We start from the raw sequence: 115,410 nt of genomic DNA, 5'->3' as shown, positions 1-115,410 counted from the left end.
TGATATATTGGATTTAGGGCTTAGGGGGGGAGATATGGGCAAAAGATTGGCGAAAAAGGAAAGCCAATGGATTTACAGACTAGGAACCTTAGTACCACAGGGATTAAACGAGAGTTTTGGATTCAGTGCATTTTTATAAGAGATATCATAGGGGGCAGTAGAATGGTAGGGGGTTCGTCATTGACCTATGTGGTGGGCCGTGATAATTCTCTCCCTTTTTATGGGTTTTGGAGGGTTTTTACTTACTTATTATTATTTTTTCTTTCTTTCTTACTGCAGAGTGCATATTGTCTATTATTGAAAACATCATTTTTGTGATTGGACGGAAGGATTCGGCTATTGAATGGAGGAAGATTATAGTGTGAGATCAGCACCCATTGGGAATATTAAAATGAACTATGGACTCCATTATTCCACCGATGGGGGAAATGTATGGATTGACTATATTGTTGTATTATCATTACCCATATTATGTGTATATATGTTTGTTTAAACACCAATGTAAGACCCTGTATAATTGTTTTTAGTAAGTTTATTATTGTTGTCTTATATGCACATATTCATCATTAGTAGTATATAAAATGGATATGCATTATTGCATCTCCAGGATAGAAGAGGGCACTAATATTAGATCTAGTATAGTAGTGGTTGCTAATCACCACCTTTAGAATCACTTTCACATGCATGTGAGATTAACACATAATGGGGATTGGTATTCACTGGAATAGGTTATAGTTCATATCATTAAGGAGTGTTTAATATATTTTTATATATAGTGTATTGACATGTCACTAGTTGGAGACTATTTTAGAATATTGCTGATTGTAGATCAATCGATTCATTTTACCTATCTATTAGCACATAGGGTTATTCTTATACACCTTTTAGGCATGTGGATCCATATATTTAAGAAGCAGATGTGACGCCCAGGAGACCGGGATACCCAGCACCGGACCAATGGAGTCTGTCTCTTGAGGGGGATGTCACGGGTGGCTTGACCCGGTGCTGTGGCCTCAGGCAATGCACAGTGTAAGGGGTATCATGAGGGGACAGGCACTTACTTGATCAGCAGCAGGTTCTCCCAGCGGTGACGATCCTGATCCTGGATAGATGGCTATTGTCCAAATGAAAGACTGAGGCACTGAAACGTTTAACCAGTTTACTTTAACATAAAAGGATTTACAACCAGTCCTGTCACCGGAGTCTGTATGGGAACTCTGAGTTACTTTGACCCTGCCGGGGTCTTCGCCTCTTATTGTGCGCAATTTCTGTGTGGCCCTGCTGCTGTATGTGAACTGGCTGCCGGCCCAATCTGTCCCCTCCGGGTCCTGGTTCGACGGGCAACCCGAGTCCTTTTATCGGTTTACCCCCTCTGGGAGTACCGCTGAACTCTGTGTCTGTTGCTGCATCCGACCCTAGTGAAGCTGATATCACCTCACGTTTTTCCGGTTGCTGTATTATATATAATGAATACAGCCACGGATCCGGTATCCGTCTTTGCGCCTGTTCTGGGTAGTGATTAATGCTACCCGGTTCTCACAATGTCCTTTTTCTCTATCCCTCTTCTCCTCAGGCCGGTGATTTAGGCCTGGTAACAGTCACAGGGCTGTTAGAGATTCAACTGTATGACCTCTCACTTTCAGCTCCTTAGCCCAACTGCCAGTTCTTCTCTCAGACCAGAATGGATCAAGGGGAGTCTCTGGAGCTCCCCCTTCTGGCCGGAGGTGGTAGTGCAGTCTTGCTATTTTAGTATTTGCATTTACTGTCAGTAACTATTTTTGTGGCAAATACCCCTAGGGGTGCCACATTCCCCCTTAGTTAAGAACAGTACTCCGGGACTGTGGGACAATAACATTTTGAAATAACAATTAATATGTACAGAGTCTTAAAAATGAAAAGTTACAAAAACCACTCGAGGAAACAAAAATATAGTTCTGTACAAAGTCACTTCAAATAGCGTCCATTAATACAGTTCTATCCTTGAAGGTACTAGGAAAGGCACTGCACTTTGTGTCCAGGAATTTAGTTCCATTTTTCCAACGGAGTTATCAATATAAAGTCTAAAGAAAGTTCAAAAAGAGCGAGGAGCAAAGTTCAAAAAGCAGTCTTTCCGGAGCTTTGATTTAGTGCCTCCGGGCTGATAAAAAGTTCAAGAATATGCAAGAAGTTCATACAGACAAGTCTCTGTAGGCACTGGGCTTAAACGTTGCAGACTGATAACAATGACTATACTACATTTTCTGTTTAACTATATACGGCATAACATATATACAATTCACATTATGAGCTTTATAGTTGGTAATCTGCATACCTGGCCGGTAATTGACCCTGGGTACTACGCTGTGATCTACGTAATAGCGGTGTCTCTTCATGTGGTGTACTACTGTCTACTGCGGATGTAGTATCTGCCCGCTCTGCTAAAGATAATTCCACGACTATGGAGTTGGCAAGTCCACCGTGAATGGGATTACTCTGACCAGGAATCTGTTCTTCCTGGCCTGGAACCTCCTGTAGTACGGGGTCAGCCTCTTCCTGTCTTGGGACTTCTGGTATTGGGTTTGGTGTTGGGTAAAAGGCCACCATGGGAACCACTACTGCACCATGGTATGTTAGTAGGGTTTTGGGAAAGTCTCCTATACAGGTGTGATACACTTCCTCTTCTTTTTCCTTTACTGGTTGAACCTGTATGGGTTGAATAACTTCTGGTTCTGGCTGGACAACGTCTGGCTCTTTCAATGCTTCCGGACATAATTTAAGATTGTCTCTTGACACTAGTACAGATGTTAAGCCTCCGTTTTTGCTAATGAGACACATTTTAGGATTATCCACTCTTGTTGGTAAAACTGTGTAGGGTACGGCTTCCCACTGATTGTCCAGTTTATTGGTTCGACGATTTCTCTTGAGCACTTGGTCACCCGGTCTTAATGGGGTCGCTAGAGCATTCTGGTTGAAAGTTCGCTCTTGTCTTTCTCTAGTTTGCTGAAGGCTTCTTTCCACACTCTCTTGCACTTGGCGATACTGCTTTTGCCGTATGATATCCCAATTGGAGTCTTGAACTTCTGCGTCTGGTTTCAGAATTCCCATTTCTAGATCGATTGGTAATTGGCCGGGTCTTGCACGCATTAGGTGGGGTTCAGTTGGTGGAGCTCACCGGGACATGATTATACAGATCCACCAAGTCAGGCAATTTCTCTGGCCATTGATTCCTTTCTGTCTCAGGTAAAGTCTTTAGTAGGTCTATTACAATATGGTTCATCTTCTCGCATAAGCCGTTTGTTTGTGGATGATAGGCCGTCGTCCGGATCTTTTTGCAACCATACATATTACAGAATTCTCTGAAGATCTCTGATTCAAAGGCTGTACCTTGGTCGGTGAGAACCTGTTCCGGATATCCATGGGGTCTACAAAAGTACGTTTGGAACGCTTTGGCTGCTGTTTTTGCTGTCAGATCTTTTACGGGTACTACTACCAAGAAACGTGAATAATGGTCCACGATGGTCAAGGCATAGACATAGCCGGACCGGCTTGGTGTCAACTTCACGTGGTCCATGGCTACAAGTTCAAGTGGTTGTTTGGTGATTATGGGCTGCAGTGGTGCTCTTTGGTTCTTTTGATCGTTTCTTCTGAGGTTACACGGGCCACAATTTCTGCACCACTGTTCGATTGATTTTCTCATCCCGACCCAATAAAATCTTTCTCTTAGAAGTACTTCTAACTTTTTCCAACCGAAGTGACCAGCACCATTATGGTAAGCTTCGAGGACCATCTTCACATCTTGTTTAGGCACAATAATCTGCCAAACCAATTCATGTGTTTTCGGATTGGTGTATCTTCTACAGAGCTTCCCTTGATACAGGAACATTTTGCCTCTCTCTTTCCAGAGTTGATGCGTCTCTTCTGGGGCATCCTCATAGGGATATGCACTTTGCTCAGTCAACAGTTCCTTCACCAACTTCACAGCCGGATTGCTGTCTTGGGTGTCAGCCCATCTATGGTGTGCTAACGGATTAAAATTCACCTCTTGTTGTTTCTGATAGGTACTTGACTGATGATGTTTTGCCTTGGGACGATGGAAGGCTGGTAGTTCAATTTCTTCAAGCTCCCCCGTTTCCTCTTCTACATCTCTCAAGTGTGGCATCCGGGATAGGGCATCGGCATTTCCATTCTTGCGACCTGCTCGATACTTGATTATGAAGTTGTAATTAGATAACCGGGCTATCCATCGCTGTTCTAACGCACCTAATTTGGCTGTGTCCAGGTGGGTCAACGGATTGTTGTCAGTATAGACAATAAATTCTGCAGCGGCCAGATAGTGTTTGAAACGCTCCGTCACAGCCCAAACTACTGCCAGTAGTTCCAATTTGAAGGAGCTGTAATTTTCTGAATTTCTTTCAGTAGGCCGGAGCTTTCTACTTGCAAAGGCGATGACTTTCTCCCGACCTTCTTGCTTTTGTGACAGCACCGCTCCTAGTCCCACATTACTGGCATCGGTGTAGAGGATGAAAGGTTTATGGTAATCTGGGTATGCCAGAACCTCTTCTCCGGTTAGTGCCTTCTTTAGTTGTTCAAAGGAGTCTTCCCTTTCGTCGTTCCACTGAAAAGGAGGGTTTCGGTTTGAAGGTTTCTTCGTCTGCCCTACCAAGGTGTCTTGCAAGGGTGCTGCCAACTTGGTAAATCCTTTTATAAATCTGCGATAGTAACCCACCAATCCCAGGAATTGTCTCACTTCTTTTGCGCTGGTAGGTCTTGGCCAATCCCTTATGGCGCTTATTTTCTCGGGATCTGGTGCTACTCCCTCCGAACTCACGATGTGTCCCAGGTACTGTACCTTTGGCTTGAGAAGGTGACATTTGGATGGCTTGACTTTCATGCCATACCTGGATAAGGCTTCGAACACTTCTGCCAGGTCTATTAAGTGTTGTTCGTAAGTCTTTGAGTAGACGATCACATCATCTAGGTACAGGAGGACGGTCTCGGAGTTCTTGTGTCCGAGGCAGCATTCCATCAGCCGCTGGAAGGTACCGGATGCATTGCAGAGTCCGAACGGCATGCGATTAAATTCACATAGACCCATTGGTGTGGTGAATGCCGTCTTTTCCTTATCTCTCTCAGCCACAGGGACTTGCCAATACCCGCTTGTTAAGTCTAAGGTGGAAAAATAATTAGCAGATTTCAAAGCAGTTAAGGACTCTTCTATCCTAGGCAAGGGGTAGGCGTCTTTATGGGTGATGTTATTAATCTTCCGGTAGTCTACGCACATTCTCATGGTTCCGTCCTTTTTTTTGACAATCACTAGAGGGGCCGCCCAGGGGCTACAGCTGTCTCTTATTACCCCGGCCTGTTTCATCTCCCTCAGCATATCTTTTGCACATTGATAGTGAGCGGGCGGTATGGGTCTATATCTTTCTTTTATTGGGGGATGGTCACCTGTGGGGATTGTGTGTTCTACCCCTTCTATCCGTCCGAAGTCCAATGGGTGTTTACTGAAGACTTGTTCATATTCCGTCACTAGCCTATACACCCCTTGTTTTTGATGGGTAGGTGTTGAATTTATGCCCACGTGTAGCTGTTGGCACCAATCCTCCATTTCTCCATCTGAGCCATTGCCTTCCACCTGACAGGTTGGTTCTAAGGGCTCAATGGTTGTGATGGCATTGTTGTCAACAGTATATAGCTTTGCCATTGTAGCATACCTTGGCAAAGTGACCTCTTCCTCTCCACAGTTCAAAAGTCGTACCGGCACTCGTCCCCGGTGTACCTCGACTATCCCTCGTGCTGTGAGTATAGTGGGCCTGCTGTCGGTGTACACTGGTTCTATTAATGCTTGATAATCTCGTCCCTTAGTACCAATGGCTGCTCTACACCATACCAGCATTTCTGTTTTTGGTGGGATTACAATAGACGTTGGATCACTTACCCTCACACTGCCGATTTCTCCACCTGCAACTTCTACCTGTTGCCTTAACATCAATACTTTTATTTCCCTCCGGAGAACTCTCTGCTGGCAGGATTTGGCAGTTTCAGCAATTTGCTGTAAGACAGAAATGACTTCGGAAAAGCAGTTCTCTAACACATTCATTCCTATCAATACAGTTGGTTCACAGTTCCGCCAGTCAACATCAACAACAATTATACCCTGTTTCTTCAGTTCTACTTTACCAATCTTTATGGTCATCTCCCTGAATCCTAGTTTCGGTACCAACTTACCATTACTGGCCCATATATCTAGTTCAACATCAGAGGGCCCTTTATCAATATCTGCATCAGCCCAGTACCTCTTATAAAGGATATACGGTATAGATGAAATCTGGGAACCTGTGTCCAGCAAAGCGTTGAGGGGAATTCCGTCCAGCACGATAGGGATAATGGGTCGTCCTCCGATGTACCTGTCGTGCCAGGGTGTTGGGCCTTGAAAGTTCATTCCTGCGAAGCGGCCCGCATTCCCAGGGGATTCCCGTTTAAATCACAATCTCGTGCAAAGTGGCCCGGCTGCTGGCAACGGCGGCAAATGGGCTGTCCATCCGGTTGGTAGCGGTCGCGGGGTCGTCCTCTCCATGTCGGGTATCTCCGGGGTCTCATCCATGGAACATCCTCTCTACAGTTTGCCAACTCCATCTTGTGTCCTCTCATCTCCTGCATGGTTTTAGCCATTGAAGCAACAACATCAGCTAAAGAGTCAAGCTTTTGTTGAAGAGCCTCATTAGTACTGGGCCCCAGGGGCTTAGCAATGGCCCCAGACATAGCTGATGTCACTGGCACTCCCTGTTGTTGAGGTGCCTCTGCCATGGGTTGCGCAGGATCCTGATCCCGAGGTGCCTCTGCCAGCTGGAGACGTATAGCGCTCTCCTTTAATTGGGCAAATGTCAATTCAGGGTTCTTAAAAACAAGCATGCTCACATGCCCCCGGTGAGAAGGGGTGTAGAGTCCCTCAATAAATTGATCTCTTAGCAGTTTATCCGCTCCGGTGTTAAAAATGGGTTCAGCCAGTGTAAGTGATTTAAGGGCTTCCTGCAGGTTTAAGGCAAAGTCTCTCACGCCCTCATTAGCTTTTTGTTTGCAACTAAAGAATCGTATTTTAGCTTTGCTGCTGGCCGTGGTTTCAAATGTAGCTTTTAATCCAGCAAATATGCGTTCAACAGTGCCTTTTAGATCAGCTGCCCATGCTGTGACTTCTCGCTTAGCATGGCCACTTAACTGCATCATCAGGAGACTAACACGCTGAACTTCACCCACAGGGAACATGTCAAAATGGGCCAGCATCTTTTCTCTGAAATCGTCAAGGGTATTAGGCTCACCTTCATACATTGGAAGCCATGGGCCACCCGGGGTATATGGCATCAGCACCGGCATGATGGGCGCCACTCCTTGCACCGCTGCGCTGCCGGACTCTCTATCGACACTCTGTCTTTCAGCTGCATTAGCGTTGCCGAGTGCTGCGGCGTCTCCGTGCTGCGACATACTGTGCCCCCTTAGTTAATCCGGACCCTTCTGGTCCTCCACTTCCGTCGGGATAGTGTAGATTCGTTCCGCTGTGCAGCAGGATCGATTTTCCCCTTGCTCTGATGTCAGAGCGCTCAGCTTGGTGCCGCCCACAATGACACGCCCCCTGCTGCTCCCACCCACCGCGCTCTGTAATGGCGGATTCTGAAGTTTTTCAGTTAGACTGAGGCTCAGGTGATGGCGTAGCTCAATTAACAGTCTCGTGCCTAACGGTTATGAAGTGATTACCTCAGGGGATGGCGGCCATCTTTACTCCATTATAACCAATGGGGAAAAGTCACTTTCAATAGTTTTCAATGGGGAATGGATTTTTCTTTAATAAAGTCAATTTTCAAGATTTTTCATCCCAGTTTTCACAGTTTTGGGCTCCAATCACGGCACACAATACCCGGTATACGGGCTGGCTAGATCCTGTTCGTGACGCCAATTGTGACGCCCAGGAGACCGGGATACCCAGCACCGGACCAATGGAGTCTGTCTCTTGAGGGGGATGTCACGGGTGGCTTGACCCGGTGCTGTGGCCTCAGGCAATGCACAGTGTAAGGGGTATCATGAGGGGACAGGCACTTACTTGATCAGCAGCAGGTTCTCCCAGCGGTGACGATCCTGATCCTGGATAGATGGCTATTGTCCAAATGAAAGACTGAGGCACTGAAACGTTTAACCAGTTTACTTTAACATAAAAGGATTTACAACCAGTCCTGTCACCGGAGTCTGTATGGGAACTCTGAGTTACTTTGACCCTGCCGGGGTCTTCGCCTCTTATTGTGCGCAATTTCTGTGTGGCCCTGCTGCTGTATGTGAACTGGCTGCCGGCCCAATCTGTCCCCTCCGGGTCCTGGTTCGACGGGCAACCCGAGTCCTTTTATCGGTTTACCCCCTCTGGGAGTACCGCTGAACTCTGTGTCTGTTGCTGCATCCGACCCTAGTGAAGCTGATATCACCTCACGTTTTTCCGGTTGCTGTATTATATATAATGAATACAGCCACGGATCCGGTATCCGTCTTTGCGCCTGTTCTGGGTAGTGATTAATGCTACCCGGTTCTCACAATGTCCTTTTTCTCTATCCCTCTTCTCCTCAGGCCGGTGATTTAGGCCTGGTAACAGTCACAGGGCTGTTAGAGATTCAACTGTATGACCTCTCACTTTCAGCTCCTTAGCCCAACTGCCAGTTCTTCTCTCAGACCAGAATGGATCAAGGGGAGTCTCTGGAGCTCCCCCTTCTGGCCGGAGGTGGTAGTGCAGTCTTGCTATTTTAGTATTTGCATTTACTGTCAGTAACTATTTTTGTGGCAAATACCCCTAGGGGTGCCACACAGACACATTGACACATTAGCACAAATACGCATTAATCATATATATATATATAATGGAGTTATTTTCATTCTTACAGTACGGTGTGTCTTCTCTTATGGGCGGTACGCATGCATGGATCGCAGATCTGGGGAGAGGGCGGCGAGCGGTCGATAGGGGCGGGGCAGTCCGCGTCACACTTTTGTGGGCCCGGACTCTCGAACCTCGTGACCGCGATCCGACTCTCCACTTGTTACGGATCTTGGTCGATCTGAGCATGCGTCATTGAGCCTGGGCTGAGATGGATTCCGTACAGAGGCGCTCAGCGTGACTTCACTTCCGGCTACTTCCGGTTTACGTACAGTCCCCGCTAGTCGCACTTTCGGATGTCATACAACATCATATGCGGGTACCACCAATGCGTGCGGAATAGGCGTCATGTGTACCAGCTGAGTATAGTCCTCCATTATATAGAGCCAATCACTGTAGAGGCTTGCCCTATATAACCCGGCTTACCCCCTGCCCTGACACGCCTCCCGAAGAAGCATTGCGAAACGCGCGTCGGGGCAGAGGGACGCCGAGGTGTCTTCACGGGCCAATTACCAGGTAACTCACTATTGCCATCTTAACCGCACACCTCTCATACTTTATAAATATCATCAGTCTAGGCTGTGCTAGGGGACTAGATATACAGATGGGTTAATTTCACTGCTGTAGTACTGGCACTGTTCCCCCTGGCTTATACTGTTGAGAGATCATTGTTATTCCTATTGGGGTTTGGTTATATTTTGTCAGATTATTGTATACCCATGTATATATTGGCCTGCATTTTTTGGGAGACTACCTATGGCATTATAGTCCCTTGTCTGCAGGATTTGCACTTTATTGTAACATGCAGTTATTTTATTGTATTTACTGTTTTTGAATAGTTTTGTTTAATAAAATATTGGTTTTACATAGTACCATAGTGGGGATCATTCATTTTTGGTCACGCTATATGTGAGATTATCGTATGGAATGGTACAATACCCACCATATGGTAGGGGTTAGTGATTATTGAGCAATTGGTTGTGAATACAAAATATCTTCTGCGTAGATCACAGTTGAAATAGTACATTGTAGCAGAAATGTGATTCCCATCAGATAATAGCTTTTCCTGGGAACTGTCGTCTTCTCCCGAAGGATTGGTGTTGAATCCCTTCCATCAAGGACATGGTGTTTCGTATTCCAGCTCTTATTGGAATCCATTTCTTCCTAAAAGAAATACAGTATCATTATTTTGCAATATACAATTTGCATTGATCGACATGTACCCACACTCTTTGTTGTCTGCAGGTATTTTTAACCATATTAGATGCTCGTTGCACAAGAATCATAACTTGTCCCATGGTTTCAATGATATCAAAGGGACTTTCCCAGTTAATTTCCCAAGGTCCATTCTTCCTGAAAGTTTTGATCATCACCTGAGCCCCTTTTTTGAATTTGGATTCATATGGTGGCTCCATTCTCTGCATTCTTGATGCAGCATGTGGAAGAATTGTTTTCAAATTTTCCTGCAACAATTGCAACCATTTGGACCTTGCAACAGCATCTTTTTGAGGTGTGGACGAAAATGGTTCATGTGGAAAAATCAATGGCATTTTTCTTCCTGTCATAAGTTCAAAAGGAGTAAACTGAGTTGTAGAAGAAGTTGTTCCCCTCACACTCAACAATACAAAAGGTACGGCATCAACCCAAGTATTGCCTTTGTCCAATAGCATCTTGGCAATTCTGGATTTTATTGTTCTATTCATCCTTTCCACAATACCAGCAGACTGTGGATGGTAAGGTACATGGAATTGTTGTTGTACCCCTAGAATAGTACAAACGGCTTGCATGATTTTTCCTGTAAAGTGACTTCCTCTATCAGAGGTGATCATTCTTGGGATCCCCCAAGTACAAAAGACACGATTAACTAATGCTCTAGCTGTAGACAAAGCATCATCTTTCCTGACAGGTAAAATTTCAACCCATTTAGAAAAAATATCTACTACAACCAATGCATTCCTGTGACCATTTTTACCTGATGGTAACGGACCAATGTAGTCGATTTGTAGAGTAGACCATGGACCATCTGCAGGTGCGATTCGGAGTAGTGGCGGTTTCTGTCCTTTTGGTCTTGGATTAATTTGGGCAAAAATGAGACATGATTGGACAATACTTTGTACTGTCTCTTCCATCTTTTCCCAGTAAAATTTCTTTCTGAGAATGTCTAACAATTTTTGTTGGCCCAAATGACCCAAACTTTCATGATTATATTTTGTGAATTCGGCCTGTAGATGTTTTGGTACAACAGGACGCAACTCCCCATTTAAGTCATGACACAAAACCCCGTTTTCACAAACAAAGGGAGGTTTTGGATCAACCCGGGAAGCAACAAGAGATGTGTCTTTTTCTTGTTCTTCCGCAAAAGAAGGGATATGCGTCTCTGTTCTTTGGACTGCTAAAAGCTCAATAGTCTCTGGCTGAAATACTTCTTTTCCTGTCAGGGCTGCCTCTTTGGCTAACCTATCTGCAGTAGCATTTCCAACAGATAATTCATCATCAGATTTTTTATGGGCAGGTACTTTGACAATAGCAAAACCATTAGGGGTTTTTATGCTATTTTAAAAATTGTTTTCAGTGTGTCACTATGTACAAGAGTCTTATTAGAAGAATCTACATAGCCTCTTTTTTCCCAAACTGGCAAATAATCTGTCAGTGATCTAACAACATAGGAGCTATCACTGTAGATTACAATGGGACACAGATCATCAGCTTCGTTCAGCTGTAGTACCATTTTTACTGCTTCTAGCTCTGCCCTTTGAGCTGAAAAAATGACTTGGTAATTTGTGTTTTACAACCTGTTCTCTTTTGGGATAAAAAATGGAATATCCTGAATAGTAATGTCTATCTGCATAAAATCTGGAACCATCAACAAAAATTGGTTCATCTGTTGCCTCTGCCTTCCGTCTGAAAAGAGATGGACTAGGATCCTGAAAAGACTGTAAACAATCATGAGTTTGTCCTTCATATTGCATCAATTGAGGAAGAACATATTTGGCCTTATAATCTACCTCAATTTGTTTGGGAGACAATGACAACAACCAATGAGCAAATCTCTGATGTGACACACCTGGGATATTATTCTCAAAGAGAAGTTTTAGTGTAGAATGAGGAGTTTGCAAAGTGATTTTGTTGAATTCAACAATGTGTTCAGTTGCTTTGACTGCAAAGTATAGACCTACCAGGTGTCTTGCACATGTCTCAAACCCTCTTTCAACAGGTGAGAGAAGCTTAGAAAAATAGCCCAAAATTCTCCACTCTTCTCCCTGCAACTGTAGCAGCACAGCAGACACAGAAGTCTCTGATGTGTGCACTTGCAAAGCAAATGGAGCCAAAGGATGTACTGTGGACAAAGCAGGTGCAGTTTGTAAATTCATTTTCAATTGTTCAAATGAGGTTTGTTGTTCATCACCCCAAGGACCAAAGAAATCACTATTTTCACCTTTTAAAATATCGTACAAAGGCCTGGCCTTGTCTGCAAAATTCTCAATGAAGTCCCTTGAAAAGTTTATAAGACCCAAGAAATGTCATAATGCCTTGTGTGATGTTGGAACTGGTAGAGAAGCAATTGCCTCTATTCTTTCCTGCAGTGGCTGTCTTTTTTCCTGGACTCAACAACACTCCGAAAAACCTGACCTCAGTCTGCATCAATTTGACCTTTTTAGTGTTCAATTTCAACCCTGCATCATGCAGCAGCTCAAACAATTCTTTCAGAAGTAAAACATGTGACTCTTTATCCTCTGTAGACAACAGGATATCATCCACATACTGCAAAATACAATCAGGCCTTGAAAATTTAGATAATACCTTTGCCAATGCCTGATGAAAAACACTAGGTGACAAATGTGCTCCCTGAGGTAGTCTGCAAAACAGATATTGCTCATCCAAGAAAGTAAAAGCAAACTTGCACTGACAACTCTTTTCAAGAGGTATACTGAAAAAAACATTACTGATGTCTAGTACAGAAAAGTATTTTGCCTTTGCATTCAGCCTTGCCATCATGTTATGGGTATCTGCAACAATGGGTGCTACATTGGGAGTATGTTTATTAAACATCCGCAGATCCAATATCATTTGATAAGAACCATCAGACTTCAAAACACACCACAAAGGATTGTTACTTACAGAATTAGCCTTTCGGATGACACCTTGTTTTAACAATTCCTGTATGATCTTTGACATAGACTCAATTGATTCTGGAGGCAATTTATACTGACGCTGAGGAGGAGGATCTCTTGGGAATTTACTACCAGGAATCAAATCGATAGCACAATCACAATCCCTATGCGGAGGTAGGGTATCGGACTTGGGCTCATCAAATACATTCCGGTAATCAGACAAGAACTCTGGAACCTCAGAAGGGGTGGATGACGAAATAGTCAGAAAAGGGACATCACCGTGTACCCCCTGACAACCCCAGCTGGACACAGACATGGATTTCCAATCTAATACTGGATTATGGACTTGTAGCCATGGCAACCCCAACACGACCACATCATGCAGATTATGCAACACCAGAAAGCGAATAACCTCCTGATGTGCAGGAGCCATGCACATGGTCAGCTGGGTCCAGTACTGAGGCTTATTCTTGGCCAAAGGCGTAGCATCAATTCCTCTCAATGGAATAGGACACTGCAAGGGCTCCAAGAAAAACCCACAATGCCTAGCATACTCCAAATCCATCAAATTCAGGGCAGCGCCTGAATCAACAAATGCCATGACAGAATACGATGACAAGGAGCAGATCAAGGTAACGGACAGAAGAAATTTTGACTGTACCGTACCAATGGTGGCAGATCTAGCGAACCGCTTAGTGCGCTTAGGACAATCAGAGATAGCATGAGTGGAATCACCACAGTAGAAACACAGCCCATTCAGACGTCTGTGTTCTTGCCGTTCAACTCTGGTCAAAGTCCTATCGCACTGCATAGGCTCAGGTTTAAGCTCAGGTAATACCGCCAAATGGTGCACAGATTTACGCTCACGCAAGCGTCGACCGATCTGAATGGCCAAAGACATAGACTCATTCAGACCAGCAGGCATAGGAAATCCCACCATGACATCCTTAAGGGCTTCAGAGAGACCTTTTCTGAAAATAGCTGCGAGCGCACCTTCATTCCATTGAGTGAGTACGGACCACTTTCTAAATTTCTGACAATATACCTCTATCTCATCCTGACCCTGACACAGAGCCAGCAAATTATTCTCTGCCTGATCCACTGAATTAGGCTCATCGTACAGCAATCCGAGCGCCAGGAAAAACGCATCAACATTACTCACTGCAGGATCTCCTGGCGCAAGGGAAAATGCCCAGTCTTGAGGGTCGCCACGCAAAAAAGAAATAATAATTCTCACTTGTTGAACTGGGTCACCAGAGGAGCGAGGTTTCAAGGCCAGAAACAGTTTGCAATTATTTTTGAAATTCACAAACTTGGCTCTATCACCATAAAACAAATCAGGAATAGGAATTCTTGGTTCTAACATAGGCTTCTGAACCACCAAATCTTGAATCTTTTGTACATTTATAACGAGATTATCCATTGAAGAGCACAGACCCTGAATGTCCATGTCCACACCTGTGTCCTGAACCACCCAAATGTCTAGGGGAAAAAAAAGGCAAAACACAGTGCAGAGAAAAAAAAATGGTCTCAGAACTTCTTTTTTCCCTCTATTGAGAATCATTAGTACTTTTGGCTTCCAGTACTGTCATGATCTGGTAATTCAGTACCACAATGGACATAGGAGTCAGAGCACATACAGTGACCTGACAATAACCCAAAAACATAGAACGAGCTCTGAGACGTGGAAACTCTGCTGACCGCAATCCCTAATCCTCTCCAACACAACTAGAGGCAGCCGTGGATTGCGCCTAACGCTCCCTATGCAACTCGGCATAGCCTGAGAAACTAGCTAGCCTGAAGATAGAAAATAAGCCTACCTTGCCTCAGAGAAATACCCCAAAGGGAAAGGCAGCCCCCACATATAATGACTGTGAGTTAAGATGAAAAGACAAACGTAGAGATGAAATAGATATAGCAAAGTGAGGCCCGACTTTCTGAACAGAGCGAGGATAGGAAAGGTAACTTTGCGGTCAACACAAAACCCTACAAACAACCACGCAAAGGGGGCAAAAAGACCCTCCGTACCGAACTAACGGCACGGAGGTACACCCTCTGCGTCCCAGAGCTTCCAGCAAGCACGAGAAAACAAATAAGCAAGCTGGACAGAAAAAAACAGCAAACAAAAAGCAAAAGCGGAACTTAGCTATGCAGAGCAGCAGGCCACAGGAACGATCCAGGAGGAAACAGGTGCTAGAACATTGACTGGAAGCCAGGATCAAAGCACTAGGTGGAGTTAAATAGAGCAGCACCTAACGACTTCACCACATCACCTGAGGAAGGAAACTCAGAAGCTGCAGTACCACTTTCCTCCACCAACGGAAGCTCACAGAGAGAATCAGCCGAAGTACCACTTGTGACCACAGGAGGGAGCTCTGCCACAGAATTCACAACAGGAACCTCTGTCCGAAACGATGTTCTCCGGAATGCCATGTAAACGAACCACATGCTGGAAAAACAATGGCACCAAATCAGAGGAGGAAGGCAATTTAGACAAGGGTACCAAATGGACCATCTTAGAAAAGCGATCACAAACCACCCAAATGACCGACATCTTTTGAGAGACAGGGAGATCCAAAATAAAATCCATAGAGATATGCGTCCAGGGCCTCTTCGGGACCGGCAAGGGCAAAAGCAACCCACTGGCACGAGAACAGCAGGGCTTAGCCCGAGCACAAGTCCCACAGGACTGCACAAAAGAACGCACATCCCGCGACAAAGACGGCCACCAAAAGGATCTAGCCACCAAATCTCTGGTACCAAAGATTCCAGGATGACCAGCCAACACCGAACAATGAACCTCAGAGATAACTCTACTAGTCCATTTATCAGGGACAAACAGTTTCTCCGCTGGGCAACGGTCAGGTCTATCAACCTGAAATTTTTGCAGCACCCGCCGCAAATCAGGGGAGATGGCAGACAAAATTACCCCCTCTTTGAGAATACCCGCCGGCTCAGGAACACCCGGAGAGTCGGGCACAAAACTCCTTGACAGGGCATCAGCCTTCACATTCTTAGAGCCTGGAAGGTACGAAACTACAAAATCAAAGCGGGAGAAAAATAGCGACCAACGAGCCTGTCTAGGATTCAACCGTTTGGCAGACTCGAGATAAGTCAAATTCTTGTGATCCGTCAAGACCACCACACGATGCTTGGCTCCTTCAAGCCAATGACAACACTTCTCGAATGCCCACTTCATGGCCAACAACTCTCGATTGCCAACATCATAATTGCGCTCAGCAGGCGAAAACTTTCTAGAAAAGAAGGCACATGGTTTCATCACCGAGCCATCAGAACTTCTTTGCGACAAAACAGCCCCTGCTCCAATCTCATAAGCATCAACCTCGACCTGAAACGGGAGCGAAACATCTGGCTGGCACAACACAGGGGCAGAAGAAAAACGACGCTTTAACTCCTGAAAAGCTTCCACAGTCGCAGAAGACCAATTGACCACATCAGCACCCTTTTTGGTCAAATCAGTCAACGGTTTAGCAACACTAGAAAAATTACTGATGAAGCGACGATAAAAATTAGCAAAGCCCAGGAACTTTTGCAGACTCTTCACAGATGTCGGCTGAGTCCAATCATAAATGGCCTGGACTTTAACAGGGTCCATCTCGATAGTAGAAGGGGAAAAAATGAAACCCAAAAATGAAACCTTCTGAACTCCAAAGAGACACTTTGACCCCTTCACAAACAAAGAATTCGCACGAAGGACCTGGAACACCATTCTGACCTGCTTCACGTGAGACTCCCAATCATCCGAAAAGACCAAAATATCATCCAAATATACAATCAGGAATTTATCCAAGTACTCTCGGAAGATGTCATGCATAAAGGACTGAAATACTGATGGAGCATTGGAAAGCCCGAATGGCATAATCAGGTACTCAAAATGGCCCTCGGGCGCATTAAATGCTGTTTTCCATTCATCGCCCTGTTTAATACGCACAAGATTATACGCACCACGAAGATCTATCTTGGTGAACCAACAAGCCCCCTTAATCCGAGCAAAAAATCAGACAGCAGCGGCAAAGGATACTGAAATTTGACTGTGATCTTATTAAGAAGGCGGTAATCAATACAAGGTCTCAAAGAACCATCCTTCTTGGCCACAAAAAAGAACCCTGCTCCCAATGGTGACGACGACGGACGAATATGACCCTTCTCCAAGGATTCCTTTACATAACTCCGCATAGCGGCGTGCTCTGGCACAGATAAATTGAACAGTCGGCCCTTAGGAAACTTACTACCAGGAATCAAATTGATAGCACAATCGCAATCCCTATGAGGAGGTAGGGCACTGGATTTGGGCTCATCAAATACATCCCGGTAATCCGACAAAAACTCTGGGACTTCAGAAGGGGTGGATGACGAAATAGACAAAAATGGAACATCACCATGTACCCCCTGACAACCCCAGCTGGACACAGACATTGATTTCCAATCCAATACTGGATTGTGGACCTGTAGCCATGGCAACCCCAAAACGACCACATCATGCAGATTATGCAACACCAAAAAGCGAATATCCTCCTGATGTGCAGGAGCCATGCACATGGTCAATTGGGTCCAGTACTGAGGCTTATTCTTGGCCAAAGGCGTATCAATCAATCAATGGAATAGGATACTGCAAGGGCTCCAAGAAAAAACCACAGCGCCTAGCAAACTCCAAGTCCATCAAATTCAGGGCAGCGCCTGAATCCACAAATGCCATAACAGAATAGGATGACAAAGAGCAAATCAGAGTAACGGACAAAAGAAATTTCGACTGTACTGTACCAATGGTGGCAGACCTAGCGAAACGCTTAGTGCGCTTAGGACAATCGGAGATAGCATGAGTGGAATCACCACAGTAAAAACACAGCCCATTCTGACGTCTGTGTTCTTGCCGTTCAGCTCTGGTCAAAGTCCTATCACATTGCATAGGCTCAGGTCTATGCTCAGATAATACCGCCAAATGGTGCACAGCTTTACGCTCACGCAAGCGTCGATCGATCTGAATGGCCAAAGACATAGACTCATTCAGACCAGCAGGCATGGGAAATCCCACCATGACATCCTTAAGGGCTTCCGAGAGACCCTTTCTGAAAATTGCTGCCAGGGCACATTAATTCCACTGAGTGAGTACAGACCACTTCCTAAACTTCTGACAATATATCTCTACCTCATCCTGACCCTGACACAGAGCCAGCAAGATTTTCTCTGCCTGATCCACTGAATTTGGTTCATCATAAAGCAATCCGAGCACCAGAAAAAACGCATCAACATCACGCAATGCCGGATCTCCTGGCGCAAGGGAAAATGCCCAGTCTTGAGGGTCGCCACGTAACAAAGAAATAATGATTTTCACTTGTTGAACAGGGTCACCTGAGGAGCGAGGTTTCAAAGCAAGAAACAATTTACAATTATTTTTGAAATTCAGAAACTTAGATCTATCCCCAAAAAACAAATCAGGAATTGGAATCCTAGGCTCTAACATCGGATTCTGAACCACAAAATCTTGAATATTTTGTACCCTTGCAGTGAGATTATTCATACAAGAGGACAGACCTTGAATGTCCATATCTACACCTGTATCCTGAACCACCCAGAGGTAAAGGGGAAAAGAGAGACAAAACACACTGCAAAGAAAAAAAAATGGTCTCAGAACTTCTCTTATCCCTCTATTGAGATGCATTAATACTTTGGGCCACCTGTACTGTTATGACCTGGTGGTAAGGACAATAATGGACCTGGTGGTTAAGAGCACACGGAATGACCTGATAGTTACAAATAATATAGGACGAGCTGTGAGACGTGGGAACTCTGCTGACCGCAATCCCTAATCCTATCACACACACTAGAAATAGCCGTGGATTGCTCCTAACGCTCCCTATTCAACTCGACACAGCCTAAGGAACTAGCTAGCCCTGAAGATAGAAAAATAAGCCTACCTTGCCTCAGAGAAATTCCCCAAAGGAAAAGGCAGCCCCCCACATATAATGACTGTGAGTAAAGATGAAAATATAAACACAGAGAAGAAATAGATTTAGCAAAGTGAGGCCCGACTTACTGAACAGACTGACTCACGGTGCGGAGGCGCTCCCTCTGCGTCCCAGAGCTTCCAGCAAGCAAGACAAAAATCAAAATAGCAAGCTGGACAGAAAAATAGCAAACTAAAGAAAAACAAGCAGGAACTTAGCTTCTGCTGGGAAGACAGGTCACAAGAACGATCCAGGAGTGAACTAGACCAATACTGGAACATTGACAGGTGGCATGGAGCAATGATCTAAGTGGAGTTAAATAGAGCAGCCAGCTAACGAATTAACCTCGTCACCTGTGGAAGGAAACTCAGAAGCCGCAGCCCCACTCACAACCAACAGAGGAAGCCCATGGACAGAACCAGCCGAAGTACCATTCATGACCACAGGAGGGAGCTTGACAACAGAATTCACAACACTAAGGGGTATCGTTTCTCCTTATGGAGAGTGACATACCATCTCTGGCTTGTCAAGGTAAGGAGGCTTATTCGCCATGCAATGCTCCTCTGGGAAATATAATATGCAAATTGCCTCTTCTGAGAAAAAGAGGACTTAACTCTATAGCGCCACCTGTTGGAAGTAGCGATCCTACAAGTCACAATCAACTCTTTAACGAGTCGTGCAATATGACTTAGGATAAAAGCCAAATTAGTATCTCAATTCGCAGACACGGTGTTTCTGGCTGTTGGCCCTGTTGGCACTTGTCTGTAGGCTCTGTCTGACTCTTGTAACGTGATATAGTGGAATTTCTGCGCCTTGAACAACAGATGTTTTAGCAAAAACCCCCCTCCCCTCTGTACAAGGGGTCGGATTCCACACAAAAACAAGTACAAAAATCAGATCTGGCTAAGGCTCGCCATAATGTTAGAAAAAATAACTGTTCCTTACTTTTTGAAGTATAATACAGTGAGGATAGAGAAGAAAAGCAAAATTGAATTGTGTGGATAAAACAAAACTTATTTAATGTCCATTCAAAAAGTGATTACAAAAATGAAGAAAAAGTAAATTATAAGTTCATAGTACACAAAATTAAGTATTAGATTAAAAAGAAAGTGAAAGCATTGATCTTACATATGGTCTTGAGGTATGACGTGGTCTGGTCCATGTGGAGATTCCCAAGAAATGACAGATCTGAATCTTACTGGAGCTGGGTCTTCCTTATATACTATTTTGACCCATAGACTTACATTGGTTACTATTTTTCTACCTCTTAACCACATAAGGTGATCTACCGCTATGTCCATAGCTCGTACCATATTAGCAGAACCTAGTAGCTATGCAGAATGGTTCTGTACATTACCTCATTCTAAATATACATATTGTTTATGCTTGTGTTAGTTACAAGTAACTATAGTTAACCACTTATAGCTCCAACTTTGACAAGTAACCTTTAGCTTTGACATGCAGAGGATAGATGCTAAGCCAAAATCCTCAGAATATCTCACTCACACACTACCTAAAGCTTTGGCTCATTAATTAACTCTGTATATACGTTAAGTGATCAATATTTTATTGTTATTAAGATTTTACATTCATCCATGAACCTTCAACCTGGCTTACTCCTTTCTACCAATTCCGATGCTGTCAAAGACTCTGCAGAAGATCTGATCAAAGTCACGACAATCCTAATTGCCCCAACGTGGCCGGGTCGGAGCTGGTACAGCGCCTTGAGGGACATCGCTGAAGAAGGTCCCATACTTCTTCCTCAAAGATTCAACCTTTTTCAAGGTCCCCTTCTTTACCCAGGACTCAAAAAGTTGAACCTGGCGGCCTTGCGACTGAGACCGACATCTTAAAGGCCAGGGGCCTCTTAGACAGGGTTATCCAAACTCTCCAAAAGAGTAGAAAACCTGTGACCAATGCTATCTATGGCAAAGTGTGGAAGAAGCTCTCTTCCTGGTGTCTTCTCAGTGTCCCTGACCCTTTCCACACCAACATTGCTCAAATCCTGGACTTCCTCCAGAAGGGTTTAGATCTAGGGCTCACCCCGAGTACACTAAAGGTTCAGGTATCGGCCCTTAGTTCTTTTTTTGACCAGGACCTGGCTGGCCACCGCTGGATGCATGACTTCTGTAAGCAGATTACGTCCTAGACTCCCTAGTCGGGTTCCCCCTGGGATCTAAATTTAGTGCTCAATAGTCTAACTCAGCCACCCTTTGAGCCCTTGTCTTCATTACCCCTTAAAATCCTAACGCTTAAAACTGTGTTCCTTGTGGCAATTACCATGGCTAGGCGCATAGGAGATTTGCAGGCCCTGTCTGTTCAAGAACTCTTCCTATCCTTAAATTCAGATAGTATAGTCCTGCGTCTAGATCCCGCCTTTATGCCCAAAGTCGTTTTGAATTTTCATAGGGGTCAGGATGTCATATTGCCCTCATTTTGCCCAAATCCTTCCAATGCGAAGGAGGAAATCTTCCACACCCTGGATGTCCGCAGGGTAGTCCTCCACTACCTGGAGCAATCCAAGGCTTGGAGGATCGACCAAAATCTCTTTATCCAGTTCTCAGGACAGAATAAAGGAAGGAAAGTAGCTAAGAGCACAATTGCAAACTGGATTAAGCAGGCCATCTGCTTTGCATACTCGGCAAAAAGATCACCCTCCACCGATCTTGCTGAAAGCCCATTCTACATCTACATTCCACATCATGGGCAGCAAGAGGGAACGCATCATCTGAGCAGATATGCAGAGCCGCCACCTGGTCTTCTGTACATACTTTCATCAGACACTACAGACTAAATTTCGACAGGGATCTGACATTTGGCAGATGTGTTCTACAGGCCGTAGTCCCTCCCTAAAGAAATTATGATTGGTATAACTCCAAGGTGACTGTCGTGGAAGGTGACTAGAGAAAATAGAATTAGTCTTACTGGTAATTCGGTTTGTAGGAACCTTCCACAACAGCACTAATTTCTCTCCCTCTCTGATATTAATTGGATGATTCCTGCACTTTGGTGGTAACTATTCACGCTAGTATGGCCAGAAAAAACACTGGAGATGGCAGGAAGGGGAGGGTTATTTAATCTCTTTGTGTTTCTTGTCCCCCACTAGGGCGGGGAGACAACCTCCAAGGTGACTGTCGTGGAAGGTTCCTAGAAATCGAATTACCGGTAAGACTAATTCTATTTTCAGCCTGGTAGATACAGATGGTTTCTGAAAGCTAATGGCTGTTGCGGTCCCCCAGTACCAATTGCCCAGTGGCTATAACTTTTCTAAGAAAGCTGTGCCTGTGCTACACCAGCATGTCACAGACAACATCACCCATTCCTTGACTAAAGCTATGTCTGCCAGGGTGCATTTCACCACAGACACTAGGATGAGTAAACATGGCCAAGGGCGTTGTAACGTGATTTAATTTTTTATCAAAATGGCGACTCCTGTTTTTTTTTTAGTATTGTTAGCGAGAGTAATATGTGGGAAGTTGGAGTTTTCAAATTGCGGGCAATTGTTGTGGGCAAATTTGGTTTCCTGCAGGCTGACAATGTCGGCTCTTATTTTTTTCATTTTGTTCCATATGGTATGTCTTTTTGTGGGCTATTTAAACCTCTTACATTTAAGGAAGGAAACTTGGTCTCCATCTTACCGTATATACTCGAGTATAAGCTGAGAATTTCAGCCCATTTTTTAGGCTGAAATTTCCCCTCTAGGCTTATACTCAAGTCATTCCCAGGGGTCGGCAGGGAAGGGGGAGCCGCAGCTGTCTAATAATACTCAACTGCTCCTGGCACGGTCCCTGCAGGTCCCTGGTTCTCCGTGCGCTGACAGCTTCTACCTGTGTTGAGCGGTCACATGGTACCGCTCATTACAGTAATGAATATGGACCCAACTCCACTCCCATAGGGGTGGAGCCGCATATTCATTACTGTAATGAGTGGTACCATTTGACCGCTCAACACAGGAAGATGTCAGAGCCCGAAGAACCAGGGACATGCAGGGACTGTGCCAGGAGCAGGTGAGTATAACGGGGGCATAGTCTCCTGTCCCACGTTCCACCGTCGGCGCCGCTGTGTCTTCTGTGTCCTCTGCAGTGACGCTCAGGTCAGAGGGTGAGATGACGCGATTAGTGTGCGCACCGCCCTCTGCCTGAACAGTCAGTGCAGAGGACGGAGAAGACGCAGCTGCGCCCAGCGGTGGAACGAGGGACAGGTGAATATAGCAAGTGTCGGGGGCCTGAGCGACGAGAGGTGAGTATGTGATTTTTTTTTATCGCAGGAACAGCATATGGGGCAAATATTTCTACAGAGCATCTTATGGGGCCATGTGCAGGGTTATATGGGGCAAATATTTCTATGGAGCATCTTATGGGGCCATGTGCATTATATGGGAGCAAATATCTCTATGGAGCATCTTATGGGGCCATAATCAGCATTTGTGCAGCATTATATGGGGCAAATGTCTGTATGGAGCATCTTATGGGGTCATAATCAACATTTGTGCAGCATTGTATGGGGCATATTTTAATATGGAGCATCTTATGGGGCGCATCATGAACTGTATGGAGCATTATATGGCTCCTGATTCAATATGGATATTCAAAAACACTTAAACTACTGATGTCTCAATTAATTTTATTTTTGACATTTACAGGTAGCTGCTGCATTTTCCACCCTAGGCTTATACTCGAGTCATTAAGTTTTCCCAGTTTTTTGTGGCAAAATTAGGGGTCTCGAGTATATATGGTATTATTTACCTCTCAAGCAGTCAGTATTAAGCACTCAGTATATAGAACAGAATACACTGAGTTAGGTGGGTGAAACCACAGGCAGTAAAAGGAGTTTAAACAACTAATATTATCAAAATATAAAGGCAAAGTACACTATATAACTAGTACACAATTAAAAGTACAATTGTAAAGTTGACAAAAGAACTTCAGGTGATGCCAAGTGGCACTCACCACTTGGGAACGTTTTGGCCTAAGGTCCGACAGGAGAATGCTGATGACAATAAAAAGGAACTGAATAGAACAAGTATCAGCTTTCATGGACCCTCAAAATTTAAGAGCAAAAATAAAACAAGAAAATAAAGATGTTAAATATAGAAAAATGAATAGGACATCCACAATTCTGTAGGATGGGCCCAAGGCCTCAGCATTTGGATGTAGGGTTTCTTCTGATGAATAATGGTGGAGCTTCCTTGCCAATGTGTCTTAGAAAGTCTCTTGTCTCCTGTGGAGAATGAATTGGGTTGATTTTACCTTGGTACATAATCAGAAGTTTTGTAGGTAACCCCCATCTGTAAGAGATTCCCTCTCTCCTATGGAATGCTGTGAACTCCCCAAAGGACTTGCGTAAGTTCATAAATTCCTTGGAAAAGTCTGAGAACACTTTTATGTCCTGGAATGGCGCTGGTAATTGATGGTTATCTCCAGTGTAGTAAGTCATGTTTTCTTTGGTCTGGAAGTGATGATCTCTTGGTGAATCTGTAGTGATATTCCTTGGTTTTGTGAGACTGTATTCTGTCTATGGCAGCTTTTCGAAGCAGATCCAGTAGTGTTGTTTTAACAAGATCTTGGACAAAAGGGAGGATATCAGAATTTATATTTTTGGAGATACCCCTCAATTTAATGTTATTTCTTCTGCTCCTGTCTTCCAAGTCTGCAATTTTTTAACTTAGAAATATCCGTTCTACTCTTAAATCCTTTTGTTCATCAACTATATCAGCATTGGATGCTTCAAAATGGGCAATTCTAGCTCCAAATTCTTCCATTTTGTGGTTAGTGTTGTCAATAGACAGGGCTGGCGTTAGGGGCAGGCAGACCAGGCAGTTGCCTAGGGCCCACACTCCTCCAGGGGCCCCCAGCCTGTGGTGTGCTGCTAATAGCGGCACACCAAGTGGCCGCTATGGTGCCCCTGAGTAAGAGGGGCCTGGCCCCGCCACCTGCCTGCATCGTGCATTCAATTTATCGGCATCATACTTGCTGATATAGTTGAAAGCAGTGATGGAGGAGAGAGCGTCATGTGACACTCCCTCTCCCTTCACTCTACCTCTGCCTGTGACTCAGCGTTTTCCAGCAGTGGAGCTGATAAGACGCTGAGATGCTCTGCAGAAATCAGAGCAGCAAGGGAAAGAGGTAAGTATTGTATGTGTGTGTCTCTGCACTATACTGTGTGTGGAGGGACTGCACTATACTGTGCTGTGTCTGCACTATTCTGTGTGGAGGGACTGCACTATACTGTGTTGTGTCTGTACTATACTGTGTTGTGTCTGCTGCACTTTAAGGTGTGTGGGGGACTGCACTATACTGTATGTGGGGGGACTGCGCTACTGTGTGTGGGGGCTGCATAATACTGTGTGTGGAGGGACTGGGCTATACTGTGTATGGGGGACTGCACTATACTGTGTGTGTGAGGACTGCACTATACTGTGTGTGGAGGCTGCACTATACTGTGTGTTCAGGGGGCTGCATTATACTGTGTGGGGGGACTGCATTATGCTGTGGGGGCTGCACTATACTGTGTCTTTGGGGGCTGCATTATACTCTGAGTGTGCTGCATTATGCTCTGAAGGAGCTGCAATATACTGTGTGTGGGAGGGGGCTGCATTATACTCTGAGGGGGGCTGCAGTATACTCTATCATGGACCATGGGGAGTGCATTTTACTATATGTATTATATGGGACCTGCATTATACTGTATCGAGGACAATCTGTACCAATCATACTTCCTCAGCCGGAGTAAGGGTAGGTGCACACGGTCAATAAACTATGCATATTTGCATATTGGACGCTGCTGCGTACATGTGCAGCATAGTGGATGGGATTTTAAGAAATCCCATGCCCACTCTACGTGCACAGAATCCTGTGGAGACGGACATGCGGCGTGTCTCTGCAGACCGCAGCATGTCTATTTATCTTGCAGAGACACGAATCTCCGCAAGATAAATGTCACTTGTACAATTTATTGGATGCAGTGAATCGGCACGGTTCAATGAACACATGTAGAATCATCCTGCATTCAATATACAGCAGCGCTTTGGACGAAGCGGACTTGTGCTGTGTCCAAAGTGCTGCCAATTACTGAACATCTGCACATACCCTAAAGAGGCTTGTTTAGGGGCCTGAACTCAGCGCGTGTGAATACAGCCGAAATGTTTCTGTATGATTGTGCAATAAGTGAGCATTTGGGGCCTTACTTTAAACTTTTGCGCAGGACCCCACTTTGACTAAAACTGGCCCTGTCAATAGAAATTTGCATCCTATCAAATGATCTCTCCAGTTTTAGCTGCTGATTCTCCAAATGCTTTAAGCGCTTTCTCCAGACAGTCCTGAGTGACAGCTACACCTTTAGTCTGATTAAAGGGAACCTGTCACCCCCCCCCCCCCCAATCAGGGCCTATTAAAGTAAAATAGCCACCTTCAGCAGCACTAAGATTGCATTCTGTGAAGATTGCTCTTATGTTTATTATCCCTAGGAACGCTGAAATAATGAGTTTTATAAATTATCCGCCATACCTCTGAGTCAGGGAGGTATGTTTTCTCCCCCTGACTCAACCAACTCGCAGCCGTCCATCATCCCCCTCTGGCCTCTGGGCGCCACCCCATCTCTTTCTCGTGATGTCACCGGCGCCTGTGCTCTATCAGTTCTCGGGCATGCACTGTGCATGCTGCCCAGGAACTCACATCAGGTGATGTAAGGATATCGCGCCTGCATGTAGCGGGGGCCCCAGATTCCCAGCCCTGCAGTGTGTTATGCATTCTGTACTACATCCAATTGGTCTGCATAGCTGTCGTCCTAGAAGGAATCCTCTTCTAATGATGATGCACAACCCACAGTTTGCTGAAGACAAGCAGACTAAGGACATGGCTTACTGGACCATGTCCTGTGGACAGATGAGAACAGGATAAACTTATTTTGTTCAGATGATGTCCAGTATGAGTGGCGTCAATCAGATGAGGGATTCAAGGCAAGTGTGTCTTGCTTACAGTCAAGCATGGTGGTAGGAATGTCATGGCTTGGGACTACATGAATGCTGACGGCTGTGGTGATGGTGGCCACACAAAATATTGACACAATATAGCCATTTTCACATACGGGTGTAGTCACTTATGTTGCCAGAGGTTTAGACATTAATGGCTGTATGTTGAATTATTTAGAATTCACACCAAATTAATACTGTTATACAAGCTGTACACTGACTACTTTACACTGTTTTAAAGTGTCATAAATTCAGTGTTGTCAAATGAAAAATTATAATATATTTACAAAAATGTGAACCATGTACGTACTTTGGGATAAAATGTAAGTCCTTCATTCCATCTATGCTTGTTGCTATCAATGTGATATGATTTGCGTATTTAAGATTGTTGATTAATCGATTAGCAATTTGGACTCCTTCTTTTTTGGAAAGTCCAGCCTTTCTGAAAATAGCTTCTGTGTATAAATGGAATAGAAATAGTAAAAGAATGCTGCCTTGCCTAATGTCTCACTATCTTTTGAACCATGCGGTGTGGCAGTGTTGCTTCTTAAGGTACCGTCACATTAAGCGACGCTTTAGCGATCCAGACAACGATCCCGATCGCTGCAGCGTCGCTGTTTGGTCGCTGTAGAGCTGTCACACAGACAGCTCTCCAGCGACCAACGATGCCGGTCCCCTGGTAAAAAGGGCCGCGCTTAGTAACCCGATGTTTACCCTGATTACCGGCGTAAACGTAAAAAAACCCAAACACTACATACTTACCTTCCGGTGTCTGTCCTCCGGCGCTGTGCTTTCCTGCACTGTCAGCGCCGGCCAGCCGGAAAGCACAGTGGTGACGTCACCACTGTGCTGCTCTGCTTTCCGGCTGGCCGGCGCTCAGTGCAGAGAAGCACAGCGCCAGGGACAGACAACGGAAGGTAAGTATGCAGTGTTTTTTTTTTTTTTACATTTACGCTGGTAACCAGGGTAAACATCGGGTTACTAAGCGCGGCTCTGCGCTTAGTAACCCGATGTTTACCCTGGTTACCAGTGAAGACATCGCTGAATCGGAGTCACACACGCCGATTCAGCGATGTCTGCAGGAGGTCCAGCGACGAAATAAAGTTCTGGACTTTCTGCTCCGACCAACGATGGCACAGCAGGATCCTGATCGCTGCTGCGTGTCAAACTCAACTATATCGCCAGCCAGGACGCTGCAACGGCACGAATCGCTAGCGATATCGTTCAGTGTGACGGTACCTTTAGTAAATGTAAATGTTCCTAATCATGATTCGAAAAGCCCATATCTTTCATGGTGTCCAAAGTTTCTGATCGTTTTCACAGTAAGTAGCATCTTTCTTCAGAATAGAAATAAACATCGATCGTGTCCAGTCTTTGGGCCATTTAATTGTTGTCTATTTGTTGCAGCTTCAGAACACTTTATTAGCTCTATTAGAATATTGTCAAATCCAGGTGCTTTGTAGCCGCAACGACTTTGTCTTTAAAGATGTTTCGACTCTCTCTAATGTCCAGACTCCATTTCTTCCTATATCACCGAGTTGTTTTAGTTGAGGTGCTCCGTGTACTCTTTCTATCTTTCATTGATCTGTTCTGGCTCTGCTTGTTCGAGTTGTAGTCTTTAAACATGCCCACTCTTTGTTAAAACTTTCACCACATTTCTTTGATCTTTAGGTATGGCTTCCTGGTCTTGCCACTCAGATGTTTGCTTTCCATCTCATTTTTAATAATCATTTACTCTTCTAAATTGTTTCGCTTTCTTTTGGAGACTTTACTATAACTTTTGATTTTCTTTTACATTTTGTCAATAAACCAATTAAAGAAAATTGCTACTTTATTGTGCGTGTTTTCTGATCTATATACAAGATATATTTTCTGAGTAAAATATTTCCCACAATTTGAACATGAAAATGGTTTCTATCCTGTGTGAATTTTTTGATGTTTAACGAGATTTGTTTTCTCAGTAAAAACTTTCCCACAATTTAAACATGAAAACGGCTTCTGTCTTGTGTGAGTTTTCTGATGTGTAACAAGATTTCTTTTCATATTAAAACATTTCCCACATTCTGAACATGAATATGGCTTCTCCCCTGTGTGAATTCTCTCATGTCTACAAAGCTGTAATTTTCTGTTAAAACATTTCCCACATTCTGAACAAGAATATGGTTTCTCCCCTGTGTGAATTATCTGATGTGAAGCAAGATTTGACTTGTCTGTAAAACATTTCCCACATGTTAAACAAGGAAATGGCTTCTCTCCTGTGTGAATTCTCTGATGTGTAACAAGCTGTTCTTTTCGGTTAAAATGTTTCCCACATTCTGAACATGAAAATGGCTTCTTCCCCCTCTCCACTATGTGAATTCTCTCATGATTTGTAAGTGTGCCTTTATTACCAAAATGTTTTCCACATTCTGAACATGAAAATGGCTTCTCCCCTGTATGAATTCTCAAATGTGTAACAAGATTTCCTTTCCAATTAAAACATTTTCCACATTCTGAACATGAAAATGGCTTCTCCCCTGTATGAATTCTCAAATGTGTAACAAGATTTCCTTGCCTATTAAAACATTTCCCACATGTTGAACAAGAAAATTGCTTCTCTCCTGTGTGATATCTCTGATGTCTAACAAGCTGTTCTTTCCGGTTAAAATGTTTCCCACATTCTGAACATGAAAATGACTTCTTCCCCCTCTCCACTATGTGAATTCTCTCATGATTTGTAAGTGTGCCTTTATTACCAAAATGTTTTCCACATTCTGAACATGAAAATGGCTTCTCCCCTGTATGAATTCTCAAATGTGTAACAAGATTTCCTTTCCAATTAAAACATTTCCCACATTCTTTACAGGAAAATGGTTTCTTCCCTATGTCAGCTATTTCATGCTCAACAGTCCTTCTCTGCCTTTTGTTTTTCATATTTGTCTTTGTTGAAGCAGAAGAAAGGACCTGTTGAAAAGGATCAGAAGACAGATTTTTTCTGAGAAGGTCCCGAGGTGGATCTGGTATAATGACATGTTCTTCACAAGTATCTAGTGTGATACCAAGATTATTTGCTGCAAAATCTGAAAATATCAGACGTTTCTCTAAGCTCCTGGTAAAGTCATCTGTTGAGAATAAAAAATATTTTATCAGTTTTCATTTGACTTATATTACTAGTTTTAATATTATAGATAGCATTTTCATGCAAACTGTAATACAATTCAATTATTGACAGATTAAGACAATAGACCATAAAAGAGGGACTGAGATTATAGTGTTAGGTCAACAGGTTACGTCCTTTCAAATTTTCACATCTCTATTACAGCCATATTCTGTGTAGATTCAGGTCATACATTCTCTGGCATGTACAAGCACTCTAATACAGAGCAAATCACATTAAAGCAGATTGGCCATGTCAAGTCATAACTTTAAAGAAAAAGTAAGGTTTTGGGTATCTTTTTTAATGTAACTAAACAGTAAATACAAGAAAGGAGAACAAGTCCTTCATATTCTTATATATGTCATGTAAGCCGATAGAAATATTAGAAGAATATACCAATATGGGAGCACTGGGGGATTTAAAAGAGTAGTATGCAGTGTCCTCTGCAAATAGTTACCAGTCCCTGGTTCTTTTGTAGATCGCTTAGGCTAGGTTCACATTAGCGTTTCTGTGCGCAGCGTATCATCTGCATGCGCAAACGCATGCTTACGCCTGCGCATCATCTTGCGCATGATTCAAACAAAAATGCTGCATGTGCATGTGTTTAAATGCATTTTGGCATGTGTTTGCATTTTTATCCGCATGGTGGAGGTGGTGACATCATTTTCTGACACATGCACAGTCTAAAGTAGTGGATGCATGCAGATCATACGCTGTGCACAGAAACGCTAATGTGAACCCGGCCTTAGCCTTACAGGTGTGCTTGACAGTTTGTAACTACTTCAAAAAATGTTCTGTATTGGAAATTCTCAATGACAAACGGGTGGAATACCTTTCAGCAGAACCGCGTGTTTTGCCAATCCTACATCCCCTCCCCAAAATCCACAAAGCCAATAACCCTCCTCTCATGAGATCCATCATATCTGGGATTGGTTCAGTAACAGAACACCAAAGTGAATGACTTGACACGGCCCTTCAGCCATTGGTCCAAAAAACCCTGGGTTTTTTTTAAGGACTCAGCAAAAAGTTCTAAAATGTTGAATAACAAAACTTGGCCTAGTGAATTTTCATGGCTTAGTTGTGAAGTTATATTGTTATACACATCTTTACCACATGCTGTTGCAATTAAATTCCTATAATTTTCGTTATCGAAATGCAGACATTTTTCATCTATTTCCTTATGACTAGTGTTGAGTGATACCGTCCGACATTTGAAAGTATCGGTATCGGATGGTATCGGCCGATATCCGAAAAATATCGGATATCGCCGATACCGATATCCGATACCAATACAAGTCAATGGGACACAAATATCGGAAGGTATTTTATATGGTTCTCAGGGTCTGAAGGAGAGGAAACTCTCCTTCAGGCACTGGGATCCATATTCATGTGTAAAATAAAGAATAAAAAATATTGATATACTTACCCTCGGACGTGCCCTGGTTGTCACCGCTGCAACTGCCATGCTTCCGTTCCTAAGAATGAGCGCGTTAAGGACTTTCGATAATGTCGCGGCTTGTGATTGGTCGCTGAGCGGTCACATGACCGCTCAGCGACAAATCACAAGCCGCGACGTCATCGAAAGTCCTTAAAGCGCTCATTCTTAGGAACGGAAGCAGTGTGGTGCCCCAGGGTCCTGGTCGTCACAGTAATGTCTCTTTCCTCACGGGGAGAGTGATGCTACGTTTGGAGGCAAGAAAGGATAACTATAACCAGGTACCACAAACATGCAACACATTGACACTCCAGGCCACCAGGGGGGAAGCTTTTAATCCTATTTACTAGGTGACTCATATATATATATATCCTTATATATAACTGGTAGTCTGTAGGGAAAGTCAGAGAAAGTTCCAGACAGCCGTCTGAGGAGGACAGAGGGTTACGGAGCTGTACATGCTCTCACAGCTGCAGCTCCCGGAAAGAGACATTTTAGAAAGCAAAATTGATTGTAGCAAGCGTGCAGGAAAGCAGAGCACAGGAGAGGATACCAGAAGGGGACCAGCCCCTAGCTGGCTGCCTCCTTCTGAGGCCGGAACACCGAGGTTGTGAGGACCTTCATGCCTTTCATCAGAGACCAGCTGGACAGCTAGTTGCATGTTACCTGTCCGCACCTACACCCAGGAGGCACGGTGACACCCCACAGAGCTGGGTCATCTAAGAGACCCTATAAACAGGCTCAAGTCACCAGTCATACGGGTTTTGTCCTATCCTATATGGGGGACAGAGAGAGAGATAACATCTGTGAGGACCTTATGTGAAGCTTCTAGAAGTAAGGGACTACATCACTACAGCGCAAAGGAAGGCTTTTACTTTCCACCTGGATAAGGGGACTCTGGACTTGCCTGCGAACCAGCTAGACAGTACCTGCCCTGTGATCCAGTGCCCTGGCTGCTGAAGTCTTCAGTAAAGAGACTGCAAACCTGTGTCCTCGTTCCTTACTACACCTCTTACCATTCTACCATCTACACACTGGGAAGCCCTGGGGATATACTTCACCTGTGGGAAGGTATACCATCTAGCTGCCATAACATCACCCCAGTTGAACCCTTAAAGCAGCGTCGCTCACCCTGACCGAATACCTTTTACATGGGCACCCAGGGAGATGGACCGGGTCGCAGCCACCGTGACATCCCCCTGTGAACACCGGACCCGGTACCGAGTACCCCACAGCCATGGCGGGCGACTTACTATCAGATAAATTAAACACAGCTGGACTCCAATGAAGGAGTAGAACCATCTCAAGGAGGATCACAAGGAAATGGACAGCATGTGACTTAAATATGAGTGTCTGAGCAAAGGGTCTGAATACTTATGACCATTTATGTTTTATACATAAAACAACTCGGCACAGACGGCAACAACCGTGGCACACGCTGCAAACACGTTTCCTGCAGCGGTGCTCCAGGTGCGCAGAACGTCTGTGGAGAAAATCTCATCTACCCGAAGATTTCATCCATTATAAGTTCATGCTAAAGACATACAATTCTGCCCTTCACCTCTTCAAACAAACCTACTTCAACACCCTCATCACCTCCCTGTCCAATAACCCTAAACGTCTCTTTGACACGTTCCAGTCCCTACTCAACCCAAGAGAGCAGGCCCCAACCACGGAACTCCGTGCTGACGATCTGGCCAATTACTTCAAAGAAAAAATTGACCACATTCGACAGGAAATCGTCTCCCAATCTCTTCATACCATGCACTGTCCTCCCTCCCCCACTGCATCTAGTTCACTCTCTGACTTTGAAGCAGTTACAGAAGAAGAAGTAAGCAGGCTCCTTGCATCTTCTCGCCCGACCACTTGCACCAGTGACCCCATTCCGTCACATGACCGCTCAGCGACAAATCACAAGCCGCGACGTCATCGAAAGTCCTTAAAGCGCTCATTCTTAGGAACGGAAGCAGTGTGGTGCCCCAGGGTCCTGGTCGTCACAGTAATGTCGCTTTCCTCACGGGGAGAGTGATGCTACGTTTGGAGGCAAGAAAGGATAACTATAACCAGGTACCACAAACATGCAACACATTGACACTCCAGGCCACCAGGGGGGAAGCTTTTAATCCTATTTACTAGGTGACTCATATATATATATATCCTTATATATAACTGGTAGTCTGTAGGGAAAGTCAGAGAAAGTTCCAGACAGCCGTCTGAGGAGGACAGAGGGTTACGGAGCTGTACATGCTCTCACAGCTGCAGCTCCCGGAAAGAGACATTTTAGAAAGCAAAATTGATTGTAGCAAGCGTGCAGGAAAGCAGAGCACAGGAGAGGATACCAGAAGGGGACCAGCCCCTAGCTGGCTGCCTCCTTCTGAGGCCGGAACACCGAGGTTGTGAGGACCTTCATGCCTTTCATCAGAGACCAGCTGGACAGCTAGTTGCATGTTACCTGTCCGCACCTACACCCAGGAGGCACGGTGACACCCCACAGAGCTGGGTCATCTAAGAGACCCTATAAACAGGCTCAAGTCACCAGTCATACGGGTTTTGTCCTATCCTATATGGGGGACAGAGAGAGAGATAACATCTGTGAGGACCTTATGTGAAGCTTCTAGAAGTAAGGGACTACATCACTACAGCGCAAAGGAAGGCTTTTACTTTCCACCTGGATAAGGGGACTCTGGACTTGCCTGCGAACCAGCTAGACAGTACCTGCCCTGTGATCCAGTGCCCTGGCTGCTGAAGTCTTCAGTAAAGAGACTGCAAACCTGTGTCCTCGTTCCTTACTACACCTCTTACCATTCTACCATCTACACACTGGGAAGCCCTGGGGATATACTTCACCTGTGGGAAGGTATACCATCTAGCTGCCATAACATCACCCCAGTTGAACCCTTAAAGCAGCGTCGCTCACCCTGACCGAATACCTTTTACATGGGCACCCAGGGAGATGGACCGGGTCGCAGCCACCGTGACATCCCCCTGTGAACACCGGACCCGGTACCGAGTACCCCACAGCCATGGCGGGCGACTTACTATCAGATAAATTAAACACAGCTGGACTCCAATGAAGGAGTAGAACCATCTCAAGGAGGATCACAAGGAAATGGACAGCATGTGACTTAAATATGAGTGTCTGAGCAAAGGGTCTGAATACTTATGACCATTTATGTTTTATACATAAAACAACTCGGCACAGACGGCAACAACCGTGGCACACGCTGCAAACACGTTTCCTGCAGCGGTGCTCCAGGTGCGCAGAACGTCTGTGGAGAAAATCTCATCTACCCGAAGATTTCATCCATTATAAGTTCATGCTAAAGACATACAATTCTGCCCTTCACCTCTTCAAACAAACCTACTTCAACACCCTCATCACCTCCCTGTCCAATAACCCTAAACGTCTCTTTGACACGTTCCAGTCCCTACTCAACCCAAGAGAGCAGGCCCCAACCACGGAACTCCGTGCTGACGATCTGGCCAATTACTTCAAAGAAAAAATTGACCACATTCGACAGGAAATCGTCTCCCAATCTCTTCATACCATGCACTGTCCTCCCTCCCCCACTGCATCTAGTTCACTCTCTGACTTTGAAGCAGTTACAGAAGAAGAAGTAAGCAGGCTCCTTGCATCTTCTCGCCCGACCACTTGCACCAGTGACCCCATTCCGTCACATCTCCTCCAGTCCCTTTCCCCGGCTGTCACCTCTCACCTAACAAAAATATTCAACCTTTCCCTCACTTCCGGTATTTTTCCCTCCTCATTTAAGCATGCCATCATACATCCATTACTTAAAAAAACATCCCTCGATCAAAACTGTGCCGCTAATTATAGACCTGTCTCTAATCTTCCCTTCATCTCTAAACTCCTCGAACGCCTGGTCCACTCCCGTCTTACCCGCTATCTCTCAGATAACTCTCTTCTCGACCCTATTCAATCTGGCTTCCGCTCTTTACACTCTACTGAAACTGCCCTCACTAAAGTCTCTAATGACCTACTAACAGCTAAATCTAATGGTCACTACTCCATGCTAATTCTCTTGGATCTCTCCGCAGCATTCGATACTGTGGATCATCAGCTCCTCCTCACTATGCTCCGCTCCATCGGCCTCAAGGACACCGTTCTCTCCTGGTTCTCCTCCTATCTCTCTGACCGATCCTTCACTGTATGTTTTGCTGGTTCCTGCTCCTCTCACCTTCCCCTTACTGTTGGGGTTCCTCAAGGATCAGTCCTAGGCCCCCTCCTCTTCTCGTTGTATACTGCCCCTATTGGACAAACAATCAGTAGATTTGGTTTCCAGTACCATCTCTATGCTGACGACACCCAATTATACACTTCTTCTCCTGATATCACACCGACCTTTTTAGAAAACACCAGTGATTGTCTTACCGCTGTCTCTAACATCATGTCCTCCCTCTATCTGAAACTTAACCTGTCAAAAACTGAACTCCTCGTGTTCTCTCCCTCTACTAACCTACCTTTGCCTGACATTGCCATCTCCGTGTGCGGCTCCACCATTACTCCAAAGCAACATGCCCGCTGCCTTGGGGTCATCCTTGATTCTGACCTTTCATTCACCCCCCACATCCGATCACTGGCTCGCTCTTCTTACCTGCATCTCAAAAACATTTCTAGAATTCGCCCTTTTCTTACTTTCGACTCTGCAAAAACTCTTACTGTTTCAATTATTCATTCTCGTCTGGACTATTGTAACTCTCTACTAATCGGCCTCCCTCTTACCAAACTTTCCCCGCTCCAATCTGTCCTGAATGCTGCTGCCAGGATCATATTCCTCACCAACCGTTACACCGATGCCTCTACCTTGTGCCAGTCATTACACTGGCTACCCATCCACTCCAGAATCCAGTACAAAACTACTACCCTCATCCACAAAGCACTCCATGGCTCAGCACCACCCTACATCTCTTCCCTGGTATCAGTCTACCACCCTACCCGTGCCCTCCGCTCCGCTAATGACCTCAGGTTAGCATCCTCAATAATCAGAACCTCCCACTCCCGTCTCCAAGACTTTACACGTGCTGCGCCGATTCTTTGGAATGCACTACCTAGGTTAATACGATTAATCCCCAATCCCCACAGTTTTAAGCGTACCCTAAAAACTCATTTGTTCAGACTGGCCTACCGCCTCAATGCATTAACCTAACGATCCCTGTGTGGCCTATTTATAAAAAAAAAAAAAAAAACAATCAGGTTCCTCGCATCATGTTCTCATACACTTTATGCAGTTAATAGCCCTCTGTGTCTGTACTGCTACATACTTAGGCAGTTAACTGTTCATGCAGCTTTACATGAACACCCGAGCCTTACACTATGGCCGGTCCGAATAATTAAAGCAATTGTTACCATCCACCTCTCGTGTCTCCCCTTTTCCTCATAGTTTGTAAGCTTGCGAGCAGGGCCCTCATTCCTCCTGGTATCTGTTTTGAACTGTATTTCTGTTATGCTGTAATGTCTATTGTCTGTACAAGTCCCCTCTATAATTTGTAAAGCGCTGCGGAATATGTTGGCGCTATATAAATAAAAATTATTATTATTATATTATATGATGTCAGTTTTTCTTTTAATTAAATTTGCAAAAATTACATTTGTTTTTTTCAGTCAAGTTGGGGTGCAGAGTGTACATTAATGTGAAAAAAAAAAACTTTTTTGAATTTACAAAATGGTTGCAATGAAACAAAGAGTGAAAAATTTAAAGGGGTGTGTTAGGGCTGGCGGAACACACCGAGTATATTTAAATATATTTATTGGTGCGTTCACAGCCCGGGATCCACCGTGCAGGAGACAAGCCTGCTGCTAGCAAATGTTGGCACAATATGGCGATATAAGCGAACTCTGTTACTTCACAGAGTCGTACAGAAGGGAAAATGCTGTGCTCTCTTAGCGTCACAGGTGAACACAGCTGCCTAACAGAGCAAAAGCAATCAGTGGTCAGGGAGTAGGAAGCACACACACACACCTCTCCGGTGGAGACAGAATTCTAATGGCTTTTACGCCAGCCCTGAATTCACCATACAAAACTCCTCACCGAAGGTGCGGTTATTCTAGTGGCTTATTTCAGCCAAACCCTGACCACAAGCAGACAAGACCACTGAATAGCAAAACCTCATGACATAAGCTGATCCTAGCGCATGGCCATGCGGCCATGCTAACCTTTTATAGCTGCAACTTCAGGACCTTCCTAGAGGACCAAAGGGAGCTGCCACAGTACCTGAGCAACTTCAGGACTTTCCTAGAGGACCAATGGGAGCTGCTGCAGTACCTGAGCATGTGACCCCTGACCTCCAATGAGAGGTCTTGCCTTGGGCATGCTCAAAAGGGGAAAAGCAGGACTTAGTCCCAGAGATGTCTGCTCGCCGCTGACCAGTACTGGCTACAATGGCTGAGCCTGGAAAGGCAGCAGTAACCATCCGCACAGTATCAGGCTGAGCCAGACGCTGAGACCGACGTCTCTGCTGAGCAGGTTCCACTGCGTATTCCGTATCAAGTGTACATCTTTCAATTGAACGTCACAGTACGATGAGGTGGGTAAGGGATCGGTGTAGGCCTCTTTTGTTGGGACCCTGATACCACATGCAACACCTCTACCTGCTTTCATGCTGAGCCACACTCAGGGGGCACAAATATCAGTTTTGTAGACTACCATTGTCAGAAAAACCTAAGGAGAGTAACACGGGTAGTTGAGTCCAAGGAAGTGGAGGCCAGACAGTCTCGGAGGCCTACTGCTACAGGCAATATGCATGAAGGAGACTCAACCAGTAGTCTACACATTTTCAAAAATTAGTGCCAGACACTACCAAAGTGGCATCAATTTCACCACAGTTGAAATAGTATAATAGGGACCGACAGGTCTTCCACTTCACCCAATCCAACAGCTGGACACCCAACCAGGAGTGTTCACATGTAACCCTTTTACCCCCGAGGGTGGTTTGCATGTTATTGACAAAGAAAATTTTTACAATTCTGATCAATGTCCCTTTATGAGGTAATAACTCTGGAACGCTTCCATGGATCCTGGTGATTCTGAGACTGCTTTCTCGGGACATATTGTACTTAATGATAGTGGTAAAACGTCTTTGATATGACTTGTGTTTATTTGTGGGAAAAAAAATGGAAAATTTGGAAAATTTTGACAATTTCACAGAGGTATGTCACACAAAATACTTAACAAGTAACATTTCCCACATGTCTACTTTACATCAGCACAATTTTTGAAACAATATTTTTTTTTATTAGGAAGTTATAAGGGTAAAAAGTTAGACAGCGATTTCTCATTTTTATAACACCATTTTTTTTTAGGAATCACATCACATTTGAAGTCACTTTGAGGAGTCAGTACGATAGAAAACACCAAAAAGTGACACCATTCCAAAAACTGCACCCCTCAAGGTGCTCAAAACCACATTCAAGAAGTTTATTAACCCTTCAGGTGATTAACAGGAATTTTTGGAATATTTAAAAAAAATATGAACATTTACCTTTTTCACAAAAAAATCTACTTTATATTCAACTTTTTTTTATTTTACCACGGGTAACGGGAGAAATTGGACCCCAAAAGTTGTTGTGCAATTTGTCCTGTGTTCACCGATGCCCCATATGTGCAGGTAAACCACTGTTTGTGTGCATGGCAGAGCTCGGAAGGGAAGGAGCGTCTTTTGACTTGCAAAATTGGCTGGAATTGAGGTCGGATGCCATGTTGCGTTTAGAGAGCCCCTGATGTGCCTAGACAGTGGAAACTCCCCACAATTGACACTATTTTGGAAACTAGACCCCCTAACTTATCTAGATGTGTGTTGAGCACTTTGATTCCCTAAGTGCTCCACAGAAGTTTATAACGTAGAGCCGTAAAAATAAAAAATATTTTTTTCACAAAAATTATCTTTTTGCCCCCAATTTTTTATTTTCCCAAGGGTAACAGAAGATGTTGGACCCCAAAAGTTATTGTGCAATTTGTCCTGAGTACACTGATATCCCATATGTGGGGATTAAACCATTGTTTGGGCACATGGCAGAGCTCAGAAGGGAAGGAGCGCCAGATTTTACTGTTATTGTTTGCAGGTGCCATGACCCACTGGGAGAGCCCATGAGGTACCAAAACAGCAGAACCCCCCATATGTGACCCAATTTTATGAACTACACCTCCCAATAAATTCATCCAGGGCTGCAGTGATCATATTGACACCATGAGTGTGTCACAGAATTTTATACCACTGGGCAGTGAGGACAAAATAACAACATTTTTACCACAAAGATTTTGTTTTAGCCAAATATTTTACATTTTCAAAATTTGTTCCACAATTTCAACTGAACATGGCAATACCCCATATGTGGCTGTACAGTGCTACGTAGCCAAGCAGGGAGACTCGGGAGGAACGGAGCGCTATTTGCCTATTCAAGTGAATGGGTCTGTGCACGTCAGTGCGTTTCCATGGACCATGTGTCCATGGGCAAAACACGCTAACATGTCCATTTTGTTATGTCAGCACAGGCCATAAAACGTCCTGCGCATGTGCATACACATAACACGCAATGGATGTCGTCCATGTGACAAGCATCAGCGCCAGGGAAGAATTGTTACAGATAGCACTGTTCTCTGGCGCCGGGTGCTGAACATGGCTCTCCACATTCTTCCCTGCCCTGCCGGTGATCAAGCAGGGATACTCGGGAGGAACGGAGCGCTATTTGCCAATTGAAGTGAATGGGTCTGTGCACGTCAGTGCGTTTCCATGGACCGTGTGTCCATGGGCAAAACACGCTGACATGTCCATTTTTTTATGTCAGCACAGGCCATAAAACATCCTGTGCATGTGCATACACATAACACGCAATATATGTCGTCCATGTGACAAGCATCAGCGCCAGGGAAGAATTGTTACAGATAGCGCTGTTCTCTGGCGCCGGGTGCTGAACATGGCTCTCCACATTCTTCACTGCCCTGACGGTGATCAGCGCGAGCAGAGGAGTATGATGAGAGTTACATTTAAGTAATAAAAAAGACAACAGGCGGCGGCTGATGGGACTATTACTCCCATCAGCCTACCCCTGCTGTTGCTAATAACAGTGACAGCAGGAGCGGCAGATGGGAGTTTTCATCTGCTGCTCCTGCGCTGCAAATAAATACGGTAATTAAAAAAAATGGTGTGGGTAACCCCCTATTTTTGATAATCAGCCAGACAAAACTCACAGCTGGGGGCTGCAACCCTCTGCTGTCAGCTTCAGCAAGGTTGGATATCAAAAATAAAGGGGTCCCCATGCTATATTTTTTATTATTTAAATAAATATTTTTTAAAAAAATGGCGTGAGTCCTCCCCCCATTTTTGACAACCAGCCTTGCTAAAGATCACAGCTGATGCTGGTATTCTCAGGCTGGTAAGGGGCCATGGATAATGACACCCCAGCCTAAAAATAGCAGTCTGCAGCTGCCCAGAAAAGGCACATCTATTAGATGAGCCAATTCTGACACTTTGCCTGGCTCTTCCCACTTGCCCTGTAGCGGTGGCAAGTAGGGTAATAGTTGTGGGGTTGATGTCACAGGTTACATTATGTCCACAGCTTAGTAATGGAGAAGCATCTATTAGACGCCTATCCATTACTAATCCTATAGTTGTAATGTCAAATAAAGACATAGCCAGAATAAAGTCTACCGTATATACTCGAGTATAAGCCGACCCCCCTAATTTTGCCACAAAAAACTGGGAAAACTTAATGACTCGAGTATAAGCCTAGGGTGGAAAATGCAGCAGCTACCGGTAAATTTCAAAAGTAAAAATAGATACCAATAAAAGTAAAATTAATTGAGACATCAGTAGGTTAAGTGTTTTTGAATATCCATATTGAATCAGGAGCCCCATATAATGTTCCATAAAGTTTGATGGGCCCCATTAGATGCTCCATATTAAAATATGTCCCATATAATGCTGCATAAAGGGTAATAAGGGCCTCATAAGATGCTCCATAGAGATATTTGCCCTATATAGTGCTGCACAAGTGTTATGGCCCCATAAGATGCTCCGTATAGTCACTTGCCCCATATAGTGCTGCACAAGCGTTATGGCCCCATACAGATGCTCCGAACAGCCACTTGCCCCTTATAATGCTGCACAAGTATGGCCCCATAAGATGCTCTGCACAGCCACTTGCCCCATATAATGCTGCACAAGTATGGCCCCATAAGATGCTCTGCACAGCTACTTGCCCCATATAATGCTGCACAAGTATGGCCTCATAAGATGCTCTGCACAGCTACTTGCCCCATATAATGCTGCACAAGTATGGCCCCATAAGATGCTCTGCACAGCTACTTGCCCCATATAATGCTGCACAAGTATGGCCCCATAAGATGCTCTGCACAGTCACTTGCCCCTTATAGTGCTGCACAAGAGTTATGGCCCCATAAGATGCTCTGCACAGTCACTTGCCCCTTATAGTGCTGCACAAGTGTTATGGCCCCATAAGATGCTCCGCACAGCCACTTGCCCCATATGCTGTGGCTGCCATTAAAAAAAAAAAAAAATCACATACTCAGCTTTCTTCGCTCAGGACCCCGGCACTGTCACCTGCTCCTCGTGCGGCTCCGTCATCGGCACTGACGCTCAGCAGAGGGCGCGCACTGACTACGTCACCGCGCCCTCTCACCTGAGAGTCACTGCTGAAGACAGAGCGACACCCGGACCGAGGAGCAGGTGAGTATCGCGCAGCGCAGCGCTCCCCCTCCCCATATACTTACCTGGTCCTGGCGCTGCATCCCTGCTTCTTCCCCGGCGCTGCATCTTCTTCCTGTATTGAGCGGGCAGCGTCACCGCTCATATACAGTAATGAATATGCGGCTCCACCTCTATGGGGGGTGGAACCGCATATTCATTACTGTATATGAGCGGTGCCATGTGACCGCTCAATACAGGAAGAAGATGCAGCGCTGGAAGAAGCAGAGACTGCAGGGACCGCGCCGGGAGCAGGTAAGTATAATTACACAGCCCCCGCTCCCCCTCCCATGCCGACCCCTGGGTATGACTCGAGTATAAGCCGAGAGGGGGACTTTCAGCCCAAAAAATTGGGCTGAAAATCTCGGCTTATACTCGAGTATATATGGTATTTAGAAAAAATGACACACACTCCTTTTATTATTCTTAATTAAACCATACTTACTGCAACGTCTAATCCAAGCAAAGCCCTCGATCTCCTGTAAAAAAAAAAGTAAAATAAAAAATCAACAATATACCCATACCTGTCCATCGTTGTGTCCCATGCCGTAGTCCATATCTGGAGGATATACAGTTTTCAACCTGGACGGTGCTAAGATGCCACCGTCCTGGCTGAAAATCACTGGTGAATGAGCTGCTTGGGAGCGGAGCATCAGTGACCGGGGGTGATGTCATAGAGGTTACGTCCAGTCACTGAGCTCCGTTCCCAGCCGGGCTGAGCTGCGGTGACTTTCGTGAGATCCCCGCTAGCACCGTGAGCTGAGGGGCTGCGGGAATCTGATTGCAGTTCATCCACAAGAGCACCAGATGAATACTCCCATCCGCCGCTCCTGCTGTCACTGTTATTAGCAGCAGCAGGGGTATGCTGATGAGAGTAATAGTCCCATCAGCCGCCGCCTGCTGTCTCTTTTATTACTTAAATGTAACTCTCATCATTCTCCCCTGCTTGTGCCGATCTTCGGCAGAGCAGGGGAGAATGATGAGAGCCGTGTTCAGCAACCGGCATAGGGGAACAGCGCTTACTGTAACGCTTCTTCCCTGGCGCCCATCCTTGTGGCACTGATGCGGCACATGCATGCCACACGTGTGCCGCAAGTATTACACACATGGACACTGACATCTCCGGTACTGGAAATATCAGGACGTGTGAAAGATGTTATAGCGGGTTTTTATGTTTGGCTGCTGTCACACACTAAAAGACGGTCTTTATTGCAAAAAATTGTTTTTGCATCACCATATTTTGAGAACTATACTTTTTTCATACTTCGACCGACAAAGTCATGTGAGGTCTCGCTTTTTGCAGGACGAGTTGACGTTTTTATTGGTACCATTTTCATGTACATTACCTGTTTTGATCGCTTTCTATTCTGATTTTTGGGAGGCAAAATGAACAAAACCACCAGCAATTCATTAATTTATTTTTTTAGGGGGTCGTTTATACCATTCCATATGTGGTAAAATTGACACGGCAATTTTATTCTTCGGGTTAGTATGATTACAGCAATTCCTCATTTACATCATTTTTAATGTTTTGGCGCTTTAATACAATAAAAACTATTTTATATAAAAAATAATTATTTTTGCATTCCTTTATTCTAAGAGCTATAACTTTTTTATTTTTTGGCTGATGGAGCTGAATGGGGGCTTGTTTTTTGAAGGACACGATGATGTTTTCAGCGGTATCATGATTATTTATATCCGTCTTTTTGATTGCGTGTTACTCTACTTTTTGTTCAGCGGTATGATAAATCATTGTTTTTTGCCTTTTTTTTAATGGTGTTCACTAAAGGGGTTAACTAGTGGCAGAGGCGTAGCTAGAGCTTTTGCCGCCCGGGGCTGATCCCGAGTTTGGCGCCCCCCCCAGCTCAATACACACAAAGGTTACCAAAAATGGTTTTCCTGTTTTGTAGAACTTAAACTGGGCCTAATGGTGTCACCCCCACATGCCACACCTGTGACTTAATACCACCACACCATGACCAGGCCACATAGTGACCGAATAATACTACATACGAGGGACAAATACCACCGCACCATTTCCAGACCACATATTACCACCACATAGTGACTGAATACTACAATACTGATCAGTAATAAAAAAAAAACCACAATACTATCACCATAAGTGCCAGTATTCACAGGAGATCTGTACTTAGTATGCAGTGTCTGTGTAGAGGTAATACAGAGATCACTGGTGACATTATACACAGGACCTCTATATAGTATACAGTGTATAGTGTCAGTGTATAGGTAACACTGACTCACCAGTGACGTCTCTAGGTGAAGTCCTTCATCTTTCATCCAGCACAGACCGCCATCATTCCTTCCAGCCAGGACTCGTTTCTGCAGGAAATAACACAGTTATCTCGAGCTCCGCTTGCAGAACACATTACTTAATTTTTCACAACTTCTACATTACACCACATGAAGAAAAAAAGGTGATATAGTGTCACTCTGCACAGTAACAGGACCGCCCCCCCATTTAAAACAGTATACTCAAAAAATAAAATAAATACATCACTGCAGTAATAATATCCCTTAATTATCCCCTATGGTAATAATATTCCCCACCCTGGCCCCGTTTATCTCATTCCTGGCTCCAGCCATATGTTGTCGTATCCTGCCCTCATGAGTATCCATTCTACCCCATATGATCTCCCCATCCTGCCCCACCAGCCTCCATCGTATCCGTCCTGCCCCATGATCCAATCCTGCCCCGTGTCTCCAATCATGCCCCGTATCTACATTCTGCCCATGCCTCAAGTCCTGCCCCCAGTGTGTCCAGCATATTACCCCCATGTTGTCCAGCAATCTGCCCCAGTGTGTCCAGCATATTACCCCCATGTTGTCCAGCAATCTGCCCCAGTGTGTCCAGCATATTACCCCCAGTGTGTCCAGCAATCTGCCCCAGTATGTCCAGCATATTACCCCCAGTGTGTCCAGCAATCTGCCCTCAGTGTGTCCAGCAATCTGCCCCAGTGTCCAGCCTTTCCCCAGTGTGTCCAGCAGTCTGCCCCAGTGTGTCCAGCATATTACCCCCAGTGTCCAGCATTGCCCCAGTGTGTCCAGCATATTACCCCCAGTGTCCAGCATTGCCCCAGTGTGTCCAGAAGTCTGCCCCAGGGTCTCCAGCATTGCCTCAATGTGTCCAGAAATCTGCCCCAGGGTCTCCAGTATTGCCCCAGTGTGTCCAGCAATCTGCCCCAGGGTCTCCAGTATTGCCCCAGTGTGTCCAGCAATCTGCCCCATGGTCTCCTGTATTGCCCCAGTGTGTCCAGCATTCTGCCCCATGGTCTCCAGTATTGCCCCGGTGTGTCCAGCAATCTGCCCCATGGTCTCCAGTATTGCCCCAGTATGTCCAGAAATCTGCCCCAGGGTCTCCAGTATTGCCCCAGTGTGTCCAGCAATCTGCCCCAGGGTCTCCAGTATTGCCCCAGTGTGTCCAGCAATCTGCCCCATGGTCTCCTGTATTGCCCCAGTGTGTCCAGCATTCTGCCCCATGGTCTCCAGTATTGCCCCGGTGTGTCCAGCAATCTGCCCCATGGTCTCCAGTATTGCCCCAGTATGTCCAGAAGTCTGCCCCAGGGTCTCCAGCATTGCCTCAATGTGTCCTGAAATCTGCCCCATGGTCTCCAGTATTCAGTGTGTCCAGCATTCTGCCCCATAGTCTCCTGTACTGCCCCAGTGTGTCCAGCATTCTGCCCCATGGTCTCCAGTATTGCCCCAGTGTGTCCAGCAATCTGCCCCATGGTCTCCTGTATTGCCCCAGTGTGTCCAGCATTCTGCCCCATGGTCTCCAGTATTGCCCCGGTGTGTCCAGCAATCTGCCCCATGGTCTCCAGTATTGCCCCAGTATGTCCAGCATTCTGCCCCATGGTCTCCAGTATTGCCCAGTGTGTCCAGCATTCTGCCCCATGGTCTCCAGTATTGCCCCAGTGTGTCCAGCATTCTGCCCCATGGTCTCCAGTATTGCCCCAGTGTGTCCAGCATTCTGCCCCATGGTCTCCAGTATTGCCCCAGTGTGACCAGCAATCTGCCCCATAGTCTCCTGTATTGCCCCAGTGTGTCCAGCAATCTGCCCCATGGTCTCCTGTATTGCCCCAGTGTGTCCAGCAATCTGCCCCATGGTCTCCTGTATTGCCCCAGTGTGTCCAGCAATCTGCCCCATAGTCTCCTGTATTGCCCCAGTGTGTCCAGCAATCTGCCCCATGGTCTCCTGTATTGCCCCAGTGTGTCCAGCATTCTGCCCCATGGTCTCCAGTACTGCCCCAGTGTGTCCAGCAATCTGCCCCATGGTCTCCAGTATTGCCCCAGTGTGTCCAGCATTGCCCCAGCCCCAGACAGTCAGACATAAAGAAAAAAAAAAAAAAAGTAAAATCCTCACCTCTCCCGTTCCTAGCGCAGGTCCGGTGCAGTCAGCGTCTCTCCGGCTCTGCGACGCTCAGGACAGAGAGGCAGAGCAGCGCGCACAGTAGTGACGTCATCGCGCCCTCTGCTCTGAGACGTCGCAGAGTCAGAGGACGCTGCAGCTGCCGGCGCCGCAGGAACCAGGAGAGGTGAGTATAGAGCGGGGGGCGGGGGCGGGGGCGGGACCCGGGGGTGGGGGGAGCTGGCCCTGGTCGTGGCGGCGGACGGCGCCGCCCGAAGATTTAAAGGGGCGTCTTTTTTTTTTTTTTTTTTTAATCTTCTTCTCCTGCAGCGCCGGCCGCCCCCAGCATTGTGCCGCCCGGGGCGGACCGCCCCCCCCACACCCCCCTTCCTACGCCACTGACTAGTGGGACAGTTTTATACGTCAGGTCATTACGGATGCGGCGATACCAAATATGTTGTACTTTCATTGTTTAGATTTTTTTTTTCATTCAGTGATGGGTCAAATATAGATTTTATTATTATAAAAAAAAATTATGATTTTTACAATTATTTTAACATTTTTTTTTACTTTATTCTGATTTTTACACTTTGTCCCACTATGGCACAATCATTTTTTGCAGGCTGATCGCTTCTATAGCATGCAGATGAAGCAGCATCTGCATGCTATAGAACCTGTCAGCGCTGCACTCCGTGCACTGACAAAATGCCTCTCTAGTCATTAGAAGTCTCTTGATGTTTCCTCCTCTCAATGGATGTGCAATGCGTTCAATTCCAGAAATCCTAAGGGTATGTGCACACGTTGCGGATTCTCTGCGGATCCGCAGCGTTTTTTGAGGTGCGGAAATGCTGCAGATCCGCAATTGATTTACAGTACAATGTAAATCAATGAGAAAAAAAAATACTGTGCACACTTTGCAGAAAATCCGCAGCGGAAATGCTGCGGTTTAAAAGAAGTAGCATGTCACTTCTTTTTTATGAATATGCAGCATTTTTGTACCCACTCCATTATAGAAAACCGCAGGGGTAAAAACCACAGCAAATCCGCAAGAAAACCGCAGCAAAAACGCACAAAAAACGCTGCGGAACCGCACAAAAAAAGCGACAAGTCCGCAGGTGCGTTTTCTGCCAGGAGAGGCAGAATCCGCACCAGAAATTCCTAAGCCTAATCCGCAACGTGTGCACATAGCCTAAATCAAGCAGTACTTTTTTGATGACAATGAATAAAATGCCTGGATGCAAATGAAATGGCGCGATGTGAACTGGAAAAAGAAAATTTCAGTTATGTGTTTAGAAAATTCTGACCTTTAAAGGGAACCTGTCACCCCCAAAATCGATGGTGAGCTAAGCCCACCGTCATCAGGGGCTTACCTACAGCATTCTGTAATGCTGTAGAAAAGCCGTCGATGTTACCTGAAAGAGGAGAAAAAGAGGTTAGATTATGCTCACCCAGGGGTGGTCCCGCTGCGGTCTGGTCAAATGGGGGTCTCAGGTCCACTCCGGCGCCTCCCATCTTCATTCCATGACGTCCTCTTCTGGTCTTCACGCCGCTGCTCCGGCGCAGGCGTACTTTGTCTGCCCTGTTGAGGGCAGAGCAAACTACTTCAGTGCGCAGGCGCCGGAAAGGTCAGAGAGGCCCGGCGCCTGCGCACTGCAGTACTTTGCTCTGCCCTCAACAGGGCAGATAAAGTACGCCTGCGCCGGAGCGTGAAGACAAGAAGAGGACGTCATGGAATGAAGATGGGAGGCGCCGGAGCGGACCTGAGATGCCCATTTGACCAGATCGCAGCGGGACCGCTCCTGGGTGAGTATAAGCTAACGTCTTTTTCTCCTCTTTCAGGTAACATCGGGGGCTTATCTACATCATTACAGAATGCTGTAGATAAGCCCCTGATGACGGTGAGCTTACCTCACCATCGATTTTGGGGGTGACAGGTTCCCTTTAAATTGCGGGTAGTGCTACCTATATACATCAAATTGCATTCAATGCACTTAATCATGTAGACAACATTGCGAGAGTTGCAGGTTATATATTGTTGAATTTTAATTTGTTGGGTGTTATTGAAGTTGGAGAATGTGCAAGTTGTTGCAAAATGTTTACATGTTCTACATCTACAGTGGGGGAAATAAGTATTTGGAAAGAAAGTTTTGGAAATCATTTTGTATCCAAATCTGGATTTAAACTTCTCCGCAACAGAATCACGGACCTGCCTGTTGTGTTCCTTGGTCTTCATGATGCTCTCTGTGCTTCAAACAGAACCCTGAGACTATCACAGAGCAGGTGCATTTATACGGAGACTTGATTACACACAGGTGGATTATATTTGTCATCATTAGGCATTTAGGACAACATTGGATCATTCAGAGATCCACAATGAACTTCTGGAGTGAGTTTGCTGCACTGAAAGTAAAGGGACCGAATAATATTGCACGCCCCACTTTTCAGTTTTTGAATTTTCACAAAAATTTTAAATAACCAATAAATTTCATTCAACTTCACAATTGTGTTCCACTTGTTGTTGTTGATTCTTCACCAAAAATTTACATTTGGTATCTTTATGTTTGAAGCATGATATGTAGGAAAAGGTTGAAGAGTTCCAGGGAGCCGAATACTTTCGCAAGGCACTGTACATCAGATTGCATTCAATGCACTTAATCATGTAGACAACATTGCGAGAGTTGCAAGTTAATACATTGTTGAATTTTGAGTTGTTGGGTGTTGTCGAAGTTGGAGAATGGGCAAGTTGTTGGAGAGTGTTTACATGTTCTACATCTAGATCCTACGGAGCCAAAAAAAACCCTGATGGTTTAACCATGTCTTTTGTCCGGCTGTGGGATTAAAGAGGCTAGGTGAAATAATATTTCCCAATGTCACAGCTCTCTTTGTAAAGCTTTGTAAATTGAAAAGTGAAATAGAAGACAAATGAGCAGTGTGTAAAGAAAGGATGAATTGGGTAGAATTGAGTTACCAAATGAATTCTGGTATGGCAGATACATCACTAGACCAAATGATCAATGTGTCATCAATGTATCAATGTATCTGCCATACCAGAAAATATGTGACATCAGGAAGTGTGTAACCTAGATCATGACGCTGGCATCTACAAGGTGCGGGAGCGCCGCCATTCAAGACGCACAACACAGGTCCTACGCACAGGGCAGCATACAGCCATTGGCATTTGATTACCTTATCAGCAACTAGCCCTATCCAAAAAGAAAGAACTATAGAACTATCCAAAACAAAGGATTTGCTACATTTACGTATCATTATCACCCTACTAAGCGATGGTATGATTAAGACTCGGGAGAGTCGAAACGTCATGTTGTGTTATTAGGTCGCTTATCTAATGTTTGTTGATGTGCTCCCATGTGTTTCTTATACTGAGTTATCTATATATATATATAATTGTCTAAGGGGTACTTCCGTCTTTGTGTCTGTTCTTCTGTCGGCAACTTCTGTCATGGTTATTCATTCGCTGATTGGTCTCGCCAGCTGCCTGTCATGGCTGCCGCGACCAATCAGCGATGGGCACAGTCCAATTAGTCCCTCCCTACTCCACTGCAGTCAGTGCCGGGCGGCCGCTCCACACTCCCCTGCGCGAAGAAGCTGCGGTACCATGGGACAGGCAGGGACAGCGCCAGGAGCAGGTGAGTATTTCATATTCACCTGTCCACGTTCCATCCGCCGGACACCGCTCCGTCTTCCCGTCCTCTTGCAGTAACTGTGCAGGTCAGAGGGCGCGATGACGTATTAGTGTGCGCGCCACCCTCTGCCTGAACGGTCAGTGCGGAGAGACGGGACGCTGAGGAGCAGCGACGAGAGGTGAGTATGTGATTTTTTTTTTTTATTGCAGCAGCAGCATTACATGTGGCACCATGCTATATGGAGCGTCTATGGGGCCATAAAGAACTGCATGGAGCATTATATGGGGCATCTATGGGGCCATAAAGAACTGCATGGAGCATTATATGGGGCATCTATGGGGCCATAACTGCATGGAGCATTATATGGGGCATCTATGGGGCCATAACTGCATGGAGCATTATATGGGGCATCTATAGGGCCATAACTGCATGGAGCATTATATGGGGCATCTATGGGGCCATAACTGCATGGAGCATTATATGGGGCATCTATGGGGCCATAACTGCATGGAGCATTATACTACGTGACTGGGCAAAATACTACGTGACTGGGCAAAATACTACGTGGACATGCATATTCTAGAATACCCAATGCGATAGAATCGGGCCACCATCTAGTGTCCAATAAACTCACACTGTCTTGCATAAATTATCACTAGAGCTTGCAGTGTCTTTCAAACAATATTTAACCTAGATCATATACATGAACAAATGAGATGAAAAATCACTATATTTTGTTAATGATATTCAAGTGCCTTGACAGCCACATTTTGAGGAATTGATGTATACAGAGCTGTTACGTCACACCTTAACCATGAAAAATCATAGCTCCAGATGTCGGTAAATTGATCCAAGACATTCCTGGAGTCTTTAAGGAAACCCTGCGTTCTCAAACATAATGGTTCAAGAAGTGAGTCCAGGCATTCAGTCAAGTGTTCAGTGATGGACCCATTGCCAGAGATTATCGGTCTCATTGGTGGTGGTGACACATTCTTGTGGACTTTTGATAGTGCATGCATAATAGGAAGCACTGGGTGATCAACTTTCAGGAAATCAGCCTGTTCCTTGGAAAGTACAACCAAAGAAATCCCTCATCCACCAATTTATGCACCTCCACCTGAAAGTTTTTGGTAGGATCAATAGAAAGTTTAGTATAAGTAGTTTCATCCTGCAAAAGAGAATTGATATGGCCTTTATATGTGTCTGTGTCCATAACCACAACAAGACCACCCATGTCAGCCATTTTAATAGTTAAATCAGACATATGCTTTTGAACTGTTGCAGACTGTGAGGGATTTAAATTGGAATGTCATCTGGTCCTCTTAGTAGTCATGCCCAAATGTCTTCTTTCACTTTCCATAACAGTTTGAGAGAGCTGCGACATTGGGAAATATTATTTCACCTAGCCTCTTTAATCCCACAGTCAGACAAAATACATTATTAAACCATCTGGGTTTCTTTGGCTGAAGAGGTTATTCAGTGGGGGAAATAATTATTTGATCACTTCATGATTTTGCAAGTTTGTCCACTGACAAAGACATGAACAGTCTATAATTTTAAAGGTAGGTTAATTTTAACACTGAGAGGATATAAAAAATAAATCCAGAAAATCACATTGTATAAATTATATAAAGGTATTTGCATTTTGCAGTGAGAAATAAGTATTTGATCAAACAAAACTTAATACTTGGTGGCAAAACCCTTGTTTGCAAGACAGCAGTCAGACTTTTTTTGTAGTTGATGATGAGGTTTGCGCACATGTCAGGATTCAGGAGGAATTTTGGTCCACTCCTCTTTGCAGGTCATCTCTAAATCATTAAGATTTTGAGGCTGTTGCTTGGCAACTCGGAGCTTCAACTCCCCCATAAGTTTTCTACGGGATTAAGGTCTGGAGACTGGCTAGGGCACTCCATGACCCTGCTGTTGTCTTCGGACAAAAACGACTGACCTTGAACTTCAATATTTTTTAAAATATTCAAGATGCGGCTCTGAAACCCGTGGCTGACCGACCCATCCTCATTTAAGTCAATCAACCACAAGTTTCAGAACCGCATCTTGAACACCCAAAAAAATACCAAAGTTCAAAATCGGTCTCCCCAGACCGAAGACAACAGCAGGGTTAATGTAGTTATTTTTGAGCCACTCCTTTGTTACCTTGGCTGTATGTTTTGGGTGAGACTTGCTAGAAGACCCAGCCACGGTCCATTTTTAATGACCTGGCGGAGGGAAGGAAGTTGTCTCTCAGGATTTGACAGTACATGGCTCCATCCATTCTCCCATTGATGTGCTGAAGTAGTCCTGTGTCCTTAGCAGAGAAACACCCCCAAAACATAATATACCACCTCCATGCTTGACAGTGGGCGCGGTTTTCTTTGAGTCATAGGCAGCATTTCTCTTCTACCAACCATGGCACGTTGAGTTAATGCCAAATAGCTCAAATTTCATCTCATCTGACCACAGTACCTTCTCCCAGTCACTCACAGAATCATCCAGGTGTTCATTGGCAAACTTCAGACGGGACTGCACATATGCCTTCTTCATCAGGGACTGTGACTGTGGTTCCAGCTACCGTAAGATCATTAACAAGTTCCCCATGTGTAGTTTTAGGCTGATCTCTTACCTTCCACATGATCGAGGATACCCCACGAGGTGAGATTTTGTATGGTGCCCCAGATCAATGTCAATTGACAGTAATTTTGTATTTCTTCCATTTTCTTACTATTGCACCAACAGTTGTCCTTCTCACCCAGTGTGTTACTTATGGTTTTGTAGCCTATTCTAGATTTGTGCAGGTCTATGATCTTATCCCTGCCATCCTTATAAAGCTCTTGGGTCTTGCCCATGTTGTAGAGGTGAGAGTCTCACTGATTAATTGAGTCTGTGGACAGCAGTCTTTTATAAAGGTGACTGTGTAAGACCGCTGTCTTTAATGCAGGTAATAAGTTAATTAGGAGCATCTAACTTTTCCGTAGGAGCCAGTACTCTTAATGGTTGGTAAGGGATCAAATACTTATTTCTCACTGCAAAATGCAAATAAATTTATATAATTTATACAATGTATTTTTTTCTGGAATTTATTTTTGATATCTCTCAATGTTAAAATTAACCTACCCTTAAAATTATAGACTGTTCACATCTTTGTCTGTGGGCGTACAAAATCAGCAAGGGATCAAATACTTATTTCCTCCACTGTAGATATAGATCATGTAAACATTCTGCAACAACTCGCACATTCTCCATCTTCAATAACACCCAATAAATTAAAATTCAACAATATATAACCTGCAACTCTCGCAATGTTGTCTACATGATTAAATGCATTGAATGCAATCTGATGTATATAGGTTGCACAACCCGCAATTTAAAGGTCAGAATTTCTGAACATATAACTGACATTGTTTCTCTTTCCAGTTCACATCGCGCCATTTCAATGGCATCCAGGAATTTTATTCATTGTCATCAAAGAAGTACTGCTTGATTTAGGATTTCTGTAATAGAATGCATTGACCATCCATTGAGAGGAGGAAACATCAAGAGACTTCTAATGACCAGAGAGACATTTTGGATTTTTTATTTGGGAACATGCCATTCCATTATTATTATTATTTTTTTTGTTTTTGTGCCTAAGTATATGCATGTACTGACATGATTTTATCTACCGTATTTTACGTTTTTTTCTTTTGTTTCTTTCCCTTTCCTTTGCTTCCCCTCCCTCGCTTCCCTTTTTTAATGTGATTAGCATGTTTGTCATATGATTTGAAATCACTTTCTATTGATCACATTTTGAATAAAAGTTGTATAGGACTTGTACATGTATAGTTTGACAAAGGACGCCTCGAGCATTTGAAACTCGTAACTGTATCTTGCCATGTGAACTTTGCCATTGCCATGGTTTTTTAAAAAGCATTTTCTAATAAATTTTTGGATTCAAAGAAGCTGGAATACATCTCCTTTTTCTCAAGAGGGGACAATGATGTGAGATGTCTTCAGCACCTGGCGCCTGAGATCAACGCGAACTGTGTCAGCTTTCTTAGGTGCCGGTACGTGCGATACTGATGCGGCACACGTTTGCCACACATACACAGATATCTCCGGGACTGTTTTTTTCAGTACCGGTAATATCAAGACATGTGACAGAGCCCTAATTCTTAGCCTGTAAAACAATTGTGTTCCACTGTACGGCTGATATACATCACAATCGGCAGATGGAAAGCTCTGGTAAATACTACCATTTCAAAAGAGAAAATTACCTTTTAGAATAGGGGATGTCCTGCTAAATTTCAAAATGTCTGGGGTCTTTGGGTGGATACTGTCCTAACCCCAGATCCCCAAGTATCACAGTAGTTGAATTCTCTCTATGTCTAATTCCTTTTTGTTAGGTGTTCTGTTTTTCCATCCCTCATCTCAGCCTGAAGTTGACCTGATATTAGCACTCTTCTGGCACGTTGCTCAACGCTTAAGACACTGATAATAAGTGCGGATTGCTCGTCTAGCGCCAGAGTCCCTTATGTTTTTCTACTCCGTGTATGTTTTCTCCCAGGTTTTAACCACTTATTTGATTGCATATCCATGTTGTACTAACTCATTGATTTTTTTTTTCTTATTTTTTGCAACATCTTAAAGAAAATGATTGTAAAAAGTAAATAAAGAGAACTACAGTAAATCAAGCAAAACATTTTTACCCTGCAATTGTTCAGTTCAAATATGTAAATTTATCCAATATTAACAGTGTGAACTTTTGATTTGTCCAACACATCGGCTTGGAGGAATTTTACCGTTTCCTCCCTAGAAACCAGTTTAAACTCTGTTATGTTGGTCGGTTTTCTCCTATGAACTGCTCGTATGATGTAATTCTACAACAATTATATGCAATTAAAGTCATTGCTTTGACTTATCCTGTCCAAAACTTTAAAGGGAACTTGACAAAAGGTCATCTTTTCGACCTAAATTATTCCCCATTCTCAAAAATGAAATGAGAAGACATGCTAATGTGACGCCCAGGAGACCGGGGTACCCAGCACCGGACCAATGGGGTCTGTCTCTTGAGGGGGATGTCACGGGTGGCTTGACCCGCTGCTGTGGCCTCAGGCAATGCACAGTGTAAGGGGTATCATGAGGGAACAGGCACTTACTTGATCAGCAGCAGGTTCTCCCAGCGGTGATGATCCTGATCCTGGATAGATGGCTATTGTCCAAATGAAAGACTGAGGCACTGAAACGTTTAACCAGTTTACTTCAACATAAAGGGATTTACAATCCAGTCCTGTCACCGGAGTCTGTATGGGAACTCTGAGTTACTTTGACCCTGCCGGGGTCTTCGCCTCTTATTGTACGCAGTTTCTGTGTGGCCCTGCTGCTGTATGTGAACTGGCTGCCGGCCCAATCTGTCCCCTCCGGGCCCTGGTTCGACGGGCAACCCGAGTCCTTTTATCGGCTTACCCCCTCCGGGAGTACCGCTGAACTCTGTGTCTGTTGCTGCGTCCGGCCCTAGTGAAGCTGATATCACCTCACGTTTTTCCGGTTGCTGTATTATATATAATGAATACAGCCGCGGATCCGGTATCCGTCTTTGCGCCTGTTCTGGGTAGTGATTAATGCTACCCGGTTCTCACAATGTCCTTTTTCTCTGTCCCTCTTCTCCTCAGGCCGGTGATTTGGGCCTGGAAACCGTCATAGGGCTGTTAGAAATTCAGCTGTATGACCTCTCACTTTCAACTCCTTAGCCCAACTGCCAGTTCTTTACTCAGACCAGAATGGATCAAGGGGAGTCTCTGGAGCTCCCCCTTCTGGCCGGAGGTGGTAGTGCAGTCTTGCTATTTTAGTATTTGTATTTAATGTCAGTAACTATTTTTTGTGGCAAATACCCCTAGGGGTGCCACATTCCCCCTTAGTTAAGAACAGTACTCCGGGACTGTGGGACGATAACATTTTGAAATAACAATTAATATGTACAGAGTCTTAAAAATGAAAAGTTACAAAAACCACTCAAAGAAACAAAAATAGAGTTCTGTAAAAAGTCACTTCAAATAGCGTCCATTAATACAGTTCTATCCTTGAAGGTACTAGGAAAGGCACTGCACTTTGTGTCCAGGAATTTAGTTCCAACGGAGTTATCAATATAAAGTCTAAAGAAAGTTCAAAAAGAGCAAAAAGCAAAGTTCAAAAAGCAGACTTTCCAGAGTTTTGATTTAGCGCCTCCGGGCTGATAAAAAGTTCAAGAATATGCAAGAAGTTCATACAGACAAGTCTCTGTAGGTACTGGGCTTAAATGTTGCAGAATGATAACAATGACTATAGTTTTATAGTTGGTAATCCGCATACCTGGCCGGTAATTGACCCTGGGTACTACGCTGTGATCTACGTAATAGCGGTGTCTCTTCATGTGGTGTACTACTGTCTACTGTGGATGTAGTATCTGCCCGCTCTGCTAAAGATAATTCCACTACTATGGAGTTGGCAAGTCCACCGTGAATGGGATTACTCTGATCAGGAATCTGTTCTTCCTGGCCTGGAACCTCCTGTAGTACGGGGTCAGCCTCTTCCTGTCTTGGGACTTCTGGTATTGGGTTTGGTGTTGGGTAAAAGGCCACCATGGGAATCACTACTGCACCATGGTATGTTAGTAGGGTTTTGGGAAAGTCTCCTATACAGGTGTGATACATTTCCTCTTCTTTTTCCTTTACTGGTTGAACCAGTATGGGTTGAATAACTTCTGGTTCTGGCTGGACAACTTCTGGCTCTTTCAGTGCTTCCGGACATAATTTAAGATTGTCTCTTGACACTAGTACAGATGTTAAGCCTCCGTTTTTGCTAATGAGACACATTTTAGGATTATCCATTCTTGTTGGTAAAACTGTGTAGGGTACGGCTTCCCACTGATTGTCTAGTTTATTGGTTCGACGATTTCTCTTGAGCACTTGGTCACCCGGTCTTAATGGGGTCGCTAGAGCATTCTGGTTGAAAGTTCGCTCTTGTCTTTCTCTAGTTTGCTGAAGGCTTTTTTCCACACTCTCTTGCACTTGGCGATACTGCTTTTGCCGTATGATATCCCAATTGGAGTCTTGAACTTCTGCATCTGGTTTCAGAATTCCCATTTCTAGATCGATTGGTAATTGGCCGGGTCTTGCACGCATAAGGTAAGCTGGGATGCAGTTGGTGGAGCTCACCGGGACATGATTATACAGATCCACCAAGTCAGGCAATTTCTCTGGCCATTGATTCCTTTCTGTCTCAGGTAAAGTCTTTAGTAGGTCTATTACAATATGGTTCATCTTCTCGCATAAGCCGTTTGTTTGTGGATGATAGGCCGTCGTCCGGATCTTTTTGCAACCATACATATTACAGAATTCTCTGAAGATCTCTGATTCAAAGGCTGTACCTTGGTCGGTGAGAACCTGTTCCGGATATCCATGGGGTCTACAAGAGTACGTTTGGAACGCTTTGGCCGCTGTTTAATCTTTTACGGGTACTACTACCAAGAAGCGTGAATAATGGTCCACGATGGTCAAGGCATAGACATAGCCGGACCGGCTTGGTGTCAACTTCACGTGGTCTATGGCTACAAGTTCAAGTGGTTGTTTGGTGATTATGGGCTGCAGTGGTGCTCTTTGGTTCTTTTGATCGTTTCTTCTGAGGTTGCACGGGCCACAGTTTCTGCACCACTGTTCGATTGATTTTCTCATCCCGACCCAATAAAATCTTTCTCTTAGAAGTACTTCTAACTTTTTCCAACCGAAGTGACCAGCACCATTATGGTAAGCTTCGAGGACCATCTTCACATCTTGTTTAGGCACAATAATCTGCCAAACCAATTCATGTGTTTTCGGATTGGTGTATCTTCTACAGAGCTTCCCTTGATACAGGAACATTTTGCCTCTCTCTTTCCAGAGTTGATGCGTCTCTTCTGGGGCATCCTCATCGGGATATGCACTTTGCTCAGTCAACAGTTCCTTCACCAACTTCACAGCCGGATTGCTGTCTTGGGTGTCAGCCCATCTATGGTGTGCTAACGGATTAAAATTCACCTCTTGTTCTTTCTGATAGGTACTTGACTGATGATGTTTTGCCTTGGGACGATGGAAGGCTGGTAGTTCAATCTCTTCAAGCTCCCCCGTTTCCTCTTCTACATCTCTCAAGTGTGGCATCCGGGATAGTGCATCGGCATTTCCATTCTTGCGACCTGCTCGATACTTGATTATGAAGTTGTAATTAGATAACCGGGCTATCCATCGCTGTTCTAACGCACCTAATTTGGCTGTGTCCAGGTGGGTCAACGGATTGTTGTCAGTGTAGACAATAAATTCTGCAGCGGCCAGATAGTGTTTGAAACGTTCAGTCACAGCCCAAACTACTGCCAGTAGTTCCAATTTGAAGGAGCTGTAATTTTCTGAATTTCTTTCAGTAGGCCGGAGCTTTCTACTTGCAAAGGCGATGACTTTCTCCCGACCTTCTTGCTTTTGTGACAGCACTGCTCCTAGTCCCACATTACTGGCATCGGTGTAGAGGATGAAAGGTTGATGGTAATCTGGGTATGCCAGAACCTCTTCTCCGGTTAGTGCCTTCTTTAGTTGTTCAAAGGAGTCTTCCCTTTCATCGTTCCACTGAAAAGGAGGGTTTCGGTTTGAAGGTTTCTTTGTCTGCCCTACCAAGGTGTCTTGCAAGGGTGCTGCCAACTTGGTAAATCCTTTTATAAATCTGCGATAGTAACCCACCAATCCCAGGAATTGTCTCACTTCTTTTGCGCTGGTAGGTCTTGGCCAATCCCTTATGGCGCTTATTTTCTCGGGATCTGGTGCTACTCCCTCCGAACTCACGATGTGTCCCAGGTACTGTACCTTTGGCTTGAGAAGGTGACATTTGGATGGCTTGACTTTCATGCCATACCTGGATAAGGCTTCGAACACTTCTGCCAGGTCTATTAAGTGTTGTTCGTAAGTCTTTGAGTAGACGATCACATCATCTAGGTACAGGAGGACGGTCTCGAAGTTCTTGTGTCCGAGGCAGCATTCCATCAGCCGCTGGAAGGTACCGGATGTGTTGCAGAGTCCGAACGGCATGCGATTAAATTCACATAGACCCATTGGTGTGGTGAATGCCGTCTTTTCCTTATCTCTCTCAGCCACAGGGACTTGCCAATACCCGCTTGTTAAGTCTAAGGTGGAAAAATAATTAGCAGATTTCAAAGCAGTTAAGGACTCTTCTATCCTAGACAAGGGGTAGGCGTCTTTATGGGTGATGTTATTAATCTTCCGGTAGTCTACACACATTCTCATGGTTCTGTCCTTTTTTTTGACAATCACTGGAGGGGCCGCCCAGGGGCTACAGCTGTCTCTTATTACCCCGGCCTGTTTCATCTCCCTCAGCATATCTTTTGCACACTGATAGTGAGCGGGCGGTATGGGTCTATATCTTTCTTTTATTGGGGGATGGTCACCGGTGGGGATTGTGTGTTCTACCCCTTCTATCCGTCCGAAGTCCAATGGGTGTTTACTGAAGACTTGTTCATATTCCGTCACTAGCCTATACACCCCTTGTTTTTGATGGGTAGGTGTTGAATTTATGCCCACGTGTAGCTGTTGGCACCAATCCTCCAATTCTCCGTCTGAGCCGTTGCCTTCCACCTGACAGGTTGGTTCTAAGGGCTCAATGGTTGTGATGGCATTGTTGTCAACAGTATATAGCTTTGCCACTGTAGCATACCTTGGCAAAGTGACCTCTTCCTCTCCACAGTTCAAAAGTCGTACCGGCACTCGTCCCCGGTGTACCTCGACTACCCCTCGTGCTGTGAGTATAGTGGGCCTGCTGTCGGTGTACACTGGTTCTATTAAGGCTTGATAATCTCGTCCCTTAGTACCAATGGCTGCTCTACACCATACCAGCATTTCTGTTTTTGGTGGGATTACAATAGATGTCGGATCACTTACCCTCACACTGCCGATTTCTCCACCTGCAACTTCTACCTGTTGCCTTAACATCAATACTTTTATTTCCCTTCGGAGAACTCTCTGCTGGCAGGATTGGGCAGTTTCAGCAATTTGCTGTAAGACAGAAATAACTTCGGAAAAGCAGTTCTCTAACACATTCATTCCTATCAATACAGTGGGTTTACAGTTCCGCCGGTCAACATCAACAACAATTATACCCTGTTTCTTCAATTCTACTTTACCAATCTTTATGGTCATCTCCCTGAATCCTAGTTTCGGTACCAACTTACCATTACTGGCCCATATATCTAGTTCAACATCAGAGGGCCCTTTATCAATATCTGCATCAGCCCAGTACCTCTTATAAAGGATATACGGTATAGATGAAATCTGGGAACCTGTGTCCAGCAAAGCGTTGAGGGGAATTCCGTCCAGCACGATAGGGATAATGGGTCGTCCTCCGATGTACCTGTCGTGCCAGGGTGTTGGGCCTTGAAAGTTCATTCCTGCGAAGTGGCCCGCATTCCCAGGGGATTCCCGTTTAAATCACAATCTCGTGCAAAGTGGCCCGGCTGCTGGCAACAGCGGCAAATGGGCTGTCCATCCGGTTGGTAGCGGTCGCGGGGTCGTCCTCTCCATGTCGGGTATCTCCGGGGTCTCATCCATTGAACATCCTCTCTACAGTTTGCCAACTCCATCTTGTGTCCTCTCATCTCCTGCATGGTTTTAGCCATTGAAGCAACAACATCAGCTAAAGAGTCAAGCTTTTGTTGAAGAGCCTCATTAGTACTGGGCCCCAGGGGCTTAGCAATGGCCCCAGACATAGCTGATGTCACTGGCACTCCCTGTTGTTGAGGTGCCTCTGCCATGGGTTGCGCAGGATCCTGATCCCGAGGTGCCTCTGCCAGCTGGAGACGTATAGTGCTCTCCTTTAATTGGGCAAATGTCAATTCAGGGTTCTTAAAAACAAGCATGCTCACATGCCCCCGGTGAGAAGGGGTGTAGAGTCCCTCAATAAATTGATCTCTTAGCAGTTTATCCGCTCCGGTGTTAAAAATGGGTTCAGCCAGTGTAAGTGATTTAAGGGCTTCCTGCAGGTTTAAGGCAAAGTCTCTCACGCCCTCATTAGCTTTTTGTTTGCAATTAAAGAATCGTATTTTAGCTTTGCTGCTGGCCGTGGTTTCAAATGTAGCTTTTAATCCAGCAAATATGCGTTCAACAGTGCCTTTTAGATCAGCTGCCCATGCTGTGACTTCTCGCTTAGCATGGCCACTTAACTGCATCATCAGGAGACTAACACGCTGAACTTCACCCACAGGGAACATGTCAAAATGGGCCAGCATCTTTTCTCTGAAATTGTCAAGGGTATTAGGCTCACCTTCATACATTGGAAGCCACGAGCCACCCGGGGTATATGGCATCAGCACCGGCATGATGGGCGCCACTCCTTGCACCGCTGCGCTGCTGGACTCTCTATCGACACTCTGTCTTTCAGCTGCATTAGCGTCGCCGGGTGCTGCGACGTCTCCGTGCTGCGACATACTGTGCCCCCTTAGTTAATCCGGACCCTTCCGGTCCTCCGCTTCCGTCGGGATAGTGTAGATTCGTTCCGCTGTGCAGCAGGATTGGTTTTCCCCTTGCTCTGACGTCAGAGCGCTCAGCTTAATGCCGCCCACAATGACGCCCCCTGCTGCTCCCGCCCGCCGCGCGCTCAGTAAAGGCGGATTCTGAAGTTTTTCAGTCAGACTGGGGCTCAAGTAATGGCGTAGCCCAATTAACAGTCTCGTGCCTAACGGTTACGAGGTGATTACCTCAGGGGATGGCGGCCATCTTTACTCCATTATAACCAATGGGGAAAAGTCACTTTCAATAGTTTTCAATGGGGAACGGAATTTTCTTTAATAAAGTCAATTGTCAAGATTTTTCATCCAAGTTTTCACAGTTTTGGTCTCCAATCACGGCACACAATACCCGGTATACGGGCTGGCTCGATCCTGTTCGTGACGCCAATTGTGACGCCCAGGAGACCGGGGTACCCAGCACCGGACCAATGGGGTCTGTCTCTTGAGGGGGATGTCACGGGTGGCTTGACCCGGTGCTGTGGCCTCAGGCAATGCACAGTGTAAGGGGTATCATGAGGGAACAGGCACTTACTTGATCAGCAGCAGGTTCTCCCAGCGGTGATGATCCTGATCCTGGATAGATGGCTATTGTCCAAATGAAAGACTGAGGCACTGAAACGTTTAACCAGTTTACTTCAACATAAAGGGATTTACAATCCAGTCCTGTCACCGGAGTCTGTATGGGAACTCTGAGTTACTTTGACCCTGCCGGGGTCTTCGCCTCTTATTGTACGCAGTTTCTGTGTGGCCCTGCTGCTGTATGTGAACTGGCTGCCGGCCCAATCTGTCCCCTCCGGGCCCTGGTTCGACGGGCAACCCGAGTCCTTTTATCGGCTTACCCCCTCCGGGAGTACCGCTGAACTCTGTGTCTGTTGCTGCATCCGGCCCTAGTGAAGCTGATATCACCTCACGTTTTTCCGGTTGCTGTATTATATATAATGAATACAGCCGCGGACCCGGTATCCGTCTTTGCGCCTGTTCTGGGTAGTGATTAATGCTACCCGGTTCTCACAATGTCCTTTTTCTCTGTCCCTCTTCTCCTCAGGCCGGTGATTTGGGCCTGGAAACCGTCATAGGGCTGTTAGAAATTCAGCTGTATGACCTCTCACTTTCAACTCCTTAGCCCAACTGCCAGTTCTTTACTCAGACCAGAATGGATCAAGGGTAGTGTTGAGCGATACAGTCTGATACTTGAAAGTATCGGTATCGGATAGTATCGGCCGATACCCGAAAAATATCGGATATCGCCGATACCGATATCCGATACCAATACAAGTCAATGGGACATCAAGTATCGGAAGGTATTCTCATGGTTCCCAGGGTCTGAAGGAGAGGAAACTCTCCTTCAGGCCCTTAGATCCATAGGGATGTGTAAAATAAAGAATTAAAATAAAAAATATTGATATATTTACCTCTCCGGCGGCCCCTGAACTCAGCGCGGGTAACCGGCAGGCTTCTTTGTTCAAAATCAGCGCTTTTAGGACCTGAGAATCACGTCCCGGCTTCTGATTGGTCGCGGGCCGCCCATGTGACCGCCACGCGACCAATCACAAGCCGCGACGTCACCGCAAGCTATTAGCGCGCTCTTTTTTGAAAAATGAGCGCGTTAATGACTTTCAAAGACGTAGCGGCTTGTTATTGGTCGCGGCCACGCGACCAATCACAAGCCGCTACGTCTTTGAAAGCCATTAACGCGCTCATTTTTAAAAATGAGCGCGTTAATAGCTTGCGGTGACGTCGCGGCTTGTGATTGGTCGCGGCTACGCGACCAATCACAAGCCGCTACGTCTTTGAAAGTCATTAACGCGCTCATTTTTCAAAAAGCTTGCGGTGACGTCGCGGCTTGTGATTGGTCGCGTGGCGGTCACATGGGCGGCCCGCGACCAATCAGAAGCCGGGACGTGATTCTCAGGTCCTAAAAGCGCTGATTTTGAACAACGAAGCCTGCCGGTTACCCGCGCTGAGTCCAGGGGCCGCCGGAGAGGTAAATATATCAATATTTTTTATTTTAATTCTTTATTTTACACATCTCTATGTATCCGATACCGATACCACAAAAGTATCGGATCTCGGTATCGGAATTCCGATACAGCAAGTATCGGCCGATACCCGATACTTGCGGTATCGGAATGCTCAACACTAATCAAGGGGAGTCTCTGGAGCTCCCCCTTCTGGCCGGAGGTGGTAGTGCAGTCTTGCTATTTTAGTATTTGTATTTAATGTCAGTAACTATTTTTGTGGCAAATACCCCCAGGGGTGCCACACTAAGTACGTAGGTACATGTCCAAAAAGCCAGCAACTGCAAAATCCTTCTGTATTTTCCGCTGTCGTGCATGCCGAGGTACTCGGTAGCCAGGCAGGCAGTCTATCAGGGATGTCACAGTGACGATTGCCCTGCACCGTCGCCCTGACCGAACAAGTGAAAGGGGAATATTTACAGGGGATAATAGTTTATGGCTTTGTCATGACGCCAGCTGAGGTGTCTGGCCAGGGATGGCCAGTGCTGCATGTGGTGTCCCTAGGGGACTGATGGTAATGCAGCAAGATGGATCGCTCCCATCAGCAGGAGCATGCCCCTGGGGTGATGATAGGGGTTGTAGTGAGCAGTGCAGCAGAAAGGAACAAGGAGAGGAAGAAATTCAGTCTTTACCTGTACTGGTAATGGATGCAGGTTGAATCCAGGGGTTCTGGTCACTAGATTCAGGCTCTGGCCAGTCTGGAAGCAGCTGGAGTCCACTCCACTAAGTGGGCAGAATAAGCCTTCCTTTTTATGCCCGCCTGTTTGGAGATTGAACAGCTTTTGAGCTGATCTGTACTCCCTGCTTGCCTGTTTTGTAGCAGCTACAACCAGCATACATTGCAAGCTGTCTTCTCAGGCCCAGCTCTGAGCCCTCTGTAATGTGATGCTTTTGGTGCTGCAGAGGTGGCCAGAGAACCTGCAGTCCCCTGGTCTCCAGATTCTGCTCTCAGGGTTTGCAGTCCCTGGTAGCCTGGGACTCTGGTGTCCTCCTCTCGTCGCAATCTTAGGGTGAGCCTTCCATAGCTCCAACCCTGGAAAAAAACATGTGCTCCATGTGCTTCTTCTTTCCTTCCTCACACTACTCTCTGCTCTCCCTCTTTTACTCCTCCCTCCCAGCCAGAAGAGGCAGTCACCCTACAAACTAGGGGCTTGTGCTCCCCCTTCTGGTCAGCGTTGGGCTTGTGTGTGGATGCGTGGTTTACCTAGTGTAGGGAGCTCCATTTACTTCCAGGCATGATACCACCACCATTAGGGAAGCGATAAAATTGTGGCAGCTGGAGTGCAGGGGCGCCACATACTGGTGTCACGTTTAGGGTTATCAAAAATAATAGTATACAGGTGTACAAAACAAACTTGTACAGTGAAATGACTGGATTTTTTTTACATTAATTAATTTAAAAAAAGACAAATTCAGCACAGTCAGTCACTTGTGACAAACCCATTTCCTCTGACTGACACCAAGTTCAGATATTCTTCACATATTGTGCTGGCTTGCTATTTTCTAGTGCACAAAGAAATTAGAAAAAAAACTGTGTAAATCAAATGAAGAAAAAAAAAATGCCAGCCCAGCAGCACTAAATCCAAGATCCATCTCACTGGCTTGGGCTCCGCTGCTGGCACGTATCTTCTGTCTCTCTCTACTGGTCAACGGAATCTCTGTATGATTCATAGAATACTACACATTTTCTTCATTTGTGCAATTGTGCAACACACATTGTCTGAGGAAATTGTCTAAAGTTTTAGGGCTCTCTGAAGAAATTGTCTAAACTTTTAGAGCTTTCTCTTTTTATCACTGAGCTATGAACGCTGATGTCCTTTCACAATCCCAAATCAACCTAAAATGGGTGCAGCATTCCCTGCCTCAACTAAAGTCTCTGATATGCCCTCCTGATTTGTTCCACTACATCATGTAATGTAATGTGTTTGCTGCAAGGCTTCACGGAAAAGCCCACGTGGCAAGTCCTGAGCTCACGGGAGCCTTCAGCAATCATCAGCAACCATCTGCAAAGTGAAAAATATCAATTTACACAAATCGAAATTGTTCGAATTTGCAGAGATCTGCGAAATATCAATTTTACATGTATTCGATTGGCATCAAGTGACTTTGCTAATCTTTACTTCATTCTGGTCCAGTTAATGGATCAAGATAGTGCATGCAAAAGAACGCAGTTCCTACATGGATCCACAATGGAAATCTCGAGCTGCACGTGGAGCCAAAAAAACACGCAATTTGCAAACATGACTGTCACTATATCTAACATGGCCATCTACATCCAGAATTTTCAAACCCTATGCCTGCGCACTCTGGCATAAAACACTTTGAAAAGATAGAAAATTTTAACAAAGTGCGAAGTTGCATAAATTATTTAGCAATTTTTTGCATTTTCACGTTAATCCCAGTAGCTCGTCCAAAGTGGGTGGAGTATAGACCGGGCCTGCTGGTGCCCACCAAATTCACCAACAGTTATGCCACTCCAGTAGGGTAACTTACGCCCACCAAACATGTACCTGCAGTCTGTCCCTGACGCAAGTACCATTTCTAGTAAATTCATTAAGCGGTGTCTGTAGGGAAAACAAAATAATCTTGAAGTTATGATAGATTTTAATGGCTAACAAAAATAAAATAAATAAAGTTATAAAGCAAGCTTTCAATACTACTCAGGGTCTCTTCCTCAGACAAGCTTGCTTTGTAACATAATTTATTTTATTTTTGTTATCCATTAAAAGGTATCGTAACTACAAGATTATCTTGTTTTAACCAAGGAGAGCAATCTTTTTTCAGCTGGCTAACATGGTACCAAACCCTTTACTTTTTTTCATGGTGCATCTTCGCCCACCATATGCCTTTGTTTGGACTGGTGTACACAGTGCTAGTTTTAATGAATCAGACCCTAGATCTTTAACTGCAAAATCCGCATCAATAGTTCTATGTGAACATAATCTGAAAAATATCAACACCTATAATTATTCTACAAGGCAGTGACTGAGTAATATCTGTGACTTCTCTGCATTTAGAGGTCACTACTCACCTTTGCGGTTATCTGTAGTAATCTCCTTCTTGCGCCGCTTATCACCCCTCACATATGTCTCTGTAATATTAATATGGGGCAGATCTTCACCCTAAAAGAAATATTGGAAAAGTCAGGCAGATGGAGAAGTCATAACAAATTATGTAGAAAAACAAAAAAGATCCCCTAATGTCTATGATCAGCTTAATCATGTCTTCTCCACCAAGTATAAAACATAAAATGAATGACCACATTATTAGAGACACGCATCTAGTAGCGGGTTAGGCCTAAATTAGCCTTCAGAACAGTAGTAATTCATTGCATCACAGATTCCATTAGATGTTGAGATTGTTCCCCAGGAATACTGGTCCATGCCAACAGTAGAGTTACAGAGGGTCAGCCCGGCAGTTGAGCAGGAGAGAGTTACAGAGGGTCAGCCCAGCAGTTGAGCAGGAGAGAGTTACAGAGGGTCAGCCCGGCAGTTGAGCAGGGGAGAGTTACAAGGGGTCAGCCCTGCAGCTGGGCAGGGGAGTCTTGGGAGATGTTTCTAGGGTGTTCACTGTATATACAATTGACTGCAGTTGTAGTGCCCGTTTCCTATGTGAGGCTCTGTAGAGTAAGGTTGTGGTAGCATCTACTGAAAATTGTTGTCACTTGAGGCGTGATATTAGGTGTGCAGGAAAATCTGGATATTTACTCTATATAGAGATCTCTGGGTGCTACTAGAGACTAGTTGTAGATTGAAAGTTGAAGAAAAATGAAAGACTGAAAAGCAAGAAGGCCGGACCAGGGGTATGTGTACCAAGAAAGACTGTGAATAGAATGCCTCTAATCGGACCACTGAAAAGTGGCCAAGAAACTGGAGTTCAGCTGACAGGACTTGGGACCAGATTAGAGATGCAGTTAGGAAGTAGAAAAAGCAACTCTAGTGGTTCTGAGCTAAAGGTAAAGCAAGGTAGCCAAGTGTTTGTGGGGACCCCGAGACGACAAGAACAGAGGCTAAGTATAACCCTGACTTGGACTTGGAGTTTACAAAAATCTAGATGACGAATCCAGAACAGATTGTACAGCGAAAGTGGTCTGCTTGGGAAAGGAGTCAAGGAAAGTGCCATCAGGAAAGACACTGGGCCAGTAAAAACTAATGGATGTAACTGTTGGCAAATGTTTAAGTTATGTGACTGTTAGAAAGAGAACATTTTTTTAAACAAGCCATGTAGTTGCTTATCTCTTTATCTCTCTCATAAACATAATTCAGTAAAACACAGTTTATTTTCAGAACAGATTGTAATCTTCCTTGTCTATATGTTATATCTGGGGTTTCTATGTCATCTTACAGTATTGAGCCTAAAAGGGAGACATCTACAGAAGATAATGCATCCAATACCACTGGATATTTCTATTCTGGTATCTTTCCCTCCTCATTTAAGAATGTCATCAAACATCCATTACTTAAGAAACCATCCCTCGACCAAAATTGTGCGGCTAACTATAGACCTGTCTCTAATCTTCTCTTCATCTCTAAACTCCTCGAATGCCTGGTTCACTCCCGTCTAATCCGCTATCTCTCAGATAACTTTCTTCTCGACCCTCTTCAATCCGGTTTCCACTCTTTACACTCTACTGAAACTTCCCTCACTAAAGTCTCTAATGACCTACTAACAGCTAAATCTAATGGTCACTACTCCATGCTAATTCTCCTTGATCTCTCTGCAGCATTCGATATTGTGGATCACCAGCTCCTCTTCACTATGGTCCGCTCCATCGGCCTCCTACCTCACTGACAGCTCCTTCACTGTATTTTTTGCTGGCTCTACCTCATCTCATCTTCCCCTTACTGTTGGGGTTCCTCAAAGAGCAGTCCTGATGAAGAACCAGTTCTGAAACGCGCGTTGGTGCACCAGTGACTACCGACACCCAGATAAATAACTCCCTTCAGCTCTCAGGACTCTGTCTTATCCTTATCCCCTGGACCTAACAGTCTTCCCTTTCGCAGTTACTTCTTTGACATGGTCCATTGCGATCATTTCAATTTAATCTTTTTACATTTCTTGCACTATTTTGATCACAGCCATGTAATCCATTGTGATTAAACAAATTTCCTGGCTATATAAAAACTTCTTATATTTATCCTCTGTTTGGTGTCAGGATTCTCCCACTGTACGGGATAGATCCCAGGCCTTATCTGCCTCTGCGGTATCCCATTCAGGTCCGGCTGCTCAGGATGCTGCACAGCATAGACGTCATTCACAGCATCATGCTCAGGCTCCTGGTATGTGCTTGGTTACTGCTGGCTTTCCAGCCAAACCTATAGTAACCAGTATTGCACAGGTGCAGTCTTGTGCTCTGGAACCTAAGTCCAGAAATCACCTTACTGACCATGTTCGTGATGTGGCAGCTCCGGATTGGCCTGCGGGTCATGTCACGGCCGGCTGGGCGTGAGTGATTGGGGTGGAGCCTAATGTTTAAAAGGCCCTCAGAGGTGCAAGCCGAGGTACTAGTATCATTTGTGTGTGACTATGTGAGTGAAGACCCTACTACCTGTCTGCAAGTGGCGTATGTCTGTCTAGCTTTGGGACTGTACACATAGGTAGGCAGCTAGCATCAGTGGGGACAATTAGATGTTTGGCTTAGCATCTGTTACCTACTTGTGTGTGGTTAGCACAGTAGAGTTTCAGACCAAGCTCAACCCTAGTCAGGGTATTTTTTTCAGAGCATCTGTTTTGTTTCTGTGTGCGAGTGACACAGCTCAGTTGTCGAGCATCGGTTTAGTTTTTGTGTGTGAATGACACAGCTCAGTTGCAGAGCATTGGCTCCTTTCCGTGGGCGAGTGACACAGCTCAGTTGCAGAGCATTGGTTTTGTTTCTGTGTGCAAATAAAAAAGCTCAGTTTTAGAGCATCAGTTTTGTTTGTGTGCGAGTGACACAGCTCAGTTGCAGAGCATATGCTTCGTTTCTGAGTGCGAGTTCAGTCCATGTGCTTGTCCTGTGATGTTTAACAGGGCATAGCACTTAGTTCTCTTTAGCACTGTTCCTCTCTGTGGAGTAACAGAGCTTGGAATTCAGCTTCCAGTTCACACTGAGTGGAGTTTCACTCAGTGTGTACAAGCAATCGCTCGCTGTGTGTTCCGTCATTGTTCACGCTAGCAGCAGTTTAACATCTCTGCACGGTGGACTTCAGATTGCAATTGCACTTTATCATATTTATTTAGTGCCATCCATCAACCCTAACATCCTCTTTCTCCATTTGCACTTGCACCTTTTTGAGTGTGATTTTGTACATGTTTTTTGCATATTTTCTCTATCACAAATTAAATGACGACTGATTATATATTACTTTTTGGTTGACGCTTTGCCACTCATATTTTTTTTATTATTATTATTACCCAGTACAATCCTTCTGTGGTCCTCTTAGCTACTCATGATGCTATACATAATCTTGCTGCTGTAAGTGGTAGATGGTTTATGTGGTCCTTTTTAGATAATTATGCTGCTGCTGTACTCTCATATAACTTTTTAGCATATTTTACCTGGAGTGGTGGTCTTTAATAAATCTTAAATATTTTAATTCATCTTACTACTTGTACAAATCATGTGTTACTACTCGTGCAGGTGCCTCTTTTGTTTGTAGTGATATATACAGTATATATATATCTCATTACCGTTATTAATAAAGGTATTTTAAGCTTAATATTTTTTATTGTCCTATTAAAAGGATAGAGTTGGCAATTTTTTTATTTACTTGTGCTGGGACAGTGTTCGAAGTACCGTAATTGAGATTGCTAAATATTCTAATTCCGCATCATTGCATCTAAAAACTGCATAGGGTTGGCAATATGTGAATTTGCTGTGACATTTTTCAAAGTAATTCAGATAGCACAATCTCACCATTCTGAAAACTAATCAAACCAATTTATGCTGCACTCCATGGTCATGTGTCTTATAAGTTTCAGGTGAGTGTGACAGTGTCTCTAATAATTTATCTGTTCAGTGTAGAATACTGGTGGATAAAACAATACTGAACACAAGACCTTCACAACCTTCTACACATCATAGGGGAGATCTCATGACACCTTCTCTCCATCTACCTGATGATCCTGAGGAACATTGGGATCTTCTTGTTTACAGTCCTGTGGAAGAAGAGGACGGGGACATCTATCCAGTGAGAGGACACCACCAGAGAGAACTGGAGGAAACACATACAGGGACTGACTTCATTCTTTACATACAGATAATAATAGGCCATGTGTATTTAGTCGTGTCTATTACCTGGTGATGTGAGGGGCTGGGGAACCTCCATCATGACGTCGTTGTATAGATCTTTGTGTCCTTCTAGATACTCCCACTCCTCCATGGAGAAATAGACGGTGACATCCTGACACCTTATAGGAACCTGACACACAATGATACGGTCATCTCCCTGATCCCTCCATAGCGTTACTGTATAATGTCCCAGCATTCCCAGCAGTGTCACCTCTCCAGTCAGCAGCTCAATCATCTTGTAGGTGAGTTCTAGGATCTTCTGGTCATTGATGTCCTCATGTATCAGGGGGTGAGGTGGAGGCTCTATGATTGGGCTCAGGGGTCTTCCCCATCCCTCAGACACAGGGGCCTGACAGCGCTCACTAGAGGTCTTCTTCACTACTGTGTAATCCTGGTTATGGAGAGACACGTTAATAAACCTCACTACAGACCTTTCCGGAGTCCTCACCTCTCCAGTTCTGTCCATCTGTTATTCCCATAGATAAGAATGATGTAATGTGACGTCATCAGAATCTCTCACCTCTCCAGTAAGCCGGAAGAGGATCTCTAGGGTGAGGTGTAATATCCTCTCCGCCATCTTGTCCCTGTCCCTATCCATCCTTGTAGGGTCACTCAGGAGAATTCTCTTATATAGAAGATCTCCACTGAGAGGATCCAATATTTTAGGGACCTGAATGGGGAGAAGATGACGATGTAACATCATAAAGATCCCATGTAAGAAATCTCCGGAACTGTTACCGGTGTCACATGATCACTACATCCAGTCATGGCCCCGTCCTGCCCCCGGTATAACACACAGTCCATTATAGTCACATACAGAGATTTATCACAGAATATTTCCAAAGACACAGAACAAATCTAAAAAGAAAATCTAAATTATCTGAATCTTTACTAAATATTTCATAAAAACAAGACAAAATTTTAAACTGCCGGTAACATCCACAGATATCGGGATGGCAGTAACAGATAATGATAGAACATTAATATCTCCTGATAGTGACAACATGAAGCTGGTGACGACCATAATGGAGACTGTACAGTAACAGAGCAGCGAGCGAAGTCAGGAGGGAAGTGACCCAATGTAATCCAATACAGAGAGACCCTGATACAGCGACACAGACGGGAACACATTCTGTCTCCTGGAAAGTGGCCGCAGCACTGAGGGGGTTAATGTCTCTGCCCCCGCCCAGTAATGGGGAATCTCCAGCACCTACCTCCACCTGCAGAGCCGCACACCACATATATGGCTGTGGCTATATCCTAGTGGGTGATGGGAACTTGTGACTTTCTCCACTAGGATTTGGCTTTCTCATGTGGAGCCGGGTGTACCCTAATGTGCAGAGTCCCGATGCCCCCCAGGACTGAGTCCTGTCCCCTCTATCACACAGTCCCTGCTCCCCCATTACCGCTCACCAGTGCAGACTTCTCCCCTCAGCTCTTACATGTGGAGCCGGCTGTACCCTAATGTGCAGAGTCCCGGTGCCCCCCAGGACTGAGTCCTGTCCCCTCTATCACACAGTCCGTGCCCCCCATTACCACTCACCAGAGCAGACTTCTCCCTTCAGCTCTTACATGTGGAGCCGGCTGTACCCTAATGTGCGGAGTCTTGGTGCCCCCCAGGACTGAGTCCTGTCCCGTCTATCACACAGTCCCTGCTCCCCCATTACCGCTCACCAGTGCAGACATCTCCCCTCAGCTCTTACATGTGGAGCCGGCTGTACCTTAATGTGCAGAGTCCCGGTGCCCCCCAGGACTGAGTCCTGTCCCCTCTATCACACAGTCCCTGCTCCCCCATTACCGCTCACCAGTGCAGACTTCTCCCTTCAGCTCTTACATGTGGAGCCGGCTGTACCCTAATGTGCGGAGTCCCGGTGCCCTCCAGGACTGAGTCCTGTCCCCTCTACCACACAGTCCCTGCTCCCCCATTACCGCTCACCAGTGCAGACTTCTCCCCTCAGCTCTTACATGTGGAGCCGGCTGTACCCTAATGTGCAGAGTCCCGGTGCCCCCCAGGACTGAGTCCTGTCCCCTCTATCACACAGTCCGTGCCCCCCCATTACCACTCACCAGAGCAGACTTCTCCCTTCAGCTCTTACATGTGGAGCCGGCTGTACCCTAATGTGCAGAGTCCCGGTGCCCCCCAGGGCTGAGTCCTGTCCCCTCTATCACACAGTCCCTGCTCCCCCATTACCGCTCACCAGTGCAGACTTCTCCCTTCAGCTCTTACATGTGGAGCCAGCTGTACCCTAATGTGCAGAGTCCCGGTGCCCCCCAGGACTGAGTCCTGTCCCCTCTATCACACAGTCCCTGCTCCCCCATTACCGCTCACCAGTGCAGACTTCTCCCTTCAGCTCTTACATGTGGAGCCGGCTGTACCCTAATGTGCAGAGTCCCGGTACCCCCCAGGACTGAGTCATGTCCCCTCTATCACACAGTCCCTGCTCCCCCATTACCGCTCACCAGTGCAGACTTCTCCCTTCAGCTCTTACATGTGGAGCCGGCTGTACCCTAATGTGCAGAGTCCCGGTGCCCCCCAGGACTGAGTCCTGTCCCCTCTATCACACAGTCCCTGCCCCCCATTACCGCTCACCAGTGCAGACTTCTCCCTTCAGCTCTTACATGTGGAGACGGCTGTACCCTAATGTGCAGAGTCCCGGTGCCCCCCAGGACTGAGTCCTGTCCCGTCTATCACACAGTCCCTGCTCCCCCATTACCGCTCACCAGTGCAGACTTCTCCCTTCAGCTCTTACATGTGGAGCCGGCTGTACCCTAATGTGCAGAGTCCCGGTACCCCCCAGGACTGAGTCATGTCCCCTCTATCACACAGTCCCTGCTCCCCCATTACCGCTCACCAGTGCAGACTTCTCCATTCAGCTCTTACATGTGGAGCCGGCTGTGCCCTAATGTGCAGAGTCCCGGTGCCCCCCAGGACTGAGTCCTGTCCCCTCTATCACACAGTCCTGTTCCTCCATTACCGCTCACCAGTGCAGACTTCTCCCTTCAGCTCTTACATGTGGAGCCGGCTGTACCCTAATGTGCAGAGTCCCGGTGCCCCCCAGGACTGAGTCCTGTCCCCTCTATCACACAGTCCCTGCTCCCCCATTACTGCTCACCAGTGCAGACTTCTCCCCTCAGCTCTTACATGTGGAGCCGGCTGTACCCTAATGTGCAGAGTCCCGGTGCCCCCCAGGACTGAGTCCTGTCCCCTCTATCACACAGTCCCTGCTCCCCCATTACCGCTCACCAGTGCAGACTTCTCCCCTCAGCTCTTACATGTGGAGCCGGCTGTACCCTAATGTGCAGAGTCCCGGTGCCCCCCAGGACTGAGTCCTGTCCCCTCTATCACACAGTCCGTGCCCCCCATTACCACTCACCAGAGCAGACTTCTCCCTTCAGCTCTTACATGTGGAGCCGGCTGTACCCTAATGTGCGGAGTCTTGGTGCCCCCCAGGACTGAGTCCTGTCCCGTCTATCACACAGTCCCTGCTCCCCCATCACCGCTCACCAGTGCAGACATCTCCCCTCAGCTCTTACATGTGGAGCCGGCTGTACCTTAATGTGCAGAGTCCCGGTGCCCCCCAGGACTGAGTCCTGTCCCCTCTATCACACAGTCCCTGCTCCCCCATTACCGCTCACCAGTGCAGACTTCTCCCTTCAGCTCTTACATGTGGAGCCGGCTGTACCCTAATGTGCGGAGTCCCGGTGCCCTCCAGGACTGAGTCCTGTCCCCTCTATCACACAGTCCCTGCCCCCCATTACCGCTCACCAGTGCAGACTTCTCCCTTCAGCTCTTACATGTGGAGACGGCTGTACCCTAATGTGCAGAGTCCCGGTGCCCCCCAGGACTGAGTCCTGTCCCCTCTATCACACAGTCCCTGCCCCCCATTACCGCTCACCAGTGCAGACTTCTCCCTTCAGCTCTTACATGTGGAGACGGCTGTACCCTAATGTGCAGAGTCCCGGTGCCCCCCAGGACTGAGTCCTGTCCCCTCTATCACACAGTCCCTGCTCCCCCATTACCGCTCACCAGTGCAGACTTCTCCCTTCAGCTCTTACATGTGGAGCCGGCTGTACCCTAATGTGCAGAGTCCCGGTGCCCCCCAGGACTGAGTCCTGTCCCCTCTATCACACAGTCCCTGCTCCCCCATTACTGCTCACCAGTGCAGACTTCTCCCCTCAGCTCTTACATGTGGAGCCGGCTGTACCCTAATGTGCAGAGTCCCGGTGCCCCCCAGGACTGAGTCCTGTCCCCTCTATCACACAGTCCCTGCTCCCCCATTACCGCTCACCAGTGCAGACTTCTCCCCTCAGCTCTTACATGTGGAGCCGGCTGTACCCTAATGTGCAGAGTCCCGGTGCCCCCCAGGACTGAGTCCTGTCCCCTCTATCACACAGTCCGTGCCCCCCATTACCACTCACCAGAGCAGACTTCTCCCTTCAGCTCTTACATGTGGAGCCGGCTGTACCCTAATGTGCGGAGTCTTGGTGCCCCCCAGGACTGAGTCCTGTCCCGTCTATCACACAGTCCCTGCTCCCCCATCACCGCTCACCAGTGCAGACATCTCCCCTCAGCTCTTACATGTGGAGCCGGCTGTACCTTAATGTGCAGAGTCCCGGTGCCCCCCAGGACTGAGTCCTGTCCCCTCTATCACACAGTCCCTGCTCCCCCATTACCGCTCACCAGTGCAGACTTCTCCCTTCAGCTCTTACATGTGGAGCCGGCTGTACCCTAATGTGCGGAGTCCCGGTGCCCTCCAGGACTGAGTCCTGTCCCCTCTACCACACAGTCCCTGCTCCCCCATTACCGCTCACCAGTGCAGACTTCTCCCCTCAGCTCTTACATGTGGAGCCGGCTGTACCCTAATGTGCAGAGTCCCGGTGCCCCCCAGGACTGAGTCCTGTCCCCTCTATCACACAGTCCGTGCCCCCCATTACCACTCACCAGAGCAGACTTCTCCCTTCAGCTCTTACATGTGGAGCCGGCTGTACCCTAATGTGCGGAGTCTCGGTGCCCCCCAGGACTGAGTCCTGTCCCGTCTATCACACAGTCCCTGCTCCCCCATTACCGCTCACCAGTGCAGACATCTCCCCTCAGCTCTTACATGTGGAGCCGGCTGTACCCTAATGTGCAGAGTCCCGGTGCCCCCCAGGACTGAGTCCTGTCCCCTCTATCACACAGTCCGTGCCCCCCCATTACCACTCACCAGAGCAGACTTCTCCCTTCAGCTCTTACATGTGGAGCCGGCTGTACCCTAATGTGCAGAGTCCCGGTGCCCCCCAGGGCTGAGTCCTGTCCCCTCTATCACACAGTCCCTGCTCCCCCATTACCGCTCACCAGTGCAGACTTCTCCCTTCAGCTCTTACATGTGGAGCCAGCTGTACCCTAATGTGCAGAGTCCCGGTGCCCCCCAGGACTGAGTCCTGTCCCCTCTATCACACAGTCCGTGCCCCCCATTACCACTCACCAGAGCAGACTTCTCCCTTCAGCTCTTACATGTGGAGCCGGCTGTACCCTAATGTGCGGAGTCTCGGTGCCCCCCAGGACTGAGTCCTGTCCCGTCTATCACACAGTCCCTGCTCCCCCATTACCGCTCACCAGTGCAGACATCTCCCCTCAGCTCTTACATGTGGAGCCGGCTGTACCCTAATGTGCAGAGTCCCGGTGCCCCCCAGGACTGAGTCCTGTCCCCTCTATCACACAGTCCGTGCCCCCCCATTACCACTCACCAGAGCAGACTTCTCCCTTCAGCTCTTACATGTGGAGCCGGCTGTACCCTAATGTGCAGAGTCCCGGTGCCCCCCAGGGCTGAGTCCTGTCCCCTCTATCACACAGTCCCTGCTCCCCCATTACCGCTCACCAGTGCAGACTTCTCCCTTCAGCTCTTACATGTGGAGCCAGCTGTACCCTAATGTGCAGAGTCCCGGTGCCCCCCAGGACTGAGTCCTGTCCCCTCTATCACACAGCCCTCGCTCCCCCATTACCGCTTACCAGTGCAGACTTCTCCCTTCAGCTCTTACATGTGGAGCCGGCTGTACCCTAATGTGCAGAGTCCCGGTACCCCCCAGGACTGAGTCATGTCCCCTCTATCACACAGTCCCTGCTCCCCCATTACCGCTCACCAGTGCAGACTTCTCCCTTCAGCTCTTACATGTGGAGCCGGCTGTACCCTAATGTGCAGAGTCCCGGTGCCCCCCAGGACTGAGTCCTGTCCCCTCTATCACACAGTCCCTGCCCCCCATTACCGCTCACCAGTGCAGACTTCTCCCTTCAGCTCTTACATGTGGAGACGGCTGTACCCTAATGTGCAGAGTCCCGGTGCCCCCCAGGACTGAGTCCTGTCCCGTCTATCACACAGTCCCTGCTCCCCCATTACCGCTCACCAGTGCAGACTTCTCCCTTCAGCTCTTACATGTGGAGCCGGCTGTACCCTAATGTGCAGAGTCCCGGTACCCCCCAGGACTGAGTCATGTCCCCTCTATCACACAGTCCCTGCTCCCCCATTACCGCTCACCAGTGCAGACTTCTCCATTCAGCTCTTACATGTGGAGCCGGCTGTACCCTAATGTGCAGAGTCCCGGTGCCCCCCAGGACTGAGTCCTGTCCCCTCTATCACACAGTCCCTGCCCCCCATTACCGCTCACCAGTGCAGACTTCTCCCTTCAGCTCTTACATGTGGAGACGGCTGTACCCTAATGTGCAGAGTCCCGGTGCCCCCCAGGACTGAGTCCTGTCCCCTCTATCACACAGTCCCTGCTCCCCCATTACTGCTCACCAGTGCAGACTTCTCCCCTCAGCTCTTACATGTGGAGCCGGCTGTACCCTAATGTGCAGAGTCCCGGTGCCCCCCAGGACTGAGTCCTGTCCCCTCTATCACACAGTCCCTGCTCCCCCATTACCGCTCACCAGTGCAGACTTCTCCCTTCAGCTCTTACATGTGGAGCCGGCTGTACCCTAATGTGCAGAGTCCCGGTGCCCCCCAGGACTGAGTCCTGTCCCCTCTATCACACAGTCCCTGCTCCCCCATTACTGCTCACCAGTGCAGACTTCTCCCCTCAGCTCTTACATGTGGAGCCGGCTGTACCCTAATGTGCAGAGTCCCGGTGCCCCCCAGGACTGAGTCCTGTCCCCTCTATCACACAGTCCCTGCTCCCCCATTACCGCTCACCAGTGCAGACCTCTCCCTTCAGCTCTTACATGTGGAGCCGGCTGTACCCTAATGTGCAGAGTCCCGGTGCCCCCCAGGACTGAGTCCTGTCCCCTCTATCACACAGTCCCTGCTCCCCCATTACCGCTCACCAGTGCAGACTTCTCCCCTCAGCTCTTACATGTGGGGCCGGCTGTACCCTAATGTGCAGAGTCCCGTGCCCCCCAGGACTGAGTCCTGTCCCCTCTATCACACAGTCCCTGCTCCCCCATTACCGCTCACCAGTGCAGACTTCTCCCTTCAGCTCTTACATGTGGAGCCGGCTGTACCCTAATGTGCAGAGTCCCGGTGCCCCCCAGGACTGAGTCCTGTCCCCTCTATCACACAGTCCCTGCCCCCCATTACCGCTCACCAGTGCAGACTTCTCCCTTCAGCTCTTACATGTGGAGCCGGCTGTACCCTAATGTGCAGAGTCCCGGTGCCCCTCAGGACTGAGTCCTGTCCCCTCTATCACACAGTCCCTGCCCCCCCATTACCGCTCACCAGTGCAGACTTCTCCCTTCAGCTCTTACATGTGGAGCTGGCTGTACCCTAATATGCAGAGTCCCGATGCCCCCCAGGACTGAGTCCTGTCCCCTCTATCACACAGTCCCTGCTCCCCCATTACCGCTCACCAGTGCAGACTTCTCCCCTCAGCTCTTACATGTAGAGCCGGCTGTACCCTAATGTGCAGAGTCCTGGTGCCCCCCAGGACTGAGTCCTGTCCCCTCTATCACACAGTCCCTGCTCCCCCATTACCGCTCACCAGTGCAGACTTCTCCCCTCAGCTCTTACATGTAGAGCCGGCTGTACCCTAATGTGCAGAGTCCTGGTGCCCCCCAGGACTGAGTCCTGTCCCCTCTATCACACAGTCCCTGCTCCCCCATTACCGCTCACCAGTGCAGACTTCTCCTCCAGCTCTTACATGTGGAGCCGGCTGTACCCTAATGTGCAGAGTCCCGGTGCCCCCCAGGACTGAGTCCTGTCCCCTCTATCACACAGTCCCTGCTCCCCCATTACCGCTCACCAGTGCAGACTTCTCCTCCAGCTCTTACATGTGGAGCCGGCTGTACCCTAATGTGCAGAGTCCCGGTGCCCCCCAGGACTGAGTCCTGTCCCCTCTATCACACAGTCCCTGCTCCCCCATTACCGCTCACCAGTGCAGACTTCTCCCTTCAGCTCTTACATGTGGAGCCGGCTGTACCCTAATGTGCAGAGTCCCGGTGCCCCCCAGGACTGAGTCCTGTCCCCTCTATCACACAGTCCCTGCTCCCCCATTACCGCTCACCAGTGCAGACTTCTCCTCCAGCTCTTACATGTGGAGCCGGCTGTACCCTAATGTGCAGAGTCCCGGTGCCCCCCAGGACTGAGTCCTGTCCTCTCTATCACACAGTCCCTGCTCCCCCATTACCGCTCACCAGTGCAGACTTCTCCCTTCAGCTCTTACATGTGGAGCCGGCTGTATCCTAATGTGCAGAGTCCCGGTGCCCCCCAGGACTGAGTCCTGTCCCCTCTATCACACAGTCCCTGCTCCCCCATTACCGCTCACCAGTGCAGACTTCTCCTCCAGCTCTTACATGTGGAGCCGGCTGTACCCTAATGTGCAGAGTCCCGGTGCCCCCAGGACTGAGTCCTGTCCCCTCTATCACACAGTCTCTGCTCCCCCATTACCGCTCACCAGTGCAGACTTCTCCCTTCAGCTCTTACATGTGGAGCCGGCTGTACCCTAATGTGCAGAGTCCCGGTGCCCCCCAGGACTGAGTCCTGTCCCCTCTATCACACAGTCCCTGCTCCCCCATTACCGCTCACCAGTGCAGACTTCTCCCTTCAGCTCTTACATGTGGAGCCGGCTGTACCCTAATGTGCAGAGTCCCGGTGCCCCCCAGGACTGAGTCCTGTCCCCTCTATCACACAGTCCCTGCCCCCCCATTACCGCTCACCAGTGCAGACTTCTCCCTGCAGCTCTTACATGTGGAGCCGGCTGTACCCTAATGTGCGGAGTCCCGGTGCCCTCCAGGACTGAGTCCTGTCCCCTCTACCACACAGTCCCTGCTCCCCCATTACCGCTCACCAGTGCAGACTTCTCCCCTCAGCTCTTACATGTGGAGCCGGCTGTACCCTAATGTGCAGAGTCCCGGTGCCCCCCAGGACTGAGTCCTGTCCCCTCTATCACACAGTCCGTGCCCCCCATTACCACTCACCAGAGCAGACTTCTCCCTTCAGCTCTTACATGTGGAGCCGGCTGTACCCTAATGTGCGGAGTCTCGGTGCCCCCCAGGACTGAGTCCTGTCCCGTCTATCACACAGTCCCTGCTCCCCCATTACCGCTCACCAGTGCAGACATCTCCCCTCAGCTCTTACATGTGGAGCCGGCTGTACCCTAATGTGCAGAGTCCCGGTGCCCCCCAGGACTGAGTCCTGTCCCCTCTATCACACAGTCCCTGCTCCCCCATTACCGCTCACCAGTGCAGACTTCTCCCTTCAGCTCTTACATGTGGAGCCGGCTGTACCCTAATGTGCAGAGTCCCGGTGCCCCCCAGGACTGAGTCCTGTCCCCTCTATCACACAGTCCGTGCCCCCCCATTACCACTCACCAGAGCAGACTTCTCCCTTCAGCTCTTACATGTGGAGCCGGCTGTACCCTAATGTGCAGAGTCCCGGTGCCCCCCAGGGCTGAGTCCTGTCCCCTCTATCACACAGTCCCTGCTCCCCCATTACCGCTCACCAGTGCAGACTTCTCCTCCAGCTCTTACATGTGGAGCCGGCTGTACCCTAATGTGCAGAGTCCCGGTGCCCCCCAGGACTGAGTCCTGTCCCCTCTATCACACAGCCCCTGCTCCCCCATTACCGCTCACCAGTGCAGACTTCTCCCTTCAGCTCTTACATGTGGAGCCAGCTGTACCCTAATGTGCAGAGTCCCGGTGCCCCCCAGGACTGAGTCCTGTCCCCTCTATCACACAGCCCTCGCTCCCCCATTACCGCTCACCAGTGCAGACTTCTCCCTTCAGCTCTTACATGTGGAGCCAGCTGTACCCTAATGTGCAGAGTCCCGGTGCCCCCCAGGACTGAGTCCTGTCCCCTCTATCACACAGCCCTCGCTCCCCCATTACCGCTCACCAGTGCAGACTTCTCCCTTCAGCTCTTACATGTGGAGCCGGCTGTACCCTAATGTGCAGAGTCCCGGTGCCCCCCCAGGACTGAGTCCTGTCCCCTCTATCACACAGTCCCTGCTCCCCCATTACCGCTCACCAGTGCAGACTTCTCCCTTCAGCTCTTACATGTGGAGCCGGCTGTACCCTAATGTGCAGAGTCCCGGTGCCCCCCCAGGACTGAGTCCTGTCCCCTCTATCACACAGTCCCTGCCCCCCATTACCGCTCACCAGTGCAGACTTCTCCCTTCAGCTCTTACATGTGGAGACGGCTGTACCATAATGTGCAGAGTCCCGGTGCCCCCCAGGACTGAGTCCTGTCCCGTCTATCACACAGTCCCTGCTCCCCCATTACCGCTCACCAGTGCAGACTTCTCCCTTCAGCTCTTACATGTGGAGCCGGCTGTACCCTAATGTGCAGAGTCCCGGTACCCCCCAGGACTGAGTCATGTCCCCTCTATCACACAGTCCCTGCTCCCCCATTACCGCTCACCAGTGCAGACTTCTCCATTCAGCTCTTACATGTGGAGCCGGCTGTACCCTAATGTGCAGAGTCCCGGTGCCCCCCAGGACTGAGTCCTGTCCCCTCTATCACACAGTCCCTGCCCCCCATTACCGCTCACCAGTGCAGACTTCTCCCTTCAGCTCTTACATGTGGAGACGGCTGTACCCTAATGTGCAGAGTCCCGGTGCCCCCCAGGACTGAGTCCTGTCCCCTCTATCACACAGTCCCTGCTCCCCCATTACCGCTCACCAGTGCAGACTTCTCCCTTCAGCTCTTACATGTGGAGCCGGCTGTACCCTAATGTGCAGAGTCCCGGTGCCCCCCAGGACTGAGTCCTGTCCCCTCTATCACACAGTCCCTGCTCCCCCATTACCGCTCACCAGTGCAGACCTCTCCCTTCAGCTCTTACATGTGGAGCCGGCTGTACCCTAATGTGCAGAGTCCCGGTGCCCCCCAGGACTGAGTCCTGTCCCCTCTATCACACAGTCCCTGCTCCCCCATTACCGCTCACCAGTGCAGACTTCTCCCTTCAGCTCTTACATGTGGAGCCGGCTGTACCCTAATGTGCAGAGTCCCGTGCCCCCCAGGACTGAGTCCTGTCCCCCCTATCACACAGTCCTTGCTCCCCCATTACCGCTCACCAGTGCAGACTTCTCCCTTCAGCTCTTACATGTGGAGGCGGCTGTACCCTAATGTGCAGAGTCCCGTGCCCCCCAGGACTGAGTCCTGTCCCCTCTATCACACAGTCCCTGCTCCCCCATTACCGCTCACTAGTGCAGACTTCTCCCTTCAGCTCTTACATGTGGAGCCGGCTGTACCCTAATGTGCAGAGTCTCGGTGCCCCCCAGGACTGAGTCCTGTCCCCTCTATCACACAGTCCCTGCTCCCCCATTACCGCTCACCACTGCAGACTTCTCCCTTCAGCTCTTACATGTGGAACCGGCTGTACCCTAATGTGCAGAGTCCCGATGCCCCCCAGGACTGAGTCCGGTCCCCTCTATCACACAGTCCCTGCCCCCCCATTACCGCTCACCAGTGCAGACCTCTCCCTTCAGCTCTTACATGTGGAGCCGGCTGTACCCTAATGTGCAGAGTCCCGGTGCCCCCCAGGACTGAGTCCAGTCCCCTCTATCACACAGTCCCTGCCCCCCCATTACTGCTCACCAGTGCAGACTTCTCCCTTCAGCTCTTACATGTGGAGCCGGCTGTACCCTAATGTGCAGAGTCCCGGTGCCCCCCAGGACTGAGTCCTGTCCCCTCTATCACACAGTCCCTGCTCCCCCATTACCGCTCACCAGTGCAGACTTCTCCCTTCAGCTCTTACATGTGGGGCTGGCTGTACCCTAATGTGCAGAGTCCCGGTGCCCCCCAGGACTGAGTCCTGTCCTCTCTATCACACAGTCCCTGCTCCCCCATTACCGCTCACCAGTGCAGACTTCTCCCTTCAGCTCTTACATGTGGAGCCGGCTGTACCCTAATGTGCAGAGTCCCGGTGCCCCCCAGGACTGAGTCCTGTCCCCTCTATCACACAGTCCCTGCTCCCCCATTACCGCTCACCAGTGCAGACTTCTCTCTTCAGCTCTTACATGTGGGGCTGGCTGTACCCTAATGTGCAGAGTTCCGGTGCCCCCCAGGACTGAGTCCTGTCCCCTCTATCACACAGTCCCTGCTCCCCCATTACCGCTCACCAGTGCAGACTTCTCCCCTCAGCTCTTACATGTGGGGCCGGCTGTACCCTAATGTGTAGAGTCCCGGTGCCCCCCAGGACTGAGTCCTGTCCCCTCTATCACACAGTCCCTGCTCCCCCATTACCGCTCACCAGTGCAGACTTCTCCCCTCAGCTCTTACATGTGGGGCCGGCTGTACCCTAATGTGCAGAGTCCCGTGCCCCCCAGGACTGAGTCCTGTCCCCTCTATCACACAGTCCCTGCTCCCCCATTACCGCTCACCAGTGCAGACTTCTCCCTTCAGCTCTTACATGTGGAGCCGGCTGTACCCTAATGTGCAGAGTCCCGGTGCCCCCCAGGACTGAGTCCTGTCCCCTCTATCACACAGTCCCTGCCCCCCATTACCGCTCACCAGTGCAGACTTCTCCCTTCAGCTCTTACATGTGGAGCCGGCTGTACCCTAATGTGCAGAGTCCCGGTGCCCCTCAGGACTGAGTCCTGTCCCCTCTATCACACAGTCCCTGCCCCCCCATTACCGCTCACCAGTGCAGACTTCTCCCTTCAGCTCTTACATGTGGAGCTGGCTGTACCCTAATATGCAGAGTCCCGATGCCCCCCAGGACTGAGTCCTGTCCCCTCTATCACACAGTCCCTGCTCCCCCATTACCGCTCACCAGTGCAGACTTCTCCCCTCAGCTCTTACATGTAGAGCCGGCTGTACCCTAATGTGCAGAGTCCTGGTGCCCCCCAGGACTGAGTCCTGTCCCCTCTATCACACAGTCCCTGCTCCCCCATTACCGCTCACCAGTGCAGACTTCTCCCCTCAGCTCTTACATGTAGAGCCGGCTGTACCCTAATGTGCAGAGTCCTGGTGCCCCCCAGGACTGAGTCCTGTCCCCTCTATCACACAGTCCCTGCTCCCCCATTACCGCTCACCAGTGCAGACTTCTCCTCCAGCTCTTACATGTGGAGCCGGCTGTACCCTAATGTGCAGAGTCCCGGTGCCCCCCAGGACTGAGTCCTGTCCCCTCTATCACACAGTCCCTGCTCCCCCATTACCGCTCACCAGTGCAGACTTCTCCTCCAGCTCTTACATGTGGAGCCGGCTGTACCCTAATGTGCAGAGTCCCGGTGCCCCCCCAGGACTGAGTCCTGTCCCCTCTATCACACAGTCCCTGCTCCCCCATTACCGCTCACCAGTGCAGACTTCTCCCTTCAGCTCTTACATGTGGAGCTGGCTGTACCCTAATGTGCAGAGTCCCGGTGCCCCCCAGGACTGAGTCCTGTCCCCTCTATCACACAGTCCCTGCTCCCCCATTACCGCTCACCAGTGCAGACTTCTCCTCCAGCTCTTACATGTGGAGCCGGCTGTACCCTAATGTGCAGAGTCCCGGTGCCCCCCAGGACTGAGTCCTGTCCCCTCTATCACACAGTCCCTGCTCCCCCATTACCGCTCACCAGTGCAGACTTCTCCTCCAGCTCTTACATGTGGAGCCGGCTGTACCCTAATATGCAGAGTCCCGGTGCCCCCCAGGACTGAGTCCTGTCCCCTCTATCACACAGTCCCTGCCCCCCCATTACCGCTCACCAGTGCAGACTTCTCCCTTCAGCTCTTACATGTGGAGCCGGCTGTACCCTAATGTGCAGAGTCCCGGTGCCCCCAGGACTGAGTCCTGTCCCCTCTATCACACAGTCTCTGCTCCCCCATTACCGCTCACCAGTGCAGACTTCTCCCTTCAGCTCTTACATGTGGAGCCGGCTGTACCCTAATGTGCAGAGTCCCGGTGCCCCCCAGGACTGAGTCCTGTCCCCTCTATCACACAGTCCCTGCTCCCCCATTACCGCTCACCAGTGCAGACTTCTCCCTTCAGCTCTTACATGTGGAGCCGGCTGTACCCTAATGTGCAGAGTCCCGGTGCCCCCCAGGACTGAGTCCTGTCCCCTCTATCACACAGTCCCTGCCCCCCCATTACCGCTCACCAGTGCAGACTTCTCCCTTCAGCTCTTACATGTGGAGCCGGCTGTACCCTAATGTGCAGAGTCCCGGTGCCCCCCAGGACTGAGTCCTGTCCCCTCTATCACACAGTCCCTGCTGCCCCATTACCGCTCACCAGTGCAGACTTCTCCCTTCAGCTCTTACATGTGGAGCTGGCTGTACCCTAATGTGCAGAGTCCCGGTGCCCCCCAGGACTGAGTCCTGACCCCTCTATCACACAGTCCCTGCCCCCCATTACCGCTCACCAGTGCAGACTTCTCCCTTCAGCTCTTACATGTGGAGCCGGCTGTACCCTAATGTGCAGAGTCCCGATGCCCCCCAGGACTGAGTCCTGTGCTCTCTATCACACAGTCCCTGCTCCCCCATTACCGCTCACCAGTGCAGACTTCTCCCTTCAGTTCTTACATGTGGAGCCGGCTGTACCCTAATGTGCAGAGTCCCGGTGCCCCCCAGGACTGAGTCCTGTCCCCTCTATCACACAGTCCCTGCTCCCCCATTACCGCTCACCAGTGCAGACTTCTCCCTTCAGCTCTTACATGTGGAGCCGGCTATACCCTAATGTGCAGAGTCCCGATGCCCCCCAGGACTGAGTCCTGTCCCCTCTATCACACAGTCCCTGCTCCCCCATTACCACTCACCAGAGCAGACTTCTCCCTTCAGCTCTTACATGTGGAGCCGGCTGTACCCTAATGTGCAGAGTCCCGGTGCCCCCCAGGACTGAGTCCTGTCCCCTCTATCACACAGTCCCTGCTCCCCCATTACCACTCACCAGTGCAGACTTCTCCTCCAGCTCTTACATGTGGAGCCGGCTGTACCCTAATGTGCAGAGTCTCGGTGCCCCCCAGGACTGAGTCCTGTCCCCTCTATCACACAGTCCCTGCTCCCCCATTACCGCTCACCAGTGCAGACTTCTCCCTTCAGCTCTTACATGTTGAGCCGGCTGTACCCTAATGTGCAGAGTCCCGATGCCCCCCAGGACTGAGTCCGGTCCCCTCTATCACACAGTCCCTGCCCCCCCATTACCGCTCACCAGTGCAGACCTCTCCCTTCAGCTCTTACATGTGGAGCCGGCTGTACCCTAATGTGCAGAGTCCCGCTGCCCCCCAGGACTGAGTCCTGTCCCCTCTATCACACAGTCCCTGCTCCCCCATTACCGCTCACCAGTGCAGACTTCTCCCTTCAGCTCTTACATGTGGAGCTGGCTGTACCCTAATGTGCAGAGTTCCGGTGCCCCCCAGGACTGAGTCCTGTCCCCTCTATCACACAGTCCCTGCTCCCCCATTACCGCTCACTAGTGCAGACTTCTCCCCTCAGCTCTTACATGTGGGGCCGGCTGTATCCTAATGTGCAGAGTCCCGGTGCCCCCCAGGACTGAGTCCTGTCCCCTCTATCACACAGTCCCTGCTCCCCCATTACCGCTCACCAGTGCAGACTTCTCCCTTCAGCTCTTACATGTGGGGCCGGCTGTACCCTAATGTGCAGAGTCCCGTGCCCCCCAGGACTGAGTCCTGTCCCCTCTATCACACAGTCCCTGCTCCCCCATTACCGCTCACCAGTGCAGACTTCTCCCTTCAGCTCTTACATGTGGAGCCGGCTGTACCCTAATGTGCAGAGTCCCGGTGCCCCCCAGGACTGAGTCCTGTCCCCTCTATCACACAGTCCCTGCTCCCCCATTACCGCTCACCAGTGCAGACTTCTCCCTTCAGCTCTTACATGTGGAGCCGGCTGTACCCTAATGTGCAGAGTCCTGGTGCCCCCCAGGACTGAGTCCTGTCCCCTCTATCACACAGTCCCTGCTCCCCCATTACCGCTCACCAGTGCAGACTTCTCCCTTCAGCTCTTACATGTGGAGCCGGCTGTACCCTAATGTGCAGAGTCCCGGTGCCCCCCAGGACTGAGTCCTGTCCCCTCTATCACACAGTCCCTGCTCCCCCATTACCGCTCACCAGTGCAGACTTCTCCCTTCAGCTCTTACATGTGGAGCCGGCTGTACCCTAATGTGCAGAGTCCCGTGCCCCCCAGGACTGAGTCCTGTCCCCCCTATCACACAGTCCTTGCTCCCCCATTACCGCTCACCAGTGCAGACTTCTCCCTTCAGCTCTTACATGTGGAGGCGGCTGTACCCTAATGTGCAGAGTCCCGTGCCCCCCAGGACTGAGTCCTGTCCCCTCTATCACACAGTCCCTGCTCCCCCATTACCGCTCACTAGTGCAGACTTCTCCCTTCAGCTCTTACATGTGGAGCCGGCTGTACCCTAATGTGCAGAGTCTCGGTGCCCCCCAGGACTGAGTCCTGTCCCCTCTATCACACAGTCCCTGCTCCCCCATTACCGCTCACCACTGCAGACTTCTCCCTTCAGCTCTTACATGTGGAACCGGCTGTACCCTAATGTGCAGAGTCCCGAGGCCCCCCAGGACTGAGTCCGGTCCCCTCTATCACACAGTCCCTGCCCCCCCATTACCGCTCACCAGTGCAGACCTCTCCCTTCAGCTCTTACATGTGGAGCCGGCTGTACCCTAATGTGCAGAGTCCCGGTGCCCCCCAGGACTGAGTCCAGTCCCCTCTATCACACAGTCCCTGCCCCCCCATTACTGCTCACCAGTGCAGACCTCTCCCTTCAGCTCTTACATGTGGAGCCGGCTGTACCCTAATGTGCAGAGTCCCGGTGCCCCCCAGGACTGAGTCCTGTCCTCTCTATCACACAGTCCCTGCTCCCCCATTACCGCTCACCAGTGCAGACTTCTCCCTTCAGCTCTTACATGTGGGGCTGGCTGTACCCTAATGTGCAGAGTCCCGGTGCCCCCCAGGACTGAGTCCTGTCCTCTCTATCACACAGTCCCTGCTCCCCCATTACCGCTCACCAGTGCAGACTTCTCCCCTCAGCTCTTACATGTGGGGCCGGCTGTACCCTAATGTGTAGAGTCCCGGTGCCCCCCAGGACTGAGTCCTGTCCCCTCTATCACACAGTCCCTGCTCCCCCATTACCGCTCACCAGTGCAGACTTCTCCCCTCAGCTCTTACATGTGGGGCCGGCTGTACCCTAATGTGCAGAGTCCCGTGCCCCCCAGGACTGAGTCCTGTCCCCTCTATCACACAGTCCCTGCTCCCCCATTACCGCTCACCAGTGCAGACTTCTCCCTTCAGCTCTTACATGTGGAGCCGGCTGTACCCTAATGTGCAGAGTCCCGGTGCCCCCCAGGACTGAGTCCTGTCCCCTCTATCACACAGTCCCTGCCCCCCATTACCGCTCACCAGTGCAGACTTCTCCCTTCAGCTCTTACATGTGGAGCCGGCTGTACCCTAATGTGCAGAGTCCCGATGCCCCTCAGGACTGAGTCCTGTCCCCTCTATCACACAGTCCCTGCCCCCCCATTACCGCTCACCAGTGCAGACTTCTCCCTTCAGCTCTTACATGTGGAGCTGGCTGTACCCTAATATGCAGAGTCCCGATGCCCCCCAGGACTGAGTCCTGTCCCCTCTATCACACAGTCCCTGCTCCCCCATTACCGCTCACCAGTGCAGACTTCTCCCCTCAGCTCTTACATGTAGAGCCGGCTGTACCCTAATGTGCAGAGTCCTGGTGCCCCCCAGGACTGAGTCCTGTCCCCTCTATCACACAGTCCCTGCTCCCCCATTACCGCTCACCAGTGCAGACTTCTCCCCTCAGCTCTTACATGTAGAGCCGGCTGTACCCTAATGTGCAGAGTCCTGGTGCCCCCCAGGACTGAGTCCTGTCCCCTCTATCACACAGTCCCTGCTCCCCCATTACCGCTCACCAGTGCAGACTTCTCCTCCAGCTCTTACATGTGGAGCCGGCTGTACCCTAATGTACAGAGTCCCGGTGCCCCCCAGGACTGAGTCCTGTCCCCTCTATCACACAGTCCCTGACCCCCATTACCGCTCACCAGTGCAGACTTCTCCCTTCAGCTCTTACATGTGGAGCCGGCTGTACCCTAATGTGCAGAGTCCCGGTGCCCCCCAGGACTGAGTCCTGTCCCCTCTATCACACAGTCCCTGCTCCCCCATTACCGCTCACCAGTGCAGACTTCTCCTCCAGCTCTTACATGTGGAGCCGGCTGTACCCTAATGTGCAGAGTCCCGGTGCCCCCAGGACTGAGTCCTGTCCCCTCTATCACACAGTCTCTGCTCCCCCATTACCGCTCACCAGTGCAGACTTCTCCCTTCAGCTTTTACATGTGGAGCCGGCTGTACCCTAATGTGCAGAGTCCCGGTGCCCCCCAGGACTGAGTCCTGTCCCCTCTATCACACAGTCCCTGCTCCCCCATTACCGCTCACCAGTGCAGACTTCTCCCTTCAGCTCTTACATGTGGAGCCGGCTGTACCCTAATGTGCAGAGTCCCGGTGCCCCCCAGGACTGAGTCCTGTCCCCTCTATCACACAGTCCCTGCCCCCCCATTACCGCTCACCAGTGCAGACTTCTCCCTTCAGCTCTTACATGTGGAGCCGGCTGTACCCTAATGTGCAGAGTCCCGGTGCCCCCCAGGACTGAGTCCTGTCCCCTCTATCACACAGTCCCTGCTCCCCCATTACCGCTCACCAGTGCAGTCTTCTCCCTTCAGCTCTTACATGTGGAGCCGGCTGTACCCTAATGTGCAGAGTCCCGGTGCCCCCCAGGACTGAGTCCTGACCCCTCTATCACACAGTCCCTGCCCCCCATTACCGCTCACCAGTGCAGACTTCTCCCTTCAGTTCTTACATGTGGAGCCGGCTGTACCCTAATGTGCAGAGTCCCGATGCCCCCCAGGACTGAGTCCTGTGCTCTCTATCACACAGTCCCTGCTCCCCCATTACCGCTCACCAGTGCAGACTTCTCCCTTCAGTTCTTACATGTGGAGCCGGCTGTACCCTAATGTGCAGAGTCCCGGTGCCCCCCAGGACTGAGTCCTGTCCCCTCTATCACACAGTCCCTGCTCCCCCATTACCGCTCACCAGTGCAGACTTCTCCCTTCAGCTCTTACATGTGGAGCCGGCTATACCCTAATGTGCAGAGTCCCGATGCCCCCCAGGACTGAGTCCTGTCCCCTCTATCACACAGTCCCTGCTCCCCCATTACCGCTCACCAGTGCAGACTTCTCCCTTCAGCTCTTACATGTGGAGCCGGCTGTACCCTAATGTGCAGAGTCCCGGTGCCCCCCAGGACTGAGTCCTGTCCCCTCTATCACACAGTCCCTGCTCCCCCATTACCACTCACCAGTGCAGACTTCTCATCCAGCTCTTACATGTGGAGCCGGCTGTACCCTAATGTGCAGAGTCTCGGTGCCCCCCAGGACTGAGTCCTGTCCCCTCTATCACACAGTCCCTGCTCCCCCATTACCGCTCACCAGTGCAGACTTCTCCCTTCAGCTCTTACATGTTGAGCCGGCTGTACCCTAATGTGCAGAGTCCCGATGCCCCCCAGGACTGAGTCCGGTCCCCTCTATCACACAGTCCCTGCCCCCCCATTACCGCTCACCAGTGCAGACCTCTCCCTTCAGCTCTTACATGTGGAGCCGGCTGTACCCTAATGTGCAGAGTCCCGCTGCCCCCCAGGACTGAGTCCTGTCCCCTCTATCACACAGTCCCTGCTCCCCCATTACCGCTCACCAGTGCAGACTTCTCCCTTCAGCTCTTACATGTGGAGCTGGCTGTACCCTAATGTGCAGAGTTCCGGTGCCCCCCAGGACTGAGTCCTGTCCCCTCTATCACACAGTCCCTGCTCCCCCATTACCGCTCACTAGTGCAGACTTCTCCCCTCAGCTCTTACATGTGGGGCCGGCTGTATCCTAATGTGCAGAGTCCCGGTGCCCCCCAGGACTGAGTCCTGTCCCCTCTATCACACAGTCCCTGCTCCCCCATTACCGCTCACCAGTGCAGACTTCTCCCCTCAGCTCTTACATGTGGGGCCGGCTGTACCCTAATGTGCAGAGTCCCGTGCCCCCCAGGACTGAGTCCTGTCCCCTCTATCACACAGTCCCTGCTCCCCCATTACCGCTCACCAGTGCAGACTTCTCCCTTCACCTCTTACATGTGGAGCCGGCTGTACCCTAATGTGCAGAGTCCCGGTGCCCCCCAGGACTGAGTCCTGTCCCCTCTATCACACAGTCCCTGCCCCCCCATTACCGCTCACCAGTGCAGACTTCTCCCTTCAGCTCTTACATGTGGAGCCGGCTGTACCCTAATGTGCAGAGTCCCGTGCCCCCCAGGACTGAGTCCTGTCCCCTCTATCACACAGTCCCTGCTCCCCCATTACCGCTCACCAGTGCAGACTTCTCCCTTCAGCTCTTACATGTGGAGCCGGCTGTACCCTAATGTGCAGAGTACCGGTGCCCCCCAGGACTGAGTCCTGTCCCCTCTATCACACAGTCCCTGCTCCCCCATTACCGCTCACCAGTGCAGACTTCTTCCCTCAGCTCTTACATGTGGGGCCGGCTGTACCCTAATGTGCAGAGTCCCGTGCCCCCCAGGACTGAGTCCTGTCCCCTCTATCACACAGTCCCTGCTCCCCCATTACCGCTCACCAGTGCAGACTTCTCCGTTCAGCTCTTACATGTGGAGCCGGCTGTACCCTAATGTGCAGAGTCCCGGTGCCCCCCAGGACTGAGTCCTGTCCCCTCTATCACACAGCCCCTGCTCCCCCATTACCGCTCACCAGTGCAGACTTCTCCCTTCAGCTCTTACATGTGGAGCCGGCTGTACCCTAATGTGCAGAGTCCCGGTGCCCCCCAGGACTGAGTCCTGTCCCCTCTATCACACAGTCCCTGCTCCCCCATTACCGCTCACCAGTGCAGACTTCTCCCTTCAGCTCTTACATGTGGAGCCGGCTGTAACCTAATGTGCAGAGTCCCGGTGCCCCCCAGGACTGAGTCCTGTCCCCTCTATCACACAGTCCCTGCTCCCCCATTACCGCTCACCAGTGCAGACTTCTCCCTTCAGCTCTTACATGTGGAGCCGGCTGTACCCTAATGTGCAGAGTCCCGGTGCCCCCCAGGACTGAGTCCTGTCCCCTCTATCACACAGTCCCTGCCCCCCATTACCGCTCACCAGTGCAGACTTCTCCCCTCAGCTCTTACATGTGGAGCTGGCTGTACCCTAATGTGCAGAGTCCCGGTGCCCCCCAGGACTGAGTCCTGTCCCCTCTATCACACAGTCCCTGCCCCCCATTACCGCTCACCAGTGCAGACTTCTCCCCTCAGCTCTTACATGTGGAGCTGGCTGTACCCTAATGTGCAGAGTCCCGATGCCCCCCAGGACTGAGTCCTGTCCCCTCTATCACACAGTCCCTGCCCCCCCATTACCGCTCACCAGTGCAGACTTCTCCCTTCAGCTCTTACATGTAGAGCCGGCTGTACCCTAATGTGCAGAGTCCTGGTGCCCCCCAGGACTGAGTCCTGTCCCCTCTATCACACAGTCCCTGCTCCCCCATTACCGCTCACCAGTGCAGACTTCTCCCTTCAGCTCTTACATGTGGAGCCGGCTGTACCCTAATGTGCAGAGTCCCGGTGCCCCCCAGGACTGAGTCCTGTCCCCTCTATCACACAGTCCCTGCCCCCCATTACCGCTCACCAGTGCAGACTTCTCCCTTCAGCTCTTACATGTGGAGCCGGCTGTACCCTAATGTGCAGAGTCCCGGTGCCCCCCAGGACTGAGTCCTGTCCCCTCTATCACACAGTCCCTGCTCCCCCATTACCGCTCACCAGTGCAGACTTCTCCCTTCAGCTCTTACATGTGGAGCCTGCTGTACCCTAATGTGCAGAGTCCCGGTGCCCCCCAGGACTGAGTCCTGACCCCTCTATCACACAGTCCCTGCCCCCCATTACCGCTCACCAGTGCAGACTTCTCCCTTCAGCTCTTACATGTGGAGCCGGCTGTACCCTAATGTGCAGAGTCCTGGTGCCCCCCAGGACTGAGTCCTGTCCCCTCTATCACACAGTCCCTGCTCCACCATTACCGCTCACCAGTGCAGACTTCTTCCTTCAGCTCTTACATGTGGAGCCGGCTGTACCCTAATGTGCAGTGCCCCCCAGGACTGAGTCCTGTCCCCTCTATCACACAGTCCCTGCCCCCCCATTACCACTCACCAGTGCAGACTTCTCCTCCAGCTCTTACATGTGGAGCCGGCTGTACCCTAATGTGCAGAGTCCCGGTGCCCCCCAGGACTGAGTCCTGTCCCCTCTATCACACAGTCCCTGCTCCACCATTACCGCTCACCAGTGCAGACTTCTTCCTTCAGCTCTTACATGTGGAGCCGGCTGTACCCTAATGTGCAGAGTGCCGGTGCCCCCCAGGACTGAGTCCTGTCCCCTCTATCACACAGTCCCTGCTCCCCCATTACCACTCACCAGTGCAGACTTCTCCTCCAGCTCTTACATGTGGAGCCGGCTGTACCCTAATGTGCAGAGTCCCGGTGCCCCCCAGGACTGAGTCCTGTCCCCTCTATCACACAGTCCCTGCTCCCCCATTACCGCTCACCAGTGCAGACTTCTCCCTTCAGCTCTTACATGTGGAGCCGGCTGTACCCTAATGTGCAGAGTCCCGGTGCCCCCCAGGACTTAGTCCTGTCCCCTCTATCACACAGTCCCTGCTCCCCCATTACCGCTCACCAGTGCAGACTTCTCCCTTCAGCTCTTACATGTGGAGCCCGCTGTACCCTAATGTGCAGAGTCCCGGTGCCCCCCCAGGACTGAGTCCTGTCCCCTCTATCACACAGTCCCTGCTCCCCCATTACCACTCACCAGTGCAGACTTCTCCTCCAGCTCTTACATGTGGAGCCGGCTGTACCCTAATGTGCAGAGTCCCGGTGCCCCCCAGGACTGAGTCCTGTCCCCTCTATCACACAGTCCCTGCTCCCCCATTACCGCTCACCAGTGCAGACTTCTCCCTTCAGCTCTTACATGTGGAGCCGGCTGTACCCTAATGTGCAGAGTCCCGGTGCCCCCAGGACTGAGTCCTGTCCTCTCTATCACACAGTCCCTGCTCCCCCATTACCGCTCACCAGTGCAGACTTCTCCCCTCAGCTCTTACATGTGGAGCCGGCTGTACCCTAATGTGCAGAGTCCCGGTGCCCCCCAGGACTGAGTCCTGTCCCCTCTATCACACAGTCCCTGCTCCCCCATTACCGCTCACCAGTGCAGACTTCTCCCTTCAGCTCTTACATGTGGAGCCGGCTGTACCCTAATGTGCAGAGTCCCGGTGCCCCCCAGGACTGAGTCCTGTCCCCTCTATCACACAGTCCCTGCTCCCCCATTACCGCTCACCAGTGCAGACTTCTCCCTTCAGCTCTTACATGTGGAGCCGGCTGTACCCTAATGTGCAGAGTCCCGGTGCCCCCCAGGACTGAGTCCTGTCCCCTCTATCACACAGTCCCTGCTCCCCCATTACCGCTCACCAGTGCAGACTTCTCCCTTCAGCTCTTACATGTGGAGCCGGCTGTACCCTAATGTGCAGAGTCCCGGTGCCCCCCAGGACTGAGTCCTGTCCCCTCTATCACACAGTCCCTGCTCCCCCATTACCGCTCACCAGTGCAGACTTCTCCCTTCAGCTCTTACATGTGGAGCCGGCTGTACCCTAATGTGCAGAGTCCCGGTGCCCCCAGGACTGAGTCCTGTCCCCTCTATCACACAGTCTCTGCTCCCCCATTACCGCTCACCAGTGCAGACTTCTCCCTTCAGCTCTTACATGTGGAGCCGGCTGTACCCTAATGTGCAGAGTCCCGGTGCCCCCCAGGACTGAGTCCTGTCCCCTCTATCACACAGTCCCTGCTCCCCCATTACCGCTCACCAGTGCAGACTTCTCCCTTCAGTTCTTACATGTGGGGCCGGCTGTACCCTAATGTGCAGAGTCCCGGTGCCCCCCAGGACTGAGTCCTGTCCCCTCTATCACACAGTCCCTGCTCCCCCATTACCGCTCACCAGTGCAGACTTCTCCCTTCAGCTCTTACATGTGGAGCCGGCTGTACCCTAATGTGCAGAGTCCCGGTGCCCCCCAGGACTGAGTCCTGACCCCTCTATCACACAGTCCCTGCCCCCCATTACCGCTCACCAGTGCAGACTTCTCCCTTCAGCTCTTACATGTGGAGCCGGCTGTACCCTAATGTGCAGAGTCCCGATGCCCCCCAGGACTGAGTCCTGTGCTCTCTATCACACAGTCCCTGCTCCCCCATTACCGCTCACCAGTGCAGACTTCTCCCTTCAGTTCTTACATGTGGAGCCGGCTGTACCCTAATGTGCAGAGTCCCGGTGCCCCCCAGGACTGAGTCCTGTCCCCTCTATCACACAGTCCCTGCTCCCCCATTACCGCTCACCAGTGCAGACTTCTCCCTTCAGCTCTTACATATGGAGCCGGCTGTACCGTAATGTGCAGAGTCCCGATGCCCCCCAGGACTGAGTCCTGTCCCCTCTATCACACAGTCCCTGCTCCCCCATTACCGCTCACCAGTGCAGACTTCTCCCTTCAGCTCTTACATGTGGAGCCGGCTGTACCCTAATGTGCAGAGTCCCGGTGCCCCCCAGGACTGAGTCCTGTCCCCTCTATCACACAGTCCCTGCTCCACCATTACCGCTCACTAGTGCAGACTTCTCCCTTCAGTTCTTACATGTGGAGCCGGCTGTACCCTAATGTGCAGAGTCTCGGTGCCCCCCAGGACTGAGTCCTGTCCCCTCTATCACACAGTCCCTGCTCCCCCATTACCGCTCACCAGTGCAGACTTCTCCCTTCAGCTCTTACATGTTGAGCCGGCTGTACCCTAATGTGCAGAGTCCCGATGCCCCCCAGGACTGAGTCCGGTCCCCTCTATCACACAGTCCCTGCCCCCCCATTACCGCTCACCAGTGCAGACCTCTCCCTTCAGCTCTTACATGTGGAGCCGGCTGTACCCTAATGTGCAGAGTCCCGCTGCCCCCCAGGACTGAGTCCTGTCCCCTCTATCACACAGTCCCTGCTCCCCCATTACCGCTCACCAGTGCAGACTTCTCCCTTCAGCTCTTACATGTGGAGCCGGCTGTACCCTAATGTGCAGAGTCCCGGTGCCCCCCCAGGACTGAGTCCTGTCCCCTCTATCACACAGTCCCTGCTCCCCCATTACCGCTCACCAGTGCAGACTTCTCCCTTCAGCTCTTACATGTGGAGCCGGCTGTACCCTAATGTGCAGAGTTCCGGTGCCCCCCAGGACTGAGTCCTGTCCCCTCTATCACACAGTCCCTGCTCCCCCATTACCGCTCACTAGTGCAGACTTCTCCCCTCAGCTCTTACATGTGGGGCCGGCTGTATCCTAATGTGCAGAGTCCCGATTCCCCCCAGGACTGAGTCCTGTCCCCTCTATCACACAGTCCCTGCTCCCCCATTACCGCTCACCAGTGCAGACTTCTCCCCTCAGCTCTTACATGTGGGGCCGGCTGTACCCTAATGTGCAGAGTCCCGTGCCCCCCAGGACTGAGTCCTGTCCCCTCTATCACACAGTCCCTGCTCCCCCATTACCGCTCACCAGTGCAGACTTCTCCCTTCAGCTCTTACATGTGGAGCCGGCTGTACCCTAATGTGCAGAGTCCCGGTGCCCCCCAGGACTGAGTCCTGTCCCCTCTATCACACAGTCCCTGCTCCCCCATTACCGCTCACCAGTGCAGACTTCTCCCCTCAGCTCTTACATGTGGGGCCGGCTGTACCCTAATGTGCAGAGTCCCGTGCCCCCCAGGACTGAGTCCTGTCCCCTCTATCACACAGTCCCTGCTCCCCCATTACCGCTCACCAGTGCAGACTTCTCCCTTCAGCTCTTACATGTGGAGCCGGCTGTACCCTAATGTGCAGAGTCCCGGTGCCCCCCAGGACTGAGTCCTGTCCCCTCTATCACACAGTCCCTGCCCCCCATTACCGCTCACCAGTGCAGACTTCTCCCCTCAGCTCTTACATGTGGAGCTAGCTGTACCCTAATGTGCAGAGTCCCGGTGCCCCCCAGGACTGAGTCCTGTCCCCTCTATCACACAGTCCCTGCTCCCCCATTACCGCTCACCAGTGCAGACTTCTCCCTTCAGCTCTTACATGTGGAGCCGGCTGTACCCTAATGTGCAGAGTCCCGGTGCCCCCCAGGACTGAGTCCTGTCCCCTCTATCACACAGTCCCTGCCCCCCCATTACCGCTCACCAGTGCAGACTTCTCCCTTCAGCTCTTACATGTAGAGCCGGCTGTACCCTAATGTGCAGAGTCCCGGTGCCCCCCAGGACTGAGTACTGTCCCCTCTATCACACAGTCCCTGCTCCCCCATTACCGCTCACCAGTGCAGACTTCTCCCTCCAGCTCTTACATGTGGAGCCGGCTGTACCCTAATGTGCAGAGTCCCGGTGCCCCCCAGGACTGAGTCCTGTCCCCTCTATCACACAGTCCCTGCTCCCCCATTACCGCTCACCAGTGCAGACTTCTCCCTTCAGCTCTTACATGTGGAGCCGGCTGTACCCTAATGTGCAGAGTCCCGGTGCCCCCAGGACTGAGTCCTGTCCTCTCTATCACACAGTCCCTGACCCCCATTACCGCTCACCAGTGCAGACTTCTCCCTTCAGCTCTTACATGTGGAGCCGGCTGTACCCTAATGTGCAGAGTCCCGGTGCCCCCCAGGACTGAGTCCTGTCCCCTCTATCACACAGTCCCTGCTCCCCCATTACCGCTCACCAGTGCAGACTTCTCCCTTCAGCTCTTACATGTGGAGTCGGCTGTACCCTAATGTGCAGAGTCCCGGTGCCCCCCAGGACTGAGTCCTGTCCCCTCTATCACACAGTCCCTGCTCCCCCATTACCGCTCACCAGTGCAGACTTCTCCCTTCAGCTCTTACATGTGGAGTCGGCTGTACCCTAATGTGCAGAGTCCCGGTGCCCCCCAGGACTGAGTCCTGTCCCCCCTATCACACAGTCCCTGCTCCCCCATTACCGCTCACCAGTGCAGACTTCTCCCTTCAGCTCTTACATGTGGAGCCGGCTGTACCCTAATGTGCAGAGTCCCGGTGCCCCCCCAGGACTGAGTCCTGTCCCCTCTATCACACAGTCCCTGCTCCCCCATTACCGCTCACCAGTGCAGACTTCTCCCTTCAGCTCTTACATGTGGAGCCGGCTGTACCCTAATGTGCAGAGTCCCGGTGCCCCCCCAGGACTGAGTCCTGTCCCCTCTATCACACAGTCCCTGCTCCCCCATTACCGCTCACCAGTGCAGACTTCTCCCTTCAGCTCTTACATGTGGAGCCGGCTGTACCCTAATGTGCAGAGTCCCGGTGCCCCCCAGGACTGAGTCCTGTCCCCTCTATCACACAGTCCCTGCTCCCCCATTACCGCTCACCAGTGCAGACTTCTCCCTTCAGCTCTTACATGTGGAGCCGGCTGTACCCTAATGTGCAGAGTCCCGGTGCCCCCCAGGACTGAGTCCTGTCCCCTCTATCACACAGTCCCTGCTCCCCCATTACCGCTCACCAGTGCAGACTTCTCCCTTCAGCTCTTACATGTGGAGCCGGCTGTACCCTAATGTGCAGAGTCCCGATGCCCCCCAGGACTGAGTCCTGTCCCCTCTATCACACAGTCCCTGCTCCCCCATTACCGCTCACCAGTGCAGACTTCTCCCTTCAGCTCTTACATGTGGAGCCGGCTGTACCCTAATGTGCAGAGTCCCGGTGCCCCCCAGGACTGAGTCCTGTCCCCTCTATCACACAGTCCCTGCTCCCCCATTACCGCTCACCAGTGCAGACTTCTCCCTCCAGCTCTTACATGTGGAGCCGGCTGTACCCTAATGTGCAGAGTCCCGGTGCCCCCCAGGACTGAGTCCTGTCCCCTCTATCACACAGTCCCTGCTCCACCATTACCGCTCACCAGTGCAGACTTCTTCCTTCAGCTCTTACATGTGGAGCCGGCTGTACCCTAATGTGCAGAGTCCCGGTGCCCCCCAGGACTGAGTCCTGTCCCCTCTATCACACAGTCCCTGCTCCTCCATTACCACTCACCAGTGCAGACTTCTCCCTTCAGCTCTTACATGTGGAGCCGGCTGTACCCCAATGTGCAGAGTCCCGGTGCCCCCCAGGACTGAGTCCTGTCCCCTCTATCACACAGTCCCTGCTCCCCCATTACCGCTCACCAGTGCAGACTTCTCCCTTCAGCTCTTACATGTGGAGCCGGCTGTACCCTAATGTGCAGAGTCCCGGTGCCCCCCAGGACTGAGTCCTGTCCCCTCTATCACACAGTCCCTGCTCCTCCATTACCACTCACCAGTGCAGACTTCTCCCTTCAGCTCTTACATGTGGAGCCGGCTGTACCCCAATGTGCAGAGTCCCGGTGCCCCCCAGGACTGAGTCCTGTCCCCTCTATCACACAGTCCCTGCTCCCCCATTACCGCTCACCAGTGCAGACTTCTCCCTTCAGCTCTTACATGTGGAGCCGGCTGTACCCTAATGTGCAGAGTCCCGGTGCCCCCCAGGACTGAGTCCTGTCCCCTCTATCACACAGCCCCTGCTCCCCCATTACCGCTCACCAGTGCAGACTTCTCCTTCAGCTCTTACATGTGGAGCCGGCTGTACCCTAATGTGCAGAGTCCCGGTGCCCCCCCAGGACTGAGTCCTGTCCCTTCTACCACACAGTCCCCGCTCCCCCATTACCGCTCACCAGTGCAGACTTCTCCCTTCAGCTCTTACATGTGGAGCCGGCTGTACCCTAATATGCAGAGTCCCAGTGCCCCCCAGGACTGAGTCCTGTCCCCTCTATCACACAGTCCCTGCCCCCCCATTACTGCTCACCAGTGCAGACTTCTCCCTTCAGCTCTTACATGTGGAGCCGGCTGTACCCTAATGTGCAGAGTCCCGGTGCCCCCCAGGACTGAGTCCTGTCCCCTCTATCACACAGTCCCTGCTCCCCCATTACCGCTCACCAGTGCAGACTTCTCCCTTCAGCTCTTACATGTGGAGCCGGCTGTACCCTAATGTGCAGAGTCCCGATGCCCCCCAGGACTGAGTCCTGTGCTCTCTATCACACAGTCCCTGCTCCCCCATTACCGCTCACCAGTGCAGACTTCTCCCTTCAGTTCTTACATGTGGAGCCGGCTGTACCCTAATGTGCAGAGTCCCGGTGCCCCCCAGGACTGAGTCCTGTCCCCTCTATCACACAGTCCCTGCTCCCCCATTACCGCTCACCAGTGCAGACTTCTCCCTTCAGCTCTTACATGTGGAGCCGGCTGTACCCTAATGTGCAGAGTCCCGGTGCCCCCCAGGACTGAGTCCTGTCCCCTCTATCACACAGTCCCTGCTCCCCCATTACCGCTCACCAGTGCAGACTTCTCCCTTCAGCTCTTACATGTGGAGCCGGCTGTACCCTAATGTGCAGAGTCCCGGTGCCCCCCAGGACTGAGTCCTGTCCCCTCTATCACACAGTCCCTGCTCCCCCATTACCGCTCACCAGTGCAGACTTCTCCCTTCAGCTGTTACATATGGAGCCGGCTGTACCCTAATGTGCAGAGTCCCGGTGCCCCCCAGGACTGAGTCCTGTCCCCTCTATCACACAGTCCCTGCTCCCCCATTACCGCTCACCAGTGCAGACTTCTCCCTTCAGCTCTTACATGTGGAGCCGGCTGTACCCTAATGTGCAGAGTCCCGGTGCCCCCCAGGACTGAGTCCTGTCCCCTCTATCACACAGTCCCTGCCCCCCCATTACCGCTCACCAGTGCAGACTTCTCCCTTCAGCTCTTACATGTGGAGCCGGCTGTACCCTAATGTGCAGAGTCCCGGTGCCCCCCAGGACTGAGTCCTGTCCCCTCTATCACACAGTCCCTGCTCCCCCATTACCGCTCACCAGTGCAGACTTCTCCCTTCAGCTCTTACATGTGGAGCCGGCTGTACCCTAATGTGCAGAGTCCCGGTGCCCCCCAGGACTGAGTCCTGTCCCCTCTATCACACAGTCCCTGCTCCCCCATTACCGCTCACCAGTGCAGACTTCTCCCTTCAGCTGTTACATATGGAGCCGGCTGTACCCTAATGTGCAGAGTCCCGGTGCCCCCCAGGACTGAGTCCTGTCCCCTCTATCACACAGTCCCTGCTCCCCCATTACCGCTCACCAGTGCAGACTTCTCCCTTCAGCTCTTACATGTGGAGCCGGCTGTACCCTAATGTGCAGAGTCCCGGTGCCCCCCAGGACTGAGTCCTGTCCCCTCTATCACACAGTCCCTGCTCCCCCATTACCGCTCACCAGTGCAGACTTCTCCCTTCAGCTCTTACATGTGGAGCCGGCTGTACCCTAATGTGCAGAGTCCCGGTGCCCCCCAGGACTGAGTCCTGTCCCCTCTATCACACAGTCCCTGCTCCCCCATTACCGCTCACCAGTGCAGACTTCTCCCTTCAGCTGTTACATATGGAGCCGGCTGTACCCTAATGTGCAGAGTCCCGGTGCCCCCCAGGACTGAGTCCTGTCCCCTCTATCACACAGTCCCTGCTCCCCCATTACCGCTCACCAGTGCAGACTTCTCCCTTCAGCTCTTACATGTGGAGCCGGCTGTACCCTAATGTGCAGAGTCCCGGTGCCCCCCAGGACTGAGTCCTGTCCCCTCTATCACACAGTCCCTGCTCCCCCATTACCGCTCACCAGTGCAGACTTCTCCCTTCAGCTCTTACATGTGGAGCCGGCTGTACCCTAATGTGCAGAGTCCCGGTGCCCCCAGGACTGAGTCCTGTCCCCTCTATCACACAGTCCCTGCTCCCCCATTACCGCTCACCAGTGCAGACTTCTCCCTTCAGCTCTTACATGTGGAGCCGGCTGTACCCTAATGTGCAGAGTCCCGGTGCCCCCCAGGACTGAGTCCTGTCCCCTCTATCACACAGTCCCTGTTCCCCCATTACCGCTCACCAGTGCAGACTTCTCCCTTCAGCTCTTACATGTGGAGCCGGCTGTACCCTAATGTGCAGAGTCCCGGTGCCCCCCAGGACTGAGTCCTGTCCCCTCTATCACACAGTCCCTGCTCCCCCATTACCGCTCACCAGTGCAGACTTCTCCCTTCAGCTCTTACATGTGGGGCCGGCTGTACCCTAATGTGCAGAGTCCCGTGCCCCCCAGGACTGAGTCCTGTCCCCTCTATCACACAGTCCCTGCTCCCCCATTACCGCTCACCAGTGCAGACTTCTCCCTTCAGCTCTTACATGTGGAGCCGGCTGTACCCTAATGTGCAGAGTCCCGGTGCCCCCCAGGACTGAGTCCTGTCCCCTCTATCACACAGTCCCTGCCCCCCATTACCGCTCACCAGTGCAGACTTCTCCCTTCAGCTCTTACATGTGGAGCCGGCTGTACCCTAATGTGCAGAGTCCGGTGCCCCCAGGACTGAGTCCTGTCCCCTCTATCACACAGTCCCTGCTCCCCCATTACCGCTCACTAGTGCAGACTTCTCCCCTCAGCTCTTACATGTGGGGCCGGCTGTACCCTAATGTGTAGAGTCCCGGTGCCCCCCAGGACTGAGTCCTGTCCCCTCTATCACACAGTCCCTGCTCCCCCATTACCGCTCACCAGTGCAGACTTCTCCCTTCAGCTCTTACATGTGGGGCCGGCTGTACCCTAATGTGCAGAGTCCCGTGCCCCCCAGGACTGAGTCCTGTCCCCTCTATCACACAGTCCCTGCTCCCCCATTACCGCTCACCAGTGCAGACTTCTCCCTTCAGCTCTTACATGTGGAGCCGGCTGTACCCTAATGTGCAGAGTCCCGGTGCCCCCCAGGACTGAGTCCTGTCCCCTCTATCACACAGTCCCTGCCCCCCATTACCGCTCACCAGTGCAGACTTCTCCCTTCAGCTCTTACATGTGGAGCCGGCTGTACCCTAATGTGCAGAGTCCCGGTGCCCCCCAGGACTGAGTCCTGTCCCCTCTATCACACAGTCCCTGCCCCCCATTACCGCTCACCAGTGCAGACTTCTCCCTTCAGCTCTTACATGTGGAGCCGGCTGTACCCTAATGTGCAGAGTCCCGTGCCCCCCAGGACTGAGTCCTGTCCCCTCTATCACACAGTCCCTGCTCCCCCATTACCGCTCACCAGTGCAGACTTCTCCCTTCAGCTCTTACATGTGGAGCCGGCTGTACCCTAATGTGCAGAGTCCCGGTGCCCCCCAGGACTGAGTCCTGTCCCCTCTATCACACAGTCCCTGCTCCCCCATTACCGCTCACCAGTGCAGACTTCTCCCTTCAGCTCTTACATGTGGAGCCGGCTGTACCCTAATGTGCAGAATCCCGGTGCCCCTCAGGACTGAGTCCTGTCCCCTCTATCACACAGTCCCTGCCCCCCCATTACCGCTCACCAGTGCAGACTTCTCCCCTCAGCTCTTACATGTGGAGCTGGCTGTACCCTAATGTGCAGAGTCCCGGTGCCCCCCAGGACTGAGTCCTGTCCCCTCTATCACACAGTCCCTGCTCCCCCATTACCGCTCACCAGTGCAGACTTCTCCCTTCAGCTCTTACATGTAGAGCCGGCTGTACCCTAATGTGCAGAGTCCTGGTGCCCCCCAGGACTGAGTCCTGTCCCCTCTATCACACAGTCCCTGCTCCCCCATTACCGCTCACCAGTGCAGACTTCTCCCTTCAGCTCTTACATGTGGAGCCGGCTGTACCCTAATGTGCAGAGTCCCGGTGCCCCCCAGGACTGAGTCCTGTCCCCTCTATCACACAGTCCCTGCTCCCCCATTACCGCTCACCAGTGCAGACTTCTCCCTTCAGCTCTTACATGTGGAGCCGGCTGTACCCTAATGTGCAGAGTCCCGGTGCCCCCCAGGACTGAGTCCTGTCCCCTCTATCACACAGTCCCTGCTCCCCCATTACCGCTCACCAGTGCAGACTTCTCCCTTCAGCTCTTACATGTGGAGCCTGCTGTACCCTAATGTGCAGAGTCCCGGTGCCCCCCAGGACTGAGTCCTGACCCCTCTATCACACAGTCCCTGCCCCCCATTACCGCTCACCAGTGCAGACTTCTCCCTTCAGCTCTTACATGTGGAGCCGGCTGTACCCTAATGTGCAGAGTCCTGGTGCCCCCCAGGACTGAGTCCTGTCCCCTCTATCACACAGTCCCTGCCCCCCCATTACCGCTCACCAGTGCAGACTTCTCCTCCAGCTCTTACATGTGGAGCCGGCTGTACCCTAATGTGCAGAGTCCCGGTGCCCCCCAGGACTGAGTCCTGTCCCCTCTATCACACAGTCCCTGCTCCACCATTACCGCTCACCAGTGCAGACTTCTTCCTTCAGCTCTTACATGTGGAGCCGGCTGTACCCTAATGTGCAGAGTCCCGGTGCCCCCCAGGACTGAGTCCTGTCCCCTCTATCACACAGTCCCTGCTCCCCCATTACCACTCACCAGTGCAGACTTCTCCTCCAGCTCTTACATGTGGAGCCGGCTGTACCCTAATGTGCAGAGTCCCGGTGCCCCCCAGGACTGAGTCCTGTCCCCTCTATCACACAGTCCCTGCTCCCCCATTACCGCTCACCAGTGCAGACTTCTCCCTTCAGCTCTTACATGTGGAGCCGGCTGTACCCTAATGTGCAGAGTCCCGGTGCCCCCCAGGACTTAGTCCTGTCCCCTCTATCACACAGTCCCTGCTCCCCCATTACCGCTCACCAGTGCAGACTTCTCCCTTCAGCTCTTACATGTGGAGCCGGCTGTACCCTAATGTGCAGAGTCCCGGTGCCCCCCCAGGACTGAGTCCTGTCCCCTCTATCACACAGTCCCTGCTCCCCCATTACCACTCACCAGTGCAGACTTCTCCTCCAGCTCTTACATGTGGAGCCGGCTGTACCCTAATGTGCAGAGTCCCGGTGCCCCCCAGGACTGAGTCCTGTCCCCTCTATCACACAGTCCCTGCTCCCCCATTACCGCTCACCAGTGCAGACTTCTCCCTTCAGCTCTTACATGTGGAGCCGGCTGTACCCTAATGTGCAGAGTCCCGGTGCCCCCAGGACTGAGTCCTGTCCCCTCTATCACACAGTCCCTGCTCCCCCATTACCGCTCACCAGTGCAGACTTCTCCCTTCAGCTCTTACATGTGGAGCCGGCTGTACCCTAATGTGCAGAGTCCCGGTGCCCCCCAGGACTGAGTCCTGTCCCCTCTATCACACAGTCCCTGCTCCCCCATTACCGCTCACCAGTGCAGACTTCTCCCTTCAGCTCTTACATGTGGAGCCGGCTGTACCCTAATATGCAGAGTCCCAGTGCCCCCCAGGACTGAGTCCTGTCCCCTCTATCACACAGTCCCTGCTCCCCCATTACCGCTCACCAGTGCAGACTTCTCCCTTCAGCTCTTACATGTGGAGCCGGCTGTACCCTAATATGCAGAGTCCCAGTGCCCCCCAGGACTGAGTCCTGTCCCCTCTATCACACAGTCCCTACTCCCCCATTACCGCTCACCAGTGCAGACTTCTCCCTTCAGCTCTTACATGTGGAGCCGGCTGTACCCTAATGTGCAGAGTCCCGGTGCCCCCCAGGACTGAGTCCTGTCCCCTCTATCACACAGTCCCTGCTCCCCCATTACCGCTCACCAGTGCAGACTTCTCCCTTCAGCTCTTACATGTGGAGCCGGCTGTACCCTAATGTGCAGAGTCCCGGTGCCCCCCAGGACTGAGTCCTGTCCCCTCTATCACACAGTCCCTGCTCCCCCATTACCGCTCACCAGTGCAGACTTCTTCCTTCAGCTCTTACATGTGGAGCCGGCTGTACCCTAATGTGCAGAGTCCCGGTGCCCCCCAGGACTGAGTCCTGTCCCCTCTATCACACAGTCCCTGCTCCCCCATTACCGCTCACCAGTGCAGACTTCTCCCTTCAGCTCTTACATGTGGAGCCGGCTGTACCCTAATGTGCAGAGTCCCGGTGCCCCCCAGGACTGAGTCCTGTCCCCTCTATCACACAGTCCCTGCTCCCCCATTACCGCTCACCAGTGCAGACTTCTCCCTTCAGCTCTTACATGTGGAGCCGGCTGTACCCTAATGTGCAGAGTCCCGGTGCCCCCCAGGACTGAGTCCTGTCCCCCCTATCACACAGTCCCTGCTCCCCCATTACCGCTCACCAGTGCAGACTTCTTCCTTCAGCTCTTACATGTGGAGCCGGCTGTACCCTAATGTGCAGAGTCCCGGTGCCCCCCAGGACTGAGTCCTGTCCCCTCTATCACACAGTCCCTGCTCCTCCATTACCACTCACCAGTGCAGACTTCTCCCTTCAGCTCTTACATGTGGAGCCGGCTGTACCCCAATGTGCAGAGTCCCGGTGCCCCCCAGGACTGAGTCCTGTCCCCTCTATCACACAGTCCCTGCTCCCCCATTACCGCTCACCAGTGCAGACTTCTCCCTTCAGCTCTTACATGTGGAGCCGGCTGTACCCTAATGTGCAGAGTCCCGGTGCCCCCAGGACTGAGTCTTGTCCCCTCTATCACACAGTCCCTGCTCCCCCATTACCGCTCACCAGTGCAGACTTCTCCCTTCAGCTCTTACATGTGGAGCCGGCTGTACCCTAATGTGCAGAGTCCCGGTGCCCCCCAGGACTGAGTCCTGTCCCCTCTATCACACAGCCCCTGCTCCCCCATTACCGCTCACCAGTGCAGACTTCTCCTTCAGCTCTTACATGTGGAGCCGGCTGTACCCTAATGTGCAGAGTCCCGGTGCCCCCCAGGACTGAGTCCTGTCCCCTCTATCACACAGCCCCTGCTCCCCCATTACCGCTCACCAGTGCAGACTTCTCCTTCAGCTCTTACATGTGGAGCCGGCTGTACCCTAATGTGCAGAGTCCCGGTGCCCCCAGGACTGAGTCCTGTCCCCTCTATCACACAGCCCCTGCTCCCCCATTACCGCTCACCAGTGCAGACTTCTCCCTTCAGCTCTTACATGTGGGGCCGGCTGTACCCTAATGTGCAGAGTCCCGGTGCCCCCCCAGGACTGAGTCCTGTCCCTTCTACCACACAGTCCCCGCTCCCCCATTACCGCTCACCAGTGCAGACTTCTCCCTTCAGCTCTTACATGTGGAGCCGGCTGTACCCTAATATGCAGAGTCCCAGTGCCCCCCAGGACTGAGTCCTGTCCCCTCTATCACACAGTCCCTGCTCCCCCATTACCGCTCACCAGTGCAGACTTCTCCCTTCAGCTCTTACATGTGGAGCCGGCTGTACCCTAATGTGCAGAGTCCCGGTGCCCCCCAGGACTGAGTCCTGTCCCCTCTATCACACAGTCCCTGCTCCACCATTACCGCTCACCAGTGCAGACTTCTCCCTTCAGCTCTTACATGTGGAGCCGGCTGTACCCTAATGTGCAGAGTCCCGGTGCCCCCCAGGACTGAGTCTTGTCCCCTCTATCACACAGTCCCTGCCCCCCATTACCGCTCACCAGTGCAGACTTCTCCCTTCAGCTCTTACATGTGGAGCCGGCTGTACCCTAATGTGCAGAGTCCCGGTGCCCCCCAGGACTGAGTCCTGTCCCCTCTATCACACAGTCCCTGCTCCACCATTACCGCTCACCAGTGCAGACTTCTTCCTTCAGCTCTTACATGTGGAGCCGGCTGTACCCTAATGTGCAGAGTCCCGGTGCCCCCCAGGACTGAGTCCTGTCCCCTCTATCACACAGTCCCTGCTCCCCCATTACCGCTCACCAGTGCAGACTTCTCCCTTCAGCTCTTACATGTGGAGCCGGCTGTACCCTAATGTGCAGAGTCCCGGTGCCCCCCAGGACTGAGTCCTGTCCCCTCTATCACACAGTCCCTGCTCCACCATTACCGCTCACCAGTGCAGACTTCTTCCTTCAGCTCTTACATGTGGAGCCGGCTGTACCCTAATGTGCAGAGTCCCGGTGCCCCCCAGGACTGAGTCCTGTCCCCTCTATCACACAGTCCCTGCTCCACCATTACCGCTCACCAGTGCAGACTTCTTCCTTCAGCTCTTACATGTGGAGCCGGCTGTACCCTAATGTGCAGAGTCCCGGTGCCCCCCAGGACTGAGTCCTGTCCCCTCTATCACACAGTCCCTGCTCCCCCATTACCGCTCACCAGTGCAGACTTCTCCCTTCAGCTCTTACATGTGGAGCCGGCTGTACCCTAATGTGCAGAGTCCCGGTGCCCCCCAGGACTGAGTCCTGTCCCCTCTATCACACAGTCCCTGCTCCACCATTACCGCTCACCAGTGCAGACTTCTTCCTTCAGCTCTTACATGTGGAGCCGGCTGTACCCTAATGTGCAGAGTCCCGGTGCCCCCCAGGACTGAGTCCTGTCCCCTCTATCACACAGTCCCTGCTCCCCCATTACCGCTCACCAGTGCAGACTTCTCCCTTCAGCTCTTACATGTGGAGCCGGCTGTACCCTAATGTGCAGAGTCCCGGTGCCCCCCAGGACTGAGTCCTGTCCCCTCTATCACACAGCCCCTGCTCCCCCATTACCGCTCACCAGTGCAGACTTCTCCCTTCAGCTCTTACATGTGGAGCCGGCTGTACCCTAATGTGCAGAGTCCCGGTGCCCCCCAGGACTGAGTCCTGTCCCCTCTATCACACAGCCCCTGCTCCCCATTACCGCTCACCAGTGCAGACTTCTCCTTCAGCTCTTACATGTGGAGCCGGCTGTACCCTAATGTGCAGAGTCCCGGTGCCCCCCAGGACTGAGTCCTGTCCCCTCTATCACACAGTCCCTGCTCCCCCATTACCGCTCACCAGTGCAGACTTCTCCCTTCAGCTCTTACATGTGGAGCCGGCTGTACCCTAATGTGCAGAGTCCCGGTGCCCCCCAGGACTGAGTCCTGTCCCCTCTATCACACAGCCCCTGCTCCCCCATTACCGCTCACCAGTGCAGACTTCTCCCTTCAGCTCTTACATGTGGAGCCGGCTGTACCCTAATGTGCAGAGTCCCGGTGCCCCCCAGGACTGAGTCCTGTCCCCTCTATCACACAGCCCCTGCTCCCCATTACCGCTCACCAGTGCAGACTTCTCCTTCAGCTCTTACATGTGGAGCCGGCTGTACCCTAATGTGCAGAGTCCCGGTGCCCCCCAGGACTGAGTCCTGTCCCCTCTATCACACAGTCCCTGCTCCCCCATTACCGCTCACCAGTGCAGACTTCTCCTTCAGCTCTTACATGTGGAGCCGGCTGTACCCTAATGTGCAGAGTCCCGGTGCCCCCCAGGACTGAGTCCTGTCCCCTCTATCACACAGTCCCTGCTCCCCCATTACCGCTCACCAGTGCAGACTTCTCCCCTCAGCTCTTACATGTGGAGCTGGCTGTACCCTAATGTGCAGAGTCCGGTGCCCCCCAGGACTGAGTCCTGTCCCCTCTATCACATAGTCCCTGCTCCCCCATTACCGCTCACCAGTGCAGACTTCTCCCTTCAGCTCTTACATGTGGAGCCGGCTGTACACTAATGTGCAGAGTCCCGGTGCCCCCCAGGACTGAGTCCTGTCCCCTCTATCACACAGTCCCTGCCCCCCATTACCGCTCACCAGTGCAGACTTCTCCCTTCAGCTCTTACATGTGGAGCCGGCTGTACCCTAATGTGCAGAGTCCCGATGCCCCCCCAGGACTGAGTCCTGTCCCCTCTATCACACAGTCCCTGCTCCCCCATTACCGCTCACCAGTGCAGACTTCTCCCTTCAGCTCTTACATGTGGAGTCGGCTGTACCCTAATGTGCAGAGTCCCGGTGCCCCCAGGACTGAGTCTTGTCCCCTCTATCACACAGTCCCTGCTCCCCCATTACCGCTCACCAGTGCAGACTTCTCCCTTCAGCTCTTACATGTGGAGCCGGCTGTACCCTAATGTGCAGAGTCCCGGTGCCCCCCAGGACTGAGTCCTGTCCCCTCTATCACACAGTCCCTGCTCCCCCATTACCGCTCACCAGTGCAGACTTCTCCCTTCAGCTCTTACATGTGGAGTCGGCTGTACCCTAATGTGCAGAGTCCCGGTGCCCCCAGGACTGAGTCTTGTCCCCTCTATCACACAGTCCCTGCTCCCCCATTACCGCTCACCAGTGCAGACTTCTCCCTTCAGCTCTTACATGTGGAGCCGGCTGTACCCTAATGTGCAGAGTCCCGGTGCCCCCCCGGACTGAGTCCTGCCCCCTCTATCACACAGTCCCTGCCCCCCATTTCCGCTCACCAGTGCAGACTTCTCCTTCAGCTCTTACATGTGGAGCCGGCTGTACCCTAATGTGCAGAGTCCCGGTGCCCCCAGGACTGAGTCCTGTCCCCTCTATCACACAGCCCCTGCTCCCCCATTACCGCTCACCAGTGCAGACTTCTCCCTTCAGCTCTTACATGTGGGGCCGGCTGTACCCTAATGTGCAGAGTCCCGGTGCCCCCCCAGGACTGAGTCCTGTCCCTTCTACCACACAGTCCCCGCTCCCCCATTACCGCTCACCAGAGCAGACTTCTCCCTTCAGCTCTTACATGTGGAGCCGGCTGTACCCTAATGTGCGAGTCCCGGTGCCCCACAGGACTGAGTCCTGTCCCCTCTATCACACAGTCCCTGCTCCCCCATTACCGCTCACCAGTGCAGACTTCTCCCTTCAGCTCTTACATGTGGAGCCGGCTGTACCCTAATGTGCAGAGTCCCGGTGCCCCCCAGGACTGAGTCCTGTTCCCTCTATCACACAGTCCCTGCCCCCCATTACCGCTCACCAGTGCAGACTTCTCCCTTCAGCTCTTACATGTGGAGCCGGCTGTACCCTAATGTGCAGAGTCCCGGTGCCCCACAGGACTGAGTCCTGTCCCCTCTATCACACAGTCCCTGCTCCCCCATTACCGCTCACCAGTGCAGACTTCTCCCTTCAGCTCTTACATGTGGAGCCGGCTGTACCCTAATGTGCAGAGTCCCGGTGCCCCCCAGGACTGAGTCCTGTCCCCCTATCACACAGTCCCTGCCCCCCATTACCGCTCACCAGTGCAGACTTCTCCCTTCAGCTCTTACATGTGGAGCCGGCTGTACCCTAATATGCAGAGTCCCAGTGCCCCCCAGGACTGAGTCCTGTCCCCTCTATCACACAGTCCCTGCTCCCCCATTACCGCTCACCAGTGCAGACTTCTCCCTTCAGCTCTTACATGTGGAGCCGGCTGTACCCTAATGTGCAGAGTCCCGGTGCCCCCCAGGACTGAGTCCTGTCCCCTCTATCACACAGTCCCTGCTCCACCATTACCGCTCACCAGTGCAGACTTCTTCCTTCAGCTCTTACATGTGGAGCCGGCTGTACCCTAATGTGCAGAGTCCCGGTGCCCCCCAGGACTGAGTCCTGTCCCCTCTATCACACAGTCCCTGCTCCACCATTACCGCTCACCAGTGCAGACTTCTTCCTTCAGCTCTTACATGTGGAGCCGGCTGTACCCTAATGTGCAGAGTCCCGGTGCCCCCCAGGACTGAGTCCTGTCCCCTCTATCACACAGTCCCTGTTCCCCCATTACCGCTCACCAGTGCAGACTTCTCCCTTCAGCTCTTACATGTGGAGCCGGCTGTACCCTAATGTGCAGAGTCCCGGTGCCCCCCAGGACTGAGTCCTGTCCCCTCTATCACACAGTCCCTGCTCCACCATTACCGCTCACCAGTGCAGACTTCTTCCTTCAGCTCTTACATGTGGAGCCGGCTGTACCCTAATGTGCAGAGTCCCGGTGCCCCCCAGGACTGAGTCCTGTCCCCTCTATCACACAGTCCCTGCTCCCCCATTACCGCTCACCAGTGCAGACTTCTCCCTTCAGCTCTTACATGTGGAGCCGGCTGTACCCTAATGTGCAGAGTCCCGGTGCCCCCCAGGACTGAGTCCTGTCCCCTCTATCACACAGCCCCTGCTCCCCCATTACCGCTCACCAGTGCAGACTTCTCCCTTCAGCTCTTACATGTGGAGCCGGCTGTACCCTAATGTGCAGAGTCCCGGTGCCCCCCAGGACTGAGTCCTGTCCCCTCTATCACACAGCCCCTGCTCCCACATTACCGCTCACCAGTGCAGACTTCTCCTTCAGCTCTTACATGTGGAGCCGGCTGTACCCTAATGTGCAGAGTCCCGGTGCCCCCCAGGACTGAGTCCTGTCCCCTCTATCACACAGCCCCTGCTCCCCCATTACCGCTCACCAGTGCAGACTTCTCCTTCAGCTCTTACATGTGGAGCCGGCTGTACCCTAATGTGCAGAGTCCCGGTGCCACCCCAGGACTGAGTCCTGTCCCCTCTATCACACAGTCCCTGCTCCCCCATTACCGCTCACCAGTGCAGACTTCTCCCCTCAGCTCTTACATGTGGAGCTGGCTGTACCCTAATGTGCAGAGTCCGGTGCCCCCCAGGACTGAGTCCTGTCCCCTCTATCACATAGTCCCTGCTCCCCCATTACCGCTCACCAGTGCAGACTTCTCCCTTCAGCTCTTACATGTGGAGCCGGCTGTACACTAATGTGCAGAGTCCCGGTGCCCCCCAGGACTGAGTCCTGTCCCCTCTATCACACAGTCCCTGCCCCCCATTACCGCTCACCAGTGCAGACTTCTCCCTTCAGCTCTTACATGTGGAGCCGGCTGTACCCTAATGTGCAGAGTCCCGATGCCCCCCCATGACTGAGTCCTGTCCCCTCTATCACACAGTCCCTGCTCCCCCATTACCGCTCACCAGTGCAGACTTCTCCCTTCAGCTCTTACATGTGGAGCCGGCTGTACCCTAATGTGCAGAGTCCCGGTGCCCCCCAGGACTGAGTCCTGTCCCCTCTATCACACAGTCCCTGCTCCCCCATTACCGCTCAACAGTGCAGACTTCTCCCCTCAGCTCTTACATGTAGAGCCGGCTGTACCCTAATGTGCAGAGTCCCGGTGCCCCCCAGGACTGAGTCCTGTCCCCTCTATCACACAGTCCCTGCTCCCCCATTACCGCTCACCAGTGCAGACTTCTCCCTTCAGCTCTTACATGTGGAGCCGGCTGTACCCTACTGTGCAGAGTCCCGGTGCCCCCCAGGACTGAGTCCTGTCCCCTCTATCACACAGTCCCTGCTCCCCCATTACCGCTCACCAGTGCAGACTTCTCCCCTCAGCTCTTACATGTGGAGCCGGCTGTACCCTAATGTGCAGAGTCCGGTGCCCCCCAGGACTGAGTCCTGTCCCCTCTATCACACAGTCCCTGCTCCCCCATTACCGCTCACCAGTGCAGACTTCTCCCTTCAGCTCTTACATGTGGAGCCGGCTGTACCCTAATGTGCAGAGTCCCGGTGCCCCCCAGGACTGAGTCCTGTCCCCTCTATCACACAGTCCTACTCCCCATTACCGCTCACCAGTGCAGACTTCTCCCTTCAGCTCTTACATGTGGAGCCGGCTGTACCCTAATGTGCAGAGTCCCGGTGCCCCCCAGGACTGAGTCCTGTCCCCTCTATCACACAGTCCCTGCTCCCCCATTACCGCTCACCAGTACAGACTTCTCCCTTCAGCTCTTACATGTGGAGCCGGCTGTACCCTAATGTGCAGAGTCCCGGTGCCCCCCAGGACTGAGTCCTGTCCCCTCTATCACACAGTCCCTGCTCCCCCATTACCGCTCACCAGTGCAGACTTCTCCCTTCAGCTCTTACATGTGGAGCCGGCTGTACCCTAATGTGCAGAGTCCCGGTGCCTCCCAGAACTGAGTCCTGTCCTCTCTATCACACAGTCCCTGCCCCCCATTACCGCTCACCAGTGCAGACTTCTCCCTTCAGCTCTTACATGTGGAGCCGGCTGTACCCTAATGTGCAGAGTCCCGGTGCCCCCCCAGGACTGAGTCCTGTCCCCTCTATCACACAGTCCCTGCTCCCCCATTACCGCTCACCAGTGCAGACTTCTCCCTTCAGCTCTTACATGTGGAGCCGGCTGTACCCTAATGTGCAGAGTCCCGGTGCCCCCCAGGACTGAGTCCTGTCCCCTCTATCACACAGTCCCTGCTCCCCCATTACCGCTCACCAGTACAGACTTCTCCCTTCAGCTCTTACATGTGGAGCCGGCTGTACCCTAATGTGCAGAGTCCTGGTGCCCCCCAGGACTGAGTCCTGTCCCCTCTATCACACAGTCCCTGCTCCCCCATTACCGCTCACCAGTGCAGACTTCTCCCTTCAGCTCTTACATGTGGAGCCGGCTGTACCCTAATGTGCAGAGTCCCGGTGCCTCCCAGAACTGAGTCCTGTCCTCTCTATCACACAGTCCCTGCCCCCCATTACCGCTCACCAGTGCAGACTTCTCCCTTCAGCTCTTACATGTGGAGCCGGCTGTACCCTAATGTGCAGAGTCCCGGTGCCCCCCCAGGACTGAGTCCTGTCCCCTCTATCACACAGTCCCTGCTCCCCCATTACCGCTCACCAGTGCAGACTTCTCCCTTCAGCTCTTACATGTGGAGCCGGCTGTACCCTAATGTGCAGAGTCCCGGTGCCCCCCAGGACTGAGTCCTGTCCCCTCTATCACACAGTCCCTGCTCCCCCATTACCGCTCACCAGTGCAGACTGCTCCCTTCAGCTCTTACATGGTAGAGGCTAAATCCAAGTCGGCTGAAGGACCTCTCCTGACGTCATGCCCATGTGACCTGAAGGGGCGGCGCTTCTTCCTCCATAGAGCAGACATGAGGAAGCTGTGGATGTCATGGCGGGATTTCGTGCAGGATTTGGGGTATTTTGGGGTCATTCTCCATAGTCACAAATCAGGTGAGTGGGAATCTGCCTGGGGAGAAAGAGGAGATGTTGCTTACATGGGGATGCATGTGCATGCTGGACGGGGTGTCTGCCTGAGGAAGGAGCCTCTGTTGCCCCCGCCCCGTCCGGTCCTCTGTCGCCCCCGCCCGGTCCGGTCCTCTGTCGCCCCCGCCCGGTCCGGTCCTCTGTCGCCCCCGCCCCCATCCGTCTTTCCCTTATAGTGCATTCAATGAGAGAGGAATTTTGTGTTAAAGGG

The 115,410-nt window shown here is 50.3% G+C and overlaps 1 protein-coding gene across 1 annotated transcript; it reads right to left on the bottom strand.

Moving 5' to 3' along the window:
- Positions 1–28,055: 28,055 nt before the first annotated feature.
- Positions 28,056–115,021, bottom strand: LOC138667018 (gastrula zinc finger protein XlCGF57.1-like). The gene is made up of 7 exons (XM_069755260.1): positions 114,960–115,021; positions 71,591–71,740; positions 71,282–71,461; positions 71,077–71,200; positions 70,896–70,993; positions 66,832–66,922; positions 28,056–30,032 (listed from the first exon to the last, which is right to left on the bottom strand). Exons 2-7 carry the CDS (start codon positions 71,666–71,668, stop codon positions 28,846–28,848), a joined length of 1,758 nt encoding a protein of 585 aa, XP_069611361.1. The 5' UTR covers positions 71,669–71,740; positions 114,960–115,021; the 3' UTR covers positions 28,056–28,845.
- Between the last annotated feature and the right edge of the window lie 389 nt (positions 115,022–115,410).

The sequence above is a fragment of the Ranitomeya imitator genome, chromosome 2, assembly GCF_032444005.1.
Source record: "Ranitomeya imitator isolate aRanImi1 chromosome 2, aRanImi1.pri, whole genome shotgun sequence".
Classification (NCBI taxonomy): domain Eukaryota; kingdom Metazoa; phylum Chordata; class Amphibia; order Anura; family Dendrobatidae; genus Ranitomeya; species Ranitomeya imitator.
Note: the sequence above shows the minus strand (reverse complement) of the source record. Positions and strands in the feature narration are given on the sequence as shown.

What these genes read in the sequence shown, in the direction of transcription:
- LOC138667018 (XM_069755260.1), bottom strand. Translation starts at nt 71,668, where the DNA reads ATGGATAGGGACAGGGACAAGATGGCGGAGAGGATATTACACCTCACC. An exon ending in TCTTCCGGCTTACTGGAGAG is followed by an intron (nt 71,462 to 71,590) that starts GTGAGAGATTCT and finishes CTCCATAACCAG; the next exon opens with GATTACACAGTAGTGAAGAA. An exon ending in ATGTTCCTCAGGATCATCAG is followed by an intron (nt 66,923 to 70,895) that starts GTAGATGGAGAG and finishes TATTTCTTTTAG; the next exon opens with GGTGAAGATCTGCCCCATAT.